Source organism: Diceros bicornis, chromosome 35, assembly GCF_020826845.1.
Source record: "Diceros bicornis minor isolate mBicDic1 chromosome 35, mDicBic1.mat.cur, whole genome shotgun sequence".
Classification (NCBI taxonomy): Eukaryota; Metazoa; Chordata; class Mammalia; order Perissodactyla; family Rhinocerotidae; genus Diceros; species Diceros bicornis.
In genome coordinates, this window is record NC_080774.1 from 7430751 (window position 1) to 7570323 (window position 139573).

A 139573-nucleotide genomic window follows, 5' to 3' on the forward strand; every position below is an offset into this window, starting at 1 on the left:
TTTTTGCTTAAGAGAATTTGTATCTGGTAGTTTCTCTTTTCCCAGTGGCTGCTAGGAAGCTTATAGCCAAATTTGTAGTCTACCTGCAGTGACGGTGCTAAACTGGACGGTGAGTTTGGCTCCTCACAACCCAGCCTTGTCTGATCCTCTCCTTCCCTCTCTGGGCCCCTTTGCTCATGAGAAGGTCCAGGGAGGGACAGTGCCAGACCTGAGCGAGTGGTAGGTGGGCAGGGCAGGACCAGACCCTGAGGCTTCTTATTTGGGGTCTCCAGTTAAAAGGTTTGCTTGCTGAGGACTTTTAATGTCAAATCAAGTTTGGTTCCCTTGGCTCCATTAAGTGTAGTCAACCCAGGGCCGGCCCCGTGGCTTAGCGGTTAAGTGTGCACGCTCCGCTACTGGCGGCCCGGGGTTCAGATCCTGGGCGCGCCCCGACGCACCGCTTCGCCGGCCACGCTGAGGCCGCGTCCCACATACAGCAACTAGAAGGATGTGCAGCTATGACATACAACTATCTACTAGGGTTTTGGGGAAAAAAAAAAAGGAGGATTGGCAATAGATGTTAGCTCAGAGATGTTCCTCAGCAAAAAGAGGAGGATGTTAGCTCAGGGCTGATCTTCCTCACAAAAAAAAAAAAAAAACCTGCAGTTAAAAAAAAAAAAAAGAAAAAGTGTAGTCAACCCAGGCCAGTTTTCACTGGTTTGTAGTTGGCTGAGAGAACCATCTGCTTTGAAGTCTGCTTTCTGAAGCTGTTTTCCCTTACAAACCACCACTAGACACCTGCTCCATCTTGGCACCCTTCCTGATTATAGAGATTACAGATGTCAAAGCATCTTCACACCTGACCCCACCCACCCCCTCACAGCTACCCTGGAGGGAGGCAGGGCCAGCAGCCCCATTTCATCCTGCAGGAACTCGAGGCTCGGGAGTGGACACTTGTCTGAGGCCTCACGGCGGGAGCCAGCTGGGTGGGAGCTACGTAAGTTGACCTTCTCCCTTGACCTGCACTGTATTTTGGTCCACAAACTCCCATGTTCTGGAGGGAGGGCAGTTTCTGAGGGAAGTCGACCACAGCAAGCCAGCCTGGAGCCTTCCATGGGGGTGTGTGCCCTCCTGGGGAAAGTGGGTGCTTGCTCGGCGAGCTCTCGGGATCCTGGACACCTGTTAAGTTCCCTAATAAAGGCTGTGTGTGTGGCCACAACTGTCAAGTCTAGAGCAGCCAGGATTCAGGGTCACTGCTGACGACGCTTGGACGTGAAATTCTCAACTGCAAGAATCAGCAGTAACCCCTCCCTTTCCCAAAGAGGAGTGATTTCCAGCAGGGCTGGGGGAGGGGGAATCAAGAATCATGGGGTCCTCTTGCTGGGAATGATGGTGGCCTCGGAGGGCAGCCTTGGGGTGGTGGAGAAAAGCCATGACTCACCACACAGGTGTCCCAGGCCTTGAGTCACATAAACCTCCCAGAGAATCAAGCCAGGACACTTCTTGACAGAACCAGCAGCAGCACTAGCAAGGTTTTCTGTGGTTGCAAGTGCTCTGTGGTTCCCTGCAGAGTTCAACTCGATGGTTCCTACCCAGCGTTCTGGCCCCGGAGAAGTGAACAGCCCAGGCACAGCCCGTCACTGTGAGGCAGTGGTGACAATAGTCAAAGTGCATTTTATTGCCAATCTGACTCTTCAACACAAGGAAATACTAAGCACAAAAGAGCTGGCTCCTGTGCTGTCTCCAGACCGTGGCTGGTATGGGGCAGCCTTCCCAGGGCGCAGGCAAATGGCTAAAAGGCAGGGTGGGGGGGCTTCAGCTGACCCAGCTGCTGGTCCTTTCCTCCTAGCCAGGTCCTCACCCCGAGCAGGGTGGGGCTCAAGGAATGCACTCAAATCCTCCCACCAGGGCAGGGCTGTTGGGCAGGGCAGGCTAAGCTGGGGCCTAGACTCAGGCAGAGTGGCAGCCCCTCCCTGAGGGCAGCTGCTTCCTGTGAAGCACAAGGAGCCCTTGCTTTGAAGGCAGGTGGCTCCTGGCTTTTTCCAGCTAAGCTGGAAAGGCCCAGGGCCAAGGCCCCACCTTCAGGAGGGCTGGAGGTCACCCCCCGGAGAAGGGAGGAGGTGGGCAATGGGGAGTGGGCAGAACTGGGCCACCAGGGCAGGGGCAGCCAGGTCAGGGGGAATAAAAAACGGGAAACGGGAGAGTCACCACAGACTTCAAGGGTAACAGAGACTCCAGGAACGAAGGCAGCACCTGTGCCCAGCGGGCCGGGCTCGTAGCCACAGCACCTGCCTGCCTGGCAGCAGCACCCACTCTGCCCCTCTCCCTCCAGACAAGGGTCCCGTCCAGCATCCGCTCTCCCGCTCAGCACTCTCATCGCTGGCGCCCCAGAGTGAGGTAGGGAGAGAGGGGGATACCCCCAGCCCACCCTAGAACCTCCTGCTTTGCCTGAGGCCACACCAGGTCCCATCTCCATGGAATCAGTGCCCCAGGGCGGCTGGCCACAAACAGGTGACATCTTACCCGCGTCCCCAACAGCTAGCACAGACTGTGTCCTTTCTGTTCATCTCTAACCTCAGACCCTGTGTCCAAAAGGCAGGGGAGGCCCTGCTTCCCAGTGTGCTGAATACAAACCCATACAGAAAGGGTCTAACTCGGAATATTAAGAATGTTCTGTGTATTTCCTGAAGAGCTATGGCTCAGGCCTGCTGGGTCCTGGCCGCTCTCAGAAGTTCCTATTGTAGATAAATAGACTCACATCCAGAACTGCCCTGGTCAGCCCAGATCCCTTGGGCTCAGCAAGGGCTGCTGGCCTTGGGCACACTGATCTGGGCCGTGGGGCAGGGAGCCTGGGCACCTGGTGCAGGGGCTGGTGCCATCTGCTGGGGATGGGGCTCATCGGAGGCTCCTCAGCCAAGTCAGGGCAGCCATGTGAGGCCCAGGCCTGCCCACCAGCCTCCCTGCTGGACCCCTCTGGGGCCTAGTAGTTCACAAGTTGAGCCGGGTAGATGCCATCCTTCTTGTCGAGCTGCAGGGGTCAAAGGTGAGGGGCTCAGTGGACATGGCCAGGCCCCCACGCACCCCACCTTTCCTGGCCCCTGCATCTTCCCCTTGAGCAAGCCCCTGCCACCTGCTGTGCTCCCCATGTTGTTGGGGCAGCGTTTCTGCTCCTGCTGGGGCTTCTCAGTGCTCTCTGACTTTCCCAAGGCCACGTGCCCACAGACCCGGGAGCAGAGGCCGGGACAACACCTCCCAGGCGCCCTCCCGTCAACCTCTTCCCCACCCCGGCGCTGACGCCTGGCACCTGGTGGTCCTGCCTGGTGGCCATGCTGGGCTTCTGGGCCAGGGGTGGCTTCTTGGAGGTCCCACTGCGGGGCACAGGGCTGGGCCGGCTGGGCTCCTCCTCGCCGGGCGTCCCCACGCCCCCAGCTAGCACGTAGTGCTGCTTCCGCAGCTCCCCCAGCCGCACGCGCTCCACCTCCAGCGTCTTCTCCAGCTCCAGCACTCGCACCTGTAGACCCGCACCCCCACTCAGCACGGCTCCTCTCGGAGCTCGGCCCTCGGAGAGGGACAGGCCCAGATGCCAGCCACGCACCCAAGAGGGGCACCTACTTGGGTCTCCATCTCCTGCTTCTTCAGCTTGATAAGGGACAGGCCGGAGAAGTCCATGGTGTCTGTGGCCAGAAGGAGGGGGTCAGTGTCTGGGCGCTCTCACCCCCACCCCAGCCACTGCCAGGGCCCCCGCACTCACCTCTCTCTTCAATCTGCTCCTGGCCTGACTTGGTGGAGGCCACCACGTTGGCGGTCATCTCATTGACGGTGCGGGAGCACTCCTGTAGGCGACTCAGGTGGGGGCTGTGCTTGTCGGCCTTCACCTGGGGGAGCACGGGGGCGGGTCAGGGGGCCCGCTGGGCTCACCCTCCATCCCCTGGTCTCCCTGCCACGTGTTGCGTATCCACCATGGCTAGGAGTTGAGTAACCTGAGGTGAGGCCAGGCCGAGCACGGAGCCTCACCTTGGAGGCTGCCACCAGCTGGGCTGTGCTGGCCGCAATCTCGTGGGAGCAGACGATGAGCTCTTCGTACTTGCCAGTATGAAGCACCACCTTGTCAGCTGACTCCCTGGGGGCAAAGCCAGGCAGGGCCTGGGTCTCTGACCCCATGGACAGCCGGCCACCCCTGGGCTCCCTCCCCAACCTGAGCACCACTGCCCCTGCTGCCCCCCCACCTGGGGCAACATACACCAACTGCGTGGCTCCCCAGCCCACCGCCTTGGAGGCAGAGATGAGGCCTTCGGTCCACCGTGAGTTCTTGGCGTAAAATTCCTGCTGCGTGGCTGCCCCCTAGTGGTCAAAGGAGGGCAAGGCGGGGTGGACCAGTCAAAGACATCACAGGTGGCGGCAAGGGATCCCCATGCGGCCCTCTCCCCTCATCCCAGCCACAAGGGCGCATCCCTGGGCCGTGGGGGGATTCAGCTGTGATTCCCGGGGACGTTGTGTGTACGCTGGCGGGGGTCTCATCACTCTGCACGATCCAGGAGTCTCATGCCCAAAGGAGCCCTGTGGTCAGCTTCAGCCACAGTTGGAATGGTCTGGGATCATGCCCCTTTCAGGAATGTCCCTTGCTGGCCCAGCTGCATGGCCTGCTTGGCACTTGCCCAGCCAGGGACACCCTCTCAGACCAGTGGGTGGCCCAGCTCACCCTGCCACTCTCCACAATTTCCTTCTGCAGGCTAGTGGACGTTGTCACCAAGAGCCGAATGGCCTGCCAAGACCAAGACACATGTCACTCTTGGGATGGCCCTCCCAGGTACAGAGCCTGCCCTGGGGTCCCAGCCGGCCACTTACCTTCATCAGGTCTGTGCAGGAGTTGAGGATCCTGGGGGGAAAAGAGAGAGAAGGAACTGCAATGTGGTCCCAGACGCCACAGTGGGTGGGCATCAGGGAGGCTGGCGCAGGGCCTGGCTACAGCAGGTGCTCAGAGGGTGGCCCCACAGGCTGGGTGCGCTCTGCTTGTTCCCAGCCCTTCTTTCTGGAGAGACAAGCAGTCAGGAGGGCAGAAGCCCCCTGGATCTGGGAGGGCCGTGGAGAACCTGCCTCATAATGAGGCACTGGGGGGCAGAAGTGGGGCTCACCTCTCGTTCACCTCCAGCTTCACCCCAGAGCTGGCATGGCGGGCCTGGTTCATCATGTCCTACACCCAACGACAGAGTTGTGAGGGGGCTTCGAGAAGGGCAGCGCAGGAGCGGGGCAGCGCGGGAGGGGGGCAGTTGGGGGCAAAGGAAATACTGGCGTAGGACCAGCCCCCCAAGAACAGCCACTGAGCTGGGAAGGAGAGGGCACGGCTCAGGGTGGGAAAGCCAGGGCCACCTCCCTGCCCTGCCAGCTCTGACCTGCAGAGGCCATCTGTCCCTTGCACAAAGACCAAGAGCAGAGGTGGGTACAGCCTGCACTCATCCCAGCCCCCAGGGCTCCTGCAGGACCCGGAGGAGGCCTTGCATCCCAGTCCTCACCTCGATCCTCTGCACGGCGTCTTCGATGGCTGCGGATGTGGCCGCCATCTCCTTGTCCACCATGGCCCCAAGCTCCTCCTGATGCACATCCAGGCTCTTGGGCTTCAGCTCCTGGGGGGAGAGGGCATCTAGAAGTCAGACAGGGTGCGTTCAACCCCACAGGGAGCCTGGGAGACAGGGGCAGCAGGGCTCTGTGGGGGTGCTCTGTCCCTGCTCCGTGTCCTGCAGCTGCAGGCTCTGCACATGAGCCCCCGTTCAACCCATACTGGAGGGAGGTGCAGAGAAGTTGGGGACTCAAGCCCCACCCTAGCCCATTGGCCCCCCCCGACCCTGGCCCACACTCAGTGCCATGCCTGCACGACTCACTTGGCCCAGCTGAAGGATGCCCTGCAGGGGAGTCCGCACCAGGCCGGGCTGGGCCTGCTGCAGAGCCTGCTGATCTTGCAGCTGCCCCACAAGCTCCAGAGCCCGGGTCCCACACTCCCGGCAGGTATCGATCAGGCCTGGAGGGAGAGAGCTGTGAGGAGAGCCAGTGCCCAAGGCCCCCAGAAGAAGCTCCAACACAGGTCCCAGCCCCAGTACACAAACAGGATCCGAACGCCAGGACCTGTCTGCAGGCCTTTCCCCGGTCCACCGTGAGGACCTCGTGTGACATAAGCCTGGGGCCCACTTACGGTCAGCAGGGTCAGTGGGGGCCAGGTGGGAGGTGGCACCGCCATTGACAATGGTGTCCGCAGCCAGGTGGGAGAACTGGGTCAGGGCTGCCACCAGGGCAGAGGCATCTGTGTGGGAAGGAGGACAACGAAACCCTAACGCTGCCACCATGGAGCAAGTCCCCGGCTGATGCCTTACAGCAGGCTGCCCAGGAAGCCCAAGACAGACACCCGAACCCCAGTTTGCGGACGAGCAGAGGAGAGCACGGAGGGGAGAAGGCGCTAGGCCAAGGTCACATAGCTCGAAAGCAGCAGGGCAGGAACCAAACCCAGGTCTGTATGACCCCAGGCTTGCAGGGCAGGGCTCTCTGGGGGCACCTGCTCAGCTTCTTCAAGAGGTGCCTGTTATGGGAAACCTCCTGGAAGGTAGGAGGCAGCAAAGGCTGGTGGAATGAGCACACCACTGCCGGTAGCCTCAGGCCTGCCCAGTCCTGTACCCAGCTGCACTCACCTGACCTGGAGGCCAGGTACCGGGTGTGGCCCTTCTCCAGGGCACTCACAGCCTCCAGGGCTGCCTGGGCCCTGCTCACCAGGTAGTCTGCAAGCACAGGGAGGACCGGTGAGGGGGGTGCCCGGCCTGAGGCCCCATCCCTTCCGCCCGCTTCTCTCAGGGCAGGTGAGCGCCTGCGCCGGCGGCCCTACCCGGGGAGCTGGTGCAGCGCAGGTGCAGGGGGTCGTCCAGCTTGCTCACAGCGTCCTGCAGGATGCGCTCGGCCTCAGCGGCAGTGCCCCAGAGCACCGCAAACTGCTCATCCAGGAGCCTCTGCTGCAGCCCCTGCTCCTGAGACTCCTGGTGGGAGAGGGAGAAGCTGCTTAGAGTCCTGCCCCAGGAGTGGCCCACCAAGCAGGCAGGACCTAGCTGAGACCCTCGCTGGGGACAGAGGTCTGAGGAGAGGCCCCACTCCACCCTCAGTGCTTGGGCTGCTCCCTCAAGGGTGGGGCGGATAGCTCAGTAATAAAAAGACAACCCAGTTAAAAATAGGCAAAGGAGCTGAACAAACATTTCTCCCAAGATACAAAAATGGCAGTGAACACATAAAAAGGTGCTCAACATCATTAGCCATCAGGGAAATGCAAATCAGAAGCACAACGGGCCACCACTTCACACCCACTAGAACGGCTAAAATAAAAAAGAGACAGTAACAAGTCTTAGCAAGGACGCAGGGAAATTGGAACCCTCATACGTTCCTCATGGGAACGGAAAATGGTGCAGCCACTTTGGAAAACACTGTGGCAGTTCCTCAAAAGTTAAACACAGAATTACCACGTGACCCAGCAGTTTCACTCCTAGGTATATATCCAAGAGAAATGATGCCTTACGTGTTCACACAAAACCTTGTACACACACATTCATAGCAGCATTCTTCATAATAGCCAAAAAGTGGAAACAACCCAAATATCCATCAGAAGAATAAACAAAATGTGGTCTATCCACACAATGGAATATTATTGGGCCATGAAAAGGAATGAGATACTGATACATGGATGAACCTTGGAAACACTATGCGTAGTGAAAGGAGCCAGTCATATTGCATGATTCCATTTCTGTGAAATGTCCAGGATAGGTAAATCCAGAGACAGAAAGTAGATGAGCGGTGGCAAGGGGCTGGTGGTGGCAGTGGTGGTGGAGGGAGGATGGGGAGTAATCGCTTATTGGATAAGGGGTTTCTTTTTGGAGTGGTGAAAATGTTCTGGAAGTACAAGGTGGAAGCAGTCCTGTGAACATGTGAACATACTAAGAACCAGTGACTTGTACACTCTCAATGGGTCAGCTGTGTGGCCTGTGAATTCTGTCTCAATCCAGCTGTTATACAGGGTGGGGGGCCGCTACCTTGTCCGCAAGCTGCCTCTGCAGCTCGCCCCTCTCCTGGGAGTTTCGCTGCCGCTCCTGGCTCAGCGCCTCCTCCTTCTCCCGCACCAGGTTCTGGGCCGCCAGCAGGTCAGCCTCCCGCTGCCGCACGGCGCTGCTCAGCACGTCCTTCTCTGCACTCAGCGTGTCCAGCCGCGAGCTCAGCTCTGACCCACTCTGTGAACACCTGGTGTGTGAGCAAGGCTTCCAGAGGCCCTGCTCACCCCCTCATCCCCACCCCCTCATCCCCACCCCACTTTACAGACAATTCCTTAGGGCCTTCATTATCCCCCAACTCTCAGACTGAGAGGTTCCTGAGGGCCAGGGCCAGGTCCCGTTTCCTGTGTACCCCTCACAGTGCTGGGTCAGAGCTGTCCCCCAGGACTGCTGAGGGCCCCTGTGAACCAACCCAGTGGCATCTAAGTGTGGCCCAGTTCACAAGAAAGAGGCCCCTAATTCCTGATGCCTCCAATCCGGGGAGGCCACGCTGCCCGGCAGCCCCCACACCTGCTCCGTGCAGCTCAGGACCTCCTGCACGCGCACCAGCTCCCCGGCCTTGGCCTCCAGCTCCCTCTTGAGCTTCTCTAGCTGGTCACTCTGCTCTTCCAGCTGGAACAGGACAGTGTGTCATGGAGGCAATGGGGCTGCCGGGACCCACAGGGCCAGGGCCCTGTGCATACAGCGGACGCACCTTCATCTCGGACTCCCGTTTCACCTGCTCCATCTGGAAGGCCAGCTGCTCCTTCACTCGTGCCACCTCCTCCTGGCTCTGCTGTGTCACCGTCAGCTGCTTGGCCGTGTCTGCGTTCTGCACGGGGGGGGGGGGATAGGCTCATGCTCTGCCACCACGGGGGCTCCCCTCCTCCAGCCAGCTCTGCCTCAACAGGGCTGGGCTGGGCCCTACCTTCCTGAGCAGCTCAGCGTGCGTGTTGATGAGCTCGCTGTGCTTTTCCTTCAACCTGTTGTAGCGCGCCTCTGTGGCGCTGGCCTTCTCTGCAGGTGAAAGGCGAGGCCGTGATCCCCGAACACAGCAGAGGCCCCCCAGAAGCCCAGCCCCCACACGTCGGGACGAGGCGCTCATGCTGGGATGTGCCCACCCTGGCCCCAGCCCACGCACTCTCGGCCTCCTCGCGCAGGCCCTGGTTCCGCGCGCCCTCCAGCTGGGCGGCCCTCAGCTGGGCCAGCTCGTGGCGGAGCTGCTCATTGTCTACCAGGGCCTTCTGCTTCTGCTTCCGCTGCTCCTCCAGCTCGGCTTCCAGTGTGTTCACCTGGCCCTTCAGCTGTGAGATGTACCGCTGGGCCTGCGCCGGCGGGAATGGCATAGGGGTGGGCGTGCGGACCCTACCTGGCCTGAGTGGTGGTGGGGGCAGCCCCACAGCCCCAGGCCCACCCTCTGCCCAAGCCCCTCACCTCCAGCTTGATCTTCTCCAGCTCGGCACGGAGCGTCTCCACCTCTCTCTTCAAGGTCTCGATCTGGAGGTCCCTGAGAACAGAGGTCAGGCAGGCAGAGTTTTCTGAGGCCCGTAGTCCTCACGTTCAAGTTCAGTCAACCAGGAAAATCAGAAGACCTGGGCACGGGAACTGGTCTTCTCATCAGCGGCCCCTCGTGATGTGGGCATCTCAAGTTGTGTCCCCCACCTGAGGCCTTTTCTGACCATAGCTCTGTGAAGGCCGTTTCCAGCACCCCCAACAGCAGCCAGCTCCCCAGGCTCTCACCTGTCGTCCTTCATGGAGCCATTGGGGGGTCCAAACGTCTGCTCAAAGAGGTCAGCCACCACCTGCCACAGCAAAGTTCGGTGACCTCCACCCCCACTCCCCTGGGCCCTCCAGGCCAGGAGGCAGAGGGTGCAGGGAGAGGGAACCAGACCCCCTCCCCAACACCCCACGCGGGAAGAGGGGGCAGCTCACCGCTGGCTCCCCGGCAGGGGGCCCCGTACTGATCTCAATGAGGGTCTCGGGCTCCTCGTCCTCGGGGGCCTCCTCAGGGATCACCACCACGGGCTTGATGTGCTCGGCCAACGCCGAGGCCCGCAGGAAGTTGGGAGGTCCCTATAGGGGCAGTGGGTGGGAGCTGCTCAGCCTCCCCTCCCGTGTAGGCAGTCCTCCCTCTGCCACTCCCAGAGCCCACATGGGGTCCCTGCTGGGCGCCCAGAATCCTCAAAGTGCCCAGAACCCAGGGCAGGAACAAGGGCTGCAGCTTGGCGGGCGGCCTCGGGAGGGCGGCAGGTACCTCAGGCAGCCGGGGGATCTGGATGAGCCGCTTAAAGTAGAGCATGTCCGAGGCTCTGCGGAAGAAGTTTCTGAGGCTGTGGGGATGGATGGGGGGAGGTCACTGAGGAGGCATGCTCTGGCCGGGCAGCCCCAGCACACGTGGCTGGGAGCCACGGAGCTCTTCCCGGCCGTGCCTCAGCGCTGCCCAGGCTGGTACCTGTGAAACTGTTCGTGGAACCGGTCCCTGTGGCCTTGCAGGGTGTCTGCCGAGAGACCTGGGGGCGGTACAGGTTTAATGGACTTCCTCTCTGCTCACTGCTCTGTGGCTTAGGAAGACTTCAGACTCGCTCCCTCCCTCTCCCTTCCCTATTCCTCCACATTCTAGAAACCATCATAGATCAGAGAGATCACCCACCACCTGGCTGGATGCCCCCCACCCATGGGGAGGGTGGGATGAGACCCCGATGAGGGGTCAGCCCATGACTTTCTGAGTGAGGGGAGGAAAGGAAACAGTGAGAAGGAAGGACAGTACCGTGACCACAGCAAACCAAGCTGGCGCCTGGCTTTGGGGTGTACCGTAAAGTCGCTTTCAGACCTGCGTTTGCCCTGGGCTAATGTCTGAATAGCTCACACACCCTAGCCCAGCTGGGGTCTGGGGACGAGACCCTTTCAGAGGGTCTGCCGGGTCCGAAGTCTTTCTGACGCTGTGGAGAAACTACGTGCCTTTCTGTGCTGGTCCCGGCCAGCGCACGTGACATGAGACGTCGCACCAGACTGAGCACAGCAGCGGGCAAGGCCCGGCTGCCCTCTCTGAGGCCAGGCATTTAAGAGAGCCGCAGATACGTAAAACCAGGCCACTCTTTTCACTAAGTCTTTTTTTTTGTTTTGGAAAATACTGATTTTTCATAACAAGTATGTTATTTATGTTAATGGGTAATGAATTTATTATTGCCACTTTTAACTAATTTCTTGATTTTCATTTCTGATAACGGTAACTGCCGATCAATATAAGCCACATAAACACAGCCCTTTGGGGCTTTGGCGGAACCTTGGGGGGCCCGCAGCTGGCAGTGGGAGGGCTGGGGGACTCACAGGAGTGCAGCTTGAACATAAGCTTGACCGTGTAGTGGTAGAGGTGGCTGCAGTCCTGGATGACCTGGATGAGGGGGGCCAGGCGGCACTGGCCTGAGGACATCTGAGACACAGCGATGGCTGTGTTGAGCTGCCGAAAAACTGCGCAAAAGAGAGGCAGGAGGAGGAGCATGAGCCCGGGGAGCCCACTGGGATCAGCGTTGGTGACAGCCATGGTGAACAGCCATCGTCTCGCGGCATTGTCACAGCACCCCTGGGGGGTGGGTTTGAAGATGGCGCAGCGGCCTGGGTAACGGGCTTTACTACTCCCAGCCGGGCAGTGGGACTCTGTCCCGAGTCCCCCAACGTGCTCCTAACTGCTAGGATGGGAGCCCCGTGCACTGTGGCTGCCCCAGACTGAGGTCCAGTGCTCCCACGAACCAGGGTGACAGTGAGGTTGGGGCAAATGAAATCCCGCTCCGCTCGGTCAGGGTTTCCAGAGCCTCCATGCGGTGGGCCCTGAACGAGGAGCTATAGCAACAGGGTGACCTAAACAGTCCTGTACCCATGGGCCTCAAGCTCACTCTGCATCTTAGGGAGGGAGGAAGGCTTAAGGCTGGGGAGCCCAAATGCCTCCTTTACAGATGTGGGGACAAGGCCCACTTGGTCAGTCACACCCCAGCAGGGTTAGGACTCTGCTCTGCAAACCCCAAGTGACCCCAAGACCTCACTTGCACCTGGGGGTCAACCTCCCCTGCCCCTGACAATCAAGCCTTTCTTCAGATCAACCAAGCAGGAGGGAAACATAAGGCTGCCTCCCCAGCCAGCCTTTTCTCTAGGGCAGAGAGAGAAATAACAAAGAGCAGGCAGCAGGTCAGGGCAGGGGAGCTGCCAGGGTACCCACAAGAGACAGACACCGGGACACTTCCAGAACAGCAGGCCCCAAGCCCTGGGGTCCTACTCTTACCTAGCCTGGGGTGGGACCATTTGCAAACCCCCACGTGACATGAGAATGCCAGGGAGGGAAGGAACAAGAAGGAAAGAGCTAAGTGCCATCCCTCACACCTTTTTAAAAATTAATTTTTAGCTACATGTCAAGTACATTTTCCTTGTAAAAAATTAAAACACACAGAGTACTACTGAGTTTTAAACATGTAGGTAAATATTGTTCTGCAATGGGCTTTATTTTGCTCAGCAGAATGTTTTTTTGATCTTTCCCTGTCAGAGAAGACACAGACGCCATCTCTCTCCACTCCCTACCCTGCACAGACAGCGCGCCGCAGCCATTTGTCCACTGGGGGGCGCTGAGGACATTTCCTATTTTTGGCTGTTACAAACCCAGGGGCGGGAAACACCCTTGCACCATTTCTCCAGGAAGATGCTGGCACGTGGGACGACTGCTGTGCCCCCTTCTCTGTGCTTCATCAAGACGTCAGTGTTCCTAGGGGTGGGGTGCCCGCCTGTGGGTTTCTCCACCCTCCCTCATGGGGACCACTGCCCTACCCACACTCAGCCCCAACCCAGGCTGACAGCAGTGCAGGGGTGGGGACGGTAGGACTCGGCTCTGCCTGGCACATCTCTGGCAGGACGCAGAGCCCAGCATCCACAGCCCTGGATCCCTGCCTTCCGCTCCCCGGGTCGGGTCCTGGGCAGGTCTTCTGGGGCACAGAGGGTTTAGGTCCGAGCTGCCCACTGGACTTGCCCAGCCTGGGAGTCCAGACACGGGAATGCCAGGAGGCTGCCCAGACCCACCTTCCTAACTCCTGATTTTCCCTTAAAAAGGCATTTGTTTCTAGCCCTCTTATGGAGAGCGCTGAGTCACCCACAAGTTGTTCTGAAGCTGCCACCCAAAACAATCACCTCTGTGGCCTCGGGTCGGGGAGCCCTCTGAGATTTCCTGTCCAACGGCTGCTGGTTCCTGGCTGGGAAGTCCAACATGACTCAGAGGTCTTTTACAGCAGAAAATGGGCAAGACGAGCCAAACCAACTCTCTCTGGGACGGGAGCCCGGTCAGGACCCTGAAGAGGTGGCTGCCGGTGCTGTCCGCCCGGTGCTCTCCCTGCCTTGGGGCCAATGGAGTGAGTTCCCTCAGTGGAAGGAACAGCGAGACCGTGCCCTGGACATACCTGGGGGGCCCAGCATTCTGCAGGGGTGGGGAGGTTTCCCCTGTGCTTTGGGGGCACCTGGAGGCCCTGTTTCCTATTCCTGGTGGGGACGTGGAACCCCAGGGGTCAGGTGCATTCAAGACTGGGAAGTTAGTCTGGCTAACAGACACAGCAGGTCTTTCTCCCTCTCGTCCCAACCCCAAGCCCTGAGGAATCGCACTCAGGCCCTAGATCTCCTGCTCGGTCAGCTCACCTGATTCAGAAAGCTTCAGCTCACAGTCCATATAATCAAACATCTCCACAGTGAGCTGGAAGCTACAGAGGAAAGGAGGGGAGAGATGAGTGGGAGAGGTGGGGGGCATGCCCCTGTGAGACCCCCACCCCTGCTCAAGCGGGAGGAGGGAGCACAGTCCACCAGCATGCCTTTCCACAGGACAACATTCCTTCAGCCAAAAATGCCTGATTCCAAATAAACCCCAACCCTTTAACTCTGGCCTCATCTCCTGAGAACATGACCTTCAGCCCCAGAGAGCCACTGACAGCACCAGCCCCCACCACCCTGAGGGACTCACATGTTGTTGACGTCAGTCCCAGCCGCCTTCTCCAACACCTCGTCTGTCACCTCCAGGCCCGCAGGAAACTGGGGGTGCTGCAGAGAAGACATCCCCACTCAACTGCAGCCCATGTTGGCCCCGGCCCAGAACTGGTTCTGCTTTTGAGGGAGGGGAAGAGGCCAGAGAGGCCGCCTAGCCTGTGAAGCCACCATCTGCCCTGGGCGCTGGCTGAGGAGGGCCTGTGAGGGACCAGAGAGACCAGGCAGAGAGGCTGCTCGGAGCCCAGGGCAAGGCTGAGACCACCTCCAAAATCCCAGGGAAATGCCTCAAGGTGTTCTGACTCTGATGACGCCCAGGCATCCCTCACTCCCCTTGGGCTAAGGTAGGGACAGAAGAGATCCTGCGCTCCTCTACGTCCCATGACCTCACGGAGGCAAGAGCCCAGGGTCCCTTCAGCCCCTCGACCCTCCCAGGGAAACTACCTTGAGATGGAAGGCAATTTTGGTCAGCAAGAGTTTGGTGTAAACGTTCACCAATTGTCCGTATCGGTCATGCAGATGGCCCTGTGGAGAAGAAGCGCAGGGTAAGGTCACTGCCTGTGAACATGCCCAGGTATTCTACAGGACCCAGGCAGACTCAGGGCAGACAAGGAAGCTGAGGTGGGAAGATGCAAGGTGACAAGCTGAGTGTCATTCCTTCACCTACCCACTCAGTCACTTCTTCACCAATATTGCTCAACCCACCAGAGGCAGCCACTTCTTCATTCCTCTGCCAATCTCCCTCCTTGTCTATAGCTTTTTTTTTTTTTTTTTAACTTAGTCCTTGTCATTCTTGCCAAGGAAACTCTTGTGACAAGAGCGCTTTGTCCAGGGCAACAGGCCAACTCTGATTGGGACACTTTATTAAAATGCTGGTGGCAGCCAGGGAGGCACATTCCAACGGACGTGTGTACACATCCTCCCAGCTGCCTTCTCTGTCACCTCCAAATGCCACGACCCCCGTGGCCACACCAGCTGGGCCTGCATCTGCAAATGGCACTGTTTTCCTCACTTCAAGGGGCATCTGTAAAACACGGCAGTTCTGGGTCGTGCGCCGCCCTGGCCGGGCCTTCCCGCTTCCCTCCACAGGCCGGGTCAGTTCCCAGAGGCCGCCCTGTCCCTGTCCGGCTGACAAGGCCGCTGCAGTTTCAGAGGACAAATAAGGCCTGAGGCCCTCTTTCCATGCAGAGGATGCCTCCAATTCCTGAAGGTCTGGGAGAGGCTCTAGAACATAGGCTCCTGGGGCTCTGACTCTATTGTGGGTAAGAATCTTCTGGAGAGCTCTCTGAAAATGCCGACTTCCAATCCCCACATTCTAAAGCAGCTGGTCTGAGGGGGCCTGGGAGTCTGCACCCCTCACCCGGGCTCTAAGCACCACCGTGAGATGCCCAGACTTAGGGTCAGGTGTTGCCACATTTCCCACCCCACAGGGACCCAAGGCTGGTGATTTCTGGAGCTGGAGGGCCCGTTGGTTCTGCATTTAGCACTTCCTGCACCAGGCCTGAGAAGCAAGGCTGCAACTTCATTTACTGATGCTCATCTCCCCGTCATCCCAAATAATATCACTAACTTCTGCTCTGAGAGAAAGACACCTGTCACAGGATGCTCCCATTCGCTCAGCCCCTTGCACTGGGGGACTCGAATACACAGCAGGCCTGTGGCTAGACTTTCTGCATGGTTCTCGTCTGCGAGGTGCTAAGGCCACTGTGCCTGCTCCCTGCACCTACCCACAGATCTCCAATCTCCCGAATATTGCTCCGATACCGCTGGCAGTCGTGCAGCACCTGCAGCGTGAAGGGGGGGAGACGAGGGAGAAAGGTGAGCACCTTGCGAGAGGGGTCCCAACATATTTACTCCCCGCGCTGGCAGGCATGCCGAGGGCAGGGAGGGACGAGGTGGAGGGCAGCAGGCGGGGCGGGCCAGCCCCAAGCTAAGGCCGACAGACACAAGGACAGTCTAGTTTCAAAGGGACGGTGCTCTCCCTGGGGCACCGGCCTGCTCAAGCAGCAGCAGATGGAGCGTCCAGGCTCCCAGGCCTCCCGCTGCCCTGGGAAGCACAGGGTGGCTGGAACAGACCTGCCTCTCTCGGGACCAGGGGACAGCAGCTACTCACATTGGGGTGCCCATCTCGAAGGACCTTGTGGAGGACATGGCAGAACTTCCAGCTGAGGATGGAGCTGCTAGGAAGCGGCAGACCGATGGCATAGGACCAGAAGGTGAAGGCCCCCTTCTCATGGTGAGTGCCCAGAATGATGCCTAGCACGGTCAAGGCCAAGTGCGGCAAGCAGCAACTCAAGCATGAGGAAGGTCGGGGGCCACTCAGCGACTACAGAGACGCACATGGAAGGCCGGCCCCTCACCCCACAGCCAGTGAACACCTTCTCCCCACGTCCCTCTCCCTCCACATCTGCCACAGTTCACCAAGAGCTATGGTTTTTAGCTAAGGGCAAGAAAAAGGGCAAGGTCATGCCCCACGAATTTAACTGGGCCCAATGGCCTCAGACGACAGATGGTACTCCTGAGATGGGACTCAGAGTCTGAAAGGAGCTGAGCATGGCGAGAGGCCCGGCTGGTCCAAGGCCATGTGAGGACATACCTCACTGGGCCTCCTGTCTCGGTGAGGGCGGACTTCACAAAGCCCTGGCGGCCATGTGCAGAGCCACACTGCTCCCCTAATTCACTCCCACCAAATCCACAGTCAGAGACCACGCAGGCCAGGCCCATGTCCTCCTCACAGCCTCCCTGCCTCCCCACAGGAACCCCGAGGGACAAAGGGCCGGCCAGAGGCAGGGAAGGATACGCCGGGCATGCTTCTCCTTCACAGGGGCCTCCTGGGTGTTGATGGCTTTGCTGATGCTGATGGCCTGTGAAGGAACAGAGGAGGTGGAATTCAAAAATCCACTGGGCATGGGGCTGGCCCCGTGGCTTAGCGGTTAAGTGCTCACGCTCCGCTACTGGTGGCCCGGGTTCGGATCCTGGGCGCGCACCAACACACCGCTTCTCCAGCCATGCTGAGGCTGCGTCCCACATACAGCAACTAGAAGGATGTGCAACTATGACATACAACTATCTACTGGGGCTTTGGGGGACAAACAAAAAAGGAGGACGATTGGCAATAGATGTTAGCTTAGAGCTGGTCTTCCTCAGCAAAAAGAGGAGGATTAGCATGGATGTTAGCTCAGGGCTGATCTTCCTCACCGAAAAAAAAAAAAAAAAAAAAACCTCCACTGGGCAGCCTTCCCCACGAGAGACCACCCCAAAGGCAAAAAGGGCAACACACAGACAGGATGGATTTTCCAGGTAAAGGTGAGTGTAGAGATGAGGGGAAGAGAAAGTCTCTCAACCTAAGCCAAGCAGACCTCCGAAGACTCTGCTTTCACTCGATATGTGCAGCTCAACCTACAGCTAACACCCGATGCCACAAAGCCACCGAGAGCTTTCAGGGCTCTCGGCAATAACGAAAAAGCTGGCTGTGGCTGCAGGAGACCACCTCTTGTCTGAAGCCTACGTGTGTTAGCTGTCCCCAGAAGGCGAGGTCCCCTGGGCCCCAGGGGAGCGGCCAGTCACAGCACAACGTGGCCTCCTCCATCCCGTCCCTCCTCTGGGACCTGAGCCCTCACGGCCCTCCCTGAAGAGCTGCGTGTCATCCCCACTTTACCGTGGGGCAAAGCCCAAGAAATGATGCCAGCTGACAAGGGCCACACAGCCACTCCATGGAAAACCAGGACAAACCCAGGTCCCGCTGCCTGTCTGCCACGCAGGCCACCTCTTCCCTGACTCAGCAGCCATCCCCACCAACGCACATGGTGACTGTGGCCCCAAGGGGGTGGCAGGAAGGGGGTTCTGCTTAGCACACCTGCTGCTGCCACTTGGGCCCTGAGCAAGCAGCAGCTCAGCCTTGGTGAAGGGCCTCTCCCTTTTCCATCTGCTGGAGTCGTGTCTCCTCCCCCTTACCTCAATACCTCCTCTTCCAAGAGGGCTTCCTAGATGTGACTGCTCCCTCACCAATGGCTCATGGCACTTACTGTCACCCTCCGCCACACTCACCCCAGAACTACCGCCAGCCCTGGGTTTACTTGTGGATCTGATTTATTTCTCCACCTGGGGCCAGGATGGGGGCCTCTCCACCCATCCGGCACTGAGCGGGGGACATCAGTCTTTGTGGACTGAGAAGAGCTTCCTGTGCCATTGCTGGAGGGACTGGGCCCTTGACAAATGCAGACATAGGCCTCTCCAGGCCAGCCGATTCTCCCGAGTCTCCCCCAGGTCCTTAGCCAGGGCCCACACTGCCCTTCCCCCAGGCTGTCCAAGGACCTGCCCTGGGCAGAGCAAGGGCTCCAGGGGCTGCATGCTCACCCTGCAGCTGCGACCTGAGCCTGCAGGTCGCCGCGTCATCACCAGGACACATTTGCACGGTGTGACCTGGGCAGGAGCACAGGCCCCAGCAGTCCTCGTAGGAGTGGGGACAAGACAGGGGAGCCTCGAGGGGCAGTGCTGGCACTTCCTTTTTATCTTAGAGGCCACAGTGCTCTCCATCTCTGGCATCTGAGCAATAGTAACTCATTTACCGTCTATTGTGAACTGACTTTGGGCCAATCAGCAGGCTGTGAGGTTTCCTCTGTAAGAAAAGCAACCCATGGGAGCAAAGGCGGTCCTTTCTGATCAGACGCACAGACCTAGGAGCTGATGGAGCTGGGAGCGGGGGGCCTGGCCCCCTCCACAGGCAGGCTGAGCTCCTTTCACACACAGCGCCCATTGTGGCCCGGTTCATGGGGTGCGGGGAGCCCTGGGCTGCAGCCACACACCATCCCGGGCCCCTCAGGGGCCACTCTCCCGGGATCAAGGACAGGCTGGGAGAGCAGCTCCCTGCCTCCTGAACCAGGGCCTGAGAGAAACCCAGACAGACTCTGGCTCCTCTTCTCAAAGCCTCAGTGAGCCAGACACGGAAGGCTCCCTTGGCCATCTGTTCTGTTTGCCGATCCTCTGCCAGCACAGCCTCGGCGCCCGCCTTTGCTCAACAAGCATCACTGAGCAGCCGCCGTGAGAGAAGCTGTGCCCTGACTTGGACTACTCCCTGCTCCACGTGAAAAATCACACCCCACCCAGCAGAACTTTGTCCACAGTCATGGTGATGATGATCAACAACTGCCATTCACTGGGTGTTTACCCTGTGCCAGGCACAGGAAATGCCTCCCAGCAACAACCCTAGGAAGTGGTCATGAGCCCAATATCCTGATGAGGAAACTGAGGCACAGAGGGATTAAGTCTCTTGTCTGTCCAGCTAATAAGGGCAAAGCCAGGGCTGGCTGACCCCATGTTCGCTGTCCTTAGTGATTCAGCCGTACAGCTCCCCAGGCGCCTCCTTCCCGTGCAGGCAGAGCTGGGAAGAGATGGGCACACATGGCAGTGCACAGGGCAAGGGGGTAGGGCCGTGCCTCCTCCAGCAACAAGCAGCTGCCAGCTCCTAAGCCAGGAGCATCCTGTCTCTGGGGGTGTGTAATCTCATCCCCAGCTGCCCTGTCACCTGAGCTGCCTCTCTGACAACTGCCACTTGGTCCAGAATCCGAGCAAGAGCAAAGCAGAGCCCAAGCTACACATGCAGAGCAGGTCCAGGAGGAGGCTGTGGACGCTGAGATGCAACCACAGTCACAGCAAGTGCTTTCTCCTCCCCACGTCCGAGCAGACCCCAGGAAGGGGCTGCATATTAACTCCTCTCCCTCCTGGAGGCCTACCCCTTTCTCCTCCCGGGGCCTGCAGCTGGAGAGCAGACGCAGACACACCCTAGAGGAATGGGCTGGCTGGGGCCCAGGAGAAGGGCTGCCTTTCCTGGAGCAGGGAGGAGGGCATTCACAGCGTTGCTTAGCTGGGGGGCAAGGTCAGACATTCCCACAGGTCACCAGGCACAGGCTTACTTCATTGTTGGTCCAAATGTATACTGGGCCCCCTGAGGGCTGGGCACTGGACCCCCAGAAAGAGCGCCCGCCGCCCCTCTCACTTTGGGTCTCTGCTCACCTGTCACCTTCCTGCTGCCACCCTACTTAAATCCCCTGATTTATGCTTCTCTGTATACTCAGCACTCCTGACAACAATGTTTTCCTTATTTGTCTATTATCCATCTCTCCCCACTCCACCCCACACCACCAGATGTCAGTGCCATGAGGGAAGCGGTTCTGCCTCTCTGGTCGCTGCTGTGCCCCCAGCCCCTAAACAGAGCCCAGCAGATCTGGAAGATTTTCAGAAGCAGGGAGGGAGGCTCTGGGGACCCAGCGAGATGTGGTGACTCTGGTAGAGGGCACAGTGTGTCGGTGCATCAGGCCTTCTCCCGTCCCCCCACCTCCGGGTGCCGCCCACTCCCCACGCTGGCTGCAGTTCCCGGGGCGGGAACACGGCCCCGTTGTGTGCAGGGCGGCAGATGTATGGGTTGGGAAGCCTCACAAGGAGGCACAGTGCTCACACAGAGAGAGTCTGTGGACACTTACAGGGCCTGGCTTTTCCTACCAGGCACAGCAGCCAAGCCTCGTCCCAGGAGGGGACGTCAGGCCCGGGGACGCCCATCCGTCTCCCCCGCCTGTCCCGAGTGGGCTGCAGAGGTGGGGAGAGCATACTCCTTAGCACTGGAATCTACGCCAGGCAACTCTGACACAGCTCAGTCTCGAGGCAGATCTGTCAGTGACACTTAGTTCTGTCCACATGGCATGGCATCGTCATACCAGCCCAATGGGTGACTGTGGGAAAACTGCAGGATAAGGGGGATCCAGAGGGAAACCCAGGACCATCGTGTGGGTTCTCTCTAGCCTGCCACCCTGAAAAAAGGCTCTCTTCTGCCCTGGTACAGCCACCAGGGCCAGAACCACCGCAGCAGCTCCGACAACAGCGAATTTAATCCCTCACAGCTACTGGGATCAATCGCCATGGAGAGAAACCTTCCAGGGAGACACAAGCTTTGAGTGGAATGGATTGATTAGGGGCCTCAGTGTCGGAACAGAAAATCCAGAGCTGGAGAGAAGGGTCGTGGGTGGGAGGAAGGAGAGCAGTTCCCATTCCACCTTCGAGTGGTCGGGGATGGGGAGCAGGGAGAGGCTCTCCCCACTTCTGAACAGAGGCAGGAAAGCAGCACAGGAGCAATAATGGCGGGTTCTGCAGCTTTTAGAGACCCCAGAAATGCCCAGGGAGACTTTGGGCGGGGGGAGCTGGAGGGTTTGCAAAGACACCAGAGGGCAGAGACATGCTCCTTAGACCCTGAGGGTGGGGATTAAACAGTTTCATGGGCATTCAGACCACTGCTGCTCCTTCTGTGCTAGAAAAATCCAATAAGCCCACACCCCAGGCCCTGGGGAGCCACCTCCCCTGGAATTCTCTGAGAGCCTGCACCTCATTCCACCCAGTGCCAGGATGATGAGGGGTCTGACCTTCCACAGGGCAGAGGTGGACACAACACTGGGGGTGGCCACAGGCCAAGGGATGGGAAAGTTCCAGCATGCTCTGGAGACAGTCAAAATCACTGGCACCGGGAAGGTTGTAAAAGGCACATTTCATGCCACGAGGCCAGCAAACTGGTCTCAATAACTTAATAATAAAATGATTTTTATCGAGTTCAGCCGTGTGCCAGGCACTGCGCTGAGCACTTCACCGGTATTATCTCATTTAATCTCCTAAGTAACCCTGGAAGCAGGCGGATGAAGAAAGCAAGGCTTAGGGAGGTTAATCGCTTGCCCAAGGTCATAATAATGACATTTCGATGAGTGCTTAAGCCCTGCCAGGCACTGGTCTAAGCACTTTACCATACTGACTGGACGCTCACACAGTCCTCCCCGTCAATACGGATGGGGAATCTTCAGCTCGGCAGGTCGAGCAACTGCCCAGGGTGGCTGGGCAGGACTGCAAGCCAGGCTGCCTGGCTTTGCAGACTGTCCTCTCCGCCACTTGTGGTCCCCTGCCTCCCCCCCTCCTTCCCCCCAGGGAAGAGGGGCTGGGCTGAGGGAGCAGTGCGCCAACACAGCCAGCCTTCTCTGTCCCACCACAGGAACCCAGCTCCCCAGGGGCCTGCTCCCGCTCAGGCAGCACCTGGCCCCATTCCAAGTCAGGATGCAGATTCTGGATTGGGGAATTTGTTCAAACCGCGGGTAATAACAGCACTGGGGAGGCGCTGAGCAGCTCATGGGGCTGCTCCACTCCTCCCCCATTCCTGGGGCCCCGGCCTTCATCCCAGCTCCCTCTGGCTCCGTCCCGGGCAGCTTCTGACCTGCGACCAGGGTGGAGACATCTGGGAAGGCCTCTTACAAGGGCCCCATTGGGTCCACGGGAGCCTGAGCCCTCAAGACACACCTGCCTGCTTCCAGGAACAATCTCGTCCTTGTCTGTCTAATAAGAACCCAATCTGGTGCCGGCAGAGGCCCCAGGAGTCAAGTCTGAGGAGACAACCCCAGGACCAGGTAAGACAGAGCGGCCATTCGTCCCTGGACGGGCCCCTCGCAGGGACACACACCAGGAAGCTTCTCAGCCGGTGCTGGGTCAGAAGAGAGGAGACCCGGGTGAGGCAGCCGGGCCAGGGCTGGAGCCACAGCGGGTGGTACCCTCTGAGAGGCTCGAAACAGAAGCAGAGCCTGGCAGCGTGGACACTGTCAGTGCAGCCAGAAGACCAAGCCGGGAAGCCCTGTCGGCTGTGGGGCTTCAAGCCAGGCAAAAAAAACAGGAAGTTCAGGAGTATCTGCGAAGTTAGGGGGGCAGCAGGGAGGGGACAGTCACTGAGGAGGGAGCAAGAGTGTGAGCATCTCATGGGGCCACACCTCCTCAGCCCAACGTGCGCCTATGTCACAACACCCGGGCACCCACAGCCCTCAGCCGCTCTGTGAGATCTGATGTCCTCAAGTCCCTGGGAAGTCCCGCATAGCAGAGGAACACGGACTCGGGGAGACCCCTTCCCCAGCAGCCCACACATCTGGGGACAAAACACGTTTCCTCACCCAGTTCCACTGCTGCTGGCCGCAGCACCCTAGCCCTCAGACCCCGGTCCTCTCGGCCCCGACTCACTGGGGAACCTTTGCTTTAGAAACTTTCCCTTTCCAGACCATAGCTTCCCTGTCTGAGAAGCAGGAATAAAAAATCCTCGGGTCTTCTAGATGCAAACACACACAAAGCTTGTCTGAAACATCTCGCCGTGTTCCAGCCACACATACTTCCTTCTCTTCCTCAAAGAGAAGCCTGGTCCCACGTCCAGGCCAGGGTTATGCTTCTCCCTCACCCAGCTCTGAGCTCAAATGCCCCCTCCCGAAGGGTCTTCCCCAAACACTCTAGCTAAAGCAGCCCCTCCCTCCACACGGACAGCATCTTCCTGTTTAATTTCACCCGGGACATTTATTATTTGAAACCATCTTGTTTAGCCTTTATTCTGTTCTACCTCCGGCACCCAAACAGATGTACATGGCCTAAGGAACCCGGTCGGTCTCACTCCCTGCTGTATCTCCAGGCCCCAGACCCGTGCCTGGTGTCAATAAATCTTTATTGGATGAATGAAAGTGAACACTTGAATGAACAAGAGCTCTTTCAAATGTAAGTACTGGTTAAATTCAAGGCAGTGAGTGTCTCTTTCTCCAGCTAATAATTTAACCACTAGAGTTAAACAGTAAAGGCAACTATAAAGCAATTTCTATTTTTAAAATCAACCCTGAGATGAATCAGACTTAAGCCTCCTTGTAACATCATCACGATGCTGAACGGCAGCAGTCGGCAGGGACAAAAGCCTCCTTCAAAGAGGCAGGCACAAGGGCTGGCAGAGGTGGGTCATTTTGCTTTAGCGTTTCCAAAGAGTTGTTTGAAGGACAGAGAGATCTCATTCAAACGTGTCTGCCACCTCAAAGACTGTCTGATGAAAGCAGACACAGGATTTCTGTAGCTGAGGAGGCGGCTAGGATGTGGTTACATGCAAAGCGCTGAGGAGCTCTGGGCCTGAGGTCTGCAGCTCGGTGATTTTAGCAGACAGGGAAGTCAACGGAGAAACACCCATCCTACCGACTCAACCTCCTCTGTCTTCATTCATATCCCCTGTCCCCGCCCCAGCCAGGCCTCTCAATTATTCTACCGCTTATGAAACTGGAGGGCCGCGCTGGGGCCACCTATCCCTCCAGAGGACAGGCATGAGCCCAGGGAAGGATCCTCCTTCTTACCAGGATGCAGTTCACAAGTGGTAGCCGGCCCACTGCCACCTCTCCCCTGGGCTCTGCAGGTGACACATGAGGAGAAGGAGGACAAGGCCCTGAGTCGTGCCTCCAGAATGGACAGGGAGCCAGCCCAGGAGGTTTTGTTCCTTGGGCCCTGGTGACATCACTCCACAGACCTGTCTGTCCCACAAGCCAGGGGGCTGAGTCATTCCCTGGCAGGCAGACCTACTGCAGTTCGAGGATAGTGTTTTGCAGTTCGAGGATCGTGTTTATTTCAGCAAGAGAAAAAACAAGCCCGCCTCAACTAAACTTTTCTCACGTCCTTCCCTGCAGTGGGTACTGTGGGCCTTTTAGGCCTCGCCAAGTGACAGCATCAAAGAAAGGAGACTCGCCAGCCCCCATGGCATCCACTCATTGGGTACATGCACACCGAGTGTGTCCCGAGCCGGGCACTCCTGGGTGCTAGGACACAAGAGGAGCCAACACTGTCCCAGCCTGAGGATCTTGGGGTTAAGGGGGTAGTGCTTAGGGGGCTCAGAGGGGAGGCAATGCAAACCCTCTTCCCATGACCCTGGACCTAAACACATGCCCAGCCTTGCATCTGTCCACTTCTGCTGGTTCAGCCGCAGTGTATCGGGGAGACAGGGCGAATAATGTCACGAGAACTAGGAAAGCATAGTAAGGCCTGGGCAGGAAGAAAGCAGTCAATGGCTTCACAAAGAAGGTGACATTTGAGTCCACCATGAAGTCAGGTGGAGAAGGGGAAGGGCATCGCCAACAGTCCAGCTGGCTGGCCAAGGTGGCTCCATTCTTCGGGCCAGGCGTCTCAGGTTAGCCAGCTGGGTTTCCCTGTCCCTCAGCCAATCAGGCCTACACTTGACTCCAGAGACTTTCCACATCACGATGCCGGAACTGAATGCCCAGTCGGGTTTCATTCACAAATGGCCCCAGTCTGCCCAGCCTGGGAGGCTGGCCTGGGGGCAAGGTCAGAAGGGTGGGTGTTTCTGCCAAGGGAGTCACAGGCCGGCTTCCCCCAACCTCCCTGAGGCTTCCCCCAGAGTATCTTCCCAGAGAACAATGTCACCTGGAAGCGGAGGCCTGCTGTCCTGGAGAAGGGGGAGCGGGTCTGGAACATGAGCATCCGTAGGCTCACTTGTTCCCACCTTCCCACACCCGCCCAACCCGGCTGCAGATCTGCAGCTCTTCCAAACTGCCCTCACTGCCTCTCTCTTCACCCACAGTCGGCTAAACTAGGGGCATAGAGCCCAAGAGGGATGTGATCTCTATTTCTTTCAGTCTCACCTGCTTCTCTGTACACAATGTGACAGCATTTACTCTGCACCAGGCACTGTGAAGTCCTGTAAATCCTCACAACCGCTCCACGACGTGGGGACTATTATTACCATCTCCATTTTGCAGATGGGGAGAGCAAGGCACAGTCTTGCTCTCAACTGCTCTGCCATAGCACACCTGTCCATCTCACACCTCTCCCACTTCCTTCACTGAAATGAAAACTCTGGGAATGATCTTTATCTTCCTGTAGCACAGCCCAAAGCACCAGGAACAGGCCAACAGACACGCAGTCAATGGTCCTCATGAACTGTCACGGGGGCAAATGTACATCAAAGATGGGAAGGGGGAGTGAGGACTAGCAGCTCCATCCCACCCTGGACCAAGAGGTCACCTGATACCTGGGGAGCCGAGGGGGATTCCGACAGCCTGGGAGTCAGGAAGTCAGCTGCCTATCTGAGCATCACCAAGCAAGCTGATGCGGCAGAACCAGGTGGAGGGCATCTTGGCATGAAACAGCAGCACATGTGGTGGAACGGCACAGCTCACCACCCACGATCCACCCCAGCTGGCTCCGGCCTCAGCGGGAAGGTAAGTGCTGCTGGAGTGGCTCCTGTTCAGCTTTGGGGGAAGCATCCTAGGGTGGTTGTGAGCCTGGTTCTCTCTCCTCAGAAAGGAGCCTGGGGTCGCCTCTGTTCTTCAGCCATTCAACCAGTCTGTACTGGGTGCCGAGTACCATGCCTGCATGTGGGGACCCGGCGGGGAGAAGACGGACCTGCCCCTGCCCCCAGGGAGCTGATAGTGGCCCCTGACAGTGGTGGGATGGAGCTGGGGGTGGCCTGGCTGTCTACCACTTGCTTTAGATTTCTCCCCGAACTCAGAGGCCAGAGGAACTTTTTTTTGGTGAACATTTAAATGAGGCCCAGAAAGGGTAGTGACTTACAAAGTGTTTATAAGGAATAACGAAGACACAAAGCTGGGAGTGTGTAAGTCCACCTGCTCATCAGAGGAGACTCCATGGAGGGGGGGATGGGCACACGGGAGAGGGAAGTCAGGGCAGAGGGACCAACGTGTGCAAAATATGGGAGTCCCAAAGAACACCGCTCATTGGGGTCAAACCAGAAACTCGAGTTAAGTTCCCAAACACCTGTTTGTGTCCTGTGGTCTGCCTTTAATAATAAGGTTCTAAAGAATTCCTGGCTGGGGAACTTGAAAAAAACAGACCAATGCCCAGGGCCCAGTCTAGACCAAATCACTCTGACTCTCTGGCACCTAGGCACTGACATTTTTAAAAAGCTCCCCAGGTGATTCTAACACCGTGCTGTCCAATACGGTAGCCGCTAGCCACGTGTGGCTACGGAGCAACTGAAATGTGAGAGCCCAAACTGAGATATGTTGTGGGTGTTGCACACACAATGGATTTTGAAGACTTGGGAGGAAACGAATGTAAAATATCCCATTCATAACTTTTATAGTGATTACATGTTGAAATGGTTATATTTTGGATACACCCGACTAAAGAAAATATACGATTAAAATGAATTTCACCTGTTTCTGTTTCTCTCTCCATGTGGCTCAATAATCTAAAAATTACAGATATGGCTCATAGTCTATTTCTATTGGACAGCGCTGGTCTAACACGAGCCGGGGCTGCGAAGTCCTGAGTGTCAATAAATGTTAATCTTTACTAGATTTCAGTTCCAGAGGCTGCTGAGGGGCATGAGGGGCACGTGTCACTGACCTAGAAAACATGAACTGTTTTCTACTGGCTGTTCTCCCTCCACCGTTCCTCCCCCACTGGAAACCCCCAGCACCTGGGTAGTCTTAGCTCTACGCCTGTATCTAACGCCCACCCTGGGGCCTGGCTCACTGAGTAGTGTGGCCCCTCTCTCATCCGGACCTGAGAGGAAGGAAACTTTTGGGCTCTATTCCATATCCTGCAGGGGAAACTGAGGCCCAGAGAAGCAAAGGGGTTCTTACATGAGGAAGAAGCAAACCTGGAATTTAGCATTTCCAAGACTCCTATCTGCTGAGTCCTCACCCAGGACAGGCCTCAAAGATGGGTCTCCTCTCTAGTGAAAGGTCTGAAATAGTTCTCAAATTTTAAAGCATTTTTTGGGGTGGGGAAGGGAGAAAGACAGCTGGCTAGCTGACTACTTGCACAGCACTCTACTATGTTTGCATTCCATATATGTTAGTTGCCTATTACTGCTATAACAAATTGCCACAAACTCAGTGGCTTAAAAACACAAATTTATCATCTTATAGTTCTGGAGGTCAGAAGTCCAAAATGGGTCTTACAGAGCTAAAATCAAAATGCTGGCAGGGCTGTGTTTCTTTCCAGAAGCTCTATGGAAGAAGCCATTTCCTGCCTTTTCTAGCTTCTAGAGGACGCCCATGCTCCTAGGCTGGCAGCCCCTTCCTCCCTCTTCAAAGCCAGCAATGGCCAGTGGAATCCCCCTCACATCTCACATAGCATCACTCTAAGCCCTCCTGCCTCCCTCTTCCTCATTTAAAGGCCCTGTGGGGGCTGGCCCGGTGGTGTAGTCGGTAAATTCACGGGTTCCGCTTCGGCGGCCCAGGGTTTGCCGGTTCGGATCCTGGGCGTGGACCTACCACCGCTCATCAAGCCATGCTGAGGCGGCGTCCCACATACAGCAACTAGAAGGATGTACAACTATGACATACAACTATCTACTGGGGCTTTGGGGAGAAAAAAGGAAAAAAGTAGGAAGATTGGCAACAGATGTTAGCTTAAGGCCAATCTTCCTCAAAAACAAAATTATAAAAAAAAATTAAAAATTTATTAAAAAAAATAAAAGCCCTGTGATTCCATTGGGCCCACCTGGATAACCCAGGCTATGCCCCCTATTTTAAAGTCAGCTGAGGGGCCACCCCCGTGGCTTAGCGGTTAAGTGCGCACGCTCCACTGCTGGCGGCCCGGGTTCGGATCCCGGGCGTGCACCAACGCACCACTTCTCCGGCCATGCTGAGGCCGAGTCCCACATACAGCAACTAGAAGGATGTGCAGCTATGACATACAACTATCTACTGGGGTTTTGGGGGGAAAAATAAATAAATAAAGTTAAAAAAAAAATGTCAGCTGATTAGCATTTTCTTACCAAGGGCTGTAACATATTCACAGGTTCCAGGAATCAGGACATGGACATCATTTTTTTTTGTGAGGAAGATCATCGCTGAGCTAACATCTGTACCAATCTTCCTCTACTTTGTCAGTAGGATGCTGCCACAAGCACGGCTTGATAAGCAGTGTGCATCCAAACCCTCGAACCTGGGCCACCGAAGCAGAGTCGTGAATTTAACTACTATGCCACTGGACCGGCCTGGACATGGACATCTTTGAGAGGCCATTATTCAGCCTACCTCACCATATCTATACCTTAAAACAGCTGTAGGAGGTAGATGGAATTATCTCTATCCTTACAGATGAGGAAACAAATTCAGGACTTAAGCAACTTGCCCAGGGACACACGTTAGCACTCAGGTCTATCTGCCTACAAGCACCTTCCATGACACCACACTATCTTTTAACAGTCAGGGAATTTTCAGGTTCAGAATGCAGGTATACTGTATTCTGTAGCATTCTGTATTCAGAATACAACACCAACAAAAAGCCAATCCTATTTTGTCACCTCCATTTTGAAAAAGGTTTTATCACCAAAAGACTAAAGTCGTGGGAAAGAAGCGACCAGCTTTCTGGACATTCCCCCTGGGCTTACACACACACACACCACACACACCCCATGCAACAATCACAAGTACCAGCTACCCTCCCTGAACACTCCTGACTAGGATGCGGAAGACACCTCTGCAAAACAGGGTGTGGCCTGTCAAGAAAGCTAATATGGAAGCATTTTCCTGCTCCTGACCCAGGAGTCCAAGAGGAAAGGTGAGGCTGGCAGTACACGATGACTTGAATTCTAAGCAAGCCAAAGTGCTCCTCTGGGACATGGGGCACTGTGGTCAACGTGGAGACAGAGGAAGTGTATTCCAAAGGGAAGGTGGGCCCATGGATGCAGCGTGCTATTTTCTGTCCACAGGGAGGCATGAAAGCAGCAACCTCAGCTCTCCAGGTCCTTTCCACCAATGGGGCCTGGCTGGCTGCTCACTAGATACTTCTGGGAGCGATCTAATTAAATATTAACCATGCACAGAACCTTATTCCTACATGCCTCAATAAGTCACTCTGAAGACAAGCTAACCCAGACACTGAACCCAAACTCTAACTTTCCAGAAAAAAGGGCCCTAAAATGGGTAAATTCTATGAGATTCACCCATCAGAAAGTTATTCATTATAAGCAACCCTCTCAGCCCGAGAAAAACCCAACAGTAAAAACAAACAGAACACCTTCTTGTTTACCAAACCACCCACCAAAATGTGTGGACCCGTATTAGAGATTCTTTCTCTTTGACATTAAAGAAGGTTACCCTTGATTTATAATAACTCAAGAGTAAGATCAATGAAATTGGCCCTTTAAACTCCATCTCCTCTATGTAACAATCAGACCTCTGTATCCTCAAAAGCACAGAAAAAAATCTAAAAATCAGTGAATGAATAAAGCTTGTGACAACACCCAGATTCTCTCTGCCAATTAAATTTTTCTCCCCATCCTTCCACAAGTTCCTGGCACAATTAATTATTCATTAATGACTTTAAATTCAATGCCACATTTGTTTTAATGATGGGCTATCCGGGCTGAAAATACACGGTAGGCCAGATGATGATGATGATCACAAGGATAAATTAATAATTTGCGGCCAGGGTGGTTCCGGCGCTTGGCTTTCATACAGCCTTGTTGTCTCAAGGTTTTATTATTGTTTTATTGTATTGTTAATTACACGCACGAAGGTAAGAAGGTCTCCCTGAGTTTTTCTTACTTCAAATCGAAAGCTGTTGTAGGATGCATGTGCTAACTTGATTTGAAAGCAACCAGAGACGTCATGGCTCTCTGCAGGGAGAGGTGGGAAGGAACTTGCTAAAGGCAGCCACAAATGTCATCATCCTGCTTCAGACAGAGGTGGGAGGGGTCCTTTGGGCTTCTTTTATGTCTAAAGTAAAAGTTTTCTGCTATTTCAGTCTTGGTTGACTTATTCTGGCAAATGAGCAAGTCTGCTCTCCCCTCCCCCAGGCATAAGAAGACTCCAGCGTAGGTAAAATAAAAAGGAACAGAAAACCAGAAACACGGCGACGCCTGCATGGTGGAGTCTCAGCAGGAACACAAGTACAAATACACACCATTGTTTAATTTTTAAAACAACCTACCCAGGATAGGCCATGCTCTGGAAGAGATGCAGGCGCGTGGGAAGCGCGGGAAGGGAGCCCTAGGAAGTTTCTATCTGTCAGGCGCTGGAATTTAATAAGGGGGTGTGAACCTATTTATATGTGGGCCAGCGCACCGGCAAACAAGTCTGGCTACATACGTGAAACTTTTCGCCCAGTAGATAATGAGATATTGTGCGGCCCTGGAACACAGCTCAGGAAACAGGGAGTTTCCTTCAAGGAAATGCACTGCTTCCCTGAGGTGGGAGCATTTTTATAAGGCGAGGAAGCAGGTGGCAGGAGCCTGTCTGCAGGAGCTGGGGAGGGAAGCACCGCCAGCGCAGAGAAATCCGTCGGGGCGCGCGGCCCGCACCTTGACCCCACCTGGCCCCCCGCATCTCGGCCCCGCTCCACCTGGGTTCCCCGGCCACCTCGGGCCCCGCCACCTCGCTCCCCGGCCACCGGGGTCCCCCTCCACCAGGGTCCCCCGCCACCTCGCTCCCCGGCCACCTCGCTCCCCGGGCCGCATCTCGGTGCCCCGCCACCTCGGCCGGGCGCCGGCGCGCGCTTCCGGTTCACCTGCGCGCGGGGTGACTCGGGCGGCGGAGGCCCGGGAGCGAGGCGGCGGGGGCGGCCCCAGCCCCGGGCGCTCGGGAGGCGGGCAGGCCGGGCCCTGAGGGACGCGAGTGAGGGGCAGGGGAGGGGGCGCCGCCCGCCCGCCCGCCCGCCCGCGGCCCCGCCGCTCGCCTGGGTCTTGTCGAACTGCTCGCGCTCGGCCTCCAGGCTGTGGCCCGGCCTGCGGCTCAGCACTCGCGCCGGCACGTTCTTGATGCTGTTCATCCTGCGCCCGGCCGCCTGCGCTCCCGGCCCGGCTCCGCGCGACTGAGCGCGTCACCGCGGGCGCCCGAGCCTAGGCACCGCGAGGCCGGCGCTGCGCCCCGCCGGGGAGGAGCCCGCCGCCGCCCCGCCCCCGGGCCCGCTCCGGGCCACGCCCAGGCCACGCCCCCGGCCCTCGCCGGGCGGGGCACAGGCCAGGGTCCCCACCACACCTCTACGCCGCCTCCCTAGGCCGAGCGAAAACACCCGTGCTTCCTCTTTCCTCCGGAGTGGGGGCGCGGGCCAATTCCCTTCCCCCGACACACCCTCCACCCCGGACTCACTAAGTCCTGTCTACACCAGGCCAGGATCTAGTTAATTGGAGAAAACTTGGCCTCGATGAATCTGACCAAGGGAAGCACAACTAGCCTTTTCTTTTTTTCCTTTTTAGTCATATTAATTTATGTCTCAAAATGCATACAATAAAGCTGTCCGCTCTTTGTGCATCTCTAACGTAACTGCAGCTGTTATCAACGCCGGGCTGTGGGATGAAATTTCAGAGACTGCAGGCTCCGCATGTGGACACGTTGCCAGAGTAAGGGGACGACCGAGTGGCAGGGCTGGGACAGCCTGTACAAAACAGTGCTGGGCCATCGAAGTGCATCGAAAAGATGCCGCAGGAGGTGGTGTGAGACTTCTAAACACATTATTGTTGGTTTGCTTTTTAAATTATTGGTCAAAAGACTGAAGTGAAAAAAAAAAATCACAGTTCTCCCAAGTGTATGCTCTCAAATGGTGATTTTGTTTCTGCTACCCTCAGCTTTCCTCTCAGAATATAGGTGTGAAATCACCCAGTACAGGTACCAACAGGGAAAGTGATGCCCACATAACCGTGACCATTGTCTCAACAACCCTTTCTGTAACCTCACGGATTCCTGACTGCGTAGCCCCGGAGCTGACACCGGATATGGGAAAGATGTATTTGACAAAGCTCTACTCTCACTCCACCAGAGAGAGAAATCAACTACGCTTTATCTAATTCCAATCACTGGAAAGCTTCTTTACCAGAATAACAATAGCTAATATTTATTGAATGCTTATTATTTGCTAGGCTCTGGGCTCAACCCTTTACTGTATTATTTCATTTTTAATCTTCAGCACCCTAGTCAATAGCTGTAGTCAAATAAAGACCACAGTAAAGGGGCTTGCTGGCTCCACACCAGCTGTTTCTCAGACTCCTTTTCCCATGTTGAACAAAAGTAGTTTTCCTGCAAACTTCATACTTAACACAGAATTTTCTGTGTTTGTGCGTGTGTGTGTATGAGGAAGATTAGCCCTGAGCTAACATCTATTGCCAATCCTCCTCTTGTTGCTGAGGAAGATTGGCCCTGGGCTAACATCCCTGCCTATCTTCCTCTACTTTATATGTGGGATGCCTGCCACATCATGGCTTGATGAGTGGTGCGTAGGTCCGCGCCTGGGATCTGAACCTGCGAACCCCGGGCCGCCGAAGCAGAGCACGCGAACTTAACCACTACACCACCCAGCCAGCTCCAGAATCTTCTTTTAATCCAGGCAACAACCACTCTGGGTCTATAATGTCTGCCACAGTGACTTAACATTAGCTACCAACTACCAATCTTCCTAATAATAGTTTATTCCTGTGGCAGACACTGTGCTCCACATGTGTTGGGATCCCAGAGCAGTTAGCTAAAACATCTCTAAAGACTTGTAATTTATCTGCTTCTAGGTAAGGTTTTGAGCTACCAGAGGTCAAGGACCACCGTGTCTTACTCAGTTTTATGTCCTTGGTGCCTAGCAAGGGTGCCTTGCGCATCAGCAATGTTCAATAAATGCCTGTGAAATGAAGGACTGAAAGTCAGTAAACAACTCCCCATAATTCGGTACACTTCACCATATGGCTCAGTTTTATGAAAGAGCATTCCTGGGGACACAAGGATACAAGCTTCCTCACTCTTAGTTTGTCGAGGTTCATCTCTCAGAACATCTCAGACAGGACCCCTGGTTCTAGTATTGGCTCCATCATTGGCTGAGATGCTCATGTCATCAGAACCAGGGTGCCATTTTGGTATATCTCCCCGGCTGTTTAATGCTTCCCCCAGGCTATTACAAAGAAAAGCATTTGGGATACGAATTAGACCTCATTTCAAGGAAAACCCAAGAAGACAAACAGCAGAGTTTACATCATTGGGCTTACTAAAATGATGGTGCTGCAATCCCCACACTGCCTCATTGACACGTGTGTATGATCTGGCCCCAGCCTCTCTGTCCAGCTTCATCTTGCACCATCCTAGTCTATCAGGTTTGAAAATATGTCATACTTCTTCCCACCTCAGGGCCTTTGCACGTGCTGTTACAATTGTCTGAAATGCTCTGTTTGCTAGTTGGCATCCACTCATTTTTTAGTTCAGATGTCACTTCTTCAGGGAAGCCTTCCCTGAACCCTCCACCCTTGACCTATGCCCCTGTTATATGCTGTCACAGTAGCTGAAAGCTTTATTTCATAGCACTTACCAGTTTTTCATGACCTATTTGTGATTATTTGATTAAGGTCTATCTCTTCCACTAGACTGTAAACAAGGATTGAGTCTGCTTTGCTCACTGTGTCTCTCCAGTGGCGAGCAAAGCAGCACTTACTGTGTGCTCAAATTATTTTGTTCTTTTTGCATTAGATCTCCTAAGCGTGCATTTGGCTGAGAACCTAGACATGGTCGTTTATAGGACTGATTCCTGTGCCCTCTTCATTTGATAAACTCCTCTCAAAAACCATCTGGTTTTTTAACTTACCTTGTCAGCTGTGGTCCTGATTAACATGTCTGCTTTCTTAATCTGATCTTATTTACTGTTCTTTATCGTGTATGAAGTGGTTGTTAAGATTATTCTGTTTAAGGCCTTCCTGAAATGGACCCTAAACAAAATCGTCATCAAATGGCTCAACAGAAACAAAGGTGCATTACTCTGAAACACCCACATAACCACACTACCTAACTCCAGAGAAGGAAAATCTCAGGACAAGGCCGCCGAGAAAGACTCCAGGATCAGTTAGCCACGGCATACACAAGGTTTCAGTCCTCAGCCATGTTCCTGAAATGAACCAGCCCTACCCCACGGAGCCTCTCAGTTCCATGCATTCTATTAGCACTTTTTAGGTAAAACTGTTTTTAGTGTTTATCATCTTGATTCAGCATTTCTTTCTTTTGGGGTATTGCTATGTCTGTTTAAAAGATCTGTTCACCAATTCTAAAAATACCCTTATATCAGTCTCTTCTGATGGCTGAGACAATTTCTGGCAGGCAAATTATAGTATAATTTAGTTGCCTCCTCTTAAGATGAAAGAATGTTGATGACAAAATATAAATGCTAAAATCTACTTTTATCTGGCAACTATATCAAACATACTGAGGCTGCCTCTCTTTACGAGAAATTGCTCACATATTTAAATAACTTGAGATGAGATAGGCAAATTGGTAATACTAAGATTTCCCATTTTTGAATTCCATGTGCTATAATTCACAGTAACGTGGTGGGTAAGGACAGGTTAGATGCTGTAGCCCTAGGAGCTAAAATACACTGAGCCACAAAATAATTTCTGACTTTTTTCGAATCCTTTAGTTCCTAAAATTTCCCTACTTAGCACCTGATCAGTGTTCTCTTTTCACTAGGCAAGTTGACATGTGGCCATGAACCTATGAGAAAAAGGAGGAGAAAATTTAATATTTTGTTTCTCAGATTGGAAGTCAGCCACTCCAGGGACATTTCAGGTCTCTAACTTGGAGGGGGTAGTTGAGAATCAGCTATACCTTCCTCAGACTTGCTCTGTACAAACCAGCCTAGCCTGAGGGAGAAGGCAAGCATTTATAAAGAACACAGCCAAACCTCACCCAATTTCTCTTTTCAGCACCCTAATTAAAAAGGCTAAATGGGGTGGCTCCTCCACTCTCATGAAAATCATCTCTGAAGTAGCACGGAAACCTTTTAACAAAAGGGCATTTATACAGCACAATAGAACTTTGATATCGGCAATGCTTAAAAAAAATACACTCCCATTCCTGAGGAAATTAACACACCAGGTTCGGTTTCAAATGACTTTCCTTATTTTACTCCTGTATAATAAAAAGAAACCAAAGAAAATTATTTTTCTTTATTATTAAAAATATTTTTTATTGACTGAAGCTGATCAATTCTCTTAGAAGGGACAGAGAGGCACGTAGTATATTCTTTAAAAAATTAAATTACTTTACAAGTTAAAACATAAGTGTTTTAGTCTTTAATGATAAAAGAAAAAATGCATATAAAACTTGATCTTCCAGCAAGCTTTTGTTTGCATAAGTAGATGGGATTACTACAGACCTGGACAAGATGGGGCTCTGCTCAGCTTTGGGACAGAAGGACCTCAACTGTCAGTAGTAACCGAGGAGATAATTCCCAGTTAAAAATATTTTATTTTATATCATTTTATATCTATTTACACAGCAAAGTCCAGAGCTAAAACCACAAGAGAAGAGAATTCTATTTCTCATATATTTGGAGCTGACTCTGATAAACTACTGGTTATAATTTAAATGTATGCACAGGTTTAAAAAAAATCAGATAGTTAAAATAAAATAGCATTTTATATGCAGGGGTTCTCTATTTGATTTTCACACTTTTAAAGAGCTTTTCTAGTATTTAACTGTCATCTCCATCTTCCAAGTGTGTATATACACAATATACCTAAGGTCTAATTTCTTGCACATGAAAAATATTTCTTACATATGAAAATGGTTAATTTGAAAAACAAAATATAGATGTTTAAAAATTAACTTTCAGTTTCTGCTCCCCTTTGGTATTAAATGTTGCTTACGAAGGATTACAAGCCTCTTTTTGTTTTCAAAGGTGAAGTATTAAGTATTGATGCTGCTTCCTGCCTTCCACATAGATGAGAAATCGGCTTCTGCAGGAAGGAATACAGAGTGAATAAACTCAAATCAATGAGCCCGCAGTGTGCTCCAAGCTCCCAGTCTCTACAACAGTAACTACACACCCTGATTGTCATTAACATATGGTCAATGCAAAATATTATAAACACTTCTCAGCAAAGAGCGAGAAAGAACAGGAGAGAGGGATAAAGGGAGACGACTACTTCAGCTTATTGCTTTCACAGCTGTTTAAATGCCCTTATGCTTACATTGAAAACAGCTGAAATGATTATACCTTTTAACTTACCAAACTGGATTCTAAAGAGACTTCGCATATGAAATGAAGGTTTGATAGAAGGAAACACAAATCAAGAAAGTGTTTACTGGGTCAGTAAGCCTTTTTATGAAACTTGAAAGCCCATGAAGGGGCCGACCCTGTGGCGTAGTGGTTAAGTGTGCGAGCTCCACTGCTAGCGGCCCAGGCTCGGATCTCGGGCATGCACGGACGCACCGCTTGTCAGGCCATGCTGTGGCAGCGTCCCACATAAAGTGGAGGAAGATAGGCACTAGTCTTCCTCAGCAAAAAGAGGAGGATTGGCATGGATGTTAGCTCAGGGCTGATCTTCCTCACAAAAAAAAAAGAAAAGACTTCTTTCTAGACAGACATTCAGATGAAATGTTAGATTCTGATTTTGAAAGCTATATGTATTCATTTCCTTCGATTTAAAAATCTGGGCACTGAGAACAAGAACTTTTTGATCTGCATTTCTCGTACAAGTGACTGACATTTTACTCTGATTAAATTTAGAAAGTATGTATAAATAGGTCAAGCACAAGAGAAAGGATTACAGGGCATACAAATGCATGGCCTTGACTCCACATTATCAATGTTCCCAAGTTACTTATTAAATGCCAAATGAGATATAAGGTGAGATAAGCAAAGGTGACTTACCTATGATCACAACGAAGACTGAAGCTGACATTTGTTTTCTCTAATTACTGAGAAAGGTATTTTTTTGAGCTGACTCTTCTGAGACTTCTAAATTCTACAAAACAACTCCCAAATTAGTACGCAGGATAGAAAAACTAGAAACTGCTGAAGAAGACAATACACAAATATAGCAGAAATGCTTTTAAAAGACCTTAGGGAATTAATGAAATACAATGAAGTAATTTCATACAACTACCATCCATCCATCCAACAAAGATGTACTGATTTCCCATTCCCGTGTGGGGCCCTTTGTCTCTAATCGCGTCACAGGAATGCTCCGTTTGCTTTACCAGATGTGTTATGGCTAAACTCTGGCAATCAGCTAATGCCCAAGATATAACCAGCTCTTTGTCAGCCTTAATATAGGCGACGTGGTGAGCCCTCACGGAAGACAAGGGCCATCAATAAGAACCAACAACTCTAAGTGTTATAACCATTAAAGTGCCCACTGAGGGCACTAACTAAGGTTAGCATTGTTAGGTTTTGGGGAGATATTAAAAAAGGAGACGAAGATGAAAAAGAAGGAAAGGAGAGGAAGATGACACCTGGAAAGACACAGGTACACTCAGGCGGTGAACTTCAGCTTGCAGGGTAAGCCCCTTCTCAGCCTCTCCCTCCTCCCCATGGGGCCATATCTGAGCGGTGCAAGGATTATCCTCTGTGCTCCCAGACCTCTGTGCCTTTACTCATGCTGCTTCCTCTCTATTCAAATAGCCATCCTATATTTTACAATCCGATGTATTTTATTTTATTCATTTAAAAACATTATTCTAAAAGGGCTTTACCAGTCTGCCCTTTTTTTAAGAAAAAAGGTTAAGAACCCTGACAAATAATACCAATAGTCTCACACTAGTAATGTGGATGTCCAGTCCCGTGTGCTAGTCAAAACTCCAAGTTCAGTTTCAGGCGGAGTCCCTCCCCATTCCCACACCTCAAGCAGGAAGGAAGCCTGCTGTGGGGGAAGGTGATGTGGTCAGCTCTGCTGTGTTTTACTCTTCCTTTCCTTTTTTTTCTCTATTTTCAAATTATTGGGGTTTTTTTTTAACAGTTAATACCCTGACATGGTTTGAAAATAAAAATAATGTATATTCTTATTCCCATCTCCTTTTGTACACATGTAGAATACCACATGAACCTTTCAGGATCTTGTTTCTTTTCACTTAATAATATATCCTGGAGACATTTTCAGATCCAAGATCTTCCTCATTCTGTTTCATGGCTGTGTAATACTCCACCGTGTGGACATACCATAGCTATTCACTCAGTTCCTTTTTGCTGGACACTTGGATTGCTTCCTAACTTTTGCTATTATAAAGCAATGCTGCAATGAAAAACTCATACATATGCCATTTTAGACACAGGCAGAAGTATTTGGACGAGACGTTCCTCAAGTAACCCTGCTACGTTAAAGGGTCAGTTCTGCAATTTTCAGGAAATACTGCCAAGTTCCCTGCCAGAAGGACTGTATCACTTTGTGTTCCCCCAGCAATGTGTGAGAGTGCCTGTTTCAGAGAAAGGCTTTGAAATAAGACCCTTGTCTTATTAACAGATGGCAAAGCCCTGGTGAAGCAGATAGGCTGCTCAGAACTTTACCCTGCTTCCTTATTGCAAACAGTAAGAATTTTTTACAAAATTATTTGCTTTTTCTGTAACTAGCTATACCCAGTTCAAAGGACCAGAAGAGAGGAGTTTGTAAAGTCCGTTGCCAAGTAGATCTCTGTTAATTAAATTCTTTTTTCCTAACATCTCTAGAATCAGTTAATAATCCACTAGAAAATATATTACATCTGGAGCCAATATTTTTTCCAACTAAGAGATTATCTGATTCTAGCTGTGAGATGTTAAGCAAGAGATTTAATCACTTTTCCTTACCTATAAAGTGAAAGATTGAGATTAGATATCTCTTCTGGGTCTTTCTAGCTCAAAAATTCTCTTAAACGAAGTTTTCACCAACCTCAACAGCTTTAGCATTTTTCAGTCTATACCTGAGGTCACCGTTTTGTCTTTTTCCTGCACTTTTCCTATCAGTTCCACTCAAGGTATTTACTGAGCATCCTCTGTAGCAGGTACTGTGTGTGCTACAACTGGGGGAGCCGAGATGAAGAAGCGGGGCTCCTTAAGGCGCTCATGGAGGAGCAGGGAGACACGTATGTATCAGCTGTCATGTACTGTGACATGCACTCTGATGGAGACACGTACCCAAACACACACACAGAGCTGTGCTACGACAAAAGTGGGGGAGTACTGATTATATCTTAGACAGGAATTTAACATAAAACCCTGAAGGAGAAGTTAAGAGAAGAGTCTGAGGGCCGGCCCCGTGGATTAGCGGTTGGGTGCGTGCGCTCCGCTGCTGGCGGCCCGGGTTCGGATCCCGGGCGCGCACCGACGCACCGCTTCTCTGGCCATGCTGAGGCCGCGTCCCACATACAGCAACTAGAAGGATGTGCATCTATAAAATACAACTATCTACTGGGGCTTTGGGGGGAAAAAATAAATAAATAAAATCTTTAAAAAAAAAAAAAAAAGAGAGAAGAGTCTGAGGCCAGGAGGCTGAGGAGGAGTCAGGCAGATTACACTAAAATATAGGAAGTTCTGCTCTATACTTATTTTGAAAACATGAATTTGTTCCAACACATCTGATATATTAGAGAACAATTTGAGCATAATGTGAAGTTTTCATCTGTTTACCTGAGATTTTGTCCATGAGAAACATTAGGTGAACTATACCCAGCTGGACTGGGCCACACCATGTAGGAATACACACACACGCATGCATGCACACAGACACACACACGCCCCTCAGACATCCCCTGGCTTCCCCACATCTGTTGCTGCAACAACCTTCCATCCGATAGCGATGGCGCTCCTTCTACCACTTCGCAATGACTCACACGCTGCACTCTCTCCGACACCACCCAATTCTACATGCAAACTTCAGGTCTTTTTCAAGGTAAAGTGGCATATTTACTGCAGTATTTAAATATCCCTTAACCATTTAACATGTATAAAACTGTCCTACCATTTTGATTACATTCCTGTCCTTTTTCAAAAATGTGTCACTGACAAAGTTTTTGAGTGTTATGCTCCTAACCCCATTTTTCCTGTGAGCGTGTGGTTTTTATCGTGAATTTTGCACTGTGTGGTGATATTTAGGAACCTCTATGTTGTATTACAGCTAACTGTGGTTATCAAAGTATTAAAGAAGGTTGTGATATAATAATACATACTCTTCTTTATTAGTGCATTAAATAATAAGATCTAGCAGCAGGGCTAATATTCTGTAGTTCTGAGGTAGTGCTAAGTATAAATTTCACAATACCTGCAATAACTGAAATGTGACGTGAAACTATCTGCGAGCTCTACTAGTGACAAAGGCACAGGTATTAGGTACTACTATGGCTTGTTTCCTATATTCATAATTGAAGAAAGTGCTAAATCTCTATTAAAGGTTAATAAAAATAAACTTAGGCATGTAATTTTTATTCCCATCAAAGTTTCTGGATCCCCTGAATTCTATCCAACAAACTCTGATTAAAAACCTCTACCCAACAAATCCAGAGACAGAAAGTAGATTAGTGGTGGCCAGGAACTGTGGGGAGGAGGAATGGGGAGTGACGGCTAATAGGTACAAGGTTTCTTTTGGGATGATGAAAGTGTTCTAAAATTGGATTATGGTGATAGCCACACAACTTTGTAAATATACTAAAACCACTGAATTACATACTTTACATGGGAGAATTTTATGGTATGTACATTATATCTCAATAAAGCTGTTAAAAAAAAAAGCCCTTACCAATATTTAAAAATACTCTCTGCCCCAATGTAAATAAATTGCTTCACTAATGCTTCAAAGAGAGTTTGTCAAGAAAGTATCCTCCTAGAAAACACTACAGGGGCTGGCCCCATGGCGTAGCGGTTAAGTGCCTGTGCTCCGCTGCTGGCAGCCTGGGTTCGGATCCCAGGCGCACACGGACGCACCGCTTGTCAGGCCATGTATATGTCCCATATAAAGTGGAGGAAGATGGGCACAGATGTTAGCCCAGGGCCAGTCTTCCTCAGCAAAAAGAGCAGGATTGGCATGGATGTTAGCTCAGAGCTGATCTTCCTCACAAAAAAAAAAAAAAGAAAACACCACAAAGTCCATCATGGTTTCCACTTTGAAAAAGTTATATGGCACACACAGTATGTATACTTTTAAATAAAAAATCACTATTTTTGGAGCCCATTTTTCTTTAAGGTAATCTTTGGAACTACCTGTTGAGGCTTGTGGCAATGAACATGTTGATTCTAAAATAGTTAATGTTCTAGTTTCAGATCATCTGTGTCACAAGGAAACTGCTCCATGAACTCTGAATCTAACAAAACACCAACCTGAAGAAGAGCCAAGCAAGAATGCCACCAGAGAGTATTTCATGGAACAAAGGCAAGAAGGTCTACTCTCATTATTTCTATTCAACATTGATCTAGAGGTCTTAGCAAGAGCAATAAGGTAAGAAAAAGAAATTCTTTATTCACAAATGACATGATTGTCTAGGTGGAAAATCCTAAGAATTGACAGAAAATCTACTAGAATAGGTGAATTTAACAAAGATGCAATTTACAGAAGTCAATTATAGTTCTTTATATTATCAATAAACAATTTGAGAATGAAATTTAAAATACCACATATAGGGGCCGGTCCCATGGCTTAGCGGTGTGCGTGCGCTCTGCTACTGGCGGCCCGGGTTTGGATCCTGGGCGTGCACCAACGCACCACTTCTCTGGCCATGCTGAGGCTGCGTCCCACATACAGCAACTAGAAGGATGTGCAGCTATGACGTACAACTATCTACTGGGGCTTTGGGGAGAAAAAGGGAAAAAAAAAGAGGAGGAAGATTGGCAATAGATGTTAGCTCAGAGCCAGTCTTCCTCAGCAAAAAGAGGAGGATTAGCACGGATGTTAGCTCAGGGCTGATCTTCCTCACAAAAAAAAATAAATAAATAAAATAAAATAAAATACCATGTATAATGGCATCAATAAACAAAATATTAGGAATAAATTTAACAAAAGATGTGCAAGACCCCTACAATGAAAACTATAAAATGTGGTTAAGAGAAATGAAGGATGCCCTAAATAAATGGAGAAATACTCTATCCACAGACATCAATTCTTCCCAAAATGATCCATAGATTCAATGAAATCACAGAATCAGAGTGCATTTTCGTAAAAATTGACAAGCTGATTCTAAAATTGCTACGGACTTGCAAAGGACCTAGAATGGGAAAATAATCTTGCAAAAAAAGAACAAAGTAGAGGACGTATACTACCTGATTTCAAGACTTTCCATAGAGTTATGTAATCAATACAGTGTGGTTTTAATGTAAGGTGGACAACCAGATCAATGGAACTGATCAGAGTCCAGAAATAGACCCTTGCATACACAGTCAACCGATTTTCAAGAAGCTGTGCCAAAATAGAGAAATGACAGTCTTTTCAACAAATGGTGCTGGGACTGATATCTGCATGAGAAAAATGAACATTGATCCTTACTTCACCCATCAACAAAAATTAAATCAAGATGAACTATAGACCTAACCAGAACTATGAAGCTTCTAGGAGGAAAAAATATTCACAACCTTGGGGTAGATTTCTTAAGACACAACAGGCACAGTTTAAAAAAAATTGATACAGGGCTGGCCCGGTGGCATAGTGGTTAAGTTCGGCGTGCTCTTCTTCAGTGGTCCAGGGTTCGCAGGTTCAGATCCTGGGCGTGGACCTACACTCCTCAAGCCATGCTGTGGCAGCGTCCCACATACAAAATAGAGGAAGAAGATGGGGCCGGCCCCGTGGCGTAGCAGTTAAGTGTGCACACTCCGCTGCTGGTGGCCCGGGTTCAGATCCCGGGCATGCACCGGAGCACCGCTTGTCAGGCCATGCTGTGGCGACGTCCCACATAAAGTGGAGGAAGATTGGCACAGATGTTAGCCCAGGGCCAGTACTCCTCAGCAAAAAGAGGAGGATTGGCGTAGATGTTAGCTCAGGGCTGATCTTCCTCACAAAAAAATAAAAAAATAAATAGAGGAAGATGGGCACAGATGTTAGCCCCAGGCCACTCTTCCTCAAGCAAAAAGAGGACGATTGGCAACAGGTGTTAGCTCAGGGCCAATCTTCCTCACCAAAAAAACAAACAAAAAAAGATACATTGGACTTCATCAAAATTTTAAATTTCTGCCCTTCAAAAGACACTTACAAAAATGAAAAGGCAAATCACAAACTGGAAGAAAATATTCACAATACATCTGGCAAAAGACAAAGGACTTGTGTCCAGACTACATGAAGAACTCTTACAACTCAATTAATAACAAAGGAAACAACTCAAATTTAAAATGGGCAAAAGACTTGAACAGACACTTCAAAAAGATATATGAAAAGCCAATAAGCACAAGAAGGGATGCACATCATTAGGTCATCAGGAAAATGCAAATTAAATGGCAATGAGATGCCACTTCACATTTACTAGAATGGCTAAAATTAAATTGACTAACAAAACCAAGTGTTGGTGAGGACGTGGAGTACCTAGAAGTTTTACACACTGCTGGTGGGAATGTAAAATGGTACGACCACCTTGAAAAACAACTTGGCAGTTTATAAAAAAGTTAAACATACACCTATCCTATTACTAGGAATTCTTTTTTTTTTTTGGTGAAGAAGATTAGCCCTGAGCTAACATCTGTGCCCATCTTCCTCTATTTTGTATGTGGGATGCCACTATAGCGTGGCTTGACGAGCGGTGTGTCAGTCCACACCCGAGACTCGGGCCTGCAAACCCCAGGCCATCAAAGCGGAGTGCACGAACTTAACCACTACGCCACCAGGTTGGCCCCAGGAATTCTACTTCTGGATATTTACCTTAGAGAAGTGAAAACACATGTCCATAAAAAAAATGGCTTGTATAAAAATCTTGATAGCAGCTTTATGCATAATAGCCCCAAACTGGAAACAACCCAAATGTCTCATCAACAGGTGAATAAACAAATTCATACAATGGAATACCAATCAGCAATAAAAAGGAGTGAAGTACTGATACACATAACAACATGGATGAATCTCAAAATAACTCTATTTAGAGGCTAGATAAAGAATACATACTATATGACTGCATTTATATGAATTTACAGAACAGGCAAAACTATTCTCTGGGGATAGAAATCAAATCAGTAGCTGCCTAGAGTGAGGGTAAGGAGGGATTCACTCCAAAGAGCATGAGGGAACTTTCTGGGGTGATGGAAATGTTCTGTATCTTGATAGGGATGCTGGTTACATGGGTACCTACACATTTATCTAAATTCGCTGAACTAGTGATCTGTACCAATTCTTCATGAAAGAACAAGTATATAGGCATTAAATACATTCTCAACAAAATGTATCTATTTTATTGTATATATATTATACCCCAATAAAGTTGATTTTAAAAGAAAAGCATTTCAGTATTCTTGTAGACCTTTTTTTATTTTAGTTTTTTGGTCAAGGATACAAAAAAGTTTAACTCAATGGCTTTCAAATATCTTTAACTATGCATATAGCACACACAACTAATGTACCTGGAAGCTTAAACTTAAAGCATCAGTTCCATCTCTTATTTTACAGATTAGGAAACTGAAACCCAAGTACCCTGATTTCTAGTTCAATGTTCTTTTTACTATTTATGTTAAGGCTATAAAATCTACCAAGCAACTTATATCATTGCTACTGAAATGTCACTATGCTCAGAAAAAGCAGTTAAAATTAACATGTGAAACACTCCCTGAAGGAATGATAGATTTAGAAAATTACTATTTTGCAATTCCTAATGAAATAATAGATCTAAACAATAATAATCAAAGAATGCTAAAATCATTAAGTGACCTTTCGGGGAAACTCCTGACCTCCCCATCAAGCTTAACATCTGCAAGTGGAACAACCAGATATCAGGAGACGATGATACGATGAAATAGGAAGCAGACAGCATCACCAGTGAAGCAGTTGTGCCAACACCAACAAAAAACCCAAATTGATCCCAAGTCTAATCAAGTCACTAGATCTAAACACCAGTTTATAGGAATTATGGGGGATAGAGGGATGTACTAAAACAGTGAGGGTAGAGTCGGCAAGTTCCAGAATGTGGGAAATTCTACAGGACAAATGACCAAATGTTTTTTCCACAAATAAATGGCATTAAAAAACAAAAGAAGAAGGAGAGGAAGGAGGAGGAAGAAAAAAGAAGGAAGTGGAAGGAAGGAAGCAGGACAGAGAGATGGAGGGAGAAGGAACTGTTAGTGATTAAGTGGGACTTTATGGGACATATCCAAATGCAAAGTATGGACCTTGGTTGGATATTGATTTGAACAAAGAGTAAAAAGACATTTTTGAGATTAACGGGAAAAACAACATGATCTAGTCATTAGATGATATTAAAGAATTATTGTTAATTTGGTTGGGTGTGATAACATTATAGTTATTTTTTGAAAGTCCTTATCTGTTAGCGATACATAAAGTATTTACAAGTGGAATGACATGATGTCTACGATTTGCTTTAAAATGCTTCAGAAGAAAACGTGTATGGATGGGGGAAGATAAAACAAAAATGGCAGAAAGTTGATGGTTGTTGAAGGTCTGTGATTATATTATTCTTTCTACTTCTGTGTGTATTTGAAATTTTCTATAATAAAAAATTCTTGGGGATTTTTTAAAAATCCCCAAGAATTTATATTCATATGTCCAGGTAATTAGAAAGAGGAAGTTTGGGTGCAGTGACACTTGAGTACAACTTTTTCCTCCTCCTCAAGACCAGGGTGCTACCTCCCTCTCTGAGACATAAAGAAACTTTCCTTCTAACAGAAAGGGCTGCCCTACCAGCGATATTTGCACACAAGCACTCAGTGGAGTGTTCAGATACGACAGACGGGGTCAAAAGAAAAGTAACCACATACATTTTGAGCACTGCTGTTGAGACTCTCAGAGCTGATGGGGAGCAGAGTACTCAGCTCCAGATCCGTAACCATCTGACGAGATTCTGCCAGCAAACGCTGAAGCTTACTGGTGGGAGAAAAATCACCCTGGGAAGACAACATAATTTAAGCATTCATGAAATTAAGAAGCATTTTTAAATGTTTACGTTCACAAATACAATATTACAATATTACAAACAAATGTTAACTACTCGTTAATATTTCTTCGACTTCAGGTCTTATAAAGCAAAAGCAGGACATTAAATACTTGGGCCGGCCCGGTGGCTTAGCGGTTAAGTGCACGTGCTCCGCTACTGGCGGCCCGGGTTTGGATCCCGGGCGCGCACGACGCACGGCTTCTCCAGCCATGCTGAGGCCGCATCCCACATACAGCAACTAGAAGGATGTGCAACTATGACATACAACTATCTACTGGGGCTTTGGGGGGGGGGAAAGGAGGAGGATTGGCAATAGATGTTAGCTCAGAGCCGGTCTTCCTCAGCAAAAAAAGAGGAGGATTAGCAGGGATGTTAGCTCAGGGCTGATCTTCCTCACAAAAAAAAAAAATACTAGAACAACCAAATTCCATTTATTTCTTAGAAACTACTGGGCTAAATAATTTGTCTTAAACAGAATTTACTACAACCAATTAACTAACATCTGTGTGATAAAAGAATCCTAGGCATTGTTTAGCTCTCCTAAATCATCTTTCCCAGGCCATAATTAGCACGTCAAAATACCTGCAAAATGCAACTTTAACACTAAAGGCTTGTAAAGCTTTTAAAAATATGTGGAAATGTGCCTTAGTTTGTTCTTGTTTAATTTTCAACTTTGGGATCCGAATTTTTAGCATGCCAACTGCTCTCAAAAACATCTAGACTAATTTTTTCGTTAAGAAAAGGTCATTTCTAGGGGCCGACTCCATGGCGTGGCAGTTAAGTGCACACGCTCCGCTGCTGGCGGCCCGGGTTCGGATCCCGGGTGCGCACTGACGCACCGCTTCTCTGGCCATGCTGAGGTGGCGTCCCACATACAACAACTAGAAGGATGTACAACTATGACATACAACTATCTACTGGGGCTTTGGGGGTAAAAAAAAAGGAGGAGGATTGGCAATAGGTGTTAGCTCAGAGCCGGTCTTCCTCAGCAAAAAGAGGAGGATTGGCAATGGATGTTAGCTCAGGGCTGATCTTCCTCACAAAAAAAAAAAAAGAAAGAAAGAAAAGGTCATTTCTAATTTTCCATGAACAATGATCACTACTGACCTGGATCTAGAAATGTTTAATAAAATATCTGCTATGTGAATGTATCTATGTATGTATATAGACAACATATATATATAGACACACACACAAATATATACATATACATGCATGGACAACATAGGAATGCAATGTTATATACTGCCTCAGAAAAATAGGTGCAAACGTTGAAAAAGGGTCTCCCAAGAGCTAAAAGAGGTAATAACTAATATTTCCTCTCATATTTATAACTTTAAAAAAGTTAACAGCTTTGAGGTATAATTGACACACAATTAACTGTACAATTAAAGTGTATAATCTGAAGAGTTTTGACATGTGCACACACCCATGAAACCATCCCCACAATGAACAGGGATCATATTCTTTACACCTATGCCCCTTCGGAATTCCTGCCTCTGTGAGTCCCTCCCTCTATTCCCAGACAACTACTGATCTGCTTCCTGTCACCAGAGATTAGTTTGCATTTGCTAGAATTTTATATAAACGCATTCACCCTTTTGTCTGTCTAGTTTCTTTCATTCAGCATAATTATCTTGAGATTCGCCCATGTTGTGTGTGTACAAATAGTTTTGACATGTGCACATGTCTTTTTATTGCTGAGAAGTACTCTATTGTATGGATATACCACAGTTTATCTATTTACCTATTGATATATATTTGGGTTGTTTCCAGTTTTTAGCTAGTACAAATAAAACTGCTTGAACATTCATGTATAAGTCTTTGTGTGGACATATGTTTCCATTTATCTGGGAGTGGAATAGCTGGGTCATATGGTAGGTGTATATTTAACTTTTTAAGAAACTACCAATGTGTTTTCCAAAGTGGCTGTCCCGTTTACATTCCCACCATCAGTGAATGAAAGTCCCAGTTGCCCAGGATTCTAGTCAACACTTGTATGGTCAATTTTTAATGGGGAGAACTAACACTCATCAAATACCCACTAGGGGCCAGGTCCCACAACATCTCATCTAGACAAAGCAACTGTGATGTTATTATTGCGTATCTGTAGATGAAGAAACCTAAGAAATTAAATAACTTTACTAAGGTCATTGAGCTAAGACAAAGTAAAACAGGGATTTGAACCCAGGTCAGTTTGATTTCAAAGCCCGATATCTTCCCAAAATGACACCAAAAATAAATTAAGTTTACTTGAGCTTATTTTCTTTGTGAGACAGCTGTGATGAAGACCTTGTTTATGACGACGACACTGGCTCATCCAAAATAGTGACAAAATAGATATAACCTCAGTGACTGTCAGTAGGGGTATGGACAAACAAACTGGTTTATTCAATCAAGGGATCACAAATCAACCAACAATCAAAATGAAGAGACTAGATCACAAGTGTCAGCATGGATAAATGTCACAAAACATTGACAAAGTTGGAAAAATCAATGCAAAAGGATATAGACAGTATTTTACCATTTATGTACATTTTAAACACACACAAAACATTAGGGGGCCGGCCCTGTGGCTTAGCAGTTAAGTGCGCGCGCTCCGCTACTGGCGGACCGGGGTCGGATCAAACAAACAAAAAAAAAACATTACGCAATGTTTCAGTATATACTTTTATGTACTAAAAGTATAAAAACAAGCATGGAAGCAACTCAGGACAGTGGTTAAGGGGTGGGGGGAGTGGGCATGGGGAGAATGGCCGTGGGACTTATACTTTATGTAAACATTTTCTTTCTTTTTTGTGTGTGTGTGAGGAAGATCAGCCCTGAGCTAACATCCGTGCTAACCATCCTCTTTTTGCTGAGGAAGACCGGCTCTGAGCTAACATCTATTGCCAATCCTCCTCCTTTTTTTCCCCAAAGCCCCAGTAGATATTTGTATGTCATAGTTGCACATCCTTCGAGTTGCTGTACGTGGGACGCGACCTCAGCATGGTCGGAGAAGCGGTGTGTTGGTGCGCGCCCGGGATCCGAACCCGGGCCACCAGCAGCAGAGAGCACACACTTAACCCGCTAAGCCACGGGGCCGGCCCAACATTTTATTTCTTTAGCAAGAAAAATAAAGCAAATATGGCAAAATGTAAACACGTTAAATTGGAATTCCAGTGTACAATTGCTTGTTATAGTCTTCATTTTTTGTATGCTTAAAATATTTATTAATGAATAATAGATACATCGATCACCGAGAGGGCCTGAGGGACATCTTGCCTAAAGCTAATCTACAGGACATTTAAAGAAAACAGAAGGTGAGTAATTTTGACTTCAGTTAAATAATATAATTAAAGTCCCATAATTTTAAAAAAACTGAAGAATGGCCAAAATTAAGCATACTAACAATAGTGCTACAGAAGAATTAAAAGTATGTTGGGGAGAAGTCTTGTTTGAATAAGCTGGGTGTTACTTAGTGAAATACAAACCTTTTCACTGGGCAATGCTGCATCTTTGTTGATTAACAAAACCTTAGATGAGTCTTTTTTATCAGAAGAGGATTCTGTCTCTATCAACTTCTCATCTTCTCTCAAGGCAGATTTTGAAGAACCCCAGCAGTGGGAATGTTGGACGGCAATTATCTCACTGTGAATAACAAAACCAGACAAAACTAGACAATATCAAGCATATATCACTAACTCATACTTAAAACTATCTCAACAGGACCAAAAAAAGTTGTTGTTTTTTTTTTTTTTGGTGAGGAAGATCAGCCCTGAGCTAACATCCATGCCAATCTTTCTCTTTTTGCTGAGGAAGACTGGCCCTGAGCTAACATCCGGGCCGATCTTCCTCCATTTTATGTGTGATGCCACCACAGCATGGCCTGACAAGTGGTGCACTGGTGCGCACATGGGATCCGAACCCAGGCCGCCAGCAGCGGAGCATGCGCACTTAACCACTACGCCACAGGGCCAGCCCCAAAAAAGTTGTTTTTCTTTTTTAATGAAGAAGCTCAAGTTTGAGTAGAACATTATTGATTTGAATAGAATATTTGAATAGGGCCGGCCCCGTGGCTTAGCAGTTAAGTGCCTGCGCTCCGCTGCTGGCGGCCCAGGTTCGGATCCCAGGCACACACTGACGCACTGCTTCTCCGGCCATGCTGAGGCCACGTCCCACATACAGCAACTAGAAGGATGTGCAGCTATGACATACAACTATCTACTGGGGCTTTGGGGGAAAAAATAAGTAAATAAATAAAATTATAAAAAGAATATTTGAATAGAACATTATAAATTAATGCATACCCTTTGTAGTAAGAATTAAAACAAAATTCTTAGCTCAAGGGTAACTATAGAATAGAGAATTTCCCTCCTCCCCCCAAAAAAAACAAAGAAAAGAAGATTCAAGGGACAGGATCATCCAAAAGGGAGGACAAAAATTAACACAATGTGAGGTTAAACTAGTGAAAATTTTAGGTTTTTGGTTTGTGCAATTGATTTTTGTTAACGGTTTTTAAAAGTCCTTTTGTGAAAGTAGAATAGCATTGTTGTGGCTCATTAATTCTTCTCTAGGTTCTCAGTGTAGAGAACAAACACATGTAGCTAAGCTTCTGGGTACATTATTAAAGTTTGGGCTCAAAGCAGAGTTAACGGCAAAAGCTGTCCTGGAACAGACCAGAGGCACTGGAACCTCTTCCTCACACGGATCCTATAACTAAGCAAGAGCAGCCTGCCCATGGCATCTCCCTCCACAGGTAAACCTCTATTTGTCAAACGGAACGGTGGTACAAATGTGAACATTTTAGTCAGATAATAAAGTAGGTACACAAGTTCTAATAATATAAGGAAAAATAGGAAAACATAATTATCTTTTCTACTTAATCACATATTTGTCATGCGATGCCTTGGCATGTGCCTCTGCTGGCGGAACAAGAAGTCACTTCAATTATTTCAAGCCAGGGAGGTCAAAAGAGCCTTGAAAGAAAACTCCAAAATTAAATTTCAATGTCTTTCATACATTAAATTTAATATATGTCCACTATGCTCTTAAAACTATCTAACACGAGCTTTTCCCTTAAATATATGTGTATTCTTGTTCAGTAGTGAAAAACATGCAGTTGTGCCCTACTGATACTTGCAAATATTTAAAGATCTTTCAAAACCAAATATGAATAGATGACATTTAGTGTGGCACCAATTTTTCTTAAATTTTACAACTGGCAATAACATCCATATGATTTTTAAATGACTCAGGTTTTTAAAAGGGCCAAAGAATAATCCAAATAATGAAAATACCAAAAGAAGTTTTAATCATAACGTCCTATGAAAGTCAATCTGATAATTGAAATAAGGCTCTCAATATAGAAACCTTGTTCTTTCTGTAATATAATATTGAAGAGCTAGGTTTTATTTAAAAATAGCAGACATTACTATAGCACCCTTCAACCACAAGGTTCAGCAGTTGTAACAATAAGATGAGCCTGAATAATGCAGCATATGCTAATAACTAATCTATTTTCTTCTCTTAAAAAACCGATAACATTTACCAGCTTGTTAAATACAAATATTCTTTCTCTTACATGCTTTTAAAAAGTAAGCAAGTTTGGGAAATGTAAAGTGAACACAACAGCAGAAGCAACTGGATATGTAAATATGCTAATGCGAGGAAAAAGAGAAATTGTTATCTGGGGTCTAGGGAATGCAATCTGGACACAAAAGAGACAGCTTATCAATTCAAAAAGAATCCTAGGGTGAGGAATGCCCCAGAGCAGCATTCTATTCTGTAAAGTGACCCGGATGTTTGTTTTATTTTTTTTAAAGATTTTATTTATTTATTTTTCCCCCAAAGCCCCAGTAGATAGTTGTCTGTTATAGCTACACATTCTTCTAGTTGCTGTACGTGGGACGCGGCGTCAGCATGGCCGGAGAAGTGGTGCATCGGTGCGCGCCCGGGATCCGAACCTGGGCCGCCAGCAGCGGAGTGCGCTCACTTAACCGATAAGCCACAGGGCCGGCCCTGGATGTTTGTTTTAAATAAAACTTAGTTGCCCAACTCATGACAACTGGCTTTGTTTTTAAGCAAAACCTTTTCCTCAGAAGCTGTCCTAGGTACAAACTTTCCACTGGAATCTAATACATTCTCTTCGCACAATCAAAAAATCAACAGCCTATGCTGTGATGAAAGGAGTAAACGGTTTGTCTTAAAACATGATTTCCGTTTGCAAACATTGCTTTCTGTTAAACAGTCACATGAAGTGGCTACTGCAGCCCTTTATATTTCTAAACACATATGTGGACTCCCTGGGTGTTTACAAACGTGAAACATTACTAACCTTGTCGGGGAGTTATATTTTGTTCCACTGGCACTTTCTGAACAAGTGCACACAGATTTGTGGTGAACGATTCTTTGCATTTTAGAAGGCTTGAAAATACTCATCCACTCTGTGTCAGACATGTGGCCTGGGGCTTCAATTATGAAATTACTCGGGTGGCAGCACTTGGATTCACACAAGTCACTTTCACCCAGACAGGCTTCATTTTTATGGCAACATGAGATTCCAGACATTTCTATGTGATCTTGACATTCAACATCCAGCTTTTCTGGTTGCTTTGAACCAGAACAGTTGGCCAGGCCCAAGTAAACACTGACATCATGCCACTGCTTTTCATCAGATAAGGATGTTAATGATTCTGAGAGTTGTTTCTCTTCATTCTGAATGCCATTTCCATCACTTTTTGGTGATTTTGCGTGGATCTTGCACAATGTACTTTTGTTTTCGGGTTCATTCTGGATTTTTCCTCCCAGAGCCCAAGACTTTTGTTTCTCCACTAAGTCTTTTGTAAACAGAGATGAGATAGCAAATACACTTTTTTCCCCAAATGAAGTATTAACCTGTAGTTTCTTCTCTTTGCATACATCACAAGAGTTCTTGTCTGACTTGTTTTGCTGAACCAACATGGTCTCAAATTTGTGGTCCTTAACCAGTGACTTCTGATTTTTCTCCCTCTTAATATCGACTTTCGGGTGGTTATTTTCAAGATCTGATAAACACATGTCTCTGCTATGGTGGCATTACAAAAAATGAAAGTTATAAGATACACTTGACATTGTCATTCTAAATATTTCACCCAAACCTCATTAGCTGAGCTAAATCCTAATAAGACCCATTTGTCTGAAATGAAAATATAAGGTAATATATTTATTCTTTCTTCAGAGCCCAATTTCAGCCCGACCTCCTCCAGGAAGTCTTTCTGATCACCAAGCCCACACATTTACCTTCCCCTTCCCATCCTTAACTCCCTCTGTACTTACTGTCTATATCACAAGTTATTATCTTACTGTATATATTACCTAATTAATCACACAAAAAATTTCCCATTATAGCTATATTGTTCACTGTTTCATACATATATCCTATCTTCTCAATAGATTCTTAAGTTTTTTAATACGTAGAGGCATTTTTAATCCTCCTGGCATCTAGGAAAGCCTTTACCATACATTAAGTGTTCTGTAAATACTTGTTGATTGATCTGTTATTTCCCTTCCTAATTCTATTGGTTTCACAGTAAACAGAGTTAAAGCCAGGATTGAAAGGTGATGGAGATTCAAGGTACAAAAATAAAGTGGAAAGTGCCCAATGTGTTTTCCATACTGCAGTTGTGACCATGTCATTCATCTGCTGGATACTTATGTAGCTATACATTGAAAGCTAGTCTAAAGTAAAAATGACACGTGCATAAAATAAAAATTAAGAATACTACATATATGTGATAAACCTTTTAATAAATCATCTTTTAAAGTTTTTCATGTCATACGCGTTCAGGTATTCCGATCTGTATAGTTCAATCCCTCAGAAAACTCAACCCCTCCTTCTAGAATAGTATAAGCCATTTTATGCTCTTAAAGAATAACCTCACTCATGTAGCCCAGGTATCTCCCAGGGGCAATGAAGTACAAAAGGAAAGAGAGCCAATATGTCAGGGGCTTTTGCCTGCAAGAGAACCCTGGGTTTTCTGGTGTTTATTAGCAGCAGCAGCTGGGATACAGAGCAATAGTGTAACAACCCCAGCAGAGGGCCTCAAAAGACAAGCAGAGCCAGCATGCAAAGTACAGTTGAATCCAAGTCATGAGGTCTGTAGCAATAGGTGCTTACATCCCACTCCTGCGCCTACTAACTACCAGGCTCAAGGGCTGCCGTCAACCCAGTGCAGGCTCTGAGGTTACATGGAGTTGTGGGGAACTTCCCTAATTCCCATTCCTTTCCATGACTCCTTGTAAGGTTTCTGCTTGGAAAAGTAGACTAAATTTAACTGTGGGACAGTTACATGCCTGTTAAATTAAACCACACCTCATTTATTTATATTTTTAATTTTAAAGAAACCAATTTAATTCACACTGCCTGTTATAGGTAAGAGAAGACGTCTCCTTCTATTAACAAGGAAAACAGGAAAATCAAGCTAAGAGCAGAGATCACCCTCAGCTAGCTGAACTCCTACTGCAGTTATTTATATCATTCTTTGGCATCATTTCTTTTAGGCAAGTACCATATCCTATATATCTTTATTTTCCCTATTCCTAGCCCAGTGCCTAAAACACAGTGAATGCTAAATGAATGAATAAATGATTCATCTCTGAAGTTTCTACTTTAGCTCAAAGCCTTCTACACAACAGACACACAAATAATGTTTAATGAATTTCTTTTAGTAAGTGGCTAAATTAGGATCATGCTTCGAATTCTAAGACTAGATCTCATTACAACCCAGGATTATAATGATAATTATTAGCTCACATATATTTAGTCCCTACTATATAGGAAACAGTACTAGGTACTGGCCCATAGTAAGTACTTATAAATATTGACTGAATGATGAAGTACAATACAAGACCATATTAATAGCATCTTACTAAGATTACCTGGATTCTAGGGCCTTTGATTCCTCCATCTTTAAGTCATATATCTGTATTAATTCCTGAGAATTTTCCACATTGACATTAAGAAACTGCAGATCACTCTGTTGTTTTACATAAATCTGCCATAGATATTGATAAATCAATATGAAATGTAACAACAATACTAAATTGAGCCAGTAATTGGGTACTTTCAAATGCTAAAACAGACCCGATAGTGACTAGAGAAATATGCTAAATATTTTTGCTTTTATTTTTCCTATGTTAGCACTGAGATTTGTTAATATAACTAGTCTCCTAACCTTTAATTACCATAAGCAAGACCCCATCTGCTGTGCTAAATATGATATACCTTTAAGCAGTCAGGATTCCAAAAGCACCCTAAACAAAATCAACAGTCATTCTCTTTTCCTAATTGGATGTTTGTTTATAAACGTTTCCACCTAATAGTTAGAGAAGCCTAACTGGCCACATACCTGTCTCAGGTTATGCAGTTCTGCGTTTGTTCGCTCTTGTTTTGACTTTGCAATATCAAGTAACTCATCTTTCCTTTTTTCTCTCTCTGCTATTTAAGAACAAATATTATTAAAATATTTCTCATCAGCCATATCAACACAAACCTCTTCATTTCCAATAATTTAATGCTCAGCTAACATATTTTCCCTCATTCCTGAATTTAAAAAATACAAAACGGATGCTGGGAAGAGCCTTAATCTGTGATTCTGACTAGATCCTACATCAAATGGGAAAACGTTCACAATATAATTAATGCTAAGTCAAAAAAAAGAAAGACTCAAAATTGTATCAACTCTAGGATCAAATTACATGTGTGTGTTTGTATGTACATACGCACAGAAAAATCTGATAGCACGTATACTAAAGTATTAAAAGAAGTTATTTTTGGACAGGAGGATTAATGATCATTATTCTCCTCTCTTCTTTTTGTCTTGGGGGGGGTATTGGTTTCTAAATCTCTAAAATTAATATGTAGGACTTTAATTTTTATCACACTACACATGTAACTTATGAATGCATTTTCATTGCAAAAATCCAGACAACATATTACCTTTATCAACAGGAAAAAAATTAACATTACAACGGGTGAAAAATCACTATTTTTAACAGTATGCAAGTCAATCTGATACAGTAATCTCACAGGCCCTTCCACTGTATGCTCACTGACCAAAGACCAAAGATGTCTGTACCTAGGAGGCGCCCCCATAGGTAGACAAACTGTATTTCCACCTTAATAAAAGCCCAGCACTCCTTTAAAGACTTTCTATTTCTTGAAAACTCTTTTTACCTGATAGGTAATTAAGATTCAGAATTCTCTTTAACATACATAGTGATACATTCAATTTCTTAGTGCAAAAAGATGGAATAGAGAGGTATTTTTTTAAATCTTTTACAAAGACTATAAACATTTTGCTGAAACATGGACATTTCAGTATTACCGGAGTTGCGGTATGAGAAATCAATATTTTCAAAACAGGTTCAGAACGTGGTAAATGAGAACCCACAGAAAGGAAAGAATCTAAAGACCTATACAAGGACTTATACCAGAAAACATAATAATATTAAGCTTAAGGAGAAATAATTTGATTCACATAAAAGTGAGAATCAACAACAAATGCCTCACTTAATAAAAATCAATATCTTTATAAGAAGTTCAAACTAAACATATAAAACGACCCTTCACTATATGAATCGGTTTTAAGTGAATCGGATGCAATCTTAATCAAAATTTACAATTTATATCTTTGGTTCTTTCATAAAACACCTTTTCCACAGGTCATTGTTCTCGTGGATGAAAAAGAATAAAAATATTTATCATCACTTTACATTTGGAACGTCACAAAAACCATTTAAAGACAAAGGTGTGTGCTTTGCTGTAGACTGCAACTCCACCTAGACAGCTATTCTGCAGTGTCTGCTGGTGTCGCAGGCGATCAGGTAGAGTGAGAGGGATCTGTGCACAGCCACCCCGCCCCCAGAAGCACCCTTAACGCTCAGACCTTCCAATGTGGGTCTGCAGTATCGTCTTACTTTTAAAGGTAATCCTCGTGCTCAAAAGTGAGAACATGAAGAAAAGCACAGTGAAAGCCGGGCTCCGGGTTTAAACTACTCCGACTTTCTATTCAATTCTCAATTTATTTCTTTGCATTATCCATAGTCAACACCAGTGACGCCAATTAGACCACAGTCAACACCACAACAAAATCATATAAATGTAGTGGACTTGCATTATTTATGTGGAGTTGCATTTAGTTTATCAGAATTCAACTATATGCATGAAGAAAAAAATAAAAAAGGAAACGCAGCTACTTTAACAGTGCAAGTGATGCCCAGGGTGCATCTGTGACTCGCAGCTGGCCTCAATTCAATACGCCTCTCATATTAACAGCACTGTGACATGCTGGGTATAGTCCTAGTGTTTAGATACTTGTTTTGGATATAGCATGACCCCTAAACAAAAGCCAACTACTATATCTGGTGCTCAAGGATCTTTTAAATATATTTGAGTGTTGCCTTAATTTCTGACTTTAGAATAATCGACTGTTGCATGAGAGGCAACTCTACCGTAAATATAAATGTTTCCCTAGATCAGACAGTTTTCTACACAGCTGGGTTTGGCTGAGAGATCAAAGTGGAGTAGGTCTGCCTCTTTTCACAAGCTGGTTACAGAGAACAAAGAGGGATGGATCTCTGCTAAGAAGCAGCACAAGGCAAGGGGCACTGGAAGTCTGGACTTGGCTCAATTTGGGTCAAGGCTCCGCCTTTCATTGACTGGGAGACCTCAGGCCAGTCATTCAATCTCACAGGACTGTCAGGACCACAGAAATGTAAACCAGTATCATCTTTTGTTTGTTTGTTTTCTCTCTTGATTTTAGTGTCATTGTTTTACCTTCAAACTTCTTACAAGCAATACGTACGAACAAATGAAACATGTCTCTAAGCCTATGTGAAGAACTTCATCTTCAACAAGGGGAAAAAAGATTTCAACTTAAAAAAAAAAGTACACTTTTAAGACATCTTCCAACTTCAAATAAAACGTGTTAATTTTTAGCCATAGCACCTGACAGCATATCATGTTAAGCCTTTTAAAATTATTTTCAGGCTTAATTCACTTTTATAATTCAAAAATACAAAAATTATTTTGAGACAGTGGTGTGAGTAGAAAAGATGTTTATAAAATCAGCTTAGGAAATGATTTTTAAAAATTATTTCAGGGGGCCGGCCCCGTGGCTTAGCGGTTAAGTGCGTGCGCTCCGATGCTGGCAGCCCGGGTTCGGATCCCGGGCTCGCACCGACGCACCGCTTCTCCGGCCATGCTGAGGCCGCATCCCACATACAGCAACTAGAAGGATGTGCAGCTATGACACACAACTATCTACTGGGGCTTTGGGGGAAAAAAATAAAATAAATAAAATTTAAAAATTATTTCAGGGGCCAGCCCCATGGCATAGCGGTTAAGTGCGTCCACTCTGCTGCTGGCAGCCCGGTTTCGGATCCCGGGCGCGCACCTACGCACTGCTTGTCAGGCCATGCTGTGGTGGCATCCCATACAAAGTGGAGGAAGATGGGCACAGATGTTAGCCCAGGGCCAGTCTTCCTCAGCAAAAAGAGGAGGATTGGCATGGATGTTAGCTCAGAGCTGATCTTCCTCACAAAAATAAATAAATAAATAAATAAATAAAAATTATTTCACAAAATGGATTACAGTGTTATCTAACAAATTCCACATACTTTACCTAGTAACACATAATATGATGTATAAGTAAAAAGTGATGAACCAAAAAGAAAGGAGACTGTTAAAATATCCCGTAAATTTTTTTCCTTCCTCTGACCTCCCAACAGCATTTTATTCATAGCATTTGTATATGTAGTACTAAATTCTCTGTGGGCCTCTGAGCTTCTTAGCAACTAGCAGAGTGCCTGGCACACAAATGCTGATCCAAAGATTGTTTGAATTAAACTGTAAAACTACAAATATATGCATATATATATCTATAAATATATATCCATAAAGATACGTATGTATATCTCTATATATGTACATATATATTTTTCTAGATATATGTATATATCCTTAGCAATATAAGAGATATTATTGAGACACAGCAATCCTAGAAATAATGGAATAGTGACCTCTGGTGGTAGAAAAACCACATTTCCCCCATCTTTAATCACATGAGATTAAAATGAAGAATTCCATTTTATTTGAAAAAATTTTAATATAATACTGCATTTTGCCCTTTAACGTATAGAAATGTATTGTCTTCCTAGAAGGAAGGGCATTGAGGTTAGGTATGAAAAGACTCGAAAAATGTTAATTTAATTTCTGTTTGGAACTTTACCTCCAAATCTATGATTTTTGTAATACAAACTACCAAAATGAAAGCTTAATAAAATCTGCTTGGTTGGCAGGGACAGAGATAAGATCTATGTATCAGTGATTCTCAGTTGGGAGTGGCGAAAAGGAGAGGTTCTCACTAGTGGAAACTCTGAGATACTGGGTGGGTAGGGACACAGATGGGGGAATATGGCCTGGGGGATGAATGCAATTTTCATGTTTACCAGAAGGGGACCTATGTTAAACTTTACTGATAAATTTCCTTTTAAATCATGAAAAATTCACCCCTAACATTATTATTTTAGGGTCATAATGATATAACAAAACACATGAGTATTTTTCCAACTGTAATAATTACAGGTCATCTATTTGCAAAACTGGAAAAACGTTGAATTCCTAAATTTTATCTAGTATTTGCAAAAGCACAAACATCCTTCCTTCTCAGTTCATAAGATTCTTTTTTAATGGATTTTTAAGCACAAGTATTACGTTTTTAGTGAGAAGTATAGTCACACACTCAAGCTGGAAGGGAGGGTAGCTCCTCATTTTGCAGAAGAGGAAACAGTTAACTGGGAGGCATATTAACAGCTTTAAAATTCCCTGCCTGGTCCCTCCCCATTACTTAAAGGGTGTTAAAAACAAAAACTATTTTGAAAGAGGTTTATAATTCTTCAGCCAGTCATAGCAGTATCATAGAAAGTTTAGGTTACAAATATATAACTATTCAATCACTTAAACTAATTATCTATTTTTACCAGTAAAAATCAATTCATCATGCAGGCAACTTTTCTCTTGCTTGAGGCGAATGATCTCTTCTCGTTGTTCGTTATTTTCTGTTGTCTTTTCGTTTAGATCCTCTTCACAAATAGAAGAAAAAAAGTCCTCAAATAAATACTAATTTCCAGGAGAAAATACACTATCAATACCTCTCATGTCCTCTGCACCCCCTTCCAATTTTTTTTTGAAGTGTTTTTCTTTTGATTTTATTTATTTATTTATTTTTTTTTTTGGTGAGGAAGATTGGCCCTGAGCTAACGTCTGTGCCAATCTTCCTCTATGTTGTATGTGGGATGCCGCCACAGCATGGCTTGATGAGCAGCGTGTAGGTCTGCACCCTGGATCTGAACCTGTGAGCCTCAGGCCGTGAAAGTGGAGTGCGCGAACTTGACCCCTAGGCCACCAGGCCAGCCACCACCCCTCCAATTAATATGAAGTCCTGTTGAATCTACAGCCCAAATATGTTCTATATCCCACATCTCACCACATCCCTGGCAATGACCCTGGCCAAGCCTTCCCTATCTCTTGCCTGACTGGTCTCCCCACTCAAACCTTGTCTCTCCTCTTACAGCCTATTGTCCACAGAGCAATCAGGGCAATCTTTTTATTTATTTATTTGTTTGTTTGTTTATTTATTTATTTATTTATTTATTTTTATTTATTTTCCCCAAAGCCCCAGCAGATAGTTGTATGTCATAGCTGCACATCCTTCTAGTTGCTGTATGTGGGACGCGGCCTCAGCATGGCCAGAGAAGCAGTGCGTCAGTGCACGCCCGGGATCTGAACCCGGGCCGCCAGCAGCGGAGCGCGCACACTTAACCGCTAAGCCACGGGGCCGGCCCAGGGCAATCTTTAAAAAATAAAAATCTGCCCAAGTCACCTCTCTGTTAAAAGCCCTCCTACTATACTTAGGATGAAATTCGAACTCATTATCTTAAGCCCTGCGTGGCCTGGCCCTGCCTGTTAACTCTCCCTCTTCTTTCGTTCTGTTCCTTGAGCATGTCCCAACCTCAAAACCTGCCATAGGGCTTTTGCATTTGCTGTTCCTTCTGCCTAGAAGGTTCCTGGCCCAGATCTTCACACGGCTGGTTCTTCCCCTCACCCCAGTTTCAGCTGAAATGTTCTCTTCAAAGATGTCTTCCCAGTCCACCCAAATGAAATGAGTCTATTTCCCTCACTCTCTAGTCCACTATCCAGTACCTTGTTTTTCTTTTAAAAAAAATGTTTTTAATAAATGTCGAATTTATAAAATAAGGCATAAATATCGATAAAACAGACTTCTGTTTACTTGAATATCTTACCTAGGTATGCAGAGCATTCAATAAATATTTACTGAACGTCTACAATGTGCCCTGGGGGCTGTGTATTAACTACAGACCCAAAAAAAAAAGAGAAGACAGAGTGTGTTCCTGCTGTCAAGGGACTTACACTATGATTATGGTTTTAGCTGAAGCTACACATGGAGACAAAACCTACGATTTACCACAAGTCAGGGCATCACAAAAACAAGATTTTAGAAGGCTGAGTCTTTTAAATTAAATCAGCAGTGATGATAAACTATCACAATTTCAACAGCAACTCACTGCCTCACAAGGCACCCCACTAGACAGAGGTAAGAGTAATCACTGCCTCACAAGGCACCCCACTAGACAGAGGTAAGAGTAAAGTCCACAACGTACCATGGCTTTGTCATTCTAAGGTTGCCTGTTCCACAGTGGCACTCCGCCTTTGTGTCTAACGTGATCACCATTTATAAAATGTGCAGATTTAAAACTAAAATGATAATTTCTCAGTCCAACAGTTTACTCTGTCCCACAGGGGGAAAGGCCAGAGAAAAGTGGGCCTCTGTACCTCCATACCCTTTGTACACAAATTTAAATTTTTACTCCATCACCTATATCCATATTCAAGTGCATAGCACTAACCTATCTGGTATGCCTAGCCTTCATTTCATTATTATACTTCAAGTAATATTACTCAGAAAGAAATGAATCATGGAGCTACTGTGAGAATGAAAACAGAAAAGGAGAATCCAGGGGGCCGGCCCCGTGGCTTAGCGGTTAAGTGCGCGCGCTCTGCTACTGGTGCCCGGGTTCGGATCCCGGGCACGCACCGGCACACCACTTGTCCGGCCATACTGAGGCTGCGTCCCACATAGAGCAACTAGAAGGATGTGCAACTATGACATACAACTATCTACTGGGGCTTTGGGGAGAAAAAGGGAAAAAACAACGGAGGAAGATTGGCAACAGATGTTAGCTCATGGCCAGTCTTCTGCAGCAAAGAGAGGAGGATTAGCATGGATGTTAGCTCAGGGCTGCTCTTCCTCAAAAAAAAAAAAAAAAAAAAAAAGCAAAGGAGAATCCAAAAGGAATTTTCAAAAATAAAACAAGAAGCAAAAAGCCCCTCTGGTAGACTGTTGTTAGTGGCAATTCCTCATCCCTCCCTGCACTCCTCCCACGATTTTCTGCAATTCTTCCCACAAAGGGGCAGAGGATATTTTCCCCCTGCTTGACTTTGGGCTCAGCCATGTCACTTGCTTTGGCCAACAGAATGAGGGGGAAGTGATGGTGTGTCAGGTCCTCATGTGTTTCTGCTTCTTCTTTTAAGCTTCTGCCTTCACCATGGAAGAAATGCCCAGGCTAGCCTACCGGTGAGAAGATAAGACACACAAAGCGGAGCTGCCCCCAGATGAGCAGCTCACCTGGGCCCAACAGAGATCAGCCAATTCCCATTTGGCCTCCAGATACATGAGTGTAAGAAATGCTTATGATTGCATGCCACTGAGATGTTGTCATTGTTTGTTACAAAGCATATACTAGCAATCGCTAGCTGGTACAGCAAAGGCAGGATTACTTTTTTTTTTTTTAAACTTTATTTATTTTTCCCCCCAAAGCCCCAGTAGATAGTTGTATGTCATAGTTGCACAGCCTTCTAGTTGCTGTATGTGGGACGCGGCCTCAGCATGGCCGGAGAAGCGGTGTGTCGGTGCGCACCTGGGATCCGAACCCGGGCCGCCAGCAGCGGAGCGCACGCACTTAACCACTAAGCCACGGAGCCAGCCCAGGATTACTTTTAAAATATAATGTATTATGCAGTTTCCCCCAACTCTGTTATTTATCTTGTAACACAAAAATTGCACCATAATTCTATACAAATGAAATGAATATTTCATGGTAGGACCTAAAGCCAGCAACAGACCTACTCTCAATCATAAGATTGAGTGAACCCAAATGAAGAAATATATTCCCAAGATAAAATGCTTAAATTTATGTCTCTTCCTTACCTTTTAGTTTATTGATTTCGATCTTAAGTGCCTTCAATTTCTGCTTATAATCTTGCTTTTCTTTCACGATACAAGTCTCCACCATCTTAGCATCTCGTAAGGCATGCTCTAACAATTTAAATTTTCCTGAACAGTCTGAAATGTGACTGACTGCCTCAATAATATCTTTGTCCTAAAAACCAAATTTGAAAACTGTTATATAATATTTTTAAATTCTAACAAATCAATACAAAAATATTACCCTCATTAAGATCTCACTGTGTGCCAGGCTTCGTTCTAAGCACTTCTCATGTGTTAACTCAATTAATCCTCACAGTAACTCTCGGAGGTAGGTACTACTGTTATCCCCACGGGACAGACAAGTCAACAGTAAACTGCCCACGGTAACACAACTAGTTAGTGATGGAGCCCCAATTTTAACCTGGTCTGCTGGTTCCAGAAACCATGCACAAACCATCATAACTGTCTATCTCAGAAAGTTTAGAACCAGACAATTCAATTACCTAAGAAACTGTAATAGCAATTGGAGTGCCGGCCCTTGAAGGGGGCTTACTCTCTGGATTACAGATAAATCCCATGGGCCCCACTCTCCCTCCCCTTCTTTTCAGCTTGTTAAAATGACAGACTCCAAGACCTCATCCCAAACCCACCAAAATCAGAAACTCTTATTGTTGAGGTGGTTGTTTTAATTACAAAAAAGCTATCTGCTTACTGAAAAGCAATTCAAGCAATAGCTGAAAGTATAAAAATAATAAGTAAAAGTTCTCTCCCTTCCCTACTCACCTGAAATAACCTTTTTTTTGAGGAAGATTGGCCCTATGCTAACATCTGTTGCCAATCCTTCTCTTCTTTTTCTTTTCTCCCTGAAGCCCCAGTACATAGTTGTGTATCATAGTTGTAGAGTTGTAGCTCGTCTATACGGGACGCTGCCTCAGCATGGCTTGATGAGCAGCGAGTAGGTTGGCGCCCAGGATCCGAACTGGCAAACCCTGGGCCACCAAATCGGAACGCATGAACTTAAACACTACACCACTGGGCCGGCCCCTGAAATAACTATTTAAATTATCAGGTTTTACCCTTGCTTAAGCAGATGCTATAGCAGAAACAAGCGTTTCTGCTACAGCATCAAATATGCCTTCCTGAAAAACCTCACGGTCTATACCCTCACACTAGGAGGACTTACAGGAAAAACGGGGTTGAGGTAGACCATTCAAAAACCGATGCAACTTTGTGATCAGACCAGCAGCAAAAAACAACAGTCCTAATGAACACAGTTTATAAATATGAACAGTTTAGCAAATGCCAGTGTAGATACATCAGTCAATCCTTTTCAGGCTTAAACCTGGGACCCCTTCTTCCTCTTTTGTCAGTGTCCTGGAGGATGTTTGCTTCTAATGGAGACCATTTTCATTAAAATAAAAACTCTCATTCTGGAAGTACAGCCTTCTTCATGAGCCCACTTTTTTCAAGCAGGGGAACTGCCTCTATAGCCTCTCCGTTAGTGCTCACAGTTTTGCCAGGGAGTTTGCTATGATGGAAACCGTAGTGGTTGTTGAAGTCGCTAAACTGGTCACTACTTGACTAAAGACAATTCTGTAGATTTTAATATTTTCTCTTTAATTTTAAGAAAGCTTGCCCCTGATCACTTCAAAACGTTAATGTGCCGGGAAAAGTCACATATGAATTAGTATGAGTTGTCCCATTCTACCAACATCATTCCCCTACTCACCAGGTGTCAAACACGTGTGTCATGGTAGAAGAGACTCTTTATCAATCACTGTTTATGGCATATTAGTGACCATATCACTGCCTGATTGCTAACAGTTTTTCTCTCCATTTTAAAAAAACGTTAACAAGCAATCTGACTGTCAATGACTTCATGAGACTTAATAATGGACACCTCAGAAGAAAACACATTAATCTAGGCATGCTATACCATGGAATGGGCCTTGGAGACAGAGACCAAAAGTGGAGTCCCACCATCTCTCAGTGCCTTGAGGACATCATTTTAAACTTATTTCCCTCATTTCCAAAACCAGAATTTAAAAAAGAGACCAACATTGGTAGCTCTACCTATCTGAGTTGCTATGCGACTTACGTAAGATAATGTATGTGACCATACTTTATAAACTACAAAGCGCCCTGGCAATGGAGGTATTATTTTGAATTACCTTTAGCTTTATCATGGTAGTGAGAGCCTGCTCCCGAGCTTGTAATTGTCCTACCTGAGCAGAAAGTTCCACTAATGTGTTGCTGAGGTTTTCGTTTCTAGCCTACAAGGCAACAACATATAAAATACTAATTGAGTCATTTAAAAGCTTTCATTACTATCACTAGCTACAATCTGTGCTCATTCTTCTTTTTTTTTTTTCTTTGTTTAACTTTTTTTAGTAACAAAGTGGGCTAAGTAAGTAGTCATCAAAAAGAAATACAAATGTCTATTTCTCCATTACCTCTAACATCCTCTCAATAATTGTGTTTGGCCTACTGAGTTATATTGGTTATGTTTATAAACAAGGCATAATTCTAGCTTGGCAAGAAAGAAGAAAATAAATGAAAGAATGAAAATTGGATTAGTAAGAAACTTCCTTTGGTAGCATAAAGTAGCATTAGTGAACTTCTGTGCATTTTTTTTTTACTTTATGTTGAAAGAACTTCATATTGGGGTATTCCCACTTATCAGGGTTTTTTTTAAACCACAGAACTATATCTGATATAATTATTGTGTACAGGATGTATTTATTGGTTGGAAAAAATAATCAGGCTTTTTTTTTGCCTCCCCAAAGCCCCAGTACACAGTTGTATCTTCTAGTTGTAGGTCCCTCTAGTTCTTCTATGTGAGCCGCCACACAGCATGGCTACTGACAGACGAGTGGTGTGGTCCCGAGCCTGGGAACCAAACCCAGGCTACTGAAGCAGAGTACGCTGAACTTTCACTAGACCATCGGGGCTGACCCAATAATCAGGCTTTTTAAAAGATAACTTAGGGCCGGCCCTGTGGCTTAGCAGTTAAGTGCGCGCGCTCTGCTGCTGGCGGCCCGGGTTCAGATCCCGGGCGCACACCGATGCACCGCTTCTCTGGCCATGCTGAGGCCGCGTCCCACATACAGCAACTAGAAGGCTGTGCAACTATGACATACAACTATCTACTGGGGCTTTGGGGGAAAAAGATAAATAAATAAAAATTAAAAGATAACTTAAATGTATATTACTAAGGGAAAGAAGCCAATCTGAAAAGGTTACATACTATATGATTCCAACTACAGTCATGTACCACATAACAACATTTTGGTCAATGACAGTGATCCCATAAGATTAGTACCATATAGCCTAGGTCTGTAGTAGGCTACACCATCTAGGTTAGTATAAGAACACTCTATGATGTTCACACAATGATGAAATCACATAATGACACATTTCTCAGAACATATCTCTGTCGTTAAGTGACTCATGACTATATATGACATTCTGGAAAAGGCAAAACTATGGAGACAGTAAAAAGACCAGTGGTTGCAGGGGTTGTGAGAGGGAGGGATGGAGCACAGAGGATTTTTAGGGCAGTGAAACTATCCTGTATGATACTACAATGGTGGATACATGACACTATATATTTGTCAAAACCCACAGAATGTACAACACCAAGAGTGAATCTTTAAATGTAAACTATGGACTTTGGGTGATAATGATGTGTCAAGGTAGATTCATTGATTGTAACAAATGTACTACTATGTGCAGAATGTCCAGAGTAGGGGAGGCTGTGTGTGTGGGCGGGCAGGGGGTATACGAGAAATCTCTTTATGGTTTCACTTGACTTTGCTGTGAACCTAATACCGTTCTAAAAAATAAAGTTTATTAACTAAAAAGAAACAAAAAATCTTCCTGCTATGCACCGAATTGCATCCCCCCAAAATGCATATGTTGAAGCCCTAACCTCCAATGTGGTGGTATTTGGAGGTGGGGCCTTTGAGAGATAAGCAGGTTTAGATGAACTTGCTCACTCTCTCTCTCCCCAATACCTGAGGTCACAGCAGGAAGGGGGCTGTCTACAAGCCAGGAAAAGAGCCCTCACCAGAAACCGACCATGATGGCACCCTGATCTTGCACTGCCAGCCTCCAGAACTGTGAGGAAAGAAATTTCTGTTGTTTAAGCCCCCCACTCTATGGTATTTTGTTATGGCAGCCCAAGCTGACTAATACACTTCCGTTTTTTAATTCAATGTATCAGTAGATTCCAGAATAGCTTTTACTTATTTTACAGCTAGAAACTGTCTAGAATAGTAATCTGAAAAAATTAAAAAGGCATAAAATAAAATATATACTATTATTATGAATTATTAAGACTCATTACCAATATCTATACTGAATGTCACTACGAAACAAGAAGAATATAAAAGACATAACAAAAAAAAATAATGGCTTTCTTTCTGTGCCTCTCACATAGCAAGAGCTCAAAAAATATCTGATGACTGACCAGTTAGAACTGAAAACTGAAAACTCCGTCTTACAGATTTTATTCCCAATATGCCACTAACATGGTGTAGATAACATGGGGTAACTGATATCCCATATCAGATAAGACACAATTATTTAGAAAGCATGATTTGAAGCTACCAAAACTTGATGATACTGATCTCAGACTTTGAAAAAGGCTTTCTAAAATAACCCACTATTGATAAAATGATAGATGCTTCTAAACCAAATGGCTAAAAGTTACAAAAGGGTTGTAATGAAGCTTCATCTCCAGCACTAGGCAGCTAACCAAAATGGTACGATGAATACAAAACTATGATGATAAACGGATGCATATTAATTCATACACGCACACATGCATTTTTAATGGAAACATTTAAAGCTAATTTTTCAATAACCGAAACACAGACAGAATTTGGGCTAGTAAAGCTTAGCACGAAATAAAACCAACCTCAAGGTCTTCAGAGAGGAGAGAGGAATGGGTTGCCTTTTGAACCATTTCCTGAAGCTGTAGCTGAGTCTTCTGAAGAGCCGTTTGGCATTCAATTTGATTAGATTCAAGGGTTTTTACCTTCTTCGTGAGTGACCTGATTATTTCAGTTCTTTTATGTAGTTCACCTGAGGGAAATTTCATCAATAACTTATTTGTGGTCAGATCTGAAACTTAAAAGGCATTATTTTCAAACACATGGTTAAAAAGTAAGCATGCTATTGTCAAGCCATGCTGTGGCAGTCTCCCATATAAAGTAGAGGAAGATGGGCACGGATGTTAGCCCAGGGCCAATCTTCCTCAGCAAAAAAAAGAGGAGGATTGGCAACAGATGTTAGCTCAGGGCTAATCTTCCTCACATACACACACAAAAGTAAGCGTGCTAAATAATTTTTTAAAGGATAATTCTTCTTTAAAGTTTTTATTATGAAATGCACGACACTGTACCCTAGTCAAGAAATAGAACACTGTCAGCAACCTAGAAGCGCCCCTGTATGTCACTTCCTGCACACATTCTCTCCAATTTCCACTTTCCCAGCCACCATATTGATCGTAATCATTTCCTTGCTTTTTATTATAGTTTTACCACCTATGACCACCTCCCCAAAAATAGAGTTTAATTTGAACCATACATAAATGGAATTACACTCTATGAATTCTTCTGTTTGCTTTTTTCACTTAAGATTATGACCTTGAGATTTATCTATGTTGTTTTGTGTAACTCCTGTTTGTGCACTGTCCTTGCTACATAATATCCCACTATATGATTACGCCAAAATTTATTTATCCCTTCTGCTATTGATGGTTGGGTGGTTTCCACTTGGCAGCTATTATGAACAATGTTGCTCTGAATATTCTTGTACATGCATCTTGGTGCAATTTTGTGTGAGTTTCTCTGGAGCCTTGCTACTCAAAACGTGGACCTTGGACCAGCAGCATTGACATCACCTGAGAACTTGCTGGAAATCAGACTCTTAGGCCCCCGACCTACTGTATCAGAATCTACATAGTAACACGATCCTTAGGTAATTCATGTGCATACTGAAGTGTGAGTATATTCCTAGAAGTAGAAATGATGGGCCATAGTCTATGTATATCTTCAACTTTACTAGATACTGTCAAACAATCTTCCAAAGTAGGTGTACCAACTAACACTCCCACCAGCAGTGAATGAGCCTTCCCTTGGCTCCACACCTTTATCAATACCTGATATCTTTTGCCAGTCTGGTAAATGTAAAACGGCATCTCATTATGGTTTTAATTTGCATTTCCCTAAATACTAATAAGAATGAGAACCTTTTTACATATTTATTGGCCATTCAGTTTTCCATGAAATCCTACCCAAGTTTCTTACTCATTTTAAAACCAGATACTAATGGCTACATATAATCTGTTATCTTTTTTGTGTGTGTGTATGAGGAAGATCAGCCTTGAACTAACATCCATGCCAATCCTCCTCTTTTTGCTGAGGAAGACTGGCCCTGGGCTAACATGTGTGCCTATCTTCCTCTACTTTACATGGGACGCTGCCACAGCATGGCCTGACAAGCAGTGCATCGGTGCGCGCCCGGGATCTGAACACCGGCCGCCAGTAGCAGAGCGCGCGCACTTAACCGCTACACCACGGGGACGGCCCCTAATCTGTTATCTTTGTTCTTTAACATGTTTATATAAAAGATATTATATCTAATGTACAATTATATTAAACACTATGTATACGTGTATATATGTGTGGGTGGGTAGGGTCAGAGTAAAATCAGAGGGTCATCAAAGAAATGGAAGAATGATACATATTTAGATTGTCATATTTACAGGATCCTTTCTGTAATATAAGGAAAAAAGAAGGTGCTATACAGTTATCTTTCTTTTTTCTTCTTTTTTTTTTTTTTGTGAGGAAGATCAGCCCTGAGCTAACATCCGTGCTAATCCTCCTCTTTTTGCTGAGGAAGACCGACTCTGAGCTAACATCTATTGCCAATCCTCCTCCTTTTTTTCCCCAAAGCCCCAGTAGATAGTTGTATGTCATAGTTGCACATCCTTCTAGTTGCTGTATGTGGGACGCGGCCTCAGCATGGCCGGAGAAGCGGTGCGTCGGTGCGCGCCCGGGATCCGAACCCAGGCCACCAGTAGCGGAGCACGCACACTTAACCACTAAGCCACGGGGCCGGCCCTACAGTTATCTTTCTAGTGTTTTCCCCTCTAATACATTCTAGTATTAATGTAGTGTCAGTAGAACATATAGATTTTAGGGCAGCACTAAAGGGATGACAATTAAAATATGATCCAAAAGAAAATTTTTGCAAGCCATTTATGAAACTGCTATAATTATAAAAGATGACTGTCTTAGGTACTTAAGATCAAGTTCAATACTAAAAGTTTAAAATCTTGGAATCAGTTCAAGAGAAATGGCTAGTCCTAGGCATCTTTATTCATATTCTAGCTCAAGATACTTTCCTTGAGATTCACTCTTGCCACTCCAGGTTGACTGGAGCTCTACCCAGCACCCTTTCCACAATTTAGCACTTTGTTTGCCCTACTGTGATTCACATTTGTGTTTGTCTGTTTGATTATGAGTGTTCATAAAGCCCTCCTATCTTCAATTAAACTAAACTCCAGGACAGCAGGGTTTTTGTCGAGACATTCCTTCTCTGTCTTTCCCGTAAGCCCTTTCAATGTGTTTGCATACAGAAGTGCAGAACAGATATCACTGGACGTATTTCTGACCTTCTAACTTGCTGCAACGCTCTTCCAAAGTCAACACTTTCTGCCGATCCTCTTCCCATGAAAGAAGTTGTCTCTGATGTACTGCAACCATATCATTGAGCTCTCTATCTCGGTCTTTTAATTCTCCAATGAGCAGCTGCAGCTCTTTCCGTTGTTTTTCAATAGTGGAAATCTCAACTTCTGACCCGATGTTCTAAACATAGAACGTGGTTTTACACGAAAATAAGACTAATCAATAACATAAATCAGCCAAAGCATATTTTCCAAATAATTATTTCTTCTTTTGCTGCCAATTCAAGGTAGTTAAATTACCTGTTATTCACTGTTTATAACGTGGCATCGAAATTATGTATATTTAAAACAAGTTCACACCTACTGTGCACGCTGTCTCTATCATTTTCTGTCATATCACACACACCACTCTTAAAAAGCAGGACGGTTTGTAAAACCTCCATTGGCTAATCACAAATAAACCCATTGCTACTTTTTTTTTTTCTTTGCTGTCAACCCTCTCCTTGTATCAATCAACAATATTATCTTTCACCCTGCCCCAGCAATTCTGGAGCAATCAAATAAAGGGAAACATGAAATAATTACTGTTTAAATGTAAATAATTCTCATAACATCTAACACATCCGCATACAGTCTACCAAGAACAATTTAATATTGTGAATGGTCCAAACTCAACACACCTATTTAAAAACAAATTTTGGGGCCAGCCCGGTGGCTTAGCGGTTAAGTGCTCGCGCTCTGCTGCTGGCGGCCCGGGTTCGGATCCCGGGCGCACACCAACGTACCGCTTCTCCTGCCATGCTGAGGCTGCGTCCCACATACAGCAACTAGAAGGATGTGCAACTATGACATACAACTATCTACTGGGGCTTTGGGGGAAAAAATAAATAAATAAATAAAATTAAAACAAAAAAAAAACAAAACAAATTTTGCAGCAGCCAGCCCAGTGGCCTAGCGGTTAAGTTTGCACACTGTGCTTAGGTAGCCCAGGGTTCGCCGGTTCAGATCCCGGGCGTGGACGTACGCACCACACATCAAGCCATGCTGAGGCGGCATCCCACATAGAGCAACTAGAAGGATGTACAACTACAACACACAACTATCTACTGGGGCTCTGGGGAGAAAAAAAAAAAGGAAAAAAGGAGGAAGATTAGCAACAGATGTTAGCTCAGGGCCAATCTTTCTCAAAAAAAAACCAAAATAAAAACAAATTTTTTGTAAACAAAAAATTTCAAACATACACAGAAGACAAGAGAACAGTAAATTCCCATGTGCTCAGTACTTAGGTCATACCATTATCAAGATTTTGCCACATTTGTTTCAATTTTCCTTTTTCTTTTTGTTGTTGATAAAAAATACATTTTACTTTTACATATTTCAGTACGCATCTCTAAAAATGAACATTTTTATATAACCATGATGCCATTTTCACACCTAACAAAATTATCTACAATAACTCCTTTTAAGCATACATCATTTGAAAGTCTAGTGCAGTGAAGTTGGTCTGACCTAAGTGTGAATCCAAAATTAGCCACTTGTGGCTCTATAACCTTGGGCAAGTTACTTAACTTCTCTAAGCCTTAGTTTCCTCACCTGTAAACTGGTAATACAGCACTTAAAGTTGTGTGGATTAAGCGAGATAAGCTCTGTAAAGCACTTCCAGTATTTGGCACAGAGTAAGCACTCCACAAACATTAGCTATTAAGATTATTATATTTTGAAATATGGTACTATCCCCATCTATGAAATAAAGACTACAAGTGTTACTTTAAGAATTCTATCTTAGGCCGGCCACGTGGCTTAGCGGTTAAGTGCGTGCGCTCCGCTGCTGGCAGCCGGGATTTGGATCCCGGGCGTGCACTGACACACCGCTTCTCCCACCATGCTGAGGCTGTGTCCCATGTACAGCAACTAGAAGGATGTGCAGCTATGACATACAACTATCTACTGAGGCTTTAGGGGGAAAAAAAAATAAAAAAAAATAAAAAAAGAATTCTATCTTAAAGACAGTAGTTAAAAGTTCACCAGAGGCCCATGTACATCATTACTGCTTTCTGAAAAATAAATAATAATGACGAATAAATTACAGTTACTCACTAGTAACTTAAACACAGAAAATGGAATTTGGAGTCAAGGGATTCCAAGTCACTGGATGTGAACTCCAGTCTTTGGTAAGCCATTCATTCACTCACTCACTCACTCATTCCACAAATATTTACTGACACCAAGTGGCTGGGGATACAGCAAGGAGCGCGCCCGCAAGGAGCATATATTCTAGTACAGGAAGACAAGCAATATGTCAAATATACAAAACACTTTCACCGTACACCGAGAAATGCAAACCTTGGGCAAGTTCACTTTCAAGGCTTTTTGGTAAAACGGAGTTATGAGGGCTCCTCCACTCGCTGGTTACTGTGAAGTAAATTAAGGACAGGAAGCGAGGTGGCGTATACAAAAGCAGCTCCATAAATGCCCATTGTTGTGGTTAAAAGTGAGACCTAGTACTCGCCACTTGTCTGCGTCTGGGCTGAAAGACAAGTTTTCATTAAGGTAGGGAAACGGCTGTGACGCTCCGTTTTTCCTCCGCGCACTGGGTATTGTTTTAAATTTTAAGCAGAAACCGTTCCTTAAAAACCACCCACGTTCGGCCACCATGCACGCTGTCCCCGGGGTTTGCTGTCCGCCGCAGCGCGACGCGCCGGCGGAAACGGCGAGCCCGGGGCGGGCCGCAGGCGCGGAGGCGGCCGCTCACCTGGCGCCCGGCTATGAAGGTCGCCGACGGGATCATAGGTGTTTCCTCGGAGAAAGTCGGTGTGCGCAGCGTCACCTGAGAAACGCCATAGGCGCGCCTGCCCCGAGCGGCGGGGGCGAGCCCCGAGCCCCGGAGCCCCGTGCCCTCGGGCCCCGCGCAAGCCACCCCAAACCGCCTGCCCAGCGGAACGCGCCCGGTCCGCCCGGCCTACGGCGTCGCCGAGGGGGCCGGCGCCGCTCTCGCGACAGCTCGGCGGCCGCGCGACCCGGCGCGGGAGGGAGGCTGGCTCCCACCCCGGCCTCGTGGGGCCCGGCCGGCGCCGCGCTCCCGGCGTTTCGTTCTCCCGGATCCGGGTCTGGGAACTCTGGCATGGTTTATCTGAGACTGTAAAATCCATTACTCACTGTCCGCAAAGAACCGGCTCTTTACCATTACCTAGTGGATGATGAAGCAAATTAAAGGCCGTTTCCGTCCCCAACACCCTAGTTTATGACATTGCTCACTTATTTTCCTCTTCCCCAACTAAACTGTGAGCTCAGTCTAGTTAGCTGCTCTATATCCCTGGCACTGAGGACGGTACCTGGCATTCAAACGAATAAACGGATGCAGGCAGACGCCAGCCCTGGTAGTTATTAGTTGCTGGCCAGCCTAGCAGACAGCTCTAAACTAAGAACCACAGAAGAAAAGAGAAAAAAGTTCTTTTTGGACTCCTGATGCAGCTCTTGAACAGTACGAGACCCTTGGCATTTTATCATGATAAAATTTACCACATTCTGGATTGAATCTAAGCTTTTTCACGTGTTGTTTCATAGTCACCCCTTCTTCCCCTATTTACACTTCACATTATGTAGAAACCTAAGAAAAAATAATACTTATCACATTTAACCCCTGCCTGCCCATCCCCAACTGCTTAACCCATACGTTGGCATTACTGGCAAGACAAATGACCAAAAAGAGTGTTATAGTATTTCAACTTGACTTTTTTGGTTGACTATGAATTAGCAAAACATGCCTTTGTGTTCATGAAAGACAATCTGAAAATGGAAAAACAAAATTAAATTTTTTTGCTTTGAAGCTTCACTGATTTGGGTGACACTTGCCTCCTTAAGATAGTCTTATGGTTAGGAGAACCAAGACAATGTCTTAGGATTTAAAATCAAGAAAGTAAATTCTGACTAGTTGTTAAAAACAGCCTATCAGTAGATGCTATGCAGTAATCTTGGAATGAGAAAGATGAAAGGGAATGTGGTTGAATTTCAATTTCCCAATTGAGAAGCATTTTAATTCACATGCTTCTCAAATTTCAGCATGGCAAGATTTGCTATTTTTCTAGGAAGTCCTAAAACACTATTATTCACCAGGGAACCACATGCTTAACACTCACTGTAAAAGTAGGAATAAAGAAGGTAGTAATAAATGAGGCTCATTTTATGAGATTATGGTTGGTAAATATTAATTGAATGTGGTGAGAGGATCATCATGACTAGGAGATCAAAAATCTCACTATTTTAAGTTCACTCCCACAGGTTTTCTTTCTTTATTTTTTTAAAGTAACTTTGGATCTTTGTCCTTATTTTTTATTTATTTTTTTCCCCCAAAGCCCCAGTAGGTAGTTTATGTCATCGTTGCACATCCTTCTAGTTGCTGTATGTGGGACATGGCCTCAGCATGGCCGGAGAAGCAGTGCGTTGGTGCGTGCCCGGGATCCGAACCTGGGCCGCCAGCAGCGGAGCTCGCGCACTGAACCGCTAAGCCACAGGGCCGGCCCCAACAGGTTTTCTTTAAAACCCAAAAAATCTTTAAAGAGAAGATACAACTTTTTAAGATGACATAAAATGATGTTTCATGAAAGCTACAAGAATTACACTGCGTCTGATTTTACACTCATTCTAATTTAAACTCATGAACTAAACAGACTCATTTGAGTCTCCCTACCTTATTTCCTAAGTAATTTAGTAAATAAAGTTCTTGTTTAGTGCTGAGTCCACTTCCAGTGACCCTGTGTACAGCAAAGCTGAACCTTGCCCGGTCTTTTTGGGCCATCCTCTCATCTTTCGGAGCTATGTCCGACAATGCTCTGCTGCTATTCATAGATTTTCATGGCCAATTTTCTAGAATTGGAAGTGGGTGGCTAGGTCCTTCTTCCTAGTGTTAGTCTGGAAGCTCCACTGAAACCTGTCCACCCTGGGTGACCCTACTGGTATTTGACATACCCGTGGCAGAGCTTTCAGCATCACAGCAAAATGTAGCCCCACAGCATGACAACTGACAAGACCGGTGGTGTGGTTCCCTGACCCGGAAAGGAACCCGGGCTGTGGCAGTGAGAGCACTGAATCTCAACCACTAGACCACCAGAGCTGGCTAAATAACAAACACAGGATCTACAAGGTAGAATTCATCTTTAAAATAATAATTTACCAACTTTTTAACTATGAGTGAGAAAGCTACCATGAATTATATCTTAAGCAACAGGCATCTATGTAATAATTAAATAACTACTGAGGCATCTATGTTATAACTAAAAAATTTTAAATCACTTGTCAGCATCTATTTTTTTAAATGAATAAAATACTACATATCAAAACTGTATTTGTGTTTGAAGTTGCCAGCTTAATCATGGCAAATCTCTTACACATAATGAGATAAGGCTGTTTAGAGGGTAGTATTCTTTTTGCTAAAAATACTAGACTGTGAAAACATTTTCATATACATACATAAAGAGAATGTATGAATTAAAGTCAACCTTTGAACTATTAATACATTTTCATCAGAGATTAAACTATGCTGCTTTTAAATTTCAGGTCACAGAAAAAGATTCACACATGTTATACACAAGGATAATTTTAATCCTGCATTTTCCTGCAGTAACAGCCACTGCTGGCTTATATGGATTGAAACTGCATTTGCGAAGAACTGTGAACATTAAGAATCTTTACATGAAGTTACATGTCCTGACACAAGCACACAGACATCTTCCAGCACCAACAGAATACATACATAACACATACCAAACGGTCTTGATGGATAAATTTGCTTCATCAGATAATCCTACTTAGTAAACTTCAGTTAAGGTAGAATTTCATTTTCTCAGTTCACATCTTCATTATACATTCTTTCTAAGATTTGAATTATTTTTAAAAAACAACTCTTTCATTCAAGACTGTAATTTGCATGGCAATAAACAATGACAAGGGGTTCTAAATTTCTTAAAGGCGTCTACAGTAATTTAAAATACCATGAGTCTTCAATTTGTAGCACCTGACTTAAGACTTTTATTAAAAACAAAGTTTAAATTTATTTACTGCATTTATTCAAATTCATTGTCACTATTTCTCTTGTGAGAAAAACATGTTTCAATTGCTATTTCCCAGACTATATATTGAACATGGGTGTATATTATTTTCAATTACTTAGCAGAATTTTACTTACATAATTTATAGCCAGAATAAGAACTCTCAGCCTCTCTGAATGGCTTTCCACTCAAAACAATGATAGTAATGTATAAAATGGATTTGGAGTCTGCCCCCAACTTAACATTACCAAACATGTTTCCAAGTATTCTTGGAAAATATTTTAAAATATATGCATAATATTCTACCATATGATGCACCATCATTTCTTTAACCATTTCCCAATTGTTCATTTATATCATTTTCAAATTTTTGATATTATAAGTAACACCGTGATGAACACCCTCATCCATAGTTTTAAGCAAGGTTGATTATATCTTCAGGATAATGTCAATAAAGTGGCTTACTGGGTCAAACAGTGCAAATGGTTTTAAGGCTTTTAATATACTTTACCAAATCATCTCCAGAATAGCTTGAACAACTCCTAACCACAGGAGGTTAATGTGGCACAAAGTGGACTTGGTTGGTAACAATGAAGCAAATTCAACCACAAAATCTATTAGATGCTCAAGCATCTCAAAACTATCACACCAAAGAAGCAAGGAGACAGTTATTACTGGTGATGAAGCCAAATGCAAATTCTTTAAAATATTACTCAGCTTTAAATCATGATTATTTAAAAATAATCAACAGAAAAGCTTTCCACAAAAAGTCTACAGTGTTTTTCCAAAAATAAAAAGTTAAAAAGAGAGAAAGAGAAAAGTCAGTACCAAATGACCAAAAAATTTTATTTGACTAAATTCTATTTCATGCATAAGCATGACAGTCACCCCTGTTCATTAGACTTTGGCAATAAAAAAAAACAAGCAGCCTTGTACAGAACAGTGAAAATGCCAAGGGCGAGGGTAGTCTACAGTTTTACTGTAGGATAAATATATATATTTTTAAAAGGCCTCTCTCCCTTTGGCCCTATCAACTCTCAGTTCAGATCATTAAATACAGACAAATCTTCAAAATCACTTCTTCACTTCTCCAAGATCTTCGATGCTATCGTCATCCACCTATAAAACACAAATAATTACATTTCATGAGCTATGGTAGTAAATAATATGAAAGCAACTTGCTTTAAAAACTTATTTCTACAGATGCACATGTTCCATATACTCACCTCTGGCCATTTTTCCTGAATGACATCAATTATGTCATCTGTGAAGTCTCCCTGAATGATGATTTCATCCTCCCCTGTTACTGAGGCACCACAGGAGAATTTCTGAGCAAAAAATCTTTGTGCTTCTTTAAGATCAATTTCTGTTATTTTAAAAAAAGAAATAGCAAGACTAAAATTGGAATCATACATCAAAGATATTTTCCGTTCTGAAATTTAATCTGCATTTTAAATTCATGAAACTGATTGCATTAATGGGTTTCACATTACTACTTTCAGAACAATAATTACAAACTACCGTAGGCAGAGGTCTTAACAATTCAACTTATATTTTCAAGGTCAAATAAAGCCTCAGTACATAAAAACAGCATCATCCATACTATTCATAACTCATATAGTAAGATCAAAATAAATCCAGGAACACATTAATTCCAACATTACATATACACTTCCAAGTACAATGAAATTCTTTTGTTTATTCTTTTTTATAAAAGAAATATTTACAGCAGAGAAACAAACGTAATATTTATAATGTGGTCCAGTGATTGTTTTTCAATCTGTGGTGTCACATTGTTTACAATTTCACTATTTTTTTTTTTTGGTGAGGAAGATCGGCCCTGAGCTAATGTCTATTGCCAATCTCCCTCTTTCTGCTGAGGAAGATTAGCCCTGAGCTAACATCTATGCCCATCTTTCTCTATTTCGTTTATGGGATGCCGCCACAGCATGGCTTGATGAGTGCTGCGTAGGTCCACCCCTGGGATCTGATCCTGCAAACTCTGGGCCGCCGAAGCGGAGCGCGTGAACTTAACCACTACACCACTGGGCCGGTCACTATTGATTCAAGGCCTCCAGGAACTTAGGGGCTCTGAAGCAGGACATTTTACTGCTACTCACCTTTCCTCACCCTCTACTGTCATTCCCAGAGGGGACAAGCTGTTCTGGCAACCCTTTGCCACCAAGCATGCAAGGAGAGAGAAGTGGCATACATAGACTCAAAGGGAATCCTATCTAGCCCTCCTTATTCTACATAAAATGTGCCCAAGCAGGAATTCTGGAAAGGAGAAAGTTAAACCAGTTCTCTCTGCAAAAGATTTTTAAATTTCTTCAAAATTTGATTTTGAAGCTATACTTAGAAATGCAAAATCTCATTTTGTATCTTCTTAGCAAAAAACATATCTGTGAAATTTTTATGATATCAGATTAAAAAAAGAGAGAGAGAGAATGTAGTTCATACATTTTAAACATACTTAAGCTTCAACTCACCAAAAGTTGCAAGGCCACACACTCTTGTTACATATTTCTTCTTTGCTCTGGGAATTTTGGCTATCGTAACCTTCTGTGGTACAGTCTTCTTTTTTTGTTTTATTTGACCCCTTCCACCTTTATTTATTAAGAAAGAGCTCAGCATTAATTGTTTTGTTTTTAACATAGAGAATATTGCCTTTAAATCTGTTAATTTTCGAAAGGTACTCAATATTAATTTCTAAAGTTTCTTTTTCTAATATAAAATTAATAGACACGAGTATTCAGTCAATAAATATTTATTAAGTAATATGTGCTAAGCACTGCACTAAGGGCTGAGGACACAAAGAGGAACAGGACAGAACATAGTCCCTCCCCTCCAGGACTCTCAGTCTAGTGAAGGGAGAAAAAAAGAGTTATAGCAACCTGAAATAATACTATAATAGGATCCACGAATATGGCACTATCAGAGCTTTGCAGAGGAATGGCTTACTCTGCTTCCAGAGGACAGAAAAGATTTCCCAGAGGAAGAGGCATCTAAGTTCTTGCAGAATAAGGAACTGTCCAGGTGAAGGGAGAAGGGCATAGAAAGGACATTCCAGGAAAAGGGAACAAGGACAGAGATAAGAAAAGGCATTATACTTGAGAACTACACTTGTCTTGATGAAGGATGCTTACGGATATGTAGCAGATGAAGCCAGAAAAGCAAAAGATTACGTACCAGTCATTAAAGGACTAGTACGTCAAGCTCTGTTATTTTATACTGAGAAAGAAGAGAAGCCACTGAACGACTATGCAGGAGTGAAACAATCAGATTTATGTTTTATCAAGATCACTCTACAGTGTGCAGTGTGTGTCTGTGAAGAGTAAGGCTGATAGAGAGGCCATTGACCAGGCTCCTGCATTAGTTCAGGCAGAAATTAATCAAAATCTAAACAAAGCAGTGGCAACAGCAATGGCCACCAGGCACAGGAAAATCAGAGTAAAGAGGAGAAACAAGAGAATTTAGAACTGATTAAAAGGGGCAAAAAGAGAGAAGCTAAGATGGGTCTTGGGTTTCTGGCTCAGATGATGGGATAAACTGTGCTATCATTAACCAAAATGGGGAATACAAAAGACGTAGATTTGGGACTTGGTAAATTTACTTTGGAAGTGCTGCATTTGAAGTGCCTGTGAAACCATGCGCATTTCCAGTCTAGAGACACAGGCCAGGACTAGAGATACAGATTTGGGAATTATAAGTGTAGAGTGGTGGCGGAATCACCCAGGGAGAACACGCAGCATGAGGAGGCCAGAGAGCCAAAGATGGAATCCTGGGAAACGCCAACTTTGAAGGGACAGAAGGGAAAAGAGAAGTCTGCACAGAAGACTGGGGAGAAGGGATAGGAGAACATGGAAGGAAGAACGTCACAGAAACCAAGGTAGCACAATACTTCAAGAAGAGAGCGTGCAAATGCTCTTACTATTTAGCAATTACCAAATCACTGGTCACTCTTATTAGAAGAGTTTCAGTGACATGAAAGTCAGGTTAGGACTGACTGAGGAGTGAACAGTGAACGACAGAACAGCAATGCGGGCAGTGAGTAGTCTTATTAAATAAGTGGCAGGGAAGGGGAGGGATAAGGCAAAGAAAGATATGGTGGGGGCCGGCCTGGTGGCATAGTGGTTAAGTGTGCGTGCTCCGCTGTGGTGGCCCAAGGGTTCGAAGGTTCAGATCCCAGGTGCACACCGACGCACCACTTGTCAAGCCATGCTGTGGCGGCGTCCCATATAAAGTAGAGGAAGAGGGGCACGGATGTTAGCCCAGAGCCAATCTTCCTCAGCAAAAAGAGCAGGATTGGCATCGGATGTTAGCTCAGGGTTGATCTTCCTCACGAAAAAAAAAAAAGAAAGAAAGATATGGGATCTTGGGGGAATTTTTTTTAAAAGATGCAAAATCCTGAAAATATTTATAAGCTAGTTTTAGTCATAAGGGAGAATAGTTAAGGAAGGAGAAACAGGCAAGGACAAGATCCAGAGTACGAGGAATTAGTTTTAGGAGGAGAAGAGAGAGACTGGTGTAAGTAACAGCTGTAAAAAAAAAAAAAAAAAAATACAACTGAGCTGACAGAACTAATGAGAGAATAAAATCTTTTATAAACGTCTTCACTCTAATTAAACAGAATACACAGGTATGTTAATAAGGTAACAAAGTTTTCAAATCATAAACAAGTTGCTTTTTACCTGTATATAGACGGCAAATAAAGCATGTTTTCTTAGGTCCAATTTACTGATAAAGCCCAAATCATACCACATCAACCATCCTGAGAACATGATTCTGTATCCCTCTGTATGATATACATATGGGATTACAATAACAGGTAGATGTTATCCACTTTGGGAAGGCTTTCATTACTTATTTCTTCTAGCAGAGGGAAGGTATGTTTGCGTAAATCAAATAATAGATTTAGGTCTCACCTCTCTTTTGTTTTTTCTTTTCTTCCTCTTCCCCTGCTGTTCCTTGACCCTCGCTAATTCCAACTTCCTGTTTGGGTGAATTTTCTAGATGTAAAAACGAAATCCAAAAGCATTATCATCACTTCATACTAACATTAAAAAATCACCTTGAGCAACCTCATACACAAATAAGGCATTTTACCAATAATTGAGCGTGACATTTACAAAGCAAATGATTATATTGCTAGATTCCTATCAAGGCTAATTCTGAAGTCATCATGGTTAAGTGTATGCAGACAGAAGACAAAACAAAGTCTGATATGTGAGGAGTAGGATTTTTTCAGCCATATGAAAGGAGCATAAAACACTCAGACCCTGAAAGAGACTTTAGCATCTAAACATACTAATCGTGTTAACAGGAAGTCTGGTCCCAAATAAGAAGAGCTTCCCATTCCCTCCTCAAGTCACATCATGTCCTAGCAGGTCATATTTAGGGCCAACCATGTAAGACTGACTGTCACAGCAGACTTGAGAGTTCTCATCTGACCACGGACAGTGAGTGTACGGGTACTACCCAAAAAGGCCTTATCAAGTTTTAGGGGTTGTGCCTGCTTCATGGAAATAATCTGAAAATCAAAGTGGCAAATAGTGGGATAACACTGGGTATCTCTGATAGGCCTGTTCCCAGCCCAGGCTTTCCCTTCTTCCTGCAACTGCCTTCATTTTTACCAAGCTTGTAAAAGAAGCCATCAATTTTAGCAAATTGAGGAAATCTGATCCTCCGAAGCCTTCCTTACCTCTGGCAACAGCAACTCCATTCTTCTAGCTGCTTGGGCTAAAACCATAGATGCTCCTGTTTCTCACATCCCACATGCAACATTATCAGAGAACCCTATCAGCTCTACCTTCAAAATATATCCAGAATCTGACCACTTTTCACCACCTCCACTGCTACCATTCCGGTCCAGGTCATCATCATCTCCTGACTGGATTACTGCAGGAGCCTCCTATCTGGTCTCCCTGCTTTGCTGCCTATGTCCCGCTTCAGTCTATTCTCAACATACCAGCCAAAGATGCTGCTGAAACGAAGGTCAGACCTTATCACTCTTCTGCTCAAACCCGTCCATTAGCTCCTCAACTCACTCATAGTAAAAGCCAAGACTTGGCCTTTAAGACGGGGTTCTCTAGGGGCCAGCCCTGTGGTGTAGTGGTTAAGTGCTCCCATTCTGCTGCTGGTGGCCCGGGTTCAGATCCCAGGTGCGCACCAATGCACTGGCGCACCGCTTGTCAGACCATGCTGGGGCAGCGTCCCATATAAAGTAGAGGAAGATGGGCACGGGTATCAGCTCAGGGCCAGTCTTCCTCAGCAAAAAGAGGAGGATTGGCATGGATGTTAGCTCAGGGCTGATCTCCCTCACCAAAAAAAAAAAAAAAAAAAAAGATGGGGTTCTCCATGACTTCTCTGACTTCATCTCCCACCCCTCTCCCTTTCCTCTGATAAGCTCCGGACACAAAGGATCTTTTGTTTACTGCTTTATCTTAGGATCTAAAATAGTGTGGAGCATATAGTATGCTCACAAGAAATCACTTGTTAAGTGAAAGAGTGAAAATATATTTGCCCCTAAATCTATTACTTTTCTTTATATAAGAAAGTTGATACTTTGACCTATCCTGTCTCAGAGAGATAAAACACAGGAAGCAGTGTGTGATTTTATATAAGGAATTTTAACCCAAGAACTTAAAATGGTTTTAAAGTTAGTAGACATAGGGCCGGCCCCGTGGCTTAGTGGTTAAGTGCGCACGCTCTGCTGCTGGTGGCCCGGGTTTGGATCCCGGGCGTGCACCGACGCACCGCTTCTCTGGCCATGCTGAGGCCGCATTCCACATACAGCAACTAGAAGGATGTGCAACTATGACATACAACTAACTACTGGGGCTTTGGGGGAAAAATAAATAAATAAAATTATTAAAAAAAAGAATAAAGTTAGTAGACATAGATAAATATAATTCTATAATATCCTACTAAAGGAAGACTTTCATATCTTTAAAATAATTCCTTAGGTGCATTTGTTTCAGGTATACAAGCTTCAATGAAAGAAAAAAAGGCTCATACCTACAGTAAGTTTTGCAAACTCATTTGGAAAATTCTTCTCTAACCATTGTCTACATTTAGCAACATCAGGCATATATTCACAGTACTGTTGGGGGAGAGAGAACAAATTGAGTCGTTAACAGAACATTTTCAATCAACCAATACATTTTAATTAAAAATCATTCCCTATACTTGCTATATCAAGAATGATAAAAACTAACTACTCCCACCTGATATCTTATCCACAGGAAATCTGTATTCAACCAAGAAACACCATAAGAAATTAGAAATTAAAAAGGATTAGACACCTCCTCACCGTAGTAATTTATTTCTTCTCCATCAAACAGAAGGGCCATTAGAAAAAGGAGCAAAGAGACAAAAATAAGCATGTCTATTTCTTGCTTTGGGCATATAGGTGTCTCATTATTTTCATGACTTGCCCACAGAGCCTGACTTAGAAGCTTATTAACAGAAAGTCTTACACATAATTTAATTTGTGCTTTCCTCTGCTTGGATGTTAAATTTTCGCTTTAAAGTTACTCATGTTTTATTTGCTGACTATTCACGAGTTTCATGCAAAAATGCAAACTGTATAGCCAAGTGCAAAAGATGTACTCAAGACTCAAGGTCTAAAGAAAACAATTTGTAAGACCATAAAATTATTATAAACCAAAGTTCTCTATAAAAGGTTGAAACTCTACTATCAAATGATAGAAAATGAAAAATAAGAAAAAGAAGTTCTCAAGCTAACTCTAAAATCAATGATCTCAAATGCAGAAGTTAAAAAAGAGAAAAGAATTTTAAAAGGACTTACCTCTGTTGGTAATGAACAGACTGGGGAAATGGAGAGAAAAAAAGATTTGCAAATTTAAATATACACATACACACACACACAGCTTATCATAACTTTTATTTTAAATTTGACAAAAGGCTTCATTTCTACTTTTTCCTCTAACTTTTCTGTACTAGTTTCCAAATGCTACCCACCACCCTTTTTTTTTTTTTGAGGTAAAGGGCACACGGTTAATAGATATTATCTTGACTTTTTTGATCTAAAGAAAGATGTCTCCTTCAGTTGATGCAACATCAAACTATACCAACTTGCGTATCTTCAGGTTTTACCACAACCACTTCAATGGATCTGAAACTAAGCTAAAATGAGAACAATTCCCCATACAACAAAGCTTGAATGGAGCTGGTTACCTCTTTTGATAGCTTTACCAAAACAGCCACTACTTGATTTATTCATACTACCACATTTATAGAAGTCAGTAGCACTTTTGCTACCATTTCTTTGAAATATACTTTTCCTTCTCTTTTTTTATATTATGCTTCATAAGATCATGAAACTGTAAAGCTAGAAGGAACCTTGGTTCAATCTTGTCCTTGTAGAGCCTGCATGGGCTAATGGACTAGAAGAACTCAAAGGGTTTCTCAGTTTTAACTATAATTCTATTAGGTCAATTGCTGATTTTGTTTTCATTTTTAAGGCAAAGAATGGAGTAGTTGAGTGTGCCTAACGCCTTGAGATTTATGAGGGAGAGGCAAGGTGGTACACCATTACTAATAACAGCAATTAACATATATTGGGCACCTAGTATGTGCTAGGCACTTTGCTACGCTTTATAGCCATTATTATGTTTAATCGTCACAACCCTATAAGGTAAGAATTACCATATCTGTATTACAGATGAGAAAAATGAGACTTCGTGTAAGTAACCCACTTGCATCTGGTTAGAACAGGATTTGAACCCTGGTCTGTTTCTGAAGCTCATGCTCTTAACCACTGAATTAGATTACACAACTATACAGGCAATGCAGCTGTGTGCCAGCCAGGTGACAGTGATCGGACTTCTCACCCCACCATCACTATTTTATAGATGACACCCTACAAAAGGTTTAAATAGCTCATCCAATGGCAAAGATGGTATGCGGCAGAAGAAAACTGGAATCTAGCATCTCTTTATTTCAAGTTTAGAGTTCTTTCCACTAAAGCTCTTCCTAATTACCAGAGCTCTATCATCCTCACAGTTCAAGTTCAAATACTAGTTTTGAACTATACTAGGTATAGATATCCAGCCACAATTATATACACACAATTATAGGTTAAACACCATTACAGAAAATACCAAAGCTATAAAGCACCATTTAAAATAATATTCAGTTCAGCAAAATTCTAATACAATGAAGATACTTGGACAATTCTTCCGAGTTCACAGTTATTTGCTTTTAAAGTCAATTTCCCTCCACAGATCACTTACTATTTGTAAACTGTCGCTTTTCAATGCAAAGATCTAGTACTCATCTTCTAACTTCACATCACTAATAGTGGAACAACCTGACCTTATGTACCTGCTGATGTGATGCAATATGAAGAACAATGAAACCTTCTGCTATGGTCTGAATGTTTGTGTCCCCTCAAAATCCATATGTTGAAATCCTGATACCAAATGTGATGGTATTAGGAGATGGAGCCCTCAAGAGTATTATTTCATTTATTCTTCTCAACAGCCTTCTGAAGTAGGCTCTACTATTATCCATTTTATGGATGAGGGAACTGGCCAATGTCACACAGTGAGTAAATGGCCAAGCCAGGACTCAAACTCAGATTGACTTCAGAGTCTGAAGACAAAATGTCTCCCTGGAAATGACCCCATCCTACCTACCCTTGCTTCTCACTATACTCCAACCAGCATTCTGCTCCAATGAGCCCTTTCTTTTCCCTCTCCCCTGAAGACATCATATTAAATCTTGCCACCATATAGTTCTTATGAATTCCTTCAATTTTCCTTGCAAATTCTACCTATTACCTAAGGCTTCTCACTTCCTTCGAAATTTCCCTACTTCCCTCTGAACAAAGATCCCTTCCTTTCCTGAACTCCTAATTCATAGTTATAGTCAGTACCATTTAATTTAGCATTTAATATTTCCTAAGTGATTCTCCTACAACTAGATCTTAAATTCCTTAAGGAAAAAGTAACCCTCTCCCCATCCCAGTGCCTAGAATATTAATACAAACCAGGGAAGGAAATGAAAATAAACCTTTCTCAAAAAGGTTAGGGACCTCTGGTCGACACAAATTATCACTGGGGTGGACTGCAGATTTAATTGTTGAAAAGCCACTTTAGGAGTAATAGAAGCAATTCAACAGGATGATTTTTATATACCATACTTCGTCAATTCCAATTTTTTTTCATTTTTATAAGGATGCATCTTATAATTCTGGCATATCAATCTGACAATTTTTTCTTTCTTAGTGGAACCTAAAATATGGTGCATCTTGTAAAATATGGAGTCTTAGCTTCGATGAAATAGGGTATAGAGAACAATAGCTCTTAACTATATCTGACAAACATGGACAAATAAACCGTACTAAACTAGTATTTTTTTCTAATAATAATAATAGTTAGCACTTATTGTACTATGTTCTTGTGTTAGCTGCTGTACCAGGAGCTTTATATAAATCATCTGACTTAAGATGTAATCATCATCTTCATTTTACAGACCTTAAGAAACAGACCTCTAACCCTTAGTGAAATTAGGTAACTTGCCCAAGGTCATATAGCTGGTAATGCTGGAGTCAGGATGCAAACCCTGGTCTGTACTCCAAAGGCAAACAATATAACCAAATAAGACCAATATTACAACAAAACTCAGTCAACTCTACCAAAAGTTCCCCCGCCTACTCTCTTACTGAGGTATTTTATACTGATTTTATTTTACTATCAAAGACATTCAGTAAGTGATAAGTTGATAGAATTTTTAACTCAGTGACATCACCTCTCCTTCTATAGTACTTAACTCCAGATGAGGTCTCTATCACACTCACAGAACGTAAGGTCCACGAGAAAAAGGACCTTTTCTGACTTATTCACTACTCAGTCCCCAGAACCTAAAACACTGTTAGGCACATAGTAAGTGGTCAAAAATATTTACTGAAAAATTTAATATTTACTTGCCCTTTTACTGTCTTCTATCCACAAATTTTTCCAAAACTTTCCAAGATGCTAATAAAATTACAGCATTTCTAATTCACAAATATTTCTGTATTGAAAATGAAGAAAAACACTCAAAGGGAAAAAAGTCCCTTTGAGGGACTTAGATTGAGTCCCTTTCAATCTAAGACATGTATTATTAATCAAAACAAGAACACTTTCCCAGGAGTGTCCTACTACCCATCATCTCCAACCTCATCACCTTCTACCCCTTACTGACACCCTCCCTATACTATACTAATACAAAGCTGCTTATTTCTCCACAGACACGCGTCAAGCTTTTTCTTCCATAGCTGGTCACTTAGTCTGGGATGCCCTTCCCCACTTCCTCATCCCATCCTTGTCTTCCCTTAAGACTCAATATCTTCCAAGAAGCCATCCTTTAATAGCCAGACTAGCAAGTAACATTAAGCTGAAATAATCTGTTTACACATCTCTATTTCAACTGGACTGTAAGCTTCTCCAGGCCAAGCAGCAAGACACAAGTCACAAGTCACAGAGACTGGGAAAAGCTGTTAACCCATCTTCATCAATCTCCCCACCTCCCAATTAAGGATTCCCAAATGACAAAGACAGATGAAAAAAGGATTACCAGGACCAAATGTGAAACTATTATCACAATGCATAGAAATACAGTGAATAAAAGCCATTTTCTGCCTTCCAACACTTGCCTCCACAGTAAAGGACTCGAAGTGGGTAATCCGCATCTAACTTGGTATTGCTCCTTGGGTCTCCTTTGCAATCATGCCCACCAGATTCAGAAATGTCAGCAGCCATCTCACAAACCTGTAAGCAAGGAAAATATCACATCTTCTGGAGGAAAGGCAAAAGGGGTAAAGGGGCACATATGTATGGTGACGGATAAAAACTAGACTATTGGTGGTGAACACGATGCAGTCTATGCAGAAATTGATACATGATAACGTACACCTGAAGTTTACACAATGTTATAAGCCAATATGACCTCAAAGATAATTTTAAAAATAATAATAACACATCTTCACTATTTTGGACCAAGACCTCAGAGAAGCAGTGTTCAGGTGTAGTCTCACGTCCTCTCACTAGAAATCCCCCAACCCCAAATCTGTTTCAATTGTCTGTTGTTAAGTGAAGAAAGACACAAGCTGCATTAGAATTCACAAAATATGAGCAATTCTGAGCACACCATTTACCAGGTCCACGGGTCTACACGGAAGCAAGTGACAGGGAGACTCGTAGCAAATGGGCCGTGACAAATGGGGTCCGGGGGGCACTAGTGAAAGAGGAAGCAATGGGAAAAGAGGATGGGGAGGATGACTTCGGTGGAGACGGGGCAAAAGGTCTGGAAGGCATGCAAACTGCAGCAACAGAAAAGCCCACAAAGCAGCTGGAAGAAGAGGCTGGAAAAGCCTACGAAGGTGGCGCCCAGAGTGCAGGGTGTGGGGGCAGCTAACAGCCAAGGGAGGGACACAGGAGTCAGGAAAAGGGGAGTGGGAGGGGGCGGGGAGACGAGAGTCCGAGGGGAGAAAACTGGGGCAGAATAACCAGGATGGGGCAGAATGTAAGGGCACTGAGGCGACAAGAGCGGCCAGGTGCGAGGGGGCAGATCTGAGGCGAAGGGGCAATCCCGGGGACACCAGAGGGGCCCATGTGGGCGGGGGTGTGGAGACGCCTGGCCCGGCCCCCTTCCGCCGGGGAGCACCTCAGCTTCCCCCACGCTCTCTACGAGCTTCTCGGAAGCGGGAGAGGCATGAGGGATCATTACCCAGGCGGTCGCACAGCCTCCGCCGCCTCCGCTCCCGCCACTACCGCCAGCTGAAGCGACACATGCAACTCCTCTTCCCCGGCTAGGGCCGCCCGAGAGCCCGTCTGCCAGCCGCGGTGCCGCGAGACAATAAGCCTTTATCGCGAGATTCAGGCCACCGCTGGATGGCTGTCGCGAGAAGCCTGAAGGCGGGGGCGGAGAGGAATTGGGGAGCATGCGCATTTAGCTCAGGGGCGGAGCCAAGCAGCCGAGAGGCTAACAGCCAGTAGGCGGTGCTCGTTAGCCGTGGTAGAGGATGGTGGCTGGGCCCTGGTCGGCGCGCGGAAGGGCATGCTGATTGGATAGCGGAGACGTGCACCTAAGTCAACAATGACTCCATATTAATAAGCCGGGGACCGTTGCCCCGGAGTCTGGGCTGCATCCTGCAGTCCTGACTAACTTCCAGTCTGCTGGATAAGTCACTTCTCTGCAGGGAGGTTACAGCTGGAATAAGCGTTTGATTTCATTTCAACGCCGTTCCCTATATTGGCGGAATTGATTCTTGAAAAGATAACGCTATTTAAATTTTTCTCATCGCCTACAGTCTCACCACCCTAACAGCTATTTTCATCACCTTCTTCGTGTTTACCTATCATTACGTGTGTTTTAAATTGGAATTAATCTCTCTCAACTCAGGCTTTCTCTCAGGAGGCTGAAGTCTGGTAGGTGTGTTTTAGCTTTGCTTCCATCTAGTTGTTTCATTTGGGAAAATCCCTTCATGTCCACACTCAGCCTGAGTCCCGTTTGTGAAGTGGGCATAACACTACAACACTTGCAGGGCTATGAGGGTTAGGGAAATGATGACAAAAAGTGCTCGGTAGGTGGTGGAGGTTGTTCTTTTCTACTTTGCTTTATCCTCCACTCACACCCGCCTCATTCCCCTCCTTCCCTGCCAACTCCATTCACCACCACCACTACTACTCTTCAAGTTTCTGCTCAGAACTTACTTTGTGTATGCAGGAAGCCATCTGGCATAATCTTTTCCATTAGAGACTGTGGCCTCCACTCTGACATCTTTCTTAAAAGAGTGTCTCCCCACCCCCCCTCACCCCCCACCCCCCGCAAAAGAGAGGCAATTCTACATGACATTAGTGAAAGAAGATCTTGTTCCCAAGCCTGTTTGATTCCAATAATAACAGCTTCCATTTATTGACACCCACCTCCCACTATGTGCCAAGAACCTGCTCATTTGGGGATAAAATCCAGGTGGATTCATTCCACAAAACTTCCTTGGATTCCTACTATGCACTAGGCACTGTGCTAGGCACTGGGGATACAGTGAATAAGAGACAACCCTACTCTCACTAAACTTAACAATCTTGGACATATTAGCTGATTTAATCTTCACAAATACCCTATGAAGTAGATATTGTCTCTAATTTCCAGAAGGTAAAATCGAAGTTCAAAGGCCGAAATAAGAATTAAGTTCACCTATGCTTAATATCACACAGCTAATAATATATTTTCTTGATCTTAAGATGCACATTTTTCATATTTTAACATCTCTCATATCAAGATGCATCGCAATGCATAGAGTCTTAGTGTTGTATTATAGTTTAATTGGCAGCATTTTTCTTTCTTAGCGATGCATAAAATAATGGTGCATCTTCAGTGGCATTAGATGTGATGACATATGGATATATGGCCAGTCCTGCGTAGTAGACCCAATGTCTTCAGTTCCATTCCTCACCCTTTTCCTGCTCTGCTTTGTAGGGAAGGGGGCGCTGACCCCTATAGACTGCATTCCCAGGCTTCCTTGTTCCAGAGCTTCCGGCTAGGTTCAGCCAATGGGAGACAGCAACAGGAGCAGCCCCTTTCCCAGCCACTCCACTCCACCCCACCCCCTTGGGTAGCATCTGTAGCGGTGGCTGGTTCTCCCTCTGCATTGTTAGGGGATCCCAGCCACTGGGCTCCTGTAACATAGCCCGTTCCCCGGATCTAGTCTCTAGCCTAGGGGTGGTGACTGATGGTTACTTGCTGCTGCTAATCTCTGAGTTGCCTCACCACCTCTGTTTAGCTTTTCAACAGTTCCATTCCCCATTGTAACCAAGCCCCTAAATGAAATTCTCCTCTGCTTTAAATACTTAGATGGAGTTCTGTTTTCTGGGTGGACTCTACCTGACACTGCTGGCCTTCAAACCCAGATTTGCACTTTCTAACGCACACCACAGCCTGTCAGCTCTCAGGTACTAAGAGGAGGAACGATAGTAAATGCAGAAACATCACAGTGGTTCCTCATCAGGAAGCCGCAGACTCTTTGAGAGGCGCTAGAATTATTGCAAAGGATACGGGAATCCACGTGTACACCAAATGTTGTCAGGAAATTGGCTAAATATCTTTCAGACGTAAGTATTACTATTTTCTAGTGTAAGTTACAGTTTTGTTCCGATAGTTGAATGTGATTGGCCTGGCTGCAGTCATGTCCAACCCTAAATCAGTCACCATAACTAGACAAGCCCTGAGTCAAGTGTCCACCTTTGGAGCTGGGTTTGGAGAGTGGGGACAGGGTACATCTCAAAGGGAATTTGAAGCCCTGTGACAGGAAGAGGGAATGATGCTGAAGTATCAAAAACAACAGACGTCCGCTACAGACATCCTCATACTCACATATGCTAAAAGTTATTAAATAATCTAGAGCCCTAACACATCAAGTGGGTGAATAGGTGAGGCAGACTTCCTTACTAACAGAATCCTGTTTTACTTGAGATAGCAGTGGGTCCAGCTAAAGATACTTGATTTCCCAGCCTCCCTTGCAGCGAACGTGGTTATGTGACACAGTTCTGGTCAATGTGGTATAGGTAGATGCTGAGGAGGGGCATCCCTTCTGTCAGGAAACATTGTGAAAGTTTTTTAAATGGCCGAAAAAGAATACTGGGTGTCCTGTCTAGCATACTCTTTGGTGTCATCTCCATCTTTCATTGTCTTTGAGCTATTTTACAGGTTTGTAAGTTGTAGAAAACTGGTAGTAATACAATTGGCTCTTGTCCATAGAAATGCAGTGAATTGTGTCTGGTGGAGCTGCAATTGATTATTTCTCTGTTGACTAGTTTTCCATCTATTTGTAAATTCATTTTAGCATTCCTGATTGCCTTTAAATGTATATATGATTACCTATGTGTGTATATTTTTTTAAATTCCCCTTTGAGTTGGTTTTAACGTCTTACTGATTCCCTTATTAATTGTGTGAAATAAAATCTTTGACACACATTTATTTTATAATTGGATGTCATGTTTTATTCTTTTAAAAATTGACCATTTAGCACTTTTTAAATAAAAAGGCAAGGCCTCACATAAAAAAAGCCTTGACCTTTCTTTCTTCTTTCTGATCGGAACACGAACATCTTGCAACCATAAGGGGCTGGCCTGAGAATGAAGGTGCATATGCTAAGGATTTGGCGCTGGAAACATGTAAATAGCCTGTGTTCCTGATAGCATCATTAAGTCACCAAATCGGCTCTTGATGGCCTCCCTTCTGTGAAAGACCATCACACACACACACCCATCTATTGAAACCAATGCAGTAAGGTTTTCTATTATACTACGGAATGCATTCCTAAATGATACTCTCAGAAATCCAGATATTTCCTTTAACACAAGAGGAAAACCTATGGTCAAGTAAAGCATGCCTGAAGGAAAGGGACAAAGGTGAGACCTGGCTGAAGGACTTTGGGGAAGTAATGTTGCAAGACCAGTCATTCAGAGGAAGCATGGAGGAAGGGGCATTCTGACACTTTCTGAGAAGTCGTCTACCAAAGAGAATGAAAGAGTTTGCCCTGGGACTTCTTGAATTAGAAGTGACTTCTTACCACATGTGACACCTTGTTATAACATCATCTATTTTCTCAAAAAATCATGGGTTTTACTTTTCTACTCTTGGGGCTGGATTGGCCCTTAGCCAGACATTTTCTGTCACCTGTTATTTTCTGGGCATTTTCAAGATGGTCACTTGGGGTGAAGTGGATGTTTGTTGATTGCCTTTCTAGCCTCCACTCTCTCTAACAGGTCCATTTTGGTTAAGAGGGGTTCATCTTTCCCCCATACTCTACCCGTGTGGTCCAACCGGACCTTCACAACCCCCTATCCAGAGGTAGAGCATGTGACCCAGGTGTAAGGCAATCAGCACATGGTGCCTTGCTGATAACAGTGATTAACTGATTTAAGGGTAGATTAATCAGAGAGAATCCCAGCACACTTTTGAGGGAGCTCCTAAGAAAGAGACTCTCTTTTTCCCACTGGACTTGAGTCTCAAAGGATGCACAAGAGAGTTGCTGACAGACACCTTGCCACCATGTGGCCTAAGGATGAAGTCAGTATGAAGGAGAGCAGAGTTGAGAGATAGAGAACATTTGACGCTTGATTCCAGCCACATCTGAAGTCAGCTCTAACCCTGGACCTTTTCGTTACAAAAGTCAACAAATTCCCATTTTTGCTTAAGCCAGTTTGAATTTGAGTGTCACTTTCAAATTAGTTCTGATGGATACATAGATTAGGGCTAGGGCTGCCCTTACAGGGGTTTATTAAGACCTGTTCTAGCCCAATGTTTCCCGACATTTTTTTTCCCCACAATGACACACACAATGATATTATGCCCTTGCAGAGCACAATCTCATAAACAAATCTACATTTTGATGAAACACCAAAATGATTACAAGGATGAACAGCATTATAATAATAATTTGTAATTTTCACAATTAATTACAATACATATGTAAGGTAGTTTGCTATGGATGATGGCAAATTAAATGGGCTGTCATTTGATTCCTTTCTTTCCTACTCAGGAAGGGATTTTGGAGTTCTTAGAACAAAGCTTGGCCCAAAGGGAAACATCGTAGGGCTAACCTTCAATCTGTCTCATTTGTTTTGTTTTTTTTTCTTTCTTTTTCTTTTAGCTTTTATTTATTTATTTATTTTTAAATTTTTTGTTTATTGCAGTAACATTGGTTTATAACATTGTATAAATTTCCAGTGTACATCATTATACTTCTATTTCTGCATAGATTACATCATGTTCACCACCCGAATACTAATTACAACCTTGTCTCATTTGTTTAAGTAAATAAAATTTCAAACTCTAATACTTTCATATTAGCAATATGAAAAATTACCAGACACATGCCATACGTAAAACTGAATTCAACATACAGTGGATCAAGATGCCCATGGATGAGAACTGCTAAGTGAATTGGGCTCAATTTATTCCCAAGCTATATGAGCTACCTTCAAAATCAATAAATTCTTCATCTCTTAGCTCTGGTCTAAATTGAAAACATTTATTGTTTTTCTGAAAAGAGAGTTTTGATTTGTCAGCTTTCTCTCTTGAAGGATGGATATCCTTCAAGAATTGCTCTCTCAAGAGCAAGATGGCACCTTTCTCTTGGATCTTTGATGTTCAAACTGGTTTCGAAAAAAAAAATTTTTAATGAAAAATGTTTTAAGAATCCAGCAGTGGATTCCAGTTTCAGGCATAGCTGGATCCTAGAGATAAAACAACATATTCAAGAATCTATCTCTTGGGCCGGCCCCGTGGCTTAGCGGTTAAGTGCGCGTGTTCCGCTGCTGGTGGCCCGGTTCGGATCCCAGGTGCGCACCGACGCACCGCTTCTCCAGCCATGCTAAGGCCGCGTCCCACATACAGCAACTAGAAGGCTGTGCAACTATGACATACAACTATCTACTGGGGCTTTGGGGAAAAAAATGGAGGAGGATTGGCAATAGATGTTAGCTCAGAGCTGGTCTTCCTCAGCAAAAAGAGGAGGATTAGCACGGATGTTAGCTCAGGGCTGATCTTCCTCACAAAAAAAAAAAAAAAAGAATCTATCTCTCTCAGAAAATTGTTAGGCAATTGTGAAAAGTGCTTATGGTTGGTAGTTCTAGGTAAATGTATGGGAGTTATTTTGTATTATCCTTGCAGTTTTTCTGTAAGTTTGAAATTATTTCAAATTGAAAAGTTTTTGGTTTTTTTTTATAATTTTATTTATTTATTCCCCCAAAGCCCCAGTAGATAGTTGTATGTCATAGCTGCACATCCTTCTAGTGGCTGTATGTGGGACGCGGCCTCAGCATGGCCGGAGAAGCGGTGTGTTGGTGCGCGCCTGGGATCCGAACCCGGCAGCCAGCAGCGTGCGCACTTAACCGCTAAGCCATGGCACGGGCCCAAAAAGTTTTTTTAAAAAGGAAATTATCTCTTTTCATCTCTTGCCTCCTTCCCTGTGCTTTCTTCATATTCCCCAAATACTTAGATTATTTTCTACTAGTTTAGCAATCCCAGAAAGAAGAGAGATTATCTCTTCCAATGGTTCTAGCAAACAACTCAGGTTAGTATCTGTCGTAGACTGAATGTTTATGTCCCCTCAAAATTCGTATGTTGAAATGCTAACCCCCAATGTGATAGTATTTGGAGGCCGGGCCTTTGGGAGCTGATTAGGTCGTGAGGTGGGATTAGTGCTCTTATAAAAGAGACCCCAGAGAGCTCCCTTCATCCTTCTGCCATATGAGAACAGCAGTCAGGAAGTGGCCCTCACCAGACAATGAATCTGCCGGCATGTAGATCTTGGACTTCCCAGCCTCTAGAACTGTGAGAAATAAATTTCTGTTGTTTATAAGCCACTCAGTCTGTGGTATTTTGTTAGAGCAGCCCAAGTGGACTAAGACAGTGAATCATTAGCCTTTTGAGTCCTGTGCCGACCACTGAGCCAATCACAGTGGCTGCAGGGATAAAATGATCTGACTTGCCTGGCCAGGTCACATGCCCATTCCTGGAGCCAAGGGATGGAGCCAAATCCTCCCAAACCTCAGAGACGGCCAAACCTCAGGGATGGATGGGTCAGCAAGGGAAACCAGGGTGTTAAAGCCAAAAGGAGGGCACATGATACTGGAAAGACAAAAACAGCATAAAACTACCTGTCATCTGAGCTCTTGATCCCAGCAGCCCTGCTCGAAGGGAGAAGGATCAGGGGGCCGAGATGATAGGGAAGGAGCAGGCATGACAGAGGTTAACGAAAACCAACCTGTCCTGCTTCTCCAAAAAGCAGAAGTTTAATAAGGTCATTTGCTCTTCTTGCAACGCAGGACTGACAAGGGACACAACGAATTCTGCCACAAAAGACCCATCAATATTCAACATAGAGGAGGACTAATTTACAAAGATGATACCATTTTATCACGATGGGGCAAGCACTTTGTTAAGTTTGCCGTGAAACCCATCTTTGCTTAGTCAAATCAAAGACCTCCCTCATCTAAGGGGCCCAAAGCCCCTTGACACTCTGAGAGTTGTATTACAACACATTTAAATATCTCTCTCTTTTATTATAAAAAGATTACAAGATATTCAAACAATACAGAAGTGCCCATGGTGAAAAATGAAAGTTTCTGCTTCTCCAGAGTGCTGTTAACATTTTGGTGCATATAATGATAATAGTAATAATAATAGGAATATTAGCTAAAACATACAGCATCTACTCTGTGTTGTACACTGTTCTAAGCACTTTACATAGATTAACTCATTTTACCTTCATATTCGAATGATGTGGGTAATATCATTTCCATTTTATACACGAGGAAATTGAACCTTAAGGAGGTGAAGTAGCTTGCAAGATCTCAAAGCCAATAAGGGAGAGAATTAACTTTAAACCCAGGCAGCCTAACTCCAGAATATGTATTCTCATCTTCCAGATTTTTTAAATGCATATACATATTTTTTTATTGAGTTGCAATTCACATAAAATTAACCATTTAAAGTGGTTGTAGTTCAGTAATTGTAATTCAGTGGCATTTGGTACATGGTTGTGCAAACACCACCTCTACCTAGTTCCAAAACATTTTCATCACCCCCCAAAAATGTGTACCCATTAGCACACACTCCCCATTCTCCTCTATCTCCAGTCCCTGGCAAACACTAATCTACTTTCTGTCTTTATGATTTATCTATTCTGGACATTTCATATAAATGGAATCATACAATATGTTACCTTTTGTGGCTGAATTCTTTCACTTAGAATGTTTTTGAGGTTCGTATACTTTGTAGAATGAATCATTGCTTTTTATAGTGAAATAATATTCCATTGTATGTATATACCACAATTTGTTTATCCATTCATCTGTTGATGAACATTTGGGTTGTTTCTACCTGTATTAGTCAGGATTCTTCAGAGAAACAGAACGAGTAGGATGTGTGTATATATATATAATATGTATATATATCTAAAGAGAGATTTTAAGGAATTGGCTTATATGATTATGAAGACTGGAAAGTCCAAAATCTGCAGGGTAGGCTGGCAGGCGGGATACCTAGGGAAGAGCCAATGTTGCAGTCACGTCTGAAGGCCATCTGCTGGCAGAATTTCTTCTTGCTTTGGAGAGGTCAGTCTTTGTTCTAGTAAGGCCTTCAACTGGTTGGATGGGGTTCACCCATATTATAGAGGGCAATCTGCTTTACTCAAAGTCCACCAATTTAAATGTTAATCTCATCCAAAAGACAACCTCACAGAAACATCCAGAAAATGTTTGGCCAAATATCTGGGCACACTGGCCCAGCCAAGTTGACACATAAAATAAATCTTCACACCACCTTTTGTCGATTGTGAATATGAACTGCTATGAGCTTTCGTGTACAAGTATCTGTTTGAGTCCTGTTTTCAGTTCTTTTGGGTCTATACCTAGGAGTGAAATTGTTGAGTTATGTGGCAATTATAACTTTTGAGGAACTGCCAAACTGTTTTCCATTGCAGCTGAACCATTTTGCATTCCCACCAGCAATGTACGAGGGCATATGTATTATTTTCTAACTTCAAAACATGGGATTATGCTACACAAACTCCAGTACATTTTTTATATTTATTTTTTTCAGTTAACTGTATATCTTGGACATCTTTCTGGGTCAGTACTTATAACTCAGTCTCATTCTATATGGATAGCAGAGAAGCTTGGAACAGGGCTTGGCCTGAAGGAAGTGTTATATAAGTGAATGCTATTATTCTTTTTAATAAGTATATAGTATTTTATTGAATGGAGTCTCCATAATTTATCTCATTTCCCACTGGCAATTAAGTTGCTTTCAATTTTATTTAACTTTTTATTATGGAAAATGTAGACAAGGAGAGAGAAGAGGACAATAAATGTCCATGTTCTCATATTCCAGCTATAAAAAACTCATAACATCTCTTTTTCTATTTCTGTCCCCCTCTCTTGTTGAATTCCTTGGAATCGCGTCCCAAATATCATATAATTTCATCTACACATATTTCATTATTTATTTCTAAAAGATAAGGACTCCTTTTTTTTTCTTTTTTAAAGGTTTATTTTATTTTTTTTTCCCCAAAGCCCCAGTAGATAGTTGTATGTCACAGTTGCACATCCTTCTAGTTGCTGTATGTGGGTCGCGGCCTCAGCATGGCCGGAGAAGCGGTGCATCGGTGTGCGCCTGGGATCTGAACCCGGGCCGCCAGCAGTGGAGCGCAAGCACCTAATTGCCAAGCCACAGGGCCAGCCTCAAGGACTCCTTCTTTAAACGTAACTGAAATACCATTATCACATCTATGATAATTAGCAATAATTCCTTAATATCCTTAATTAGCCAATCAGTGTTCAGATTTCCCCAAACACCTCATACTTTTTAACAGTTGGAGTTGTTTGAGTCAGAGCACAAACAATTGGTTAATGTATCTCTCAAATCTCTTTGAATCTACAGTTTCCTCCTCTCTTCTTGATTTTTCTTGTACTTTATATGTAGAAAATCTATTGTTTGCAATTTTTTTAAAATTTTATTTATTTATGTTTTTCCCCCCAAAGCCCCAGTATATAGTTGTATGTCATAGCTGCACATCCTTCTAGTTGCATGTATGTGGGACTAGGCCTCAGCATGGCCGGAGAAGTGGTGCGTCGGTACGCGCCCGGGATCCGAACCCAGGCCGCCAGCAGCGGAGCGTGAGCACTTCACCGCTAAGCCACGGGGCCGGCCCCTGTTTGCAATTTTTAAGACTAATTTTGAAATGGTGAGGAACTGCCTTGTCAGAGCTTGTGTCAGGTGAGGGTAACCCCCCAGTCATGCTGTGAAGCAATCCCCATCCCTCCTCTTAACTTTTGGGCCCCCGGCTTTCTCCTGGGCTGAGGCCCTATTGAGCAGAAATGAACAAAAAACATGATAAATCATTTAGATTTAAATTTGGTCTTCCTAATGGCTTCCCTTCCCATAGAGGGCATTTTGAAATAGTTGGGTAGAGAAAGGAACTCTAGGACTCAAACACTGAGATGGTAAATGTCACTGTAGTGAGTTGAATGGTTGTTGCCCCACAAAAGATATGTCCACGTCTTCACCCCTGAAAACTGTGAATATGGCCTTATTTGGAAAAAGAATCTTTGCAGATGTAATTAACAGTCCTGAGATGAAATCATCCTGGATTATCTGGGCTCTAAGTCCAATGGCAAGTGTCCTTATAAGAGGCACACAGAGAGGGCCATGTGACCATGGAGGCAGAGATTGGAGTGATGCGGCCACAAGCCAAGGTGTGCCAGCAGCCACCAGAAGCTGGACAAAGCAAGAAACAAGCTCTTCCCTAGAGCCTCTGGAGGGAGCACAGCCCTGCAACACCTTCGTTTCAAACTTCTAGTTTCCAGAACTTCGAGAGAATAAATTTCTCTTGTTTTAAGCCACCAAGCTTGTGATAATTTATTACAACAGCCACAGGAAGCTAATACAGTCACAGACTCAGGTCCCTGGCCGGGAAGGGCATCTGGGGAAGCAGAGTCCCTGGATCTCTACCTGTGAAACAAGAAGAAATATATAAAAAATATTGGTCTTGGGGCTGGCCCCGCGGCATAGCAGTTAAGTTTGTGCGCTCCGCTGCTGGCGGCCTGGGTTCGGATCCCGGGCGCGCACCGACGCACCGCTTGTCCCCAGTCACCCACAACTTGCAATTGGCATATGAAGTGGAGGACAGTCTCATGGGACTGAGCCTTTAACCTGTGGGGTCTGTGCTAATTCCAGTTAGTGTCAGAACTGAAGTGAACTGTAGGACACCCAGCTGGTGTCGCAGAGAATTGCTTGATGTGGGAAGAAAAATCCCATGCATCTGGCATCAGAATTGTGAGTGTGGCAGTAGTGTGGGAGTAAAGGAGAAATGCACAGGAGAAGTGTGTCTTCCCAATACACTGCCACAGGGACAGTTCCTCCTCCTGCCACCTACTAGGCTGCCCCCACAGAAATGTCTACTTCCTGCCCCATCACATATAAAGTGAAATGTTCTCTTATAAAGTGGAGGAGGCGGCACGGCAGGGCCCAAGAGCCCCAAGCTCACGCCAGATCAGCGTGGCAGGTGTGTTCACAAGTTCTTTCAACTCACCCTGCCTGTTCAGTGGTGTCTTCTCACAGCCAGGAAAATAAGTAAACTGCAGAGTTCTGGAATCACTTGTTCATTTACTTATTCAGGACATATTTACTGGGTGTCCCCTTGGTGTCAGGCGTTGGGCTATGTTCTGGGCGTGCAAAGCTGAACTGGACCCAGAGCTAGTCTTCATAGAGATGGGGGCTGGGGTCAGACACGTTACAATACTGCATGCTAAGTGCGGGGGTGGCAGAAATGGTGCAGAGAAGAAGGTCTAACCCAGACTAGAGAGGGAAATTCACAGAAGGCTTGGGGGTTAGAAGAAGTGGTGTCCCATGGGCTTCCTATGTGGTAGCCCCAAACTACAGGTGGCTTTTAAATTTTAAATTATTACAATTAAAAGATATTGAAAGATCAGTTCCCACTAGCCCTATTTCAAGTGCTCAATAGCTACATGTATATTACAGAACTTTTCCATTATTGTAGAAGTTCTATTGGAAGATACTGGTCTAGGCTGAGGCCAAAAAAAGAGGAGTTATCCAGGACCAGGAGGGAAGGAGATGTTCCCCCAGTGGTCCCTATAAGACAGCCTTTGGATACTAAACATAGTTATGGCTCTTGTTGGAGGTGTCAAGGCCGGTTCCCGTGGTGCCTTGTCAGCCATCTCGAATTCCCTGCTAAGGACAAGAGGGAGCTATTCGAGCATTCGACCAGATTTGATCTTTGGAGGATGGATTGGAGGAGGACCAATCGGGAGGCAGTTGTGTTCCTCCAGAACTTTGGACCAGCCAAAGTGGTAGCACTGCGGGTGGAGAGAGATTTAGGGCATATGATCAACAGATTGGGGATTGTGGTGAGCAAGGAAGGAGAAGGAAGGAAGCTTACTGCTTAAGCTATTTGATGGATAGAGCTAACAGTTCCCTTTGTCTGATGTGCAATCTGAGGAAGAGGATGAGAAACTTTTTTTAAGTGATAATATTGATGTGGATATCTATAATATCCCCCATATGGCTCACCATGGAACACATTAGAAAGAGAAAACAGGGACTCTGAGCCCGCAGAATTTGTGGTTGACAATGGGCAGTACTGGAGGGCAGGCAGAGAGCAGAGGAGGGGGAACAAAAGCCTATTGCTTCCCTTCTCTCTTTTTCAACTATTCCTCCAATGCTTTACAATGCCACTCACTCAAAAATGGCTCCCAACCGCCACTGAATTCAAGGTCCCCTGCAAAACAGCCCCACTGGACATGCCTGTCTTGTTCCTTACAGTTCCATGACATAGACTCCAAATTCCAAACTCCTCGAAGGTTCCTCAGATGCCCCCTCCAGCCTTACTTTTTCCATGCTCTTCATTTTGTCTGGAATGTCTGTTCCTTCTATTTTTGCCCCTAGAAATTTTAACAACTCTCCCTCATGCACAAAACTCCAATGAACCAGTTGCATTTTTTTAAAACACATATTAAAATAAAGTTATAGCTATAAAGTCAAAATATATATGTATATTACTCTATATCACCTAAAATAATCTCACCTATCATCTGTGGTGTATCTACCACATTTTGGAAAATATTACCTTAAACTACTTATTCTATTTGCTTTTATTTATTGTTATTTACGTACTTGTCTTATTTCCCCTACTAAACACTGAGCTCCAAACAGCAGATAATACCTTCCTCTTTCGGGAGATCCTGAAGCATATAGCAAAAACACCTAGGAGGTCCACTGAATAAACATTTTTAAATCAATAAAGCTTCTATTTTACATTAGGTACTGTAATAGTAGCTAGCAGTAACAATAAGATCAGTAACAAAATTTGGTTTAACATTGTTTTTAAGACTACTTTTCTTAGAGCAGTTAAGGTTCACTGGAAAATTGAGGGGAAGGTACAGAGATTTCCCACATACCTCCTGCCCCCGTACATGCAACAGTAGACCTTCAGAGAAAAAGAAACCTATCTTTTCTTTCTTAATCCTCTGCCTTCCAGCTAATTCTACAGTCAAAGAGAGAGAGAAGGTGATTTGACAAGACAGAAAGAGTGTGGAAAAGAAAAGCAGATGTTTGTCACGCAGGAAAAGGGAAGCACTTGTGTTTATAAGAATCTCAACAGCATCTGCCAGCACAGAAGCAAGAATATTTTGTATTTGTTGAAAAATCCAGCTTGACCATATTAAGGTATTCAGAGTTACACACCCTGGAGTGTTGCCCACCCTGGAGTGTTACAGCCCACATTAGTTACCTCCTGTTAGTTCACGTCTTCTCACAGAATCCCAGAGGCCCCCAGAGTGAAAGTGTCTGCTATCAGCTCTCATGAAAAGTAGAAGCTAGTCACTCAGATCCTTATTCTATGTCCTTCCTGCAAGAACATGGACTTTGTCTCCAAAGACCTCTTGGATTATTGAGGGAGCTAAATTTAGATGTCTGATGGACACGCTTATTTATTAGAAGTTATGAGACTAACAAGTAGGGTGTGAGGAGGAAAGTGGCAGGAGAATGATATTGGAAAGGTAGTTTAGGAACACCTGTGAAGGGCTTTGTATACCAATCCAAGTAATGTGACCTTTACCTAGAGCCGAGGTGACAAACTCAAAATACCACAGAGACCAGGCATGTGAATGCTTGAAACTGACCATGTAATAGGGAGTTGTGGGGACTGTGGCAAAATGGAGAGTTCTTGCCCTGACTAAAGGAGGCGGCTACTCTCCGCTCCAGCTGATTGTTACTATGTGGGATTGTTGGCCCAGTGCGGCCAGATCTTCAGTTTCCCAAGAGATGCTGAAAATCCAGGTTTTTATAGGATGGTCCCAGGTTTTTAAACCAAACTGGTTTTTGAACCAGATATGGCCCACAGGCCATCTAGTCTATCACCTTGGTATTGAAGAGAACTAATGAAGGTTTTTAAGTGAGAAAAAAGGATATGATCATATCTGTGCTTTAGAAAAACCACATTGTGGAATGAGAGAGGAATTACAGGGAATAGACTAGAGGAAAGGAAACCAGTTAGGAAACTCTTTCAACAGTTTCAACAGGTGGGAGGTGACAGTGGTCATGCTAGGGTGAGGGCAGAGAGGGATGTTGTCGGGCTAATCTGGAGTGCAGGCTTCAGTGGGAAGAATTTAGCTTAAGTCAGCATCTGGAAAAAGGCATCCGCATGCTTTCAACGCACTCCCTCCCCCACCCGTTTCCTCAGCTGGGAGCTGAAAGGCACAGGGCAGATAGGTCAGCTCTAAAGCCAAAGGAGAGGAAATTTTAGCAAAGACTCCCATCATTGGTGCAATCTATTTTTACCTACAATTATTTTAGAGATAGACTCCTTGACCAACCGCCCTGACCTTCATTTGCCCCCGTCAGTGGGCTCAGCATTAATTGATTTTATTTAATTGATTTTAATTAAAATTAAAAACATATATCATGGGCTGGCCCCGTGGCTTAGTGATTAAGTGCTCATGCTCCGCTGCTGGTGGCCCGGGTTCGGATCCCGGGCGCGCACCGACGCACTCCTTCTCCGGCTATGCTGAGGCCGCGTCCCACATACAGCAACTAGAAGGATGTGCAACTATGACATACAACTATCTACTGGGGCTTTAGGGAGAAAAAGGAGGAGGATTGGCAATAGGTGTTAGCTCAGAGCTGGTCTTTCTCAGCAAAAAGAGGAGGATTAGCATGGATGTTAGCTCAGGGCTGATCTTCCTCACAAAAATAAATAAATAAATAAATCAAAATAAAAACATATATCATGGTGTTTGGCTTTTTTGAACAGCCAGTGGGAAACTCAGAGCCAAATCCTCTTTTGCAAACAGCAGAGGGAGGAGCTGGCTCCTGTTTCACAGAGACAGATCCATGAGAAGTGGCTTCAGATGCATTTCATGGTCTTGCTGGTTGTGCAACTGGTCACTTGGGTCCACGGAAGGGTACATAGGGTCGGAGTTGCAAATGGAGGGAGGAAAGGCAACACACTTCAAGGAATTTTTTTACCAACCAACAAGTGCAGTTTTCAGAGCTTTTTTCCTCCGCAGACCCTTCCAAGGTTTGAGTGCTGTATTTCTGGGTGTGGGCGCAGGAAATGGCTCTGAGGACGGGAGAGCAAAGCCTCCCGTCTGGCACAGCCTGGGAGCGCCCCCTGGGACGGGGGAGAGGACAGAGCGGTCAGGCAAAGGTTAGGGAGGAAAGCAGAGGCAGAGGCCCAGAACGGCCCCGGGAAGTGTTTGTATTTCTCCACCGGGAGGGAGAACAAACAAGCTTTTCTCGTACCTTCTGAGCAGCTTTGTGTGCTCTCCAGCACAGAGTGAGTCTAAGGAGAAGGCATAAGGCTGAAAATAAAACCATTCTGGGGCTGGACCCCACAACTCCTCTCCAGCATGAATCTCATCAGAGCTGCCAGCCGCTTCCCCGAAATGACCGCTTGTCCGAAATTACATGCATTTCAAAGCCTTGAGATGCTACAGGCTTCGGCTCTCGGGGACACAAGCAGCTTGTGACCCAGGCTCCAGAGAAAGGACTTCCCCGAATCTCTCGTTTCCTCACTGGTTTCTGTTCTCCTGGGAGTGGCTGCATCCACGTACACGTGTGGTCCCTGCGTCCCAGAGTGAAGAGGTTGGAAAAACAGCAGCCGGGCGAGCAGTAGCGTCAGATAAGCATCTGTGTCTTTGTGGGGACCCCACAGCCTGGCACACAGAGCACTTGCCCTCTGTCCACCATGGACAACGAGTCATGCTGCGTCATCGAGGGGGATTCCATCCCTCAGGTGATGCCACCACTGCTGATCCTGGCCTTCGTGCTCGGCGCCCTGGGCAATGGCATAGCCCTGTGTGGTTTCTGCTTTCACATGAAGACCTGGAAGCCGAGCACTATTTACCTTTTCAACTTGGCCGTGGCCGACTTTCTTCTCATGATCTGCCTGCCCTTTCGGACAGACTACTACCACAGACACAGACGCTGGGCCTTTGAGGATATTCCCTGTCGGGTGGCGCTCTTCATGCTGGCCATGAACAGGGCTGGGAGCATCGTCTTCCTTACGGTGGTGGCTGTGGACAGGTATTTCAAAGTGGTCCACCCCCACCATATGGTGAACACCATCTCCAACCGGACTGCGGCTGGCATCGTCTGTGCCCTTTGGACCATGGTCATCCTGGGCACTCTGCATCTTTTGATGGAGAACCATCTGTGTGTGCAAAAGGAGACCATATCTTGTGAGAGCTTCATCATGGAGTCAGCCAATGGCTGGCACGACGTCATGTTCCAGCTGGAGTTCTTCCTGCCCCTTGGCATCATCTTATTTTGCTCCTTCAAGATTATCTGGAGCCTGAAGCAGAGGCAGCAGCTGGCCAGGCAGACTCGGATGAAGAAGGCCACCCGGTTCATCACGGTGGTGGCCGTTGTGTTCATCATATGCTACCTGCCCAGCGTGTCGGCCAGACTGTATTTCCTCTGGACGGTGCCCACGAGCGCTTGCGATCCGTCTGTTCACGTAGCCCTCCACGTTACCCTCAGCTTCACCTACATGAACAGCATGCTGGACCCCCTGGTGTATTACTTTTCAAGTCCTTCGTTCCCCAAATTCTACTCCAAGCTCAAAATCAGCGGTCTGAGACCCAAACGTCCGGGAGGCTCCAAGACACGGAGGCCAGAAGGGACGCCAATTCCAACCTCTGTCGCAAGAATTGCATCAGTGTAACAAATAGCTTCCAAAGCCAACCCGATGTCCAGTGGCATCTCCGCATGTGTTGAATGGCACTAAAACAGACAAACAGACAAAATCAAGGAGGACAGATGGACGACTTAGAAATACTTCATGCTAAGGGGTAGGGGGCTTTGAAAATGCCACCCTTTCTTAGCTGTATCTTCCTCACTGTTGGAAATGAAATTCGGGTTACTACGCTTTTTTGGAAGGTCCCAGTTGAGATGTGAGTCGGTTGCATATATATGATCTGATTACAATGACAAGGGACAATATATGCATGTAATGGGGCATGTGTGTGTTGGGCAGGGGGTTAGGAAGAGCTGGGCTCCTGTGTAATTTTAAATGGCTGAGTGAATAGGTACCAATGTTTAAACTAGTCCTGTGCTCTCTCTGAGGGAGTTAGTGAACTTAATGACTTACCAGTATTTCCTGTCTTCTGACCTTAAATTGTTACTTATCTTGGGAAATAGAAACTGAAGTAAGTCAATACTTTTATTTCAGTCTGAGTGAGGCTCTTTAGATTGGGATGTCTTGATCCTGATGATTTTGATCTTCACAGGGGCCCTATATACGTTTCTGACTTCTCAGTAGCCCAGGAAGAATGACTGCAAAATAATTCGCTCTGACCTCCTTCTAGCTCCACATTTTCCTGCAAGTTGTTCCATCTCAAAGAAGGTGCTGAGGGATGTGTTTACCTGCCCTGATTTTTCTAGTGGGAGCTGAGTGCTTGAAAAAATCCTGTTGGCCTTTGGGCAGTGCTGAGTCCAGCGTTCATGCTTTTGACTGCTTGTTATGTGACTATGAGTTGAAATTATTCATTCAGTCATTCTCCACTTATTTACTGAATTCATATTCTGTGCCAGGCACTGTGCTAGTGTCCCTTTTAGCTGGAGGGTCATCAGTCAACCCTTGTGTGACAGCAAAGTTTTTTTTTGGGGGGGTGGGGAAGTGCGGCAAACAGAAGTTAATGACCTTCACGCTTTCAATGAATATAGTTTCTAGACCTGTTCTCTGCAAACATTAGTGTTTTCCTCTTATTGGAGGAATGTGTACAAACACCAAAGGGCAAAAAGGGTAAGTGTCACTTATGCACATGAGTTTCCCAAACATGTACCTACATCCACCAGAACTAGATGATTCTATGAAATGACAGGCTGCCCTGCCCTAGATTAGGAGGAAAGATTTCAAGCCAACCTTAGCTCCGTTCTCATGCCACAAAGTTGTGAAAGTCACTCTTGGCTCCTTTATTTACACTTTCTCAACTTTCCAGGGTACTCTCTGCACTTCAGGACCTTACCGGCTTTTAGTTCTTTGGCCTCGAAACACCCCTATCGGCTGTCTTTACTGTTTCCTTTTTCAGAGGCACTGCACAGCCTCGTGATGAAAAGCGGGGGCTGTAGAAAGTCAGATGAATCTAAGTTTGAATCCCAGCCCAACCACTTATTAGATGTGTGATCTGGGGGCATATTTTATTTAACCACTTTTAGCTTCAGTCTCCTCACCTGTCAAACGGGGGTAACAATAATGTTGACTTCAAAAGATCGCTGAGTGGATTCAACGAACATAAGATCCTGAGGCATAGGGACCTTGTTCACTGTGACATCCCCAGTGCCTAGAAGAGGGCTCGCACACAGTAGGTGCTCAATAAATATTTGAATGCATGAATAAGTGCATGTAAAGAATTAAGCGCGGTGTCTAGCAGTAAGTGCTCAATATTATGACTTATTATGTTAATACACTTTACACATAAAGAAACTGAGGCACAGAAGCAATTTCTCTTGGGGTTCAGAGGCCCTAAGTACTGCTGTATTGTCACTACCTGAATCCCCCTGCTCTCCAGTTGCCTGGGGAGGAGCAAAAGCAAGGATTCCTGTCAGCATCAAGGAACATATGTCCTCCTGGAAGAAATCTGTGAAAATCCACACTTCCGCTTTTAATTCTATTCTTAGTTATAATTCTTTCCTGGGCTGCTCCCTTGTTGCTTCCTCTAATAAAAATGGGTTCCTAAAGGAAGTCTGCGTCCTGTGTGTGACCCTATGTTAAAAGACTTGTTAAGACTTTACCCTCCAAGGAAAAAAGTCTAAAAAATCCAGAAGCTCATGGTGGGCAGAGGGTCTCATTAAAAAACAGCAAGAACAAACAAAAAGAAAGAAAAATCAAACAAAAACCCAAAGACAGTCTTGACTCGAATTTTGCTTCCCGTTTTAAATTCATAGAATGTGACAAAAAGAAATCTTATTAAGAAGTGTTCTTCAGAAATTTTAAGGAAGAGGTGTATAGCTTTGTTGACAACACTTTGTTTAAACTCCCTGAAATAGAAAAATGTAATTGATTTAGAAGAAAATGTTTTCTCCTCTTACTCAGGGTCTTTCAGGAAAAGTCACACAAAAGCTAGCAGGGATATCAGACCACAGAGTCTATAGGAATCGTATGGAAAAAATAAGAGGTACCTTTTATTGGCTGACAGTGCAAAAATTTAAGGCCTGGTCTATTCTCAGGATGGGTTTCTTACCCTTTATTAAAACTGAAGTGGTTAAGATGGTGTCTGAAGTCACCAGAGTGCAGGAGCTACTTGGACAGGACTAGAACTCTGAGCACAAGGGGTTAAGCCAATTGTTTAAGATTCTACAGCAAGGTGGAGAGTTGGCCACACTGCAATGCACTACCTCAACTTGCTTGCCCTCTGGGCCTTCTAATCCAGACGTTTCCAATATGACTCAAGACCCCATCATCACAGTGAGTGCTTAAATGGCTTCAGGACCAGCTACACAATTTGCAGCGCCCAGTGCAAAATGAAAATGCAAGTTCCCTTGTTCAAAAAGTATTAAGAATTTCAAGATGGCAATAGCGACCATTAAAACTAAACACAAGACCTTTCTGAGCTCATCCATGAAGCTGGGGCACTAAATTTTATATATGTATATACACACACATATATATATATACAGGTTGAGATAGTATTTATATATATTTGTATACATAACTATACAGGTGGTATATTTATATACATAAACCATACAGGTTGTATATTTATATACATAAACTATACAGGTTGTATGTTTATATACATAAATATACAGGTTGTATATATGTATACAGGTTGAGATGAGTAGAATGAATAGATGGGCTCACATATGGGCCTAATCTATATTCAGCTCCCAGTGATGATACAGTGAGAGTGGGAAAGAGTCAATATTTTATTCCTTGTAAAGATTCATTCATTCATTCATTCATTCATTCTCTGTTTCAAGGAACATTTATTAGGCACCAGCTCTGTACAGTAGAAATACAAATGAAAAACACAGCCCCTGACCCCATGGGGTCTATTGTAGAAACCAAGGAAAAATAAAATTACCATTCAGGCCAACAGCTGTGAAAATGGTAAACACAGGGCTCTACAGGAGAACCCAGGGACCCTTAATCCTGACTTAGGGGGTGGGGGAAGCCTTCTCATAGGAAGTGACTCATGAACTTGGTCCTGAAGGATGGCGAGAAGGCAACCAGCTGAGTCAGTGGGAAAAGGTACTGCAATTGGAGAGGAGAGACATGAGCAAGAGCAGATTGCTTGGGAACCACGGGAAGATCAGTGGGACAGGGATGGAAAGTCCAGGCTGGGGCCGGGACACCTGATAAGAGGTGAAGCCAGGAGATCCACCGGAGAGAGAAGGGTCTGTTTACAACCCACCATGACTGAAGACTATTCATAGTGTTTCAGATTCTTTCTTTCTAAAAAGGAATTACGTTTCTTTATATTTTTGCTTTAAAATTCAAAGAACAAACAAATATATAAAGTAAGATGTAAAAGTCTTCTTTTCACTCCTTTTAAACTCATTTCCTAGAGGTGATGACTTAACATTTGGGGCATATACATACTTGCACACACAAATGAGTCTCTTGTTTTGCTAAAGTAGGATTATTATATATAAAACACAGTTTTGCCAAGTATTTTTATCATGACTAGCTTCCCACATGAGAACAGAGATCAAGCTCATGGGTTTTAATTATATTTCATTGTATAAAAGAACCACATATAGTTTATTTAACCAATGGCATTTTAATGGATATTTAAGTTGTTTCCAATTTTCCTCCATTGCCACCATGCTATGGTGAATATTCTGAAGGCACTATCTTTGGATTCACGTGCCAGGATTTTTGGAAGATAAATTCTTAGACGTGGAATTGTTGGGTCAAAGGGCAGGCATACTGGGTGAGGCAGTGTGCACAGTGGCTGACAGCATGGCCCCTTGGAGCCAGACTGTCTGGGTTCAAATCCTATTTTCCTTTACTTATTAGCTGTGTGATCTCGGGCAAGTTACCTAACCTCTCAGTGCTTTATTTTCCTCGTCTGTAGAATGGGGACAAGAATAGTACCTGCCCCTAGGGTGTTTGTGAGTACTAAATGAGTTTAGATGTATGAAACACCTAGAGTAATGCCCAACGTAGAGTAAGCACTACATCTGTTAGTTCATCTTATTATCTTGTATTAGCTCTTATTATATTAGCTCTGATTATAATCTTGATAGATACCACCAAATTGTCCAACAAAAAGGCTGAGCCAACATGTTCCCACCAACAGTGTATGAAAAAGCCTTCTTCCACACTCTTCCACAAACAGGGTCTTGTTTGTTTTGTGTGTTTTTTGTAAAAAAAAAAAAAGAAAAAGACACTTCACTTCTTTAAAGTGGTGAAGTCTAACGTATCAATTTTTTCTTTTGTTGATGTGCATTTGGTATTGTACCTTAGAAGGCTTTGCCTAAGCCAAGATCATGAAGACTTATTCTCAGGTTTTCTTCTGAGAGTTGTATGTCTTACATTTAGATCTGTGATCCATTCTGAGTTAATTTTTGTGTCCATTGCAAGGAAGCGGTCCAACTTCATTCTTTGGCATGTGGCTATTCCAAGGACCACACTGTCTTGATTACTGTAGATTTGAAGTAAGTTTTTAAATTGGGAAGTGTAAGTTCTCCAACTTAGTTCTTCTTTTTCAAGATTATTTGGTTATTCCAGTTTGCCCTTAGGGTTTTTACATTAAATTCAGCACAATGTTTCAAAATCCTGAAATGCCCTTCTCCTTTCTTTTTATAGGTCCCTGCTTGTCAGTATCATCCATTTCCTCTCTACCTCCTTACTTCTCAATTTCTCCTACTTCTTCCTCTTCATTAGTGGTCCAGAGGTCTCTCACTTCCCAAGTGTCTAGCCAACTCAATGTCATTTACCATTTGCAGAGGCAAGTCTCCCAAAATACCCCCAATGAACTATGCTTCCTGTACTCCCACCCTATGTGGCCCCTCCCAGTAGAATATGGACTGGCTCTGTGACTCGCTTTAACCAACAGAATGCAGTGGAGTTGATGTTCTGGGATTTCCGAGCCCAGGCATTAAGAAGTTCTGCTGTGTGCTTTTGGAAGCCTTGAGTAGCCTTGTAAGAAGTCCAGCCTACCCCGTGGAAAGAATGTGTGAAGAGGCTGTGTGTAGATGCTACATAGAGATGCCACATAGAGAGACACAAGAGAATGAGAACCAAGCAGCTGAACCCAGTCAACCCATAGAGATAATACAATGGTGGTTCTTTAAAACCACTGAATTTTGAGGTGGTTTGTTATACAGCAATAGACAACTAAAACAGAAATCCCAGCTAAGTTCAAAGACAAATAATAGTGAACTATTTAACCTCTCTAAGCCTCGGTTTTCTGATCTGTACAATGAGGATGATGATAACAATAGCACATCCCTCGCAGGGTTTTTGTGAGGATTAAATGAGATCGCGTATGCAAATCTCTTAGCACAATCCCTGGCACAAAGCAAGCCAGTTGACAGATGATAGCTATTATTATTTTTAACTTAAAAAAATGGTTCAATCCAGTTCAGTGGCACACATTCAAGCTGTAATAAGATAACGATGCATGGAGATGCAAGTTAATTGTGAAAGTCATAGATTTGAATGGAGTTTCCACCAAACTCCGTGGACTCACTGCCTTAGCTGTTGACATGATTCATTAGAACAAGTTTCTGTACAACTCATGCACTAGTAAGAAAAAAAATGCATACATAAAAGAAGGATACAAGCAAGACAAAACACACCCGCGGTACAGTAGGAAGACCGGAAATTCCATAGCAGGCACCAGAATCCAGGGAGGCAGGAATTTACATTTTGTCTGAGTAGTTGTGAACTTTGCTTTACAATCATAGCATGTGAAAACTGGAAGGAAGCTCAAAGATCCTCCAGTCCCTCAATTGACACATGAGGAAGCTGAGGGGTTAAGCGGTGTCACTGCTAGTTAACAACAGAGCCAGAACAAGCATCCAGAGTCTCCAGCTTTTCTCTTTTTTCAAACTTAACAATATTTGTTGTTGTTCTTTTCTAGTTTTATCCATGACTATTGTTTAAAAAAAAAAAAACCCAAATATCGTAAAATTGTAAAACTTAGAAAGGGAGGATCCCTTGCAAATTTCAGCTTCCAGGAATCACTATTGTTAATAGTCGGTTTTTCTGACTCTTGGTTTGTTCTTCTTTTTCTAGTTCCTTGAGGTGTAAATTTAGGTTGTTTATTTGAGATTGTTACCACCCAATGTGGGGCCTTCTGCTCGCCGCAAGGCATGCCAATAGTCAAGAGGCAAGGTGGTAGGAGAAAATGGACTTTTTATTACAGCTAGCTAGCAAGAGGGAAGATGGCCGACTCATGTCCAAAAGAACCATCTTAAGGGGGCATGAAATCTTACAGCAGTTACATAGGCCATTGGGTTATAGAGGAGCGGGTTAGGAATGTTGACCTTCTGGTGTTACAGACTGGGAGTGCCACACCAGATCTTTCAGTTTTCACTGATGACGGTTATTAGCATAGATTCTCTGTTTGGGGGTCATCACATTCCTAAGGAACTCAAAAAAACACAGTTATCATCTTATCGCAGCCGGGAGGTACCTGCACAAGCAGAGGTCATAAAATCTGCAGAGCAGTTAGATCTTCTGGAGGGTGCATATCCGGCTGGGTTAGTCTGTCAGAGGTCATTCAAAGTTACATAGAGTTTTTCTTTTCTACAATATGGCTTCCCTTATGTCAACCTTGTTTTGAGCCAGTATCAAGATCTTTCTAATTTCCTAATACATGCGTTTATTGCTGCTAACTTTGGGCTTCTGACTCTTAGTTAATAAAGGCCCTTACTTTATGAATATCATTGATGAGTCCACATTTGTCCAAGAAGGAACCAAGATATTCATGCACAGCAAGGATGGGAAACAAATATCAGTCATTTCACTAGAACCTAATACACCCACACAATGTCACCTCAATCCAGTGCAGCCTTACAGATGGAGCAATAACATAATAAGAGGCAGTGTGTGTAATGGTCAGGGACACAGGCTCTGAAGCCAGTGCTGGATTCAAATCCAAGCTCTGCTCTTATTAGCTGGGTAGCCTTGACTATATTACCAACCTCTCTGAGCTTCACTTTCCTCATTTTGAAATCAGAATCAGTAATAGTCCCTATCTCATGGACTGCAGTCAGCGTAAAACAAGATAATGTATTTAAAGCATTGCACACAGGGTCCGGCACATTGGAAGCTCTCTGTAACGTCGGTGCCAACATCATCTTCATCATCATCTTCATCAAGGTCCTCTGGTTTCTATGAGAGTCTAATATTAGATTATCCTGACTCCAGTTTACCGTGAAGAGTCTACAAACCCCTACTATTGAACCTGGGTATGCAACTAAAGAAACAAATTTCCTATTTCTAACTCAAAGTAGAAGCAACACAATTTAGAACCTCTTGCATAGCAAGAATTCATAACCAAAATATTAAAGGGTAGAAATGTTCTGTAGGGTTACACCCAATTATACTGAAAAGCAAAGAAACGACGTGTGAAATGGTGACCTGCTGTGAGAGGCGGAGTTCAAAGTCCTCTTAGATCTTGTTGCTGTAAGTTTAATTTTCCAAAAATAATGGCTTTTAAAATATCACGAACTTAGTGAGGGAGGCTGTGTGTGTGTGGGAATAGGGGTATACAGGAATTCTGTACTTTCTGCTCAATTTTTCTGGGAACCTAAAACTGCTCTAAAAAGCAAAGCTTATTAATTTTAAAAAATGACACACAAAAATAAATCACTTATTTGAGCACAGAAACATATCAAAGTCTAACACAAACAAAAAAACCCAACTTACTCTAACATACCACCGGCAACCCAAACTGGGTTCAAGTTTTCAAACATCTTTTGAAATTTTATGCTGCTCTCAAGTAGCTTTTTTTTTTTTTTCCTAAATAGAGATTAATTGCAGAGTTCTGGCGTGGAAAAGCAATCCATGTTCGTACAGAGAAGCTGGCATGAGAACATCAAATTCAATTCATCTGTCCTCATAAAATAGACAATGACTGTTCTCTTGCCCTTTCCAAAAGAAATCATATGCATGCTACTATTTCTTAAATCATATACATGTTAATGTTTTATACTAATTCTTTTTTTTTTTTAAGATTTTATTTATTTATTTTTTCCCCCCAAAGCCCCAGTAGATAGTTGTATGTCATAGCTGCACATCCTTCTAGTTGCTGTATGCGGGACGCGGCCTCAGCATGGCCGGAGAAGCGGTGTGCGTCTGGGATCCGAACCCAGGCCGCCAGCAGCGGAGCGCGAGCACTTAACCACTAAGCCACAGGGCCAGCCCAATGTACTAATTCTTAATGTTTCTTGAAAACCATGCTGTTGAGCACAGTATATTATTATTGCTGCTGTTGTTGTTTTGTTAATTTTGTAGGCTAACCCAACGACAGTGACTCAATTCTCTGGTGCTAAGTACTTGATATACAGGCACCCAGCCTTCCAAAGGGATGCCCTCCCCATTTCAGTAATTCACAAATGACAGTTGGCTTGCCTAAACTTATCCTTTACATTTAGAAAATTTTGTGGGTTCCTGTCTGCTCCGGGGATTTTATTACTTGTTTATACAAACAGCAAGTTGTGTAAGAGCCTTACTGGCTTTTTTAAAGCGATTTCACAGTTTCCTGGTAACCATTTAGTCATCTATTTCCACACCCTGACATGACATAAAGGCAGGCGCTGAACCACACATTCACCACTTAGACACACACCTCTTTCCTTGAGCATTCGCTAGGTGAGGCGCTCCCTAGGACCAACTCGATCCACTCATGAAACCGTACCACCAGCAGGACCATTTTCTGGAAATAGACAAGAAGAACTGCTGTGTGTTCCAGGATGACTTCACTACCAACGTACTGCCGCCGGTGTTGGGGCTGGAGTTTGTGTTCGGCCTCCTGGGCAATGGCCTTGCCCTTTGGATTTTCTGTTTCCACCTCAAGTCCTGGAAATCCAGCCGGATTTTCCTGTTCAACTTGGCCGTGGCTGACTTGCTCTTGATCCTCTGCCTGCCGTTCGTGATGGACAACTATGTGAGGAAGTGGGACTGGAGGTTTGGGGACATCCCTTGCCGGATAATTCTCTTCATGATGGCCATGAACCGCCAAGGCAGCATCATCTTCCTCACGGTGGTGGCGGTGGACAGGTATTTCCGGGTGGTGCATCCCCACCATGCTCTGAACAAGATCTCCAACAGAACAGCGGGCGTCATCTCCTGCCTCTTGTGGGGTGTCACCATTGGCCTGACGGTTCATCTCCTGGGCAAAGAGAGGTCGATCAAGAACCGCAACACGAAGCTGTGCAGCGGCTTTAGCATCTGCCACAGCGTCGGGTGGCACGACGCCATGTTCCTCCTGGAGTTCTTCTTGCCCCTGGGCATCATCCTGTTCTGCTCAGCCAGAATCATCTGGAGCCTGCGGCAGCGACAAATGGATAGACATGCCAAGATCAAGAGGGCCACTAACTTCATCGTGGTGGTGGCCATCGTCTTCGTCATCTGCTTCCTGCCCAGTGTCGCCGTGCGCATACGCATTTTATCGCTCGTGCACACTATGGGTACGAAGAACTGTGACATCTATCGCTCGGTTGACCTGGCGTTTTTCACCACCCTCAGCATCACCTACATGAACAGCATGCTGGACCCTTTGGTGTACTACTTCTCCAGCCCATCTTTTCCCAACTTCTTCTCAACCTTGATCAGCCGCTGCCTCCGGAAGAAGGTGCCAGATGAGCCAGAAAATAACCAGAGCTCAAGTGTCTAGCTTACGGGGGAACTGAGTACTACCAGGAGTGTTCCAGACACTTTAATGGCTGACCCCAGTGAGCCATGGAGCCCCTCGTATCTGACTCCAGCTTCTTGTTAAATAATGAAGCCAAGAAAAGAGATTGTCACCAAGAACCAAGATCTCTAGAGAAACAATTTAGCTGGTACACAGAGTAACATTACCAGACTCGGCCTGAGGTTTCCTAGAATTTCCAGATTCAGAGAATCTGATTTAGAGAAGCAGTGTGGCCTGCTGGGCTGCAGAGTGTCACCACAGAAATCTTGGGGGAACAGAGAATAGAGCTTCTAGGCATCTGAAACTTCTGCTCAATCTCGGACACTTGCAGAACTGTCCACATTTCTGCCGAGCAGAGTTGGAGCTACAGAAGACGCCCATCAGCATCTGTGATTCATTGGCCTCTTCACCTGCCTGAGACTCAGATGGTTCTCAGCTCCAGGGGTGATATCTAGCCTGTTTGAGGGCTCCATCTGGGACAAGGAGAGCGAAGCGATTGGAGAGGAGTTATGGCTCCCGGAGGAAACATGGGCATCATTAGACAAGTCAGTAGGTCACCTGGGTTCCGTGGGACCAATTCATCTTTCAGCCAAGCTTTAGCAGAAACAGACTAGGCAGAGAGACTCCCGAGCTTTGGTGAATATCTGAGTTTCCAGTGGTAGTAAGGAGTCGTCCCCGGGAGGGACTGAGCAAAACAGTGTTACTAAGGGGAGGTGTTAGAACTTGCAACTAATCCATTCCTCTCTCGTTTGCACTGATTTGAAGGTTGAGCAATTAAAAAGTCTTCAGGGAAGAGAGCTGCTTCCCACCTGCGTTTGGTTTTATCATTAAAAGGGAAATGCTGCCCAGTGGTTAGAGGGGAAGCTTCGTCCCGGTTCATTTGCTTGTGTTTCTGTACTTATAAGAAATCTACCACTTCAATAAACTTTGATTTGAGACACACAGTCTGGTGTTGCACGTGTCCAAGTGATGGTTCACAGAAATGGAATTGTTACTTAAGCAGAGACCTTTATGGGTTGTTAACCGTGTCCTGATAGAAAAAGACCATACACTGTAAAGTAAGAAAAGACGTGGACCCTGAGCTGCATCATGAAACAGGTAAGTAAAAATTACATGTACACTGGGACAGGGATGGGAAGGGGCTGGGCATAAACACAAACAGTTTCATTCGGAAGGATGGTATACACAGTATTGCAAAAGCACTTTACATTTTATTTAGATTTTGGTGAATGTTGCTATTAGTATTTGTGCATTAAAAAAGGAACTGGGGGGGCCGGCCTGGTGGCGCAGGCGGTTAAGTGCGCGCGCTCTGCTTCGGCGGCCCGGGGTTCACCAGTTTGGAGCCCGGGTGTGCACCAGCGCACCACTTGGCAAGCCATGCTGTGGCGGCGTCCCATATAAAGTGGAGGAAGATGGGCATGGATGTTAGCCCAGGGCCAGTCCTCCTCAGCAAAAAAAAAAAAACAAAGAAAGAAAAAGAGGAGGATTGGCAGATGTTAGCTCAGGGCCGATCTTCCTCACCAAAAAAAATAAAAATAAATAAATAAATAAAAATACAAAAGGAACTGGGTTAGATTGGGATTTTTGTATAGGAGGGGAAGAAAGAACTTCCTATGGAATAGTTTCAGTTCCCAATTCTGGGATGGAAAGGAGATGTACTGGTTTGAGTCTGTGATCGGTCCAAGTTTCTGTCATTCTTTCATTTCCAGTTTTGACACTGTTTCATTCTTCAGCAAGATGAGGCTTGCTTTGACACCCTCATAACTTGGATACAGATAAGAAACGCGGATACTCAGACTCCCAGCCACGAATCAATGGCAGTAAATGAGGAAAGATAGACATTCTTGAATTTCTTAAGTCTTTGCAGAGCACTTTGCTTGTCTGGTTCTCCAATCAACTCCTAGAGGTAGAAAGTTAAAAGTAGAGATCTCCTTAAAGAGAAAGAGATGGCAGAGATGAGCTCTGAGGAAGGTAGGGATCCCCCAAGCCTCAGATGCATGACTCAGCAGGGAGCCGGTAGTGAAACTCCAGTCTGTTCAGAACTAACTCACATTCATTCATTTGTTCGTGTGTTCCATCAGCTTTTAGGTATTAAGCACTAACTATGGGCCAGACGCTGCTCTGGGTGATTGGCGGAAACAGAACAAGGAACAAGGTACCCAAGACTCTCTTCTCACGGAACTCACGTTCAAGGTGGGGAGGCAGACGGAAAGAAGGAAACAAATGAATGGAAAAGGAACACAGGGTAACAATGAGTATTATGTGAACGGCAAAGCAGAGTGACAGGCTGAAAAGGGAGAGGGGCTGGGATGACTGGGAATGTCCCTATGAGGAAGTGACCTTAAGCTGAGCCATGAATGACAAGACAGAGCACGCAATGCAAAAATCTGTGGGAAAGGCATTCGAGAGAGAGGAAATGGTAAGTACAAAGGCCCTGAGGCGAGAATTAGTTTGCTTATGTGAGCGTATTAGTTTCCTAGGGCTGCCATAACAAAGTACCACAGACGTGGCAGCTTAAAACAGCAAAAATTTATTCTCTCACAGTTCTGGAAGTCAGAAGCCCAAATCAAGGTGTCAACAGGGTTGGTTCATTCTGGATGCTCGGAGGGAGAATCCGCTCCATCCGTGCCTCACCCCTAGCTTCTGGCGGCTTTCAGCAATCCTTGGCATTTCTTGGCTTGTAGATGTGTCACTCCATCTCTGCCTCCATCTTCAAACGCCCTTCTTCTCTCAGTGTCTCTGTGTCTTCTCCTTCTTTGTCTCTTATAAGGACACTTATCACTGGATTTAGGAACCACTCTAATCCAAGATGATCTCATATCAAGATCCTTACCTTAATTACATCTGCAAAGACCTTTGTTCCAAATAAAGTCACATTCTGAGATCCTGGGCGGAGGTACCTTTTGGAGGCCCCTATTCAACTCACTACAATGAGGAACAGAGAAGAGGCCAGTGTGGCTGGGTACAATGAGTGTGGGGTCTGCCACATGGTGAGGTAAAGAACACCTGTTGTGCAAAAATAAAGAAAGACTTGAGAAAAAGATCACATTACATTAAATGAAAAAGAGTTTCAAAACATAATATCTCGATTTTCTTTTAAAATCTGTTCATCTGTGTATACATGCAGGAACAACAGACTAGAAGAACACAAGCCCAAGCCTTAACTCGGATTCTACCTGGGTGATGGGATTACAGACAATTTTCCTTTTCCTTTCTGGACTTTTTCTTATTTTCTAAATTGTCAGTGATGAACTATATTACTATCGTAAGTATTTGCAAAGGTATGTTGTTTTAAAAATTAAATCACGTTTAGTTATATGTCTATAAAATAACACCATCATCTTCCTTGATCATCAACACTAGTTATTAAGAGAGTAGTCTCCTAAATACTTCTGTTTCCCTGTCCAAGGGGATGTCAATATTAATTTAAAATGGGAGCAAGCAATGCCGTGCTGGGCTAAACCAATGGCGCCTTCTACGCAGTCTCAGTCTCAGTCTCAAACTGTGGTACAGTGTGTGTGTGTGTGTGTGTGTGTACGTAAGTATATGCATGTATGTCTATGTGTCTACATATTGGAAGGGGCAGTTATAATCATTCATGCATCCATTTTCCTTTACTTCTTCTTTATTATGGAGGATACCAGTCCCTGGGGTCAGGAGTTCCATGAGTTTATTCTCTGCTACATTAAAAGTAGGACTTCCTTTTAGCTGCCTCCAATCTCTCTCTTTCAAGCTTCAAGAAATTACCCCTATGTTTAGAACCATAAAATTGGAGGTGCAAAATCGTGTTTGTGTCTGATTTTATGAGCTCCCTTACCTTTCCAAATTTATTAGCCTATTCGCCCCATGGCACCTTGCCTGGAGGGAGGTGATACAAACTGCACCTTAACATGGTTTTTGGTTAATTTTCAAAATACTCCCTGATTATGATCTATCGATCCATTGGCCTTCCTGCTTACAACAAGAAATTGTCTTCACAGATGGTCCATCAGGCCCAGGTGACCCCTCTCGTCCCCCACTTTGCCTCTATCATCAAAATTTAGTTGAGGAATTGGTTATCCGCAGCGCCTGGGACCATGATCGAATTTGGTGGAGTCACTAAGTACTAGAAATTGACCATTTACCAACCAATGGGGCTATGGCTTCTTCTGCCGTCTTTTGGTTCAATTTGGCGACTTCGTGGCTGGCCCTGTGGTTTAGCAGTTAAGTGCGCGCGCTCGGCTACTGGCGGCCCGGGGTTTGGATCCCTGGCGTGCACCAACGCACCGCTTCTCCTGCCATGCTGAGGCCGCGTCCCACATACAGCAACTAGAAGGATGTGCAACTATGACATACAACTATCTACTGGGGCTTTGGGGAAAAAAAGGAGGAGAATTGGCAATAGATGTTAGCTCAGAGCTGTTCTTCCTCAGCAAAAAGAGGAGGATTGGCATGGATGTTAGCTCAGGGCTGATCTTCCTCACAAAAACAAAATTGGCAACTTCTTCAAATTGTAACTGAAATTTTGATGACCATTTTTAATGGTTGAGGCTGGGCTGTTTGTGTTACTGGCAAACTTCCTGAGAAGGAAATTCCTTTTTTTTTTTTCTCATTGTTGAGAAGGAAATTCCTTTTTTTTTTTTTCTCGTTGTAGGGGGAAGATGCCTTATTATAATTGTTTAACTCAGGGTCCTTATGGATGAAAGTAACTGAAACACACTTCAAATTAGCCTAAGTGAAAAATTAAAAATAAAAAGAGAGGAAAGATACTGGAAAGAGAGGGGCGTATCTCACAGAAACTAAGAGAGAATTAAGCCAGGCGTGGGCAGCTCCAGGAGACCAGCTCATAGCCCTTCACCCCAGCTCTTAATCATAAACGTGACTCAACTCCCAATACCTGTGTCTCTCTGGGCAGAGTCTCAAGTGAGAGAATCTGATTGGTCCCAAAACACTCTTTATAAAAGGCTCATGAAGACAACAGTCACGCAGCAGCTGTGTAAAGGGTATTTTTAAACAACTATTTGTGTAAAGACATGCTCTCTGCCAGGTGTTCCTCAGACAACATTTCAGTTCACCTTCCGTGTCACTCATTTAAAAAGCACGTTGGGGCTTTTGGTGGAGTCAATCTCAATTCTCTTGCTTCCAAAATTTCTGCCATGTTACAAAACGATGGTCTCAAGAAGGGGTTTGCGTGTGGCATTATAAACATCAGGTCTGACCTATAGTCCACAATCCCATGGCCCTGTCAGATGAAAGGCAAGCATTTCTAGGCTCTTAACAAATATTGATATACTTGGTGCCCTGGCCACATCCAGAGAGGGATTTAGAACCATCCATAGGTTTTGGAAACAGTACATGAGGTTCTCAATGCAACTGAAAAGAAGAGAAAATGAACTGACCTACTGATGTCATCAGGTTGAAAAACAGTGGATTTCTTCTCTGCATGTTTATGAAATACCCCTCCTTTGGAATACAATGCTTTAGTAGGAAAATCGTATTAACCATCCATTTTTTTATTTTGGTAAAGCAACATGATGCAAAAATAGAATCACAATTGGAGAGATGCTACATTCACCATCACCATCATTTGATTGCCATAAATTATTACATCTAAGATTTGCTCTGTGCTGTCAGACACTGTGCTGAGTGTTTTACGTAGATGATCTCATTTCATCCTTTCAATAACGTTATAAGGTAGGGGCTATTCCCATTTCACAGATAAGGGAACTGAGGCTCAGAGAGTTTGAATAATTTTCCCAAGGTCATACAACCAGTAAGTGATGGACCAAGAGAACAAACGTAAGCAGTCTGGCTCCAGAGTCTTTGCCTTTAAGGTCCTGAAAAAATGCAGTGAGAGATGAACAATGTGAACTGAAAAAAGTTGGGTGAATGCCTTGACCCATTTGGGGTCAATATTTCTGGAACTTTCCAGGCTGTCCAACCATTAGGCCCTCAGGCACCTCCCAGGTCCAAGCTGAGACCATGTACTTAAGCTGCCCGGCACAGTGCCCAGCACTTAGTGGGTGCCCCAATAAATGTTAGTTATCCTTCTCCAAAGCTAACTTGTGAGTGACCCCTTTGTTGTTGAATCTTCTTGTTGAAGGTTCTTCTTGTCTTTTTTGTGTGTTTGTGAGGAAGATTAGCCCTGAACTAAAATCTGTCGCCAATCCTCCTCTTTCTTTGCTGAGGAAGACTGGCCCTGGGCTAACATCTGTGCCCATCTTCCTCTACTTTATATGGGACACCGCCACAGCATGGCTTTGACAAGCGGTGCGTTGGTGCGTGCCCGGGATCTGAACTCCAGGCCGTGGAAGCAGAGTATGAGCACTCAACTGCTACTCCACTGGGCCGGCCCCTCTTCTTTTTTTAAAGAAGCTACCATCTCACAAGGAGGCAGGTCAGGAATATTTGTTGCAACATTGTTTGTAATAGTGAAAAATAGGCAACAACCTAAGCATCCATCAGTAGGGGAATAGATAAGTAGTGATACAGACACCCAAGGGAATACTATATAGCAGTGAAGAAAAATGAACCAGAGCTACTGGAATCAACAGGACTGAATCTTGAGCATAATGTTTAGAGCAAGTTGCCATAATATATGGTTTTTGGAAGCATTGATATGTAATAAAACAAAAATCATGGATGAGAAGAATGCACACTAACTGCAGGATACAGATTACTTCTGTGGAGGGAGGGAGGGAAATGGGATGGAGGGGAGGCCTCAACTGTGTCTGCAGTGCTTTTACTTCATTTTAAAAGAAAGATCCACAAATGTCCTTCAACAGGGGAATGATTAAACAAAGTGTGGTACATCTGTACTATGGAATACTACTCAGCAATAAAAAGGAAGAGACTATTGATGCACCCAACAACTTGGATGGATCTCAAGAGTGTTATGCTGAGTGAAAAAAAAGGCCAATTTTAAAAAGTTAAATACTGTATGATCCCATTTATGTCACACTCTTGAAATGATAAAATTATGAAGAAGAATAAATCCGTGGTTGCTAGGGGTCAGAGGTGGGGCAGGCATGGTATAGCATGAGGGAGCTTCTTTACGGTGAGAACCGTCTGTATCTTGAATGTGGTGGTGGCTATACAAATCTACATATGTAATAAAATGTTATAGAATTATAACAAAGACACACAAGGAGAAGAAGGAGGAGTGGGAGGGAGGGGGGAAAAAGAGGGAGGGAGGGGGGAAGACAGGAAAGAAGGCAGGAAGGAAGATTAGTTAATTTTATTGTGCAAATATCAATGTCCTGGTTTTGAAAATTTGCTACAGATATGTAAGTTGCCACCATTGGAGGAAGCTGGGTGATGAGACCTACTGTTTTTACAACTTATCGTGGGTCTATAATTAATTCAGAATAAAAAGTTAAAGAACAAAAAGGTTCTGAAGTAAACATGACCAACTGTTAACATTTATTGAGTCTGGGAGGTGGGAATGTGAGTGTTGTATTGTTAATTTTTGTTCTTGATGAGTATGGGAATATACGTATACACACACACATAAACACGTGCCCGCGTGCGTGCGCAATTAGGTACCCAGACAGGACTGCGGGGCAGACGCTGCCATCCATCCTCTTTTTGAGGCCCTGTCTCTCCAGATTCAGCTTAGTCTCCACCTTCTTTTGCATCCCCCAAAATACTCACAGATGTCCTTTATGTTTTAAAGATTTTATGGCTAGCAACTTGGGAAACTGATAAAAGGTAACCAAAAATAAGTTTGTTTATTAAAAAAAAAATAATAAGGTTAAAAACTCTTACAAAATGAACTTGGGAAATATCATGCTAAATGAAAGAAGCCAGAGACAAAAGGCCACATATTGTATGATTCCATTGATGTGAAATGTCCAGAACAGGTAGATCTATAGAGACAGAAAGCAGAGTGGTGGTTGCCAGGGCTGGGGGAGGGGGGAATAGGGAGTGACTGCTGATGGGTACAGGGTTTCCTTTTGGAGTGATGAGAATGTTTTAGAACTAGATAGAGGTCGTGGTTGTACAATATTGTGAATATACTAAATGTCCCTAAAATGTTCTCTTTAAAATGGTTAATTTTATGTTATGTGAATTTCACCTGAATTAAAAACAAAACAAAATAAAACACTTACAAAAAAGAATCCATAGAGTAACTGTCCCTTGTCTCTAGCTTGTCCTCCCTCCCATTCCTCAGTCTCCGTCCCCAGTCCTCTCCTGGGTCAGGTAAGACCCATGCCCCAGGGATGCTGGTCTGAGGATGGAGTTAAGGTAGGCTATTAGGTATGAACCAGTGTCTGTTATGATATCTGGTAATCTCTAGACTGGGTAATTCTCATATAAACATTTTCCTCACTCTTACGTGGAATCAGGATGTCTGTTATGGACTTAATTTTGTCCCCCCACAAATTGCTATGTTGAAGTCCTAAGCCCTACTACCTCAGAATGTGACTGTATTTGGAGACGGAGACTTTAAAAAGGTGATTAAATTAAAATGAGGGCAATAGAGTGGGGCCTTAATCCAACACGACTGGTATCCTTATAAAAAGAATGAGGACACAGACACGCACAGAGGGAAGACCATGTGATGACACAGGGAGAGGACAGATATCTACAAAGCAGAGAGAGAGGCCTCAGAGGAAGCCACCCTTGCTGACACCTTGATCTTGGACTTCTGGCCTCCAAAACGGTGAGAAAATAAATTTCTGTTGTTTAAGATGCCCAGGCTGTGGTACTTTGTTATGGCGGCCCCAGCAAACTAATCCAGTGTCCAATCATCTTTCTTCTACACCTCAGTCAGCCAGTGGTTTCAGAGCTCGGCAGGAACGCCATATGTGTTTATTTAAAACCACTTAAGACCTATAAATTTAAGTAGAATTTCACATAAGCCCTGCCGTGCTATGCAGCAGAGAAATTCAACTTTAGAAAAAGTAGAATACCATTGAGAACAGGTTGACTTTTCACAGACAAACATTGCCCAACTGTTTCTTCTCTCTCCATCTACTTTTTGTTTAACCATGGAAACCAACCTCAATATTCATTAAAATGCATATTTCAAAAAACTGAATGAGAGAAAAAAAAATTACACTGCTCTCTAGGGTTCTCATAAAGGCAGAACACTGACGTTCCAGACATGATTTAAAAAAAATTTTTTAACAAAACTACTAAAATTATCGTAGTCAATCCAGAAAAGAAAATTGCTCAATATTCTTATCTACTGTTATTTCTAACAAAGAATATTCACATAAAGCTACTAAGAATTGTCTTTCTAAAACAAAAACTGAATTATGCCTCTTTTCCTACCTCAAAACCCTTCAGTTATCAACAGAACAGAGTTCAACCTCAGCATGGCCTTCACTGGCTACACGACACCAACAAGGGATGGGGGAGGTGAAAGAGAATTGCCTTTGGAATCGAGGTTCCTGGGTTAAAATTCCAGCTTTATCACTCATTGGCTAGGTGCTGGGGATGCAGAGAGGATGAAAGAGCCTTGGACCCTTCCAGCTTTTGAAGCTCCTGATATACTTTTTTATTGAGATATAATTCACATGCTATAAAAATCACCTTTTTTTTTTAGGTCACATATATTATTGGATATCTTTGCCTGTAGAACACTCTTATATTCAGAAGACTTTCCCTCACACATGGCTAGAAGGCCTGAGAGAGATAGGACAGGCAGGGCCCACAAATTCCAACTTCCTTCAATGCCCTTTGCATCTTTCCCACTGAATGCTAAGCCAACACCTCCCCTGCGCATCTTGACTGCACAGTGATCAGTTCTTTATTAGTGATAGAGTGAAATAAAATGGAATCCAAGAGAACAAACCAATTGGGATAGGGAAGCCTGAGAAACCCCCAAGAGAGACATCCTGCTGATTCTGGCAGCCACAAGCAGACGCCCAGTGTATGGCTGCATGCTGGTGGAGATCGCCAGGGCGTCCTTGGTCAGGGGCTGGCTCCAGACAAGGGCTAACTCCAGGTTCTGACTGGATTCCTAGCCACCCAAACAATTTTTTGAGAAACTGAGACACCATGCAACTCCACTACAACTATGCCATATCAAGCCTTCAACCACAGTTCAGCCAAGGACGCCTACTAAAAATAGATACTTACACTTGATGTTAGCCAAAAGGCTGAGAAATGATAAATTCATCCTTTTAGTTATTTATTTTTTTCTGAGGAGATCAGCGCCACTGGGCCGGCCCCCTTAAATTCATCCTTTTAAAGTATACAATTCAGTCGTTTTATATTCACAAGCTTATGCAACCGTTGCCACTATCTAATTCCAGAACTTTTTCATCACCCCAAAAAGAACCCCTATTCCCATTAGCAGTCACTCCCTATAAAGCTGCCTCAGCCCCTGGCAAACACCAATCTGCTTTCTGTCTCTATGGTCATGATGTATTTTTTAAAATGAAGAAATGCGGTAACAAGGTTAGAAAAATTGGGGGAGGGGGCTTTAGAGGGGCAAAAAAGCCTTAAACAAGGCTTCATTCCCCATCCAGTTTTAGGTTGTTTGTCCTTCCAAGGTTGGGTCCAACAGGTGTAAATGAGGCCTGGGGTTCTGCTGGGGTCCTGGTAGGAAAACTCATGTGGGGCTTTCTCTCCTATCTATGTGCTGGACAGGAGACCAGAAAATAGCACTTAGCCTAGATATGAAGACCAGTGTGGTGGCTTAAAATATATCCACAAATTCTTTGACTCACCTCCCTTCAAAAGATGGAGGTTGTTTTTAAACCGTGATTAATTTTCCCCTGCTTGAATGTGAGCCAGACTTAGTGACTTTCTTTCTTTTTTTTTTTTGTGAGGAAGATCAGCCCTGAGCTAACATCTGATACCAATCCTCCTCTTATTTTGCTGAGGAAGATTGGCCCTGAGCTAACATCCGTGCCTATCTTCCTCTACTTTACATGGGACGCCGCCACAGCGTGGCTCAACAAGCAGTGCATGGGTGCGCGCCCAGGATCTGAACCGGCAAACCCCGGGCCACCACAGTGGAGTGCACGCACTTAACTGCTTGCGCCACCGGGCCGGCCCCCATGACTTTCTTTTAATGATAGAATGTGGTACAAGCAACACCATGTGACTTCTAAAGCTCGGCATTAAAAGGATACAGCTTCCGCCTCTCTCGCTTTCCCTGTTTTGGCCCACCATATTGGGAGGAAGCCCAGGCTGCATGGGGAGGCCACGTGGGACTGCTTCAGCTGATACTTCCAACCAGGCCATCAGCTGACAGCGAGCATCCACAGCCAGCAGGGCCACCTTCATGAGCATGTGACCTGGGCAGCAGGCACAGGGCCTCGTGCTAAGAAGGGCCTTGGGGCTCATTTTAATGCTCTGCTATCATCACCTTGAAATTCTCAATAATTGTAAAAACAGCTTTATTGAGATATAATTCATATGCTATAAAACGCATCTATTTAAAGTGTACAGTCCAATGGTTTCCAAGCATATTCACAGAATTGTGTAACCATCATCACAAACTAATTTTAGAATATTTTCATCACTCCTGCAAAACACTCCATCCCTACCCTTAGTAGATTCTCAATAATTTTTTAACAGGGGCCCTGAATTTTCACTTTGCACTGGGCCCTGCAAATTATGTAGACCGTCCGGACAGCCAGACATGTGTGAGAGGAGCCTTCAGATGATTGCAGCCCCAACCTTTGGGTCCTTCCGTTTGGGGCCCTAGACATGGTGCAGCAGAGATAAGCTATGCCCTGTCTGAATTCCCGACTCATAAAAACTGTCAGAGATAATAAATGATTATCATTGCTTCAAGCCACTACATTTAGCAATAGATAAATAACGCAAGCAGAAAACAGTGGATCCTGGGAAGAGCCCTGAGGTCTGTGGACTCCTCAGGAGAGAAGGTTGCCTTGGCCTCAAATCAGCATCCTGGGTCTTCTTGACTTCCCAAAGACCAAGTTGAGTGGGCTCATCTCCCTTAGAACATGTTAGAATGGTACCAATATTTCCTGTTGGCAAGCAGAGAGCATCATCGCCATTTTCATCTCTCCAGGCTACCTGGTGGAGAGCCCAAACCCAGTGGAGACTTAACTAGCGAGTATATCACCTCATACACACCCTAAGTTTGTATCGAACTTTTCCATAAGCTTCATGATCTAGATGCTTCAGTGTAAGCACACTCTTTCTATGTAACTAGAAAGGGATTTGGTGGCCTGTAAGTTCGAGGAACCATTATCTTGAAGGAAAAATCCCTTATATATAATACATGTATAAATGTATCTCCATGACACATTTTTTTGGAAAATTCAACTCACTTACTGTTTGGACTGCACTCATATACTTTATGAGATACTTTAACATCCATAATCTCACAGATCATTTTATTTTTTGCATTAAAAATATATTTTGTAATCAGATCCCTTTAAGCCTATGCAGTGGGTCTCATTTTACCTGTTTTTTTAATTGGAAACTGAGGCACAGAAAGGTTTACTACCTTAATCAAGGCCTTCTGACTCTAAATTAGGTTAACATTGACTCTAAGAAATCCAAAAGACCAAGAAGAAGCCGAAGATGGGCTGAGCATTCCCTGCACTGAGACTGGGAGCGCTCAGGGAGACAGTTCCGGGCTCCTCAAACTCTTGGAATCTCTGGAGTGATGAGTGTCTTTTATATGCTCATGAGTGAGTAGTGGCTGAGGGCACCTGCGTAGCATGGGGGCTGATTGCCAGAAAGACCAAGGCATGGTTAGAAGGTTGGAACTTTCAGCCCCAATCCCTGACGACCAGGGAGGGGAGACGGGCTAGAGAGTGGGTTTGATGGGGTTCAGAGCAGGCCACTCCAAGATGTGCCACTCTGGTATGTGGACTATTTTGAGCCGAAGACAATAAAGGCTCAGAAGACTCAGAAAGAAACTTCGACCTCCCCCCACCACTAACTGCCTATAAGAATTTAAGATAGAAGGCCTGTCCCCAGGACAGGCCATCACCATAGATAACTCTGGGTATGGATAGACTGGGAGGGTCCTTGCTAAGCCCATTCTTATCAAAGAAGATACAAGTTCAACCACCAACGCCAATAATTTAATCAATCCTGTCTCTGTAATGAAATTTCCATAAAAACCCCTAAACAATGGGGTTCAGAGAGCTCCTGGGTTGGTGAATGCATCCATGTGCTGGGAGAGTGGCACACCCCAACTCCACAGGAATGGAAGCTTCTGTGCTCTGGACCCTTCCAGACCTTGCCTATGTAGGGGAGGAAGACTATCCTCTCCTCACTCTGGGTCATTTCTGGCTGGGCTACAAATTAAATTGACATGAGACCAAATAGCAGGAGAAAATAAAACAAAGCTTTATACCATGTATACATAGGAGAGACCTGGAAAAACTGGGTAACTTGACAAAATGGTGGAGGTTCTCATCTTAAATGGCATATTCAGGTAAAGACAAAGGAGGATGTTGGAGATGGGGGGAGTCAGCTATGGGAAATTACCAGAAAAGCACAGTAAACAAGAGTAAGGTTAATATGCAGATTTAAGTCCTTGCCTTCCGCACTGATAAGAGTGTCTAGAGATAAGGTCATGCCCTCTTCTTCCTAATGCAGAGAGGGAGATACCTTTACAAATGGATATTTCCCTTACAACTGTAAATATTTGATAAACAGAATTTTGATAACTTAAAGATAAAGAAAAACATCTTACAAGTGTCAAGTGGAAAGCAGAAGATATTCACAAAGGGAAAAAATCAAACTGGAATCCAATTTTTCATCTATGCTACAGAAAGATGACAGTGGAATAGAATCTACAGAGAAGAGAGAGTACTACAATCGAAGAATCCTCTATCAGTTTTCGAAACACTTTTCATCTATTGAGGCAAAAGGAAGATAACCAAAGATACCCAAGATTCAGAGAATATAATTCCCAGAGCACCATCCGAGGAAACTACTTGAGAAAAGACCAACCGAACCACAACTAAACCTGAAAAGAAAATTCAAAAAGGGGGAAGAAGTAAGAGAGAGAAAACAGAGTTAAGAATGCACGCATATGCCATTTTAGATCTAAATGGATCAGGATAGACTGGAACTTGTGTAACAGAGAAGGACTCTTGTAACAGAGAAGGACTCTTGAAACCAAACCCAACGGACATCCTCTAAGGGAATTCTAACAAACATTAGATTATCTCAGCCAAACCTCAGAGATGGGTGGGTGGGGGTGGGGAGTGAAAGTGTTTCATGGGTCTCAGCAGGGAACACGAGCAAGAAAGGAAGAAGAGGAGGAAGTGAAAGTGTTCTAAAGGTCTCATCTCACTGGGGTGAGGGAGAGGGGGAAGAAATAGATCAGGGAGCCGGGAGGGCAGTGCCCTTCAGTGTAGGAAATGGTTAGTTATATGCCTCTGATTATCCAAGCAAGGAAATTCATTGTGAAGGAAATGGAGAGATCTTCTTAACCAAGCCTGGGAACTCAGAAGCTATGAAAGAAAAGATGGATATATTTGACTCTGTAAACATTAAAATGTTTTGTGTGACAAAGGATAAAACAAATAAAGCCAGTTCAAATGATGGAGCTGGAAAATATTTGTAACATATACAATAGTCCCCAATTGCTATTGACTAACTTACTGTGTGTCAGGCACCATTCTATTGACTTTACATATATTAACTCATTTGTGTCTAGAACAATGCTATGAAGTAGGAATGATGATGGTGATGGTTGCTACTTTATAGATAAGTGAACCAAGGCATAATAAGGTTAAATGACTTACTGACGTCACGTGGCCAGTCAGGGGCTGAGCTCCGATGTGACCCTTGGCAGAACAATGCTCTTAATCGCTTCTTAGTGATTGAGCCAAAGGCCAAATGGACACTATATAAAGAGCTTTTACAAATTGACCTGAACAAGAGAAATGGACTTAGACTCTGAATAGGCTGTTTACAGTGGAGCAAAACCAAAAGGCCAGCAAACATATGAAAAGACCCTCGACTTCAACGGTGGTCAGAAAAACGCAAATTAAAGAAGCAATGGGGGCTGGCCCCGTGGCTTGGTGGTTGGGTGCGCGCGCTCCACTGCTGGCAGCCTGGGTTCGGATCCCGGGCACGCACTGACGCACCGCTTCCCCGGCCATGCTGAGGCCGCGTCCCACATGCAGCAGCTGGAAGGATGTGCGGCTGTGACCTACAGCTATCTACTGGGGCTTTGGGGGAAAAATAAATTAAAAAAAAAAAAAGAAGCAATGAAATATGACTTTACAACCATTAGACTGACACAAACTAAAATGAGCAACAATAACAAATGCTGGCAGGAATATGGAGAAAAGGGCATTCTCATACATGTGAAGTTTTGCAGCCATTTGGGAAAATCATCTGGCAACATCTGTTAAAATTGAAACTAAACATACCCTTTCACCCATTTCTCCCACTCCCGAGAGTCTGTCCTAAAGAAATAAAAACACCAAGACTTAGGGACAAGGGTATTGATTGGAGCATTACTTTTTCGTGGCAAAAAACTGGCCACAAAATGAACACCCATCACAAGGAAAGGGGAACAACTGAATGAATTGTGCTACATCCCCCCAGCCACATTTTAATAAAATAAAATCAATCAGTGTCTGCAGCCAAAGGGCCGGCACATGTGTTTTTGGTGAGCGAGCAGTGTGTTTATAAATTCCTGCAGGCTTCTGAGTCAGTGACCCCTTGCAAATGTTTCCATTAGACACAAAGTCGGCCCTCCAAAGGGCCACAGTACATAAACAATGCATGATATATGTGTGGTATTAACATTTCATGGGGGCTGTTGACAAGGATGTGGAGAAATTGGAACTCTTATATATTGCTGGTGGGGATGTAAAATGGTGCAGCCACTGTGGAAAACAGTTCAGCGGTTCCTCAATAAGTTAAACATAGACTCACCCATTTCATTCCTATGGATATGTCCAAAAGAACTGAAAACAGGTGTTCAAACAAAAACTTGAACATAATATTCATATCAACACTATTCACAATAGCCAAAAGGTGAAAACAACCCAAATATCCATCAAAAGATGAATGGATAAACAAATGTGGTACAACCATACAATGGAATATTATTCAGACATAAAAAGTAATGAAGTACTGACACCTGCTACAACCTGGATGAACCTTGAAAATATCATGCTGAATGAAAGAATCCAGACACAACAGACCACATATTGTATCATTCCGCTCATAGGAAATGTCCAGAAGAGGCAAATCCATAGAGACAGAAAGTAGATTACTGGTTGCCAGGACCTGGGGGGGGAGAATGGGAAGTGATCAATGTGGTTTCTCTTTGGGGTGATGATAAAGTTCTGGAACTAGATAATGGTGTGATGGTTGCACAACATTGTGAATGTAGTTAACGCCACTTTAAAATGGTTAAAACGATGAATTTTATATTATGTATATTTTATCACAATAAGAAAAAATTCATGGAAGGGAACAATTAAGAAAAGTATGTCTGGAAAATGCAACTTGGGGAGGGGTGATAATGGAAAAAAGGGTTGAGAAACACTGGGATAAAGGCTAGTCTGTATCTCAACACATTGAAAATCATCACCCTTAAAGTAAATATCTAAATAATTCACCTTTTTTTTTTTTAAACAGTGAGGGATCTTGTTGGCCCTTGAGGTAAGCCACCCCCTTTGTCTCTTTCTTTTTTTTTAATAATTTTATTTATTTATTTTTTTTCCCCCAAAGCCCCAGTAGATAGCTGCATGTCAGAGCTGCACATCCTTCTAGTCGCTGCATGTGGGACGTGGCCTCAGCATGGCCAGAGAAGCGGCGCGTCGGTGCGCGCCCGGGATCCGAACCTGGGCCACCAGCAGCGGAGCGCAAGCACCCAACCGCCAAGCCACAGGGCCGGCCCCCCTTTGTCTCTTTCTAATCCAGGATTTGGGGTGTGTTCTTTCACAGCCCACAAAGCTTTGAGCTTGATCACTGTTTCTCGTCCAGCTTTTGTCTGACTCTCTGTTCCTTGGGATCTTCTGGGTTTAAGTGCACACTCAGGTTACCTGAGGTAACAAAAGTTTTTTAAACAACGCCAGCGAAGTGAGAAAGCTCTGGAAACTGTCAAGCCTCGTGGAGAACTGGAACATACTGTCTTAAATCAAGTCCAAAATGCCATCTGTTAGAAGGTATATCATTATTTTATGGACCACAAAGAAAGGAAAATAATGCACACAATGAAACTAAGGCATAATTCTTTATCACTTCAAAATTTCATTTGGTACTTTTGGTCTCAGGTGTTGGTTTTTTATTTCCTATAACACTCTTGTACATACGAAAAAAAGGAAAATGTAACTGAAATAAGTTGGTTAAGGGATTCCTACACTGTCTTCATGCTTTGAATCTGACTCTTCTGAACACTTTTCAACCCACTCACATTGCGATCTGTGTTTTTCATTCACTACCATCCTCTGTGCCTCAAGAATGCTGGTGATGTGGTGTTTCTTAAAAGACTGAAAAGCTATCGGCACTGGGCTCTTACACAGCTCAGTAATCACGTAGGGGCGCCTCCTTTGACTCCTCCTATGGGAATGTTGCTAAACAGTCTGATGCTGGCCCTGCCTCACCCCTCTCCAAACCTTGGGTTCTCAGGAGTGAAAAGAGTGCACCACTATATCCCAAAGCCATCGACCCCATTCTGTGCCTTTCCATTCCAATGTTCTTGGTGTTCGCCTACTTGCAGGCAATGTTAATCACTTCAGGACCGCCACCTCACCAAAAGCAATAATTCAGACACCATCTAGTGTTGGACACATTCCAAGATGTTAAAATGTGAGGGGAAGAAAGATACATTTTTGCTTACGTTGATGAAAATGGTATATCAGGAAAGAGAAGTTCTATAATTGTCACCATTCTCGTGATGAGGCTTTGCTTGACCGTTGCTCTGACTTTTGACTTGCAGTTCTCCCCACCTCATGGCTTTTGTTTATTCATAGCCTCTGCCAGCTGTCTTCCTTCTGAGTGCCTTGGCTTCTGCACGGCTCCAATGAGGGTGTCTACTTCTTGTATGTCTTGTGTTGAAACTTCCATAAACGGACGACTCAATTGAATTGTTGTCACTGGCCAGCATTATCCCTGATGGGCAGAGAATATGATTGGGTCTAATAGTCACTATCCAGTTGTTGCGGGTTGAACGGTGACTCCCCAAAAAGATATGTCCACGGCCTTACCCCAGAAACCTCATTTGTGAGTGTGACCTATATGGAAAAAGGGTCTTTGCAGATGTAACTAAATTTAGGATCCCAAGATAAGATCATCCTGGATTATCTGGATGGGTCCTAAATCCAATGGCAAGTGTCTTTCTAGGAGACACGCAGAGAGAAGGGACACAGAGGAGCAGATCACGTGAAGATAGAGGAAGAGAGGGGAGTGATGCACCACAAGCTAAGGAATGCCTGGAGCCACCAGAAGCTGGAAGAGGCAAGAAAGCATTGTTCCTTAGAGCCTTTGGAAGGAGTGTGACCCTGCTAACACCTTGATTTCAGATTTCTGACTTCCAGAACTGAGAGAATACATTTCTGTTGTTTTAAACCACCAAGTGTGGTAATTTGTTACACCAGCTCTTGGAAAATAATACACCAGTATAGAGTGCCTTTTTGAGCAAAGCTTACATACCAGGCCACCTCGTGGGCTGCCAGCCAGCCTGTGGATGGCTTCCCTGGGCATAAGTAGCAATGGCTGGTCTCGTCAACGGAAGCCAGAGTGGTGATGTGACATGGTATTTGAGCCATCGACTTCTCTCTAAGCACAGCACAGAAAGAGTGACATGAGGGATTGCAATTCACTTTTTTTTTTAAAAGATCTTATTTATTGTATTTTTTCTCCCCAAAGCCACAGTAGTTAGTTGTATGTCATAGCTGCACATCCTTCTAGTTGCTGTATGTGGGACGCGGCCTCAGCATGGCGGGAGAAGCGGTGCGTCGGTGCGCGCCTGGGATCCGAACCCGGGCCGCCAGCAGCAGAGCACACACACTTAACCGCTAAGCCACGGGGCCGGCCCGCAATTCACTTTTTAAATTGAATTCCTGCTCTGGCCTCTATGAGTCTAAATCATTTGTCTTCAAACTTAGTGTTATTTTTCTCATGAACATTAATTTGAAAACAAATTAATCCCCACTATGCTCTAGGTGGTGTCCCTGAGGCTGCACTTGGCCTTGCTGGCTTGTTGAGGGACTTCATTGACATTTCCTGATGTAACCACTTTCCCCTGACCACTACCTTATGAGGAACTGCTGCAGCTTCTCTGTCTATTGTTAGACTATTGTCTATTGTCACGGAGGGTCCAACCAGAATACTTCCTCTCTTCCGTACTTTCATAGTAACCTGTACTTTTTTCTCTTCATAGTATTTATCACAATGTTAATTAAAAAGTTATCTGCATAATTGTTATTTAACCTCAGTCTCCTCCACCACAGTGTAAGCTCCATGAGGACAAGGGCTAAGGGTCTCTGGTTTATTGTCCTTTCCCCAGTGCCTTGCACAGCACTTGACACATAGTAGGCTCACAATGAATATGTGTGGAATAGATGAATAAAGGAATTCCATATGACTTGGTGGTGGAGGCAACAGCAAATCTGGGTCCACAAACTAGAATCTAGAAGACGATTAAATAAACGGGAGTCTCTGAAACACATTCCCAGTGTCTCTGCAAGGGTACTAAAGGAAAAGCATATCCTGCATCCATCAGGGTCTTTCCTCTAGTATTTTTTAAGAGCTTCCATTTCACATAACCTGATCCTCTGGCATGCTGTTTGTCCTCACTCTAGTTCCCACGCCTCTTCATTAAGACAGATGTTTGTAGAATAAACACACAGAAGAACAAAGAGAGCTACACAAAGGACAGGCTGCCTGGCAGCTACAACAGACAAGTCACACCCTGGAATGGAATACAAATTGCTCTCATACTATTGGGAGGGATGGTTGACAGAGAACTTGCCTACCTGTGTCACGGTGTTCACGCTTATAATCACCACCTTCTGAAAATGGGCCTCCTCCAAGTGACGTGTTCTTCAGAGGTGACTGGATTCCAACCCAGCTACAGGGTGTAAACCTTAATTAGTTAAGCCAAGTGTGGTGATCTCATTCTCTCTGCCGAGACGTTGCTGCCGGCATGGAAATGTGACACAGTTCTGACCAGTAAGATGTGAGGGGAAATCTTCTAGGGATGCTTTCCAGAAAATTTCCCAGCAATTCATTTTCTAGGTATATGCCCCCGAAGAATTGAAAATCGGTTACTCAAACAAATACATGTACAGGCATGTTCATAGCAACATTATTCACAATAGCCAAAAGGTGGAAACAACCAAAATGTCCATCAACAGATGAATGGATAAACAAAATGTGGCAGATCCATACAACAGAATATCATAAAAAAATAATAAAGTACTGATACATCCACATACAATGTGGATGAATCTTGAAAACATTAGACTAAGTAAAAAAAGCCACCCAAAAGGCCCTATATGGTATGATTCCAATTATATGAAATGTCCAGAATAGGTAAATTCTTCGAGATAGAAAGCAGATTAGTGGTTGCCAGGGATGGGGGAGGAGGGAATGGGAAGTGACTGCTAATGGGTGAGGGGTCTCCTTTGTGGTGATGAAAACGTTTTGGAACTAGACAGAGGTGGTGGTTGCACAACACTGTGAATGTACTAAATACCACTGAACTGTATACTTTAAAATGGTTAATTTTATGTTATGTGAATTTCACTTCAATGGAAAAAAGGACCTTTGGAAATTCTTGCCTAAGGATGTAATGTCTAGAGCAGCTGAGCCCTTTGTATTGTGAGGAGACAAGCTAAGGACAAACCAACATATTCAACGATGGCCGAGTGGTGAGATGGAGAGAACCTAGGCTCTTGATTACATCATTCGCAAGTTCTGGAAACTCCATCTCTGGACTTCTGATTATGCAAGATAGTAAATGCTGTTTTTGCTTAAGGCCATTTCTAGTTGGGTTTTCTTTTACTTGCAGCCAAAGCACCCTAATTGATACAAACTTCAAGGTTCAAGGCAACGTCGTTAATTTTATTCAAATAGGAGCAAGAATCACAAGACTAACGACAGCTGCCTTCGGCACTTTATGTGTCTCTCACTGAAGAGAAAAGATGACATAATACGTTGCTACAGCCAAAGTGAAAGAAATGAATCTTTTCAACTGGTAGGTAAATAGCTAATGATGAAGAATTCCCGATAGCAGCTAATTCTCAGGGTTAGGCAAGGATTGTGTGTGTGTGTGATCCCCAAGATGAACCCAGGTCCCATACTCCCTGTTGTCTCTTGCCAGTCTTAGTATTTCCAAAACAAAATGGACTAGCTTTAGGTGCAATATGTAACTAATTATGAGTTGTCAGCTCTGAGTACCGCAGAGGCAAGATGGAAGCATTGGTCACACCATTGAGTTTGTGTGGCTCCTCTCGGGATTCGAGAGCTTGGCATCTAACACTGAAATGTGACCAAACGTTGCAGAAAACTCACGCTTTCTCTGTGTGAGATGTCAATTCTATGCAGTGATGGTGAGCACTGCCCTTTTCAAAATCAGGTTGACTTTTCTGCATCACTAGGCTGTGACTGGGAGAAAGTAGAGAAAGATAAGTAGTTTCCTCTCCATCACCTTTCCCTCACTTTTCGGTGGTTCTGGAAAGTCCTGGCATGGCTGCCCTATAAGGTTCCTGCTCTACTCCACACATAGAAAGGTTTCAGGAAAAGGCTAGAGCAGCTGGGTGGGCTTTTTTAGTGCTAATATTAGGGATTAATAGTTGGAAGTGTTGTTGGATTTTCTCTTGCTCTTGCTATATTTCTTGGCACTTAGTCCTAAGTCACTGTGTAATGTGTAAACTATGAAAATAATAAATGACTTAAGTTTCCTACAGTAAAAATCTGTTTCACAGCTAATGGATTAAGGGAAATAGGTCCTTTACCTATGCTGATTAAGGTGCTACATTTGTACACAAAGGGTGCAAGGAATTAGCCATGATGAAAATGAATTAAAATTTACCCCTCTGAGAATATCCAATAGGGTTATGAAATTACATTCCTCTCTGTCTGCACATCTTGGTTG

The 139573-nt window shown here is 44.8% G+C and overlaps 5 protein-coding genes across 18 annotated transcripts; 2 read left to right on the plus strand and 3 right to left on the minus strand.

Annotated features, from left to right (window-relative positions):
- Positions 1-2639: 2639 nt before the first annotated feature.
- On the minus strand, positions 2640-31639 carry HIP1R (huntingtin interacting protein 1 related). Of its 3 annotated transcripts, XM_058531311.1 has the most exons (32): positions 31506-31638; positions 16831-16894; positions 16144-16286; positions 15758-15814; positions 14475-14555; positions 14011-14087; positions 13692-13753; positions 11355-11495; positions 10480-10537; positions 10282-10357; positions 9960-10100; positions 9768-9829; positions 9462-9534; positions 9169-9352; positions 8956-9044; positions 8743-8859; positions 8559-8660; positions 8034-8228; positions 6845-6992; positions 6654-6740; positions 6164-6271; positions 5856-5992; positions 5490-5600; positions 5112-5170; positions 4825-4855; positions 4679-4741; positions 4220-4320; positions 3994-4099; positions 3731-3854; positions 3592-3653; positions 3284-3490; positions 2640-3007 (listed from the first exon to the last, which is right to left on the minus strand). In XM_058531311.1, the coding sequence occupies exons 1-32, from the start codon at positions 31596-31598 to the stop codon at positions 2960-2962; spliced, it is 3207 nt and encodes a 1068-aa protein (XP_058387294.1). In that variant the 5' UTR covers positions 31599-31638; the 3' UTR covers positions 2640-2959. The 3 variants fall into 3 exon arrangements, with proteins under 3 accessions (XP_058387294.1, XP_058387296.1, XP_058387297.1); XM_058531313.1 differs by lacking the exons at positions 2640-3007; positions 3284-3490; positions 3592-3653 and having other exon boundaries at positions 3767-3854; positions 4206-4320; positions 31506-31639; XM_058531314.1 differs by lacking the exons at positions 2640-3007; positions 3284-3490; positions 3592-3653; positions 3731-3854; positions 4220-4320 and having other exon boundaries at positions 4000-4099; positions 31506-31639.
- A 4096-nt stretch (positions 31640-35735) lies between these two features.
- Positions 35736-74512, minus strand: CCDC62 (coiled-coil domain containing 62). 12 transcript variants are annotated; one of them, XM_058531316.1, is made up of 13 exons: positions 74370-74512; positions 71606-71798; positions 68843-69009; positions 66093-66194; positions 63922-64093; positions 60614-60715; positions 55981-56066; positions 55511-55626; positions 52929-53657; positions 50086-50242; positions 46437-46562; positions 37446-37539; positions 35736-36528 (listed from the first exon to the last, which is right to left on the minus strand). In XM_058531316.1, exons 1-12 carry the CDS (start codon positions 74403-74405, stop codon positions 37486-37488), a joined length of 2040 nt encoding a protein of 679 aa, XP_058387299.1. In that variant the 5' UTR covers positions 74406-74512; the 3' UTR covers positions 35736-36528; positions 37446-37485. The 12 variants fall into 12 exon arrangements, with proteins under 12 accessions (XP_058387299.1, XP_058387298.1, XP_058387300.1 ...); XM_058531315.1 differs by having other exon boundaries at positions 55981-56069; XM_058531317.1 differs by lacking the exon at positions 66093-66194 and having other exon boundaries at positions 55981-56069.
- A 3974-nt stretch (positions 74513-78486) lies between these two features.
- On the minus strand, positions 78487-90498 carry DENR (density regulated re-initiation and release factor). The gene is made up of 8 exons (XM_058531328.1): positions 90397-90498; positions 89324-89438; positions 85472-85491; positions 84679-84763; positions 82587-82670; positions 80151-80267; positions 78888-79027; positions 78487-78780 (listed from the first exon to the last, which is right to left on the minus strand). The coding sequence occupies exons 2-8, from the start codon at positions 89427-89429 to the stop codon at positions 78736-78738; spliced, it is 597 nt and encodes a 198-aa protein (XP_058387311.1). The 5' UTR covers positions 89430-89438; positions 90397-90498; the 3' UTR covers positions 78487-78735.
- A 15947-nt stretch (positions 90499-106445) lies between these two features.
- HCAR1 (hydroxycarboxylic acid receptor 1) lies at positions 106446-107423 on the plus strand. The gene has a single exon (XM_058532265.1). The coding sequence runs from the start codon at positions 106446-106448 to the stop codon at positions 107421-107423; it is 978 nt and encodes a 325-aa protein (XP_058388248.1).
- Positions 107424-116463: 9040 nt separating this feature from the next.
- HCAR2 (hydroxycarboxylic acid receptor 2) lies at positions 116464-118686 on the plus strand. The gene has a single exon (XM_058532266.1). It carries the CDS (start codon positions 116566-116568, stop codon positions 117553-117555), a length of 990 nt encoding a protein of 329 aa, XP_058388249.1. The 5' UTR covers positions 116464-116565; the 3' UTR covers positions 117556-118686.
- The last annotated feature ends 20887 nt before the right edge of the window (positions 118687-139573 follow it).

What these genes read in the sequence shown, in the direction of transcription:
- HCAR2 (XM_058532266.1), top strand. Translation starts at nt 116,566, where the DNA reads ATGAAACCGTACCACCAGCAGGACCATTTTCTGGAAATAGACAAGAAG.
- HCAR1 (XM_058532265.1), top strand. Translation starts at nt 106,446, where the DNA reads ATGGACAACGAGTCATGCTGCGTCATCGAGGGGGATTCCATCCCTCAG.
- CCDC62 (XM_058531315.1), bottom strand. Translation starts at nt 74,405, where the DNA reads ATGATCCCGTCGGCGACCTTCATAGCCGGGCGCCAG. An exon ending in AACTGCATAACCTGAGACAG is followed by an intron (nt 55,627 to 55,980) that starts GTATGTGGCCAG and finishes TATCTATGGCAG; the next exon opens with ATTTATGTAAAACAACAGAG. An exon ending in TCAAAGGCCCTAGAATCCAG is followed by an intron (nt 53,658 to 55,510) that starts GTAATCTTAGTA and finishes ATGCCACCATAG; the next exon opens with CAGAGACATGTGTTTATCAG.
- HIP1R (XM_058531311.1), bottom strand. Translation starts at nt 31,598, where the DNA reads ATGAACAGCATCAAGAACGTGCCGGCGCGAGTGCTGAGCCGCAGGCCG. An exon ending in TCCTGAGCTGCACGGAGCAG is followed by an intron (nt 8,229 to 8,558) that starts GTGTGGGGGCTG and finishes AGGTGTTCACAG; the next exon opens with AGTGGGTCAGAGCTGAGCTC. An exon ending in AGAGGCAGCTTGCGGACAAG is followed by an intron (nt 6,993 to 8,033) that starts GTAGCGGCCCCC and finishes CTCTCCCACCAG; the next exon opens with GAGTCTCAGGAGCAGGGGCT.
- DENR (XM_058531328.1), bottom strand. Translation starts at nt 89,429, where the DNA reads ATGGCTGCTGACATTTCTGAATCTGGTGGGCATGATTGCAAAGGAGAC. An exon ending in AAAGAAAAAACAAAAGAGAG is followed by an intron (nt 80,268 to 82,586) that starts GTGAGACCTAAA and finishes TAATAAATAAAG; the next exon opens with GTGGAAGGGGTCAAATAAAA. An exon ending in TTCAGGAAAAATGGCCAGAG is followed by an intron (nt 78,781 to 78,887) that starts GTGAGTATATGG and finishes TGTGTTTTATAG; the next exon opens with GTGGATGACGATAGCATCGA.